The 110,843-nt window shown below is 38.7% G+C and overlaps 3 protein-coding genes and 1 pseudogene across 3 annotated transcripts; 2 read left to right on the top strand and 2 right to left on the bottom strand.

Moving 5' to 3' along the window:
• Positions 1 to 9,916: 9,916 nt before the first annotated feature.
• Positions 9,917 to 20,260, top strand: LOC132140300 (guanine nucleotide-binding protein subunit alpha-14-like; annotated as a pseudogene).
• A 2,538-nt stretch (positions 20,261 to 22,798) lies between these two features.
• Positions 22,799 to 32,322, top strand: LOC132140813 (protein prune homolog 2-like). Its single transcript, XM_059549812.1, has 11 exons — positions 22,799 to 22,989; positions 24,262 to 24,338; positions 25,084 to 25,284; positions 25,822 to 25,998; positions 29,721 to 29,823; positions 29,932 to 30,063; positions 30,220 to 30,306; positions 30,597 to 30,695; positions 31,214 to 31,252; positions 31,362 to 31,406; positions 31,787 to 32,322. Exons 2-11 carry the CDS (start codon positions 24,284 to 24,286, stop codon positions 31,812 to 31,814), a joined length of 966 nt encoding a protein of 321 aa, XP_059405795.1. The 5' UTR covers positions 22,799 to 22,989; positions 24,262 to 24,283; the 3' UTR covers positions 31,815 to 32,322.
• Positions 32,323 to 34,344: 2,022 nt separating this feature from the next.
• On the bottom strand, positions 34,345 to 72,290 carry pcsk5a (proprotein convertase subtilisin/kexin type 5a). The gene is made up of 37 exons (XM_059549813.1): positions 71,979 to 72,290; positions 69,102 to 69,206; positions 68,741 to 68,854; positions 68,429 to 68,563; positions 67,591 to 67,667; positions 67,382 to 67,470; positions 67,033 to 67,205; positions 65,506 to 65,718; positions 65,319 to 65,419; positions 64,919 to 65,022; positions 63,128 to 63,245; positions 62,754 to 62,942; positions 61,979 to 62,115; positions 57,582 to 57,701; positions 57,080 to 57,182; positions 56,803 to 56,993; positions 56,428 to 56,515; positions 56,239 to 56,342; positions 54,809 to 54,947; positions 54,602 to 54,717; positions 54,028 to 54,130; positions 53,429 to 53,565; positions 52,754 to 52,954; positions 52,525 to 52,593; positions 52,181 to 52,223; positions 51,918 to 52,060; positions 51,496 to 51,696; positions 50,146 to 50,229; positions 49,828 to 50,026; positions 48,608 to 48,822; positions 47,542 to 47,784; positions 38,976 to 39,209; positions 37,782 to 37,956; positions 37,155 to 37,372; positions 36,059 to 36,159; positions 35,716 to 35,908; positions 34,345 to 35,258 (listed from the first exon to the last, which is right to left on the bottom strand). Exons 1-37 carry the CDS (start codon positions 72,138 to 72,140, stop codon positions 34,780 to 34,782), a joined length of 5,616 nt encoding a protein of 1,871 aa, XP_059405796.1. The 5' UTR covers positions 72,141 to 72,290; the 3' UTR covers positions 34,345 to 34,779.
• An 8,113-nt stretch (positions 72,291 to 80,403) lies between these two features.
• LOC132140812 (annexin A1-like) lies at positions 80,404 to 89,513 on the bottom strand. The gene is made up of 12 exons (XM_059549811.1): positions 89,235 to 89,513; positions 88,998 to 89,109; positions 88,292 to 88,386; positions 87,767 to 87,880; positions 87,401 to 87,491; positions 87,238 to 87,317; positions 87,091 to 87,147; positions 81,853 to 81,946; positions 81,644 to 81,739; positions 81,311 to 81,369; positions 81,045 to 81,167; positions 80,404 to 80,880 (listed from the first exon to the last, which is right to left on the bottom strand). Exons 1-12 carry the CDS (start codon positions 89,286 to 89,288, stop codon positions 80,824 to 80,826), a joined length of 1,032 nt encoding a protein of 343 aa, XP_059405794.1. The 5' UTR covers positions 89,289 to 89,513; the 3' UTR covers positions 80,404 to 80,823.
• Between the last annotated feature and the right edge of the window lie 21,330 nt (positions 89,514 to 110,843).

Here is a 110,843-nt window from a genome sequence, read left to right as displayed (position 1 = left end):
TGGTTTACTTATAAAGACAGTGCCTATTTAAAAATGTGTTTCGCCGATTTTGGGGATGGTCAGCTCCAGGTGATCAGCATGAGCTCAGTGCTGCTCATGTATCTGCCTAAAGCAGTCTCAACTCGGCTAGTCCTTCTGACATTTACAGCTGACTCTGATGTATCTTTAGTGGTTAAACATAAAATATAATTCGTTTTGGGTACATCTAACAGGTAATCTTTGGTCTGTATTCAATTTATCTATATGTTCAAATGAAAATAAAAAGAGGCAACTGATAGAATATTTAGTTTCATTGTAATGGCTGTATATATACACATTTCCCTGAATTAAGTACATTTCTGTGGCTATTATTATGCTTAAATGAAAATGAAAGGAAGCAGTGGTATTTCATTTCCTATTTCATTTTATTGTAAAAATACAGTGAGGAAAATTGCAGTAGCCAAGGTGAGCTGACTGATGATATCAAGTTTGCTGCTGTTTGCAGAATAACCGGACTTGCGGCATCACGGACATCACATTCCCGAGTCGAATAAGCAAAGTCCGAACTACCGAGGACACAAGTCCAAAATCAGCGTACTTTGTATTGAGAAACGCGTGCAGACCTACGTCACCAGACTATTTGCCTAATCTTCACGATACTTTAGACCACGGTGGAAACACAGAGAGCAACAGATATTGGGGGAAAATATAGTTCCTGGGGAAAAAAGTTCCTAGTACAATTGTTCCGTGTAATTTAGTTGGAAATGCTGCATTTCTGCATTTATTTAGATCCTGGTTCCTGCGGTGGAAACACACAGAGTACCAGCCCAAAGTCCTTAGTTCCTGGGTAAAGTTCCAGCTGTGGAAACACGGCTATAGTTCCTGGGGAAAAAAGTTCCTGGTACAATTGTTCCGGGTAATTTTGGTGGAAACGCGGCATTACAAATGTCTTTTGTGGTAGAAGTGATGGTTCTACCATACTGTACATGTAACAAGAAGTAGACTTTACAGTTTTAGCTATAAGTTTGCACAAAACTTAATAATGATCTAAGATATCATCACTTGGCTGCATAATTTCAACATCATCAACATCAATTCCATGTGACAGTATTAAATCTAGAGTATGATTTTGACAATAAGTAGGTCCTGAGACGTGTTGTCTAACCCCAATATAGTTCACAATGTCTATAAATGCTGATCCCAATGCATCTTTTTCATTATCAACATGGATATTAAAATCACACCATTAAAACTTTGTCTGCAGCCAGCACTAACTCAGATATAAAATCAGCAAAATCTTTAATAAAGTATGTATGGTGCTCTGGTGGGCTGTATACAGTAGCCAGGACAAACATAATAGGGGATTTATCATTACATTTACAACCCGAATTCCGGAAAAGTTGAGACGTTTTTTAAATTTTAATAAAATGAAAACTAAAGGAATTTCAAATCACATGAGCCAATATTTTATTCACAATAGAACATAGATAACGTAGCAAATGTTTAAACTGAGAAATTTTACACTTTTATCCACTTAATTAGCTCATTTAAAATTTAATGCCTGCTACAGGTCTCAAAAAAGTTGGCACGGGGGGCAACAAATGGCTAAAAAAGCAAGCAGTTTTGAAAAGATTCAGCTGGGAGAACATCTAGTGATTAATTAAGTTAATTGATATCAGGTCTGTAACATGATTAGCTATAAACGCTTTGTCTTAGAGAAGCAGAGTCTCTCAGAAGTAAAGATGGGCAGAGGCTCTCCAATCTGTGAAAGACTGCGTAAAAAAATTGTGGAAAACTTTAAAAACAATGTTCCTCAACGTCAAATTGCAAAGGCTTTGCAAATCTCATCATCTACAGTGCATAACATCATCAAAAGATTCAGAGAAACTGGAGAAATCTTTGTGCGTAAGGGACAAGGCCGGAGACCTTTATTGGATGCCCGTGGTCTTCGGGCTCTCAGACGACACTGCATCACTCATCGGCATGATTGTGTCAATCACATTACTAAATGGGCCCAGGAATACTTTCAGAAACCACTGTCGGTAAACACAATCCGCCGTGCCATCAGCAGATGCCAACTAAAACTCTATCATGCAAAAAGGAAGCCATAGGTGAACATGGTCCAGAAGCGCCGTCGTGTCCTGTGGGCCAAGGCTCATTTAAAATGGACTATTTCAAAGTGGAATAGTGTTTTATGGTCAGACGAGTCCAAATTTGACATTCTTGTTGGAAATCACGGACGCCGTGTCCTCCGGGCTAAAGAGGAGGGAGACCTTCCAGCATGTTATCAGCGTTCAGTTCAAAAGCCAGCATCTCTGATGGTATGGGGGTGCATAAGTGCATACGGTATGGGCAGCTTGCATGTTTTGGAAGGCTCTGTGAATGCTGAAAGGTATATAAAGGTTTTAGAGCAACATATGCTTCCCTCCAAACAACGTCTATTTCAGGGAAGGCCTTGTTTATTTCAGCAGGACAATGCAAAACCACATACTGCAGCTATAACAACAGCATGGCTTCGTCGTAGAAGAGTCCGGGTGCTAACCTGGCCTGCCTGCAGTCCAGATCTTTCACCTATAGAGAATATTTGGCGCATCATTAAACTAAAAATACGTCAAAGACGACCACGAACTCTTCAGCAGCTGGAAATCTATATAAGGCAAGAATGGGACCAAATTCCAACAACAAAACTCCAGCAACTCATAGCCTCGATGCCCAGACGTCTTCAAACTGTTTTGAAAAGAAAAGGAGATGCTACACCATGGTAAACATGCCCCGTCCCAACTATTTTGAGACCTGTAGCAGAAATCAAAATTGAAATGAGCTCATTTTGTGCATAAAATTGTAAACTTTCTCAGTTTAAACATTTGCTATGTTATCTATGTTCTATTGTGAATAAAATATCGGCTCATGTGATTTGAAAGTCTTTTAGTTTTCATTTTATTAAAATTTAAAAAACGTCCCAACTTTTCCGGAATTCGGGTTGTACATAACATTTATTCATTTAGCAGACGCTTTTATCCAAAGTAACTTACAGATGAGGACAGTGGAAGCAATCAAAAACAACAAAAAGAGCAATGATATATAAGTGCAATAACAAGTCTCAGTTAGGTTAACACAGTACACACAGCATGGGATTTTAAATAATATAATGAATAAAAAGAAAACAGATAGAATAAAAAAAGAATAGAGCAAGCTAGTGTTAGAGGTCTTTACACACACACACACACACACACACACACACACACACACACACACACACAAACACACACACACACACACACACACATACAATTGCATAATAAATGGAAAGAAAATAGAATACAAAAAGATTAGAAAGGTAGTTAGATTTTTTTAAATTTAGATCAATTAGAATAGTGAGTGTAAGTTAGAGGGTCAAATAACGATGGAAGAGATGTGTTTTAAGCCGATTCTTGAAGATGGCTAAGGACTCAGCTGTCCGGATTGAGTTGGGGAGGTCATTCCACCAGGAGGGAACATTTCATTTAAGTCAAAGTCAAAGTCAAAGTCACCTTCATTTATATAGCGCTTTAAACAAAATACATTGCGTCAAAGCAACTGAACAACATTCATTAGGAAAACAGTGTCAATAATGCAAAAATGATAGTTAAAGGCAGTTCATCATTGGATTCAGTTATGTCATCTCTGTTCAGTTAAATAGTGTCTGTGCATTTATTTGCAATCAAGTCAACGATATCGCTGTAGATGAAGTGTCCCCAACTAAGCAAGCCAGAGGTGACAGCGGCAAGGAACCGAAACTCCATCGGTGACAGAATGGAGAAAAAAACCTTGGGAGAAACCAGGCTCAGTTGGGGGGCCAGTTCTCCTCTGACCAGACGAAACCAGTAGTTCAATTCCAGGCTGCAGCAAAGTCAGATTGTGCAGAAGAATCATCTGTTTCCTGTGGTCTTGTCCTGGTGCTCCTCTGAGACAAGGTCTTTACAGGGGATCTGTATCTGGTGGCTCTAGTTGTCCTGGGGCCCGTTCTACGTACGTCGCTAACTCAGTTAGCTGGATTTGATTGTTGACGATTTGGCATGATCTTGGATCATTTGGTTCTTCGAAGCTCATCCCGGAGCTGCTGTCATAGCAACAGGTCCGTAAGCTTAAACCTGCTCGGGAGCAGGTTTATTTCATGTAAACAGGATTAGATCGCTTCTTTTCAACCAGAACTGATACTCTAATAGGTAAATGGGTGCAGAGCCAGTGGTAGTTTTGTAGGCAAACATCAATGCCTTAAATTTTATGCGAGCAGCTATTGGAAGCCAGTGCAAATTGATAAACAGAGGTGTGACATGTATTCTTTTTGGCTCATTAAAAATTAATCTTGCTGCCGCGTTCTGAATTAATTGTAAAGGTTTGATAGAATTGGCTGGAAGACCTGCCAAGAGGGCATTGCAATAGTCCAGCCTGGACAGAACAAGAGCTAATTATCATTAACACTTGTTTCTCTGCATAATGTTATATGAAGCACCATTATTTCAAATGAGTTATGCTTAAAGCCCACCCACTGAGAAATATTGAAAACATTGTTATAAATTAAAGCAGTACCTCACCCTTTACCTTTTGGACGTGGCTCATGTTTATAACAGTAATCTCGGGGGGTAGACTCATTTAAAATAATGTAATCTTCAGGTTTTAGCCAGATTTCTGTCAAACAGAGCACATCACATCAGTGATCATATCATTAACAAAAAGTGCTTTCATAGAAAGGGACCTGATATTCAATAAGCTAAGCTTTATCATTTGTTTATCCGTATTGCATCTGTTTTTTTATTTGTTGAACCTCAATTAAATTGTTGCTCTTAAATTGGGTCAGACATTTTTTTGTATTTTCTAGTTAAAAGAGCCAGATCTCCATGAGTGACGCGGCATCTATTAAAGATGGCCTTCCACTCATGTGTTTCTGAATGTGGACAATTGGTTCCTTGGGTGCCACACAGTGATCCTCGGTGTCCACCTCTGGTTCCTTGCCGGAGGTGCATGAAAAGATTACTAAGTCTTGGAGGTACCTTTTTCTGCAGGAAATATAGCTAGTGCCTCTCTGTCCTCACTACCTTTTCACAGCGGGGTGGCTAAGGGGTATGTGGAGATCCCCTCAGTCAAGCGTGCTATTGCGATGCAGCTTTGCCCGTAGAGCACAACCACCTGATGGGGTAATCCACGCCTCCTGTCCAGAGCTTGTAAGATCTCATCCGCTCTAACAACCAAGGCTTACAGAGCTGCTGTACAGACCACCTCCACCCTGCATACCATAGCCCTCCTGCAAGTCTGCCAGGCCAAAGTGTTGATGCAGCTGCTTGAGGGTAGTTCTGACCCGGGTGTGATGCATGGACCTCGCCCTATGAGCAAAGAAAGTCACCACACAGTCCCTGGGTCAGATGATGTCCTCCTTGGTGGTCCAGGAATGCCACCTTTGGATAAACCTGGCAGATATGAGGGAGTCCGACAAACACAGTGACCATAGCTTATATACCACTGACCAAATTCCTTACAAGGTACGGAAACATGTTGGTTTGTTTATATATCTAAATATATATATATCTATATCTAAATATATCTAAATTACGGCATATGCTCTCAATTTCAAATGCAGAAATGTTAATCCATGCATTTATGACCTCAAGGTTAGATTATTGTAATGTTTTATTGGGTGGTTGTTCTACACGCTTAGTAAACAAACTACAGCTAGTCCGAAATGCAGCAGCAAGAGTTCTTACTAGAACCAGGAAGTATGACCATATTAGCCCGGTCCTGTAAACACTGCACTGGCTCCCTATCAAACATCGTATAGATTTTAAAATATTGCTCATTACTTATAGAGCCCTGAATGGTTTAGCACCTCAGTATTTGAATGAGCTCCTTTTTCATTATAATCCTCTACGTCCGCTACGTTCTCAAAACTCAGGCAATTTGATAATACCTAGAATATCAAAATCAACTGCGGGCGGCAGATCCTTTTCCTATTTGGCGCCTAAACTCTGGAACAACCTACCTAACATTGTTCGGGAGGCAGACACACTCTTGCAGTTTAAATCTAGACTAAAGACCCATCTCTTTAACCTGGCATACACATAACATACTAATATGCTTTTAATATCCAAATCCGTTAAAGGATTTTTAGGCTGCATTAATTAGGTAAACCGGAACCGGAAACACTTCCCATAACACCCTATGTACTTGCTACATCATTAGAAGAATGGCATCTACGCTAATATTTGTCTGTTTCTCTCTTATTCCGAGGTCACCGTAGCCACCAGATCCAGTCTGTGTCCAGATCAGAGGGTCACTGCAGTCACTCGGATCCAGTACGTATCCAGACCAGATGGTGGATCAGCACCTAGAAAGGACCTCTACATCCCTGAAAGACAGCGGAGACCAGGACAACTAGAGCCCCAGATACAGATCCCCTGTAAAGACCTTGTCTCAGAGGAGCACCAGGACAAGACCACAGGAAACAGATGATTCTTCTGCACAATCTGACTTTGCTGCAGCCTGGAATTGAACTACTGGTTTCGTCTGGTCAGCGGAGAACTGGGCCCCCAACTGAGCCTGGTTTCTCCCAAGGTTTTTTTTCTCCATTCTGTCACCGATGGAGTTTCGGTTCCTTGCCGCTGTCGCCTCTGGCTTGCTAGTTGGGGACACTTCATCTACAGCGATATCGTTGACTTGATTGCAAATAAATGCACAGACACTATTTAACTGAACAGAGATGACATAACTGAATCCAATGATGAACTGCCTTTAACTATCATTTTTGCATTATTGACACTGTTTTCCTAATGAATGTTGTTCAGTTGCTTTGACGCAATGTATTTTGTTTAAAGCGCTATATAAATAAAGGTGACTTGACTTGACTTGACACATACCTTGCAATTTTACAAATAAGCCTGAACGGCTTGAGTAGACATGTCAAGCTTTCTATAGATATCTCTCTCATGTCTCTTCATTGAGTATTCACGGAGTTACAGTACATTTTAATGACGTGTTTGTAAATAAAGATCAGCGCAGACAAAGGCTTGTTTGTTATCTTTATTTTATAAGTGCACAAAGTTTTGTTGTTATTATGTCCGTATCCAAAAAAAAGTAGACCCTTTACAGATTCGATTGATGTATTGCTCTTATCTGTACGATTAAAACTGAAAGTGTAATTTAAGTTCTTTTCAGCGTTATCAGGAGAAAATGATTCAAAACGCGTATCTGCGTTAATCGACTTCAGAGGGTTAAAGTGCTATATAAATATAGGTGACTTTGACTTTGACTTTGTTTAAAATAGAATGTATACTTCATGCTTACATCGGTTGGTATATTTATACATACATACATTGGTGGAAAGAACAAACCACCCTAGGCATCAGTGGAACACGTTACATGTACACACTTCTGCATGTACACATTCTGGTATGGTCAAAATTAGCTCTTCTCCCTGTGTCTGTCATATGATCCTCCATGTTCATGCAGACTTTAACTCATGCAGTAAAACTTCACAAATACATATAAATAATATTAAAATAAGAAATTTTTGGTCTAGCTGGCAAATCCTCCAAGGTCAGAAAAAAAATTCTCACTTTGGGTATGTGAGAAGTGGCCTGTTGCATAATCAGATTGAGTTGATGTGCATTGCAGTGGATGTAATGGGCATTTGGGTACACATCTTGCATCTTCCTTTGAACACCTGCAGTGGCACCCCTCATTACGCTGGCTCCATCATATGCTTGGGAGATGAGTTTATTCTTCTCATCCTCTGTAAGGATGACAGCAAGATGCTCTTTTAGTGCTGTAGTTGAACGCAAAGGAATAAACTCAAAAAACCTCTCCTGTACGTTTCTTTTAGCATCAATGTACCGCAGCACAAGCACAAATTGACACTGTGTGGCAATATCGGTGGTCTCATCGGCCTGGATTGAGAGAAAGTCGCTGCTCTGTGCTTCTTGGAATGCTGCACCCCAAGGACAATTTGAAACAAACCTATCAGAGCTTAGCCTCAAATCACATGCTTTTCAAAAGTTTTTGTACCTACATAGACACTCATTAGCCCTAACGCCCCTATTGACCAGCCCCCACTGCTCCTGGGGCATATGGTATCCGCTGCCATGGTCACGCCACTCGGACTGTTTCAAATGAGACCGCTTCATCATTGGCTTCATGACCGAGTCCCGAGATGGACATGGCAACGTGGCACTCGACGGGTCTCATTCACAACGTCCTGTCGCCAGACTTTCAGGCCGTGTTTGGACCTTGCCTTTCTTCGGGTGGGAGTTCCCCTAGTGCAAGTGTCCAGGCATGTTTTTTTCTCAACAGATGCCTCTGCCATAGGCTGGGGGGCCATGTGCAATGGGCAGGCAGCATCGTGCACCTGGACAGGGTCTCGACTGCAGTGGCACATCAATTGCCTCGAGTTGCTAGCTGTATTGCTTACACTGCACCACTTCAACTGCAACCACCAGGGCGGTCACAGCTCACCCGCCATCTCCTCCTTTGGTCTCAGATGCATCTGAGGTTGCTTCGTGCCCTTCACATTCCAGGTGAGCTCAGCTGAGCAGCCGACGAGCTTTAACACCAGCCTGCCCTTCCGGGAGAATGGCGACTCCACCCCTAGACAGTCCAGCTGATTTGGAGACACTTCAGGGATGTTCAGGTAGACCAGGTAGACCTTTATTTGACTCTCCAGACACGCCCCACTGCCAGCTGTTCTACTCCCTGTCTAAGGGGTAGTAAACACCATCACTTCAGCTAGAGCGCTCTCTAAAAGACACGCTTATGTACTGAAGTGAAACCTGTTCACTGATTGTTGTTCTTCCTGGCAGGAAGACCCTTGTAGATGCCCGATCCTGGTTGTGCTCTCCTTTCTGCAAGAAGGGTTGGAGCGAAGGCTGTCTCCCTCCTCCCTCAAAGTGTATGTCACTGCGATTGTCGTGCATCACGATGCAATGAACAGCAAGCCTGTAGGGAAGCACAACCTGGTCATCGGGTTCCTAAGGGTTGCGAGGAGGCTGAATCCTCTGCACCCCCACCTGGTACCCTATTGGGATCTCCCCTCAGTCCTGATGTGTTTGAAGGAGGAGCCCTTCGAACCCCTGCAGTCAGTAGAGCATAAGTTTCTGTCGCTAAAGACAGTGCTCCTCACTGCACTGGCTTCAGTCTAGTTACAGTTACTATCTAGTTACATATGGATGTGCAAGCTGTTTGTCTGCGTGACATTTGCACATCCTTGGCCAAGCAAGTGGTTTAAGCTCATTGAATAAAATGATTGAATGAGGACATTTACTCTATTCACATTCAAGGACAACCATCTGCTATAGTATCTTCTCTGCCTCTGGTAGTTTCAAATTTGATAAAAGTTATTAAAATTATAATTTTGCCTGATTTTGCCCTGCTAAAAAAAAACCCCTCTTAAACCAGTCTAGGTTGCTAATCTTAGTTGGTTTAAGCTTGTTTAAGCTGGTCTCCCAGCCTGGCGAAGCCGGCGTTTACTTGGGATCAGTCTGACCATCTGAAAAGTGCCCAAAATACCTATAAAATCAGTCAACAAACCAGTTTTGTTTAGTGTCATTTTGAGCAAGAAGTGTAATGCTACAACAAGTTCCTTGTATGCAACATGATCTCCAGACTTGGACAAGGTGCACAGGAAGAAAATAAAATTAAAGGTTAAATAAGTTACCCTCTTGGCATGCCAAACCTGTACAACATTCTTTCTTCTGTGGAACATAAAAAAGAGAGATTTTAAAAGATTGGTTCTTTCTTTCTTATTTATATGTCGATACAATGGAAGTCAATGGGTACCAAAACTGTTGGATTAAATTTTTTTTTTTAAACGTTGTGTTCCACAGGAGAATGTTACAAAATGTACAATTTTAAAAGGGCATTCTTCACCTCCCATGTTCATGATTTTTCCTGTTTGTTTTAATAGAGAGCAATTGAGACTGGTTTAGAGGAAAAAGGAAACTAATGCCATATGTGACACAACCCACCTCATCCATTGAACAAGGAAGAAACTGTACCTGTAAATTACAGTACATCAGGTTAGTCCTGAGGTAGGTGTGTTTCAATAGCCTTTATTTAAGACAAGTTTTTAACACTGGTGAGTGTTTGTTGAATGTGTTAACTGCAAAGTACTGGAGAAGTTTTAACCTGTTCAGGATGGGGGACTGCTGCTTGTCGGGTGAAGACAGAGAAAGGATCAGGATTCACAAAGAAATTGAGAGACAGCTTAAGATGGACAAACGGGATTCATCTCGACAACTGAAACTTTTGCTTTTAGGTATGTACTTTTCTTTTCTTTTTTCTTTTTTTATGTATGTAGAATTATTTTAGAAAATTTGTAGTGGTTAGTGTAATTAAGTTGTTCAGCATATAAAACAATTCAATTGCCAGATGATATGTACTAAAGCTTTTATACATTAATTATAAGGCTCACAGAATTCACACTTCAAATGTTTAGATGACATGTTTCCTCTGACTGTAAGTGGTCACATGCAAATATATGCAAAAGTATATCAATGGAAAGCCTTTCATTCTCACACAGCACAGCATTATGTTCTGTTTTTAATGAAATGAAATGCAAGTAAGCATATCGAGATATTTGCAAATATAATGCAAAAAGGAACAATGTGTGAATTCCTAGCGTAGGATCTACTGATAGGATCAACTCCATCATGTCCTATACGTGTACTTGCATCATATCAAACATAAGCAGTTGTTTATGTGTTTAAGTTCATTTAAGTTTTCCTCGATATGTACTTATGCATTTCACATTATATTTTTGGTTAAGTTTGTTTCTAATCGGCTGAGTCAATGCCAGTTTAATAGAAGATTTTAATACTGTAAAGCTGCTTTGACACAATCTGTATTGTTAAAAGAGCTATATAAATAAAGTTGACTTGACCACAAAGAGAGACACAAAAATAAAACATTAGCCAGTAATAACCAATACTTATCTAACTTATCTAAAATCTAAGTTATTAAACAACTTATTGTATAGACTGTTTTGTTAAATTATAGTTTCTAAATATAGTTGTTTAACTATGGTTTCATATTAAAACAAATCATATTCAAACCATTTACACCTTACTGGCAGACCATTCTGATCACACAATCACAATGTTCATATTCTAAAGCAAACATGCAAATTAGAAAATCCATATGAGGTTTCTATGTCAGGTCTCTGTGCGTTTCTAAAAATAAACACGAGTGTATAGATACTTTCCCGACATATTCTTGTATGAAAATTTCAGTTGATGAAGGACTGTCTGCAGTCTACCAGTTTGAACACTTACATTATTAGTTAGAAGGAAATAGTTCACCCAAAAAAAGACAATTGTGTCATGTATTCATCCTTATGTTTGTTAAAGACTTTGTTCTGTGTAACAAAAAAGTAAGATGTTTTGAGGAATGACCAAGCTGTATTTCATGCCATACCAAATTTGAATATGTAATCTGAATCTGAATCAATAATGCAAACTTCGGGATTTTTGAGACAAATTCAAACGTAGCTCTAGTAGGCCTATGATTTTTCAGCTCAAGAACATATACAGTACAACACCTTCAGATTCCACCAGAACAGTAATATTGTCTACATGAAGGACGTATGAAAAAATGTCAGATCAATGTAATCATTCCTAATAAGGCCAAGTTAAGAATTGAGATGGAAAAAAGCTGCAGCAATACAGTGGTCTTTGGAGCTTTACCTTTGGTATTAAAGTGAATATTCATCCAAAAAAGAAGAATCTGTCATTATTTAATCACCTAATCTGTTTAGAACACATACAAATGCAAAGAAACTCAAAAAGAGTCACTTAGCCCATGGCTGTTCTTTTGAATACAATGAAATTGGATTGTAAAAAGATAAAGCTGTAAAAGAAGGTTTAAGTGTGTAAGGTTTAAGTAAGGTACTTACAAGAGTGCAAGTAAATGATAGATTTTAATTTTTGGTCATGGTAAAGGAAAGACCTCTCAAATGAAACTTTTCATATAGTAATGCATGATATCTCACAGAAAAAACGTTCCATATCCTTCGACAGGCACAGGGGAGAGTGGGAAGAGTACTTTCATCAAGCAGATGAGAATCATTCATGGAAGTGGCTATACAGAGGAGGACAGGAGGGCCTATGCCAAACTGGTGTTCCAGAATATCTTTTCTTCCATTCACAGCCTTCTTCTAGCCATGGAGCACCTAAACATTTCTTTTGTTGATGGAAAAAACAAAGTATGCACCAGGAATTCTGAGACAAAGTATATGTTTTATTAGACATGTTAAATATTTTAGCTCTCTCCTCATAACTAAAATCTTATCTATGTGTGTTGTAGACACATGCTGCAATGCTTAACAGTGTGATGCCTGAAACATTACAGTCACTGGAGCCTAAACATGCTGAAGCCATCAAGAGTGTGTGGAAAGATCAAGGTCTGCAGAAATGCTTTGAACGCAGGAGAGAGTTCCAGTTATCAGACTCGACCAAATAGTAAGTGCACTAAAGATTTAATTTTTCACACTGACAAAAGCTGATTCCAACTGCAGGCAGCATAATTACTAAAAGCAGATTCCACTTGTTTTGTGTTAGGCCTTGGTATTTCTAACTGACTCGATCCTAATCATCTGAGTGGTCTGCAATGTGTTTTGGTTCTAGGTCATTGAGTGATTTATAAATGAGTAAAAGTACTTTAAAATCAATCCTAAATGTGACTGGAAGCCAATGTAAGGACCTGAGGACTGGTGTGGTATGCTCAGATTTTCTGGTTCTAGTCAGAATTCTGACAGCTGTGTTCTGGTTGAGCTGCAGCTGTCAAATGGTCTTCTTGGGAAGGCCGGTGAGGGGCCCATTACAATAATCCACCCTGCTGGTGATAAAGGCATAAACAAGTTTTTCTAAGTCTTGACTGGAAACAAAACATCTAATTCTTGCAATGTCTTTTAGATGATAGTATGCTGATTTAGTTACTGCTTTGACATGACTACTGAAACTAAGGTCTGTCTCCAGAATCACACCAAGATTCCTGACTTGATTTTAGTTGTTTGACGCCTAAAGTCAAGGTATGCATTAACCTTAAGAACTTTAACTTTGTTTCCAAATGCAATGACTTCAGTTTTTTCCTTGTTTAACTGAAGAAAGTTCTGGCACATCCAAATGTTAATTTCATCAATGCATTGGCAGAAGGAGTCAATGGGGATGTAGTCATTTGGAGATAAGGCTAGGTAAATCTGGGTATCATCAGCATAGCTTATTATTATTGCATGTGAATGTGCTGTACCTGTTTAAATCATGCATTCACCCAAAAATATTTAGTAAAAGGAACAGACAAATTCCTTAAGAACTGGCCTATAACATCCCTCTCGGCTATTGCCGTCATTACAACCTTCTGATTTGAGTGATTCATCTGTATCAAGTTATAGCTAAATAGGTTTAATAATTCATTGTTGCTAAATATGCAGTTATATTACAGGCCGTTGGCATGAATTGTACTCGTGGTGGAGCAAATGAAAACCACAGCGCTCCAACTTTTAAAAAATCCCTTCCTGGCTCCAGCCAAAATCACACCACTCCACTCTGCGCTCCGCTCCCACTTCGCTCTGCTCATATACTCTGTTTCAGTCTCAGGCTCTGACTGGGCCACTGAAGGACATTCACAGAGTTGTCTATAACCTACTTTTGCTGTGTGCTTAGTCATTGTCCTGTTGGAAGGTGAACCTTCTACCCAGTATAAGGTTCTGAATGCTCTGGACTGGGTTTTCTCTGACAAATCTTTTATTTTTAATACATTTGCAAAGATGTTAAATACATGCAAGTGTTTGCGTTTATATATGTCAGAGAGCCTCAGTCACCAGTCACCAGCTCTGGACTCCATGTCCCAGAATCCTCCCCAGCTCAGACCTCAGTCTCAGTTCTCAATCACAGTCACAATCACCATCACCTGGAGTTCTAATCTCCCGCACCTGCTGCAGCTCGTCAAGCTCCGCTTTATCTGCTCGCTCGCTCTGGTCTACTGTTCACATTACTGAACTATACCAGACTCATAAATACTGCTTACCTCTGTGTCCCTAGCCTGTGTTGTAAAATATTGTGAAACTTTATTGCAATTTCTAATATCACTTTCCTTTTTCATTTACTTTAGTTTCTATTTCTGTGATGCAGCACTGAATTTTCATCAGCCGTTGCTCCAGTCTTCAGTGTCACATAATTCTTCATAAATCATTCTAATATGCTGATTTATTATCAGTGTTGAAACTGTTGTGCTAATAATTTTTTGGAACGTGATACTTTTTTCTTTGATAAATAAAAAGTTAAAAAGAACAGCATTTATTCAAAATATATATATATATAATTTTTATTTTATTTAATTTTTTTCTTACCAACTTATACTGTCACTGTGCAATAGTAATCTACATGGTTTCTCAAAGTGTGTTTTATTTATTTATTATTATTATTATAATTATTCTTTTTCTTCTTATTTTTTTGTTTTGTTTACTAGTTACCTTGATGATTTTGACAGAATATCTGCATCCTGTTACTTGCCAACTGTTCAGGATATTTTGAGAGTCCGAATTCCAACCACAGGCATCATTGAGTACATCTTTGACCTCCAGACAGTCATATTCAGGTAACTCTATAATTATATGGTGGTGTGAAGATGGATAACTGACTGTGACCCATTTTATAATTCAAAACCTCTTGTTTTTGTAGAATGGTTGATGTTGGAGGCCAAAAGTCAGAAAGACGGAAGTGGATCCATTGTTTTGAAAATGTTACTTCCATCATTTTTCTGGTGGCTCTGAGTGAGTACGACCAGGTCCTGTATGAGTGTGCAAATGAGGTTAGTCACTTCCCTGCATTGTCTTAGTAGCTTTTCTGGGTTATTGAGATTTTGCATCATTACATCATAGATGATTAAGTTGTCCATTCTGTTGATGTGATTTAATACCTCCCCAGAACCGAATGGAGGAGAGTAAGGTACTTTTAAGACCATCATCTCCTACCCCTGGTTCCAGGAGTCCTCTATCATCCTCTTCCTCAATGAAACAGATATCCTGAAGGAGAAGATCTCAAAGTCACACATTGTAGAATATTTTCCACAATACAGAGGTTGAGTTCCAAAATCACAGCTTACGCATTTTTATCTTGTTTTTCATTGAAACAACAAACATTTACATGAGACGCAGCACAGCATAAGGCTTTCATAGATATCTTGTTTTCAAGGATAATTTGTCTTACCAAACTGGCAGATTTATCTCGGTTTAGGTATAAAAATTTTAAAAATTAAAACAATTAGTACAGTGAGACAGTGATAATGTATGAAAAAGACACACTCTCAGACTGAGTTTATTTTATGCTGTTTATTGATTAACAAATATTAATACATGTCATTTATTGCACTAAAGATAAGTGCTGTGTTGGGGAAACTGTTTTAAAGCCATGAATAAATTTGAGATATTATAATGAATCGTCTCTAGGTTACGTATGTAGTATGTAAGTTCCTCGAGGGAATGAGACGCTGCGTCGAAAACGCTTTGGGGAAAGCGTTTAGCGTGAGCGACTCTGAATATCATATCTAATCCGTCTTCTAGATGAGCGTGACGTCACAGGCGGGGTGATGTAACCGCCCAGGAAGCTATAAAGGCACGAGCCTTTCCCTCGAGGAACTAGGGTTACATACGTAACCTAGAAACGTTCCTCTTCAGGAACTGAATCAAGATAGGTTGGGGCCACTGCAAGTGTCCTACTCTCCTCAGAGAGGTAATGGCCAACAGAAAGGCGGTTTTAAGAGTCAGATGTCTGTCTGAAATATCTTGAATGGACTCAAACGGAGGTTTGCACAAAGCCTCTAACACCACAACCAAGTCCCATGGGGGAATACGGGACCATACTCTGGAGGTCTCAGCCTCAGCCCAACGCGGAGGAAACGTGTAACTAAGGGGTGTCTTCCCAAAGACTGACCATCGAGAAGGGCATGGTAGGCCGCAATGGCCGCCATGTAAACCTTCAGCGTGGAGTGGGTCAACCCTGCAGAGAGCCTGGCCTGTAGGAACTCCAGAACTGTACCAACTGGGCAGTTTGCTGGGTCTAGCTGGCGGTCTCTGCACTATAAGGTGAAGAGTTTCCACCTCAGGGCGTACAGTTTCCTCGTTGTGGGAGCTCTGGATGGGAGGAGGGTCTCAACAACCTCTGTTGAGAGACCGGATGCTATTAGTTGTGCCGCCTCAAGGGCCACACCCACAGCTTCCACAACTCCAGGCAAGGGTGAATTATCGTGCCCTTTGCCTGTGAGAGTAGGACTGTCCTGATCGGTATCTCCCATGGAGAGCCATCGAGGAGCGAGGCCAGATCTGCAAACCACACTCGGCCCGGCCAGAATGGGGCTGCTAATAACAGATGGACCGCGTCCCGGCGTACTCTTGCCAGAACTCCCAGGAGCAGAGCAATAGGGGGAAAGGCGTACAGACAAAGCCTCGGCCAGGTCTGTACCATAGAGTCCAGTCCCAGAGGAGCTGGATGAACTAGAGAAAACCAAAGGGAACATTGTGATGTCTCTTGAGTCGCAAAGAGGTCTGCTTGAGCTCTGCCAAAAACTCTCCATGTGTGCTTCACCACCTCGGGGTGAAGCTTCCATTCCCCCGGCCTCGGCCCCTGCCTCAACAGTATGTCTGCTCCCATATTTAGTTTCCCAGGAATATATACTGCTCTTAATGAGAGGAGTTTGCTCTGGGACCACACAAGGATCTGGTGCGCCAGCTTGTGCAAGGGACACGAACGCAGACCTCCCTGGTGGTTGATGTAAGAGACCACTGATGTGTTGTCGGTGCGCACCAACACATGGTGGCCCCTTAGGTCTGGGAGGAAGTGCTTCAGTGCACGATAAACTGCTAGCCTTTCTAGAAAATCGATATGCCATGTCAGATGGCGACTGCTCCACAGACCACGGGCAGGGTGGCCACTCATGACCGCACCCCAAACAGTGAGGGATGCATCCGTTGCTAGTATTACACGGAGAAAAGGAGCTCCGAGCACCGGGCCCTGATTCAAGAACCAAGGTTTCTTCCACATGTCAAAGGCACAGAGGAAGCGCCGCGTGACCTTGATAGTTCGAAGTTGATTGCCCCTTCGGGGAAAATCCCTTGGTCTTGAGCCACCACTGTAGGGGTCTCATGTACAGCAGGCCAAGAGGTATCACGTTGGACAGAGCTGCCATCAGACCCAACAATCTCTGAAATTGTTTGACAGTGAGTGACTGGCCTTCTTTGACTCTCTCGACTGAGATGAGGATCGACTCAATACGAACGGGACAATCGTGCCTGCATCGCGGTTGAATCCCATACTACGCCTAGATAGGGGGTTCTCTGAACTTGAGAAAGTACACTCTTCTTGGCGTTCAGTCTCAAACCCAGCAACGACATCTCGATGCTGAGCTGCAATCTGCTCTGACTGAGCTAAAATCAACCAATCGACGATATAGTTGAAAATGCGGATGCCCTGCATGCGCAGGGGGACCAGAGCCGCATCTACACATTTTGTGAACATGCAGTGTGAGAGTGCAAGGCCGAAGGGAAGTACTTGATATTGGTAAGCTTCGCCCCCGAAAGCGAACCTCAGAAACTTCCTGTGTTGTGGAAGGATGGATATGTGGAAATATGCAGCTTTGAGGTCTATTTTGACAAACCAGTCCGCGGTCCTGATCTACAACATCGTGAGCATTTTGAATCGTGAGCATTTTGAATCGTGAGCATTTTGAGCATTTTGAACTTCAGTCTCATAACTGACCGATTTAAGACCCGCAGATCTATGATCGGATACAACCCCCCATCCTTCTTTGGAACTATGAAATACCGGCTGAAAAACCCGGACTCCCTGTCTTGAGGGAGTAGAGGGCGCTTTCAAACCTCGAGAACGAACTCTAGATCTAGGGAACACGGGTGGAGATAGGCAGAGCCTAGATATGCGAGAAGCACAGTCAGCCCCCTTATTTTTCCCAAGAGCTGACTGCGTGGGCTGCGCTCCTCATTAATGCTGCTCGTTACAAAGTTAGGCATAATATGCTTGTGAAACTGATGCTTGTGAAACTGTTTTCTGTGCAACTGATGTTTATGCAGCTTATGTTTGTGCAACTGCGAGCTCATCGACACCCTCCATTTCAATCTCCTCTGAGAAAGAAAGGCGGTGCGTCACGGCCGTCACTCGGGGGGAAGGACTGCAACAGTTGGACTTCCAAACGCGGAGATCGGGCAGATCTTGCGGGTGAGGTAGGAGATAGGGACGCGCCAGTCTCCATACCCTCCAGCTGATCTTATCTGCGAACCCAGCGAGTGCAGGCGTCGCTCCGCCTCGGAAAAAGCGGGACCAACACCGCGAGGAACGCTGGCGAAGACTCCCTCTCGAGAAGAGTCCTCCGGGATCGAAGCATCCACACTGGCTTGTACCAGTGCAGGCAGTCGGAGAGTCGGCTCAAGAGCCGAAACAGCGTGCCTCAATCTCAGGCAGACAGCCCACAGACCGTGTATCCCCACTCATGTTGAACACTCAATCTGAAACGCCTTTCAGATGTCTCGTCTTAGCTTTGCTCTTCGACTATTGCTTACTCTTTGAGGAGCTAATAGTGACAAACAACAATGAATAAAACTGACAAGACAGAATGACATGCACGCACAGAGCGCTTGCTGAAATACGTGAAGCTGACGCCAGCTGCGCAGCTCATGCCTTTATAGCTTCCTGGTCGCTTACGTCACCCCGCCCGTGACGTCACTCTCTTCTATAAAACAGATTAGATATGATATTCAGAGTCGCTCATGCTAAACGCGTTCCCCAAAGCTTTTTCGACGCAGTTCGAGTTCCTGAAAAGGAAATACATTTTACTTCACCACACAGTGAAAATCATGTCATAATTTCCTCACCCACATGTCATCGCAAATCCATAGGTTTTAAAACATTTCATATTCTTTCATCATTTTTGTCCATGCATTAAAAGTCCACCCAACCAAAAGATTCACAAAAAAATAAATGTGAGTTAGCCCAACACTGCTAAAGTATTTTTTGCTTACTACGGAACTATATTGTAATTATGTAATCTATGTTATCTGCTCACTCCACAGGCCCTAAAAAGAATGCAGACGCAGCAATGAACTTCATCTTGACTATGTATGAGGAGCAGAACTCGGACACACATAAAAGCATCTATTCACATTTCACCTGTGCAACCGACACTAAAAATATCCGCTATGTTTTTGATGCAGTGAAGAAGACCATTGTGAGGAACCACCTCGTTGACTTTAACTTGATTTAAATGACAAAAAATATTTTCCATGCAGTATATGGCTACATTGACCTCTGATTCAGTGAAAATATTAATGTGATCTGTATGTGAGTACTGGGATTATGGCAAACTATATTCTGTGAATTTAGTGTGTAGCCTACCGTACCTGCATTGGCCGATATTAAAAGGATTGTCCACCCAAAAAGAAATGTCTAATTTTGCATTTTGCCAAAGAGAGAAAGTCATACAGGTATGGAAAAATACGAGGGTGAGTAAATCATAAAATAATTTTCATTTTGGGGTGAATTGTCCATTTAACTTTATTAGTAGGGACAATATTTATCCGTTGGAATGTATTTTCAGGGGCTTTTTTTCCTTCATAAGGGCATTTTTACAACCATAGGCTATTAAAACCCAAATCATGCTTTATAGGCCCACAGTAGAATATAATAAAATTGATCAAATATTCTATATCAACACAAGAAACAGTTTAATAATTATTATTAAATTACGTTTTTCAGCCCTGACTACTTCCCATCCATATCCTATAGCTAAACTTCCCAGTAAGCAACATCTACCCAAAGTCAAACCTTAAATATTTGGTATCAGGTAAATTACTATTTTTTATCACTGACACTTCATGTGGCCATCTTAGTTAGTATCTGCTATTACATTCTATTTCCACACGAGATTTGAATGAAATATGAATTAAGACAGGCTGGCATAAAAGACAGACTTGGAATCCATGCAAATAAATTGTAGCCACTGTCTTTGCTATTCAAATAGTCTCTCCAACGCTGACATGGATACAAGAAATATACTTCAGTACATATAGTTTCAAGTCTTTACACTCTCAAAATAACATGTTTGTAGATATTTACTGTATGTACAGTTACAATTTCTAGTGTGACTACTGTATGGAAAGTCACAATTCTAATGTGATTCTTTAGGTAGATGCAATTGATGTGTGACACTTTAGCATGTCAATCAAACGTTATTTATTTGTGCAAAACATGCAATATTGTGTTTAGTGAGCCAAAATAAAACAGACTGCATGTCAATTAACACTTAATTCTGTCAAGCAATGATTTATTTTTTCATATACGTATTTCATATATTTGCTACTTTTACGTACTTGCAAAAGAAAACCTTACAGTAATCTTTTTTGTTTGTTTGTTTAATTACATTTTTATTTGTTACAATTGCTCTGGTCTTCTGTGATCACATGACAACTCAGCTGGTGTTAATGCAGAATTTCTTGTATTATTTATGCATTGTTAGTATTAAAAGTGGACAAAATAAATAATGTAGGAAATAGAATGGGTAAACAAGATATGGAGACCAGAAGTCTGTTCATGTGTATAATGTTAATGTTTTCTATATTAAGACCTAAAATATTTGTATGCAATTATGATTATATGATTTTAACTGAAAAATGTGTGTATCTGTGTGTTTTTGAGCACTGAGATTGTTTGACAGAGCTAAATAGTGAATCTATAACTCCAGTTATAGTGATTTATTACTTTACACTTAGTTATAACAGGTGTGGCAAAGTTGCTGTAGCAATGAACATTGGACCAAACACTTTCTGAGTAAGAGGTCATAGAGCACCTCCCATTGCTTCCTTTAACACAAGATACTTGCAACAGAAAGCTGGTGAGTAGCGGAACACACAACACTGTTTTTGGTTCTCTCAACATTGTGGAGATCTTAAATCACAGAACATGATAAATCGTAATAGAACAGGAAACAGTTTTGAGTACATTTTATCTTGTGGTTGAGGTGTAATCTCTTTTATGCACACATTGACAGAGCAGTTTAAAGCAGTGAATTTTTATGGGTGATCAGGAGAATGAACACCTTCCAGCACAAAGCTTTGTTTACAGTATAAAGCATAGTGACCACACAATGCAATCCACTATGCAATTTGAGTATGATTGGTCATGACCTTATTTTAACTTAGTGACTTCATGGAATATCTTTTTTTAAATGATTACCCCATAGTACTGTAGAACTACAGAAAAGCAGTAGTGGAAAACATGAAATGGAAAGCATCATAAAATACATTTTCCCTTATATTTCTTGATTAACATTAACCTTAACATACAACGTCATTCAAACTACTGTTTGATTTATCCTGTCCAAAGATAATGGTTAATTTACTACCAATACTAGCATGAAAAAGAAACAACAATAATAAAGGTATTTATAATACAATGTTTTTTCTCTCTTCACAGTACAGTAACAAGAATGGCATTTTTTCATATATTATTTGAATGAGAATTTTTATGTAAATGTGAAAATTGTCATGAAAAGAATGTCATAATACATTTTACATTTCATAATGTATTTTTTATGCTTCAATTTCCTTATGTATTTTTCCTCTTTTTAACTTAGGGGTGAAATATGAAACTGAAATGGCAGGATTTGTGACACACACACACACACACACACACACACACACACACACACACACACACACACACACACACACACACACACACACACACACACACACACACACACACACACACACACACACACACACACACACTCCACAGTTACAATATTTGTACCCTTTATGAAAAAAAGTGAATCTAATTGTAGTAAATGTAGTTAATGTGGACTTGAACTTTAAACATTAAAATTATTTAAAAAACTGTACTTGCAGATAATATAATATATAATACACTTACTCTATGTGTATGCTTTAATAATCTCTTACCTTGCTTTAAAAAACACTAATTTGTATGTTGACTAAGAAACTAAAGCATATGCAAAATACTGGATTTTCATTTGAAATGTAGAGTTCAGAGTTCATTAATATATTTTAAATTAACTAAATTGCAACATATTTCAACACAATATGAAAAGTTTCAATAGAAGTGACATTAAGTATATTAGTTTACCATAAATACTTGTCAGTACACTTTAACCATATTTCAAAGACAATAAAATTGTCATAAAGATACTTACATTAGTCCTTTTAAAGTTGTTCAAAATAAAAAAAAACTATTTGCATTAAATATAAAATGTATCTATAACATATTGGCCTGGTTTCATAGACAGGGCTTAGCCTAAACCAGGATTAGGCCATAGTTCAATTAGGACATTTAAGTAATTTTTATAAACATGCCTTAGAAAAAAACATTACTGGTGTGCATCTTGAGACAAAACGAAGGCACTGATATATTTTAAGATCCATTAGTACAAGTTTCTTTCATTTGAAACAACTCAGACTTGCATTTTAGTCTAGGACTAGGCTTAAGCCTTGTCTGTGAAACCGGGGGATTGTCTTTTTGCTGCAGTTTACATTCATGCACCTACGTATATTCTTTTAAAGTATATTATTTTAAGCCCTCTTTTTAAAAGTATGTTAAAAGTGTACTTGTTTTTTTCACAAAGGACATTCCGGATTCTGGGAAAACCTCTGGCTTTTACAGACAGACTCATTCATGTCTCTTTACTCATCTGCACAGCCAGACTCACTCACAGTTCACCTGTGCAGTCAGACCCATCAGTTTCATTGATCCTCACAGCAGTCCTGCTGCTGAGTCTCCCTCATTTGTATCTCAAGCTCAGGGCGGAGAGAACAGCCTCACAGCCTTATTTGTTGCTAGACAGGGTCACATGACCACAAAATGGTGGAGGCTCTCGGCAGTGGGTGAGCTGAGCATCTCTGACGCTGAGAGACACAGGCACACATCCATGATCTGAAACCCAGGGCAGGAAACAGAACTGTGCCTCAGCCGTGTGGTGAGTGCACTAGGGGTAATTTTAGCAGGGGATGAAGGAAGCTTGTTGTTATTGGAAAACCTAAGCATTGAGATGGGAGGGAAAGAAGGAGGGATAGGAATTTTTTTTTGTGATGTTTCTTTGGTAGCGGAAGAGGTTTAGCATCAGCATCCTTTATGATGCAAGACAGGGACAGCTGCTTTTGTTTGCGTTTGGATCATAAATGAGTGTTTGTCATGTTGAATACAGGCACATTGTATTGTAATAAGTCTATGTACAGCTGACCTGCTTTGGCCATTATTCAAATTCATGGCTCTGCATGCATTTGCCTATGTGTATGTGCGATTGCATGTTTATAAATGCCAGAGTGAGTGGACACTAAGCGGAAGAGTGATTCATAAAGAAGAGGGGAGAGAGAGCAGAAAAGATGAGGTGATGATGATGACATAATGCCCGCCCACTTTTCCTGTTTCCTGCTATGGAGGATGGATGAATGGATGGATGAATTAATCCAACGTCTTGATAGAGGGAGAGAGCAACAGACCTTTCCACTTTCACCCTCACCCACTCTCTTTCTCTCCATCAACACCCATTCTCTGTTTGAGAGCTAGCAACCATCTGGCAGCTTATTGTAGACACTCCCGCGAGACAGGCTTCCCTTCTCACATGGCTCTCTCTCTGTCTCTGTGTGTGTGTGTATGTATGCATAAATTCACACATGAATTCACACTGCTTCTAAAATCCAAATAGGGATGTTAAAGCAATGGTATGGGTAGATTTTTAGAGCAGATTAGATTATACAGACAATTTTTTTCTGTTGACAGTCAGTTTGCTGCGTATTGCAGCTGAAGCAAATGCAAGACTGATATTACAACATACTAAAGAGCTGCAAAAATTCTGAATTTACAATGTTAAGTGCATCTACTCTGCTTGAATTTGAAAAAGGCTTTCGTCTGTGAGTTCTTGTTTTGTAGCTCTAATTTTAAATCTGTAAAATTTATAAGGTTCAACTGGATAATTTATTCTTATTCTTATCTATAATTATTTTATCCATAATTTTTTTATCCATAATTTATTATTATTGTTATTTTTAATTATTTGTTTGTAAAGCACATTTAACTAAAGTGAAAGTAATGAAAATACTACATAACAACAACAATAACAACAACAACAACAAAAGTAATAAGACAAAAAATAATAAGAATTTTATTCTTCCCTTACAAAAAGATTTGAATGCAGTGATGATGATGATGATGATGATGATGGTGGTGGCTATACATTTGTTTTTGATAGTTCCCTTTCTGGCGATGAGGGGATGGACCAGACTCATGAACAAAAGATGAGTTTTGAGGGGGCAGAAGGTAGACCAGGTGAGACTGAGAAACACTGACACTCTAGAATATGCCTCAAAATATCACAAGAAGATTGAATACCTTTACAAAGACTACTTCAAACTGACAGAACAGTGAAAATGTTATGAATCTGAGGTATAAAGTAACATTCTTCTACACATTCTTATTAGGCTTAAAGGAACATTGCGTAGATTCTGAAATTTCTCACCGTTACTGACACCAGTGGCCGTTAGAGGAACTGAAGCCAGTCTCATGCTCGTTCTCAGTGCGCATGCTCTTTTTTTTTTTTTTACTTATGAGGAGTGTCCGTGGGTGTCTGAATTGTGCTGGAGGCTGGTCGCTTCTTTCCATCCGCAGAGTCCATTTGAAAACACTATTGCTGCTGCTTACTATAATGGCTGGCGCGCCGTACGGTTGTAAGCCCAAGTAGACGAGAACGCGCATGACGTCACATTTTGTGAATTTTCGTGCCGATTCGGGCCCGACTCCTCCACACACAATTGAGCCTACAGGCTGATAGAGGCAACCGTGGTGGACAGTCGAGGTGTCATTCTTTTTTTTACATCATGGTTGGCTCATACATGTACAAATGAAAACTCTATCTTAAAGATTTTTTTTAAGTAAAAACCTCCACATAGCTCCTTTAACATGATTTAGTCAAGTAGGGAACGTTCCTGAAATTTTGTCAATCCAGGAACAATATTCAAATAAACCAATCTGAAATAGCATGATAAACAGATGCATTTTTTTCTAAATCCACTAGCTCCACCCACCTCCCTGCCCCTGCAGGGCCAAGGGGGCATGGCCTCTCAGAGAAAGAAGCTATCGGCTCCTCGTATAAGTCTATCATTGGACCAAAGTGAGGATGACCTGTTTGAAACACCAGATGACCTCGACATCAATGTGGATGATCTGGACACACCTGATGAAGCAGATTATACTGACCATGAAATAGACTGGGAAGGTAGGACATAAAAACTTTATGACGATTGTTTAATATTTAATCCTTTAACTGTCACCCCGTCCCGTATACGGGACGCCTACGTTTACTTCACTATATTACAATCAAATCTAATCTAATCTTGACAAACTTTATATTGTTAGAAAGGTCTAAGACTCCCGAATATATATTTTACCAATGTCTTTTGTTAAAAATTATGTAGGAAAAGTAATAGATTAATTTATGACAAGAGTGCACCCTCAAAAATCTAAATTATAACAGGAGTTTTGACCTTTGTTTAAAAAAAAGACTTCTTCGTTGCCTTTTTCTCTATTACATTTTAGAAATCATCAGAAATTATATATCGACTGAAAACTTAAAATCTCAAAATCCATCCTTTAAAACCCATTTTAAAATCAGACATTGCATTTCCAGGTAAATAGTACATCAATATCATGTTACAAAATGTTTTCAGTCATGAATTATTTGTATCATGCACATTCAAGTCTATCAGTTATTAAAAGAGATTAATAATATCTTGACATACAATTTTTTTTTCAGAGCCTCAAGCATCTCAGAGGGATTCTGTTAAAGAAACAGTTGAGCCCATTCCCACATACAGTGCTCAGGAGGAGCGGCAGGATTCCAAACTCTGGAGAACCGTCGTCATTGGAGAGCAAGAGCACCGCATCAGCATGAAGAGCATTGAACCTTACCAAAAAGTCATATCCCATGGAGGTACGTTAAAGGAATATTTCAAAGAAAATGTAAAATAATGTTTTGGGTTAAATGTAGAGTAAAGAGACTGGTTCACACAGAGACTGTTTTCTTAGTGTGCAAAGACATGCAGAGAAATGCATGTATCTTCCTACAATGGAAGTTTATGGGGCAACTACAATAGAGTATTTGTGAAGCTCCTATGTTTGAGACCGTGTTGATGTTGTTGAGGGACTTACATGGACCTTTTAATAAAATGTTTGATATTTGAGCTGTAATGCCTTAATCATCCACTTGTGGATTGTTTGCACAGAAAAGATTGGTAGGCAATTTGGTTAAACTTTATTTTACAGTATGTGTACTTACAGTGGACTTATCCAAGAAAGTACTGGCTAGTACAAAGTACCTACAGTATATGGGTTAAGTATAGGTTTAGGGGTAGGTTCATGGTTAGTTATTACTTAGTCGGGGTACTAATTATTACAGTTATTGCAATTGTTACATAGTATCTACACGCAGAACAAGACTGATAAATAAAGTGCTTCCGGCGATTCTATCAAATCAGTATTACTTTAAAGTGTAATGTTTAAAGGTTATGGTAAAGGGCTTATACTTTGAGCATTTGCATTTATTTGTGGTCCTTGTACACATTCCCGAAATGTTTTCATTGGAAGCATTATTGTGGTTGTGTGGTTTTAGCACTTTCAGCATACTTCAAAAAAGAGTACTTATTACATAAATACTACATTCTTAAGTTATTACATTCTTAGAACAACTAATAATATACTTAAGTGTGAACTGAACAATGTTTTCAGCCATTTACATGCCATTATTTACAATTGAATTAAACTATATTAAAATTTCAAATTATATTAAATGCAATAAGTTGAACTTAAAGGGTTAGTTCACCCAAAAATCTAAATTATTAGATTTTTGTCGTTCCTAACCTGTGAGACCTCCGTTCATCTTCAGAGCACAGTTTAAGATATTTTAGATTTAGTCCGAGAGCTCTCAGTCCCTCCATTGAAAATGTATGTACAGTATACTGTCCATGTCCAGAAAGGTAAGAAAAACATCATCAAAGTAGTCCATGTGACATCAGAGGGTCAGTTAGAATTTTTTGAAGCATCGAAAATACATTTTGATCCAAAAATAGCACAGATTACGACTTTATTCAGCATTGTCTTCTATTCCGGGTCTGTTGTGAGAGTGTTCACTGCAGTGTATGATATCCGGTTCGCGAACGAATCATTCCATGTAACCGGATCTTTTTTAACCAGTTCACCAAATCGAACTGAATCATTTGAAATGGTTTGTGTCTCCAATACGCATTAATCCACAAATGACTTAAGCTGTTAACTTTTTTAATGTGGCTGACACTCCCTCCGAGTTAAAACAAACCAATATCCCGGAGTAATTCATTTACTCAAACAGTACACTGACTGAACTGATGTGAAGAGAGAACTGAAGATGAACACCAAGCCAAGCCAGATAACAAACAAAAGATTGACTCGTTCACGAGTCAAGAACCGGTTGCATCGTTTTTTTGGATCACCAGTAGTTCTTTCGGACAGTTCGATTCAATAAACCGGTTGAAGAAAACGGTTCACCGGTTCTTTTGCGCTCGATGTAATGGCGTCATTTGCAATGATTGCCCTTGATTCAAGCCTTCGCTTTACCCGCGCTCATAACATTAGCACAGAATCAGTTCAGAATCATTCACCAAAACAATCAGTTCGGTTCAGACGCCCTGTGTGTCATTCTGCTTCACACTGAATCAAACATGCGCAGTATCATCAGATCCTCGATTCTCGAATCGGAAGAGTCTGACAGAAACGGTTCTTGACTCGAGAACGAGTCAATCTTTTGTTCGTTATCTGGTTCGGCTCGGTGTTCATCTTCAGTTCTCTCTTCACAGCAGTTCAGTCAGTGTACTGTTTGATATTGGTTTGTTTGAACTCAGAGGGAGTGTCAGCCATATTAAAAAGTTAACAGCTTAAGTCATTTGAGGATTAATGCTTATTGGAGACACGAACCGTTTCAAATGATTCAGTTCAATTTGGTGAAATGGTTCAAGAAGATTCGTTTGTGAACCGGATATCATACACTGCAGTGAACGCGCTCACAACAGACACGGAAGAGAAGACAATGCTGAATAAAGTAATAGTTTTTGCTATTTTTGGACCAAAATGTATTTTCGATGATTCAAAAAATTCTAACTGAGCCTCTGATGTCACATGGACTACTTTGATGATGTTTTTATTACCTTTCTGGACATGGACAGTATACCGTACACACAGTTTCAATGGAGGGGCTGAGAGCTCTCGGACTAAATCTAAAATATCTTAAACTGTGTTCCGAAGATGAACGGAGGTCTTACGGGTTTGGAACGACATGAGGGTGAGTCAATAATAACCCTTTAAGAGTGCTTTTGACCTACTTAACTCTTTCCCCGCCATTAACAAGTTATCTTGTCATTTAGAAGACAATGCTTCCCTGCCATTGACAAGTTTTTACAGCTTTTAGTGTTTTCACTGTTATACGCTCGTTTTTTTAACACAATGTACAAGAACAGTAACAGTATATACAATGCCCTAAAATATATGTTAATTAATTCAAAGAAAGGTTTTTTGATGAATTCATTAGAGAAGAGTCCCTTTTTATGTGCATTATGTGTCTGCTTTTTAGAGACTTAAGTTGAGAGTTGCCTAGTCACATAAACCTAGTGTTATCAGATAGTGGGCCTTTGGTTGCTAGGGAACCAGCGGCCTGGTCAGTCCATTTTGAGGTAATAGCTTCCTTTTTGGGGGAAGGGTCCATAGACCCTTTGGTTAGATGAGGAGGCGTTACATATTATTTGTTAAATGTAACAAATAGTTGTGTCTGATTGGTCCAAATGCTACACTGGAGTCCATCAAATTTGAGTGGAGATCGTGAAAATCGCTAGCGGTGACTGGCAACTTTTATAAAAAATGATGACAGGGAAAGAGTTAAGTAGGTCTTATGATATTTTGTATTTCTAAAACATATTGTTCCCTTACGCTACAGTAAGTTGATGTTGTATTTCTCATTTGTAAGTTGCTTTGGATAAAAGTAATAATAAATGTGAATATTTCATAATTTTGTAATTTCTGTTGTCTTTGAAATATGGTGAAAGTGTACTCTTTATCATTTATTACTTGAATGTCTATTAAAACACATTACAGAATTATAATGGTAATTTAGTTAATTTTAAAGTAAACTTTTTTTTTAAATTATAATACTTGTGCTTTTATGTGTTTTAGTCATCACATCAAAATAATTGTGTTAATGAACGCACGTCCTGATTTTGCTGAGTTAGATGTGTTCCTAGGTCAACATATTTTGTTGACCCTGGAACAACATTTTACTCCAAAAATATATTCTTGACCATTTCCCTACACCTAAACCTAACCCTAACCATGAGTGATCCTTAAAATCAGAGGAAATGATAGATGAATGACACTGATGTACAAGCAACAAACAGTGATTTTAAGCGTAAACTTCACAAAATCTATAAACTGGTTCTTCAAATCTGATTGGTTAATCACAATGTTGTTCCAGGGACAACAAAGATGTTGTCCCAGGAGCATGTCTCACTTTGTAAAATCAGGTTCTGCTTAATGAACAGTCATGAAAGTATACTCACTTTAAATAAAGTGGCATTTCATTCCATTATAATTTACGTGTTCCGTTAAATCTGTTTTTTTTTTCTTTACCCACAGGGAACTATGGCAATGGCACAAATGCCATCATTGTATTTGCTGCATGCTTCCTCCCTGACAGTGACAGAGAGGACTATCACGAGATCATGGAGAACCTCTTCTTGTGAGTTCAGTCAAACTATTACATGAGGCTTGTTCATCCTGAACTAAAATATAATAAAATTAGCTATACTGAGAACAAATCACTAAGTAAATGTGAATTATTCCTCAGATATGTTATCAGTACACTAGAGCTCATGGTAGCAGAAGATTACATGATTGTGTACTTGAATGGAGCCACTCCACACCGGAGGACGCCTGGCTTCAACTGGCTCAAGAGATGCTACCAGATGATTGATAGGAGGTGGATATTATATACCTGCTGAACATGAACATTATACAGTATATACATATATATATATGTGTGTATATATATATATATATATATATATATATATATATAAACATTTTTTTTTTTTCTTCAAGAAGAAGACTAATGTTGTTGTTTACACTTTTTCAGGCTCAGAAAGAACTTAAAATCTTTCATCATTGTTCACCCATCATGGTTCATTAAGGCAATTTTAGCCATCACGAAACCGTTTATCAGGTATAGTGAAAGGATTGATTGATTGATGTACTTATTATTATTTATTTTTTACATTTATAGATTTTATACAGTAAATCACAGTTTAAATAAATAAATGGCTGCTTTGCGTTTTCATATATTAAAATGGGAAAATAGTTATTTTTATTTGTAATACTGTTTCAAAGTCTTTTTAAGCAAAAAAAAAAACTTTTATAAAATAAATAAAAAATGATGGTATTGTAAATGGTAAGTTCATTCTATAATTCTAATAATAACAAACTAAAAAAAAATTATTTATAAATGTTTTCCAGCTCAAAGTTCAGCAGTAAGATCAAGTATGTGAACAGCTTAGCAGAACTGGAGCAGCACATCCCAATGGAGTACGTCCACATACCTGAGTGCATCATCAGGTGAGCCACACTTTTATCTGACTTACGTATAAATGTATGGCAAACTATTTTAGTCACTGCTCTGTGCTGTACAAGTGTAAACAGAGAAAGCATCGAAGCACTGATCAGCTGCACACATAATGTGAGATCGAGACGATCGCAGACAGCTGTAGCTGATGAAGAGGTGCTTATGAGAATCTGTACAGGAGCTGTGACTCAATCATTTAAAACCTGTGAAGTCACGTTTTATGGGAACAGACATTTAAAACACTGGGACAACGTTAAATAGTTTATATTCTTTAGCAGGAGTCCTCAACCTTTTTTTGTCTACCAAACCCCTATAATCTAAAATATGTAAGTGAAGTATAGGTAAACATAATTTTTGAATTGCAGGATTTTTACATATATAATCAGAGAAAAATATTTGATAATATTTATAGTAAAATATTTTATATGATATTCTACATTTATTTTTTTATTAAATTTAAAGAATGTTTTATCTTTGACTTTTTAAAGAAAGTTTATCTTTGCCTCTCTAGACTGGATGAGGAGTTACGGGAAGCAGCAGAGAGCTCTAGGTGAGTATTAAAGAAGATGTTTGAGACCTTTTACTCTTTTTTTATGTCATACTACAATACAGTGCTCTGGCTATATGAACATGATTGTCATTTTCATTTCTTTATAAAGAATCAGCAGCTTTCTCCAAGGAAGTGAGAATCCACAAGAATCGATGTAAGATTTCTTCATCATGCATAGTGAATAGCCATTTCAAGTCAAGCATTGTGTTTAAAGTCAACATGAAATCACAACATACCCTTTTCACATGTTCCTCATGCTATATGATTCATCATTTTATTCCTATTTAAAATTCGTTAAACTCGAATGCTTTCCTGACATCACCAAGAAGTAATGTTGACAATGAAAATGAATTGTTGACAACAATGCAATAATGTGAGATGCTCTAAATGATGAAAAAATGTGATGTGATTCAATGTGATTCATGTAGACTTTAAAGTATATTCAAATAATTTTCAGATTTGTAAAAAAAAAATTCTACATAATGATGGAAATATTTTATTAATAGTGATTAACTGTTTAAAATTTTGTTTCAGAGCTCAACCCAATGCAAGCAGTTCATAAGAGCCATCGGCTATGGGTGCAAGAACAAAATGTCTGTAAAGGTGTTGAGTATTTCAAATTGTAATGATTGCACACTGATATGGATGCAATAATTGCATAATATAAGAGAAAGTGTATTTTTGTGCTTTGGTATATCACAGTGCTGGGATGAAAAGTGCAGCACCACATGTTCTTTAAGTCAAATCACCTCAAATGTAATAATTCTTCTCACAGAACGGTAGCTTAAACCAGCGCAATGCTAGGATCATTCTTTGTCTCTTATCGTCTTGCAAAAGTTTCTCGCATTACTTGAATTATGCATGAGAAGGATTTTAGCAATAATATAATGTACTTTAATGTTTCCCCTTTAGACTCATAATTTTCACCATCAGGATTTTTTTCTAATTGGAGCATGCATAAAGGGTAAATCCTGTCACTTCAGCTGCTCTGTATTGATATTAGTGCATGCAAAGTTATTCTCAATGCACAGCACCCTGTATGCACTAATGCCAATTATCTACCCTCTCATGCTAAAACATAGAAACAATATGAGTCAGGTTTAAATTTAAACAACATCTCATATCACTTTATATGTATCAGTTCAAAATCAGCAAGGAGAAATAATTTGTAGTTCTTAAATGTCAAGTGTGTTATGCTAAAATGCTTCCTCTGGAACTTTTTAGCCCAGGTTGACTTCCTGAAGAAAGTTACATAAGGACTTTTGTGGCTCTTTTAAAACATTTTTGCAGTTAAACATGTTGCTCAGCCAATCCCTCTCAAACATTAGTGGATATTGCCTCAACAGGTGGCTTGAGAACATTTGTGAAATCCAGTGCTTGCTACTGTAAATGTATGTAGTGTGCAACAGTGCCTGCTCAATTTGTTTTAGCTACCTTGGTTGTGGAAGTAATTCATCCACTTGTTTTTCCTGTAGGGATTAAAAAAAAGAGTCTTATTAAAGAGACATAAGCTATGAACAAAACCAACAATCTACAAGGTTAATTACTACATTACAAAATTCGATTTGAAGCTAAAAACCTCATGAAGTATTTATTGCAAATGACAGAATCTAATCTATACAGAGAGACAAAAAAAAACAAAAAAAAAAAACAAAGATGTTGGAGATGTTGATATAATATATATAATCACAGATAATGTAGTTACACTAGGAGTTTCACTGTAAAAAATAATCTAAAAAAAAATTGAGAAAAAAGTCGACACAAAGAATGGCTTTAACAAAGGCATATATTGATCAACAACCTTGTGCCTCACAGAAGGTCTATTTTCAATGGTTTATATGTTCTTAAGGTATTTTACAAGTTATTTTAAATCAATTCTGTAATGGAGATTTATTCCGAAATCACGATGTTGCATATATATATTTTCAAGTTTAAAGAGGGTTTCAAAACCACTAACTAAATATTTTCAGCGGTTTTGAATAATACCTCAAATCGTGTGACTTTTGTGGAGTGGTGTGCTTTTACTTTTCCAAGCAATTAGACTTGTATCAACCCCCCCCCCCCCCCCCCCCATCATTCACATGAACAATTCTCTTTAGAGCCAATAGGGGCGCTGGAATGACACACTTCACCTTTAAGAATCAAGCCATAGTGACGCATCAGTTGTTCTTGGCTCACAAAACTCAAATCAGTCCTAGATGTTCCAGAACTTTGATGTCTTTTTGAGTGTTTGCCATGTGTACAGGTAAAAATAGTTGCCACAATCAAAAATCTGTCAAATCCTAAGAGCATGCTGTTTCAGAGGTTTTCACATTCAGTGTGACTTGCTTTGTCTACTTTTGAACTCTTGTCAGTGTGTGAGGGTGTGTGTATGTGAATAGGTTTGTATGTGTGTGTGTGTGATTATCTGTTTATGTGTTTACATGCTGTTAGGTATCCCAAGTTCTTCCTGTTAACAGGTTTGGGAACTAAAATACAGGGATTCAAAAGATTGCTATAAAGCATAATATTACGTGTGTGTGTGTGTGTGTGTGTGTGTGTGTATGAATATATGAGAGACATTATGTGTGTGATTGTATCACTGCATGTGTCCCTGGTTTCTTGATATATGATCCTTTTAGACTGAAATTCTACTGAATAATATGAATAGATGAAATTTGTTCCAGAGGCCTTCTCCAGCAGAGCATATTGAGATTGAGATGTATGTAATATTGCAGAGTAAATCAATAAATTTAAATAATATCTGCGCAGTTGTGTTATTGGTGCTGTTTATGTAATATTCTCATACATATGACATTTCTTTTTAAAATTATATTGGAATTGATTATTCAGAGTTATTTTACCCATATTTTTAATTACATTTGAATTGTATTTTAGGGTTAAAGGAAATGTCTGTAAAATTAATGCATAATGTTCTGTTAGTTAATGGATAAGAGATAATGTTTTTAATCATATTCAAATATTATATTTTCCTTTGATATTCTTTTATTATCTGATAATAAAAAAATGCAAACGGTCATAAAATTAGGTTCAATACCATTTTAAATACCATTTTAAAATTGATGCATAAAATAATAAATTAACACATTGTTATGCTTTTATTAAAATTCATAGCTGACACACTTTCACAACAAAAAATGACCAAGGCCAAAATCATAATTAGGGAATTTGTACTCGTTTGTAATTCTGCTACTATCATGTAAAGACAAGTACTGCACAGGGACTGTTGATATAATGTACATATTCCAAAAAAATCACTCACGCATGTAGAACAAAACAAGAAGCCTTCATAACAGCTGAAAGATAAAATGATCAGAAAAGATGAGCAGCTGAGATAACTATGGAATGAATTCTTTAGCTACAATTTGTCATTGTCATTATATCATCACAAGCAATAATTATTCACATTTCAGATCAAAACTTTGCTGAACTGTCCAGACATTTAGTTTTAATTATACATGTTTTTTTTCTAAGGGACAATTTCAGTAAGCCTGCAGAATATATTTTCATTTAAACAGCTGAAGAAGTTATCGGTAGTTGTAACTCTCATCATCATATTCTAACTCATCCTCCTGCTCATCTCCCAGCTGCCCATATCTGAATTTGCGATACACAGTCCCGTCCTGTCCCATGTACACAATATCTTCATCTTCATCATCTTCATCGTCATCATCCTGATTCCCCTTCCGATCGCCAAGGTCCACCAGCTGCGACTCACGGAACTGTCCAGAAGTAGAGCTTGCTTGACCACTGTAGGCAGAGGTGGATGATGATGTGCCTCTGTAGAAGCTATCTCTGCCACCACCGTTGCCCAGTTTTTCATATCCACGTGGGACAGGAGGCTCAGGCATGGGTCGTTTGGAAAGAGAACGCTTAATAAGGATGATTACAGCAATCGAGGCCAAAACAAGCAGGATGGAGGTGGTGATGAAGAGGGGCAGGTTTCCTGTATATTCCTCTTCTTCATGATTACGGAAGGCAAAGTTAGTGCTGAGCACACACTCACCTTTAATAGAAATAAAAGTTTATTTTAAAGCCTCTCACAAAAAAAAAAATAAAGACAGGACACCCACACATAAAAATCCAAGCCAGGCTCATTAAAAATATTAAAAATATTTCTGCAAAATACATTACTATGCTTTTAGCAAGTTTTGCAACACTTTTAAAGTGAAATGTCCAGTGAGTGAGTGAGTGAGTTATATGTTTATTCTAAACATATAAGCATCAGTCTGGTAAAATTGTATTACTTTGTTTGCTGTATGTCACGAGAGTCTGGTTAGTGGTGCTAAAAGTTTATGGCCACACAAACTGTTTGCAAAGGCTTTGAAGCTTCACAAAGCAGTGTTATGAATCACTAGGTAGAGGCATGTTTTTCCACCGAGCCTATGTTGTCAATTATGTCACTGATCAACCTGTTAGTGCAGGTAATATTTTGAAGAAGAATTGTCACTTAGTCAGAATACCTCTGGTTTCAGTACAGTTACAGCACTCCTGCTGAACTTCAGCTTTGTCTTCCTGTTCGTTGGTGCAGCAGGGCAGACAGCGCCCCTCGGCGGTCAGAATGAACTGTGCCGAGCAGATTGTGCAGTTATGAGGCCCAGGACCTTTGCATTCTAAACAGGACTTATCACATGACACACACTTAAAGTCCTGTTCCTGTAGAGAGATCACAACAGATATCATGTGACAACATTCATATATATATATATATATATATATATATATATATATATATATATATATAAAGGTAAAAGTTGATCAGGAAGTAAACATGTTTGAATAGACTGCACATGAACTGAAGTTTACCTCAGGCTCAGCGTATTCTCCAATGATACAGGGTGACTCGCAAACACCCTGTGTGAGTGTATAACCTGGGTGACATGAGTCACAATCCTCAACACTCTTCCCTGTAAATTGAAATGACATTCCAGCATTTTAGGCTTAAATTATTGAATGGTTCAAAATAAAATTTTAAAGTGTTATATAAAATAGTCATTTCCATAAACCATTTAAAAGTTGATTTAATTCCTGAAGAAAATGGCAGGTCAACCTGTAATCACCCCTTGTAAAAAAACAACAACTTTAGCATACTTTTAAAACTGCTTTTTATGGAAATAATATACTTGAATGGTTAGAACATGGTTGTGTGAAAACTGAATGTAATGTTTTCTGAAACTTAACTGCATGTTATTTATTAAATGCAATTAGTTTCAATTATGTCTTGCGGTTAACCCCAATTATCATGTTGGATACAATGTGACTTTATTAACAGTAAATTTCTTTTTTTTTCTATCTAAAATAAAACTATGTTGCATTTAGAAAAAACAAACCACTGTATCGTACAATTATGATAAAATATACAGCAATTCAATTTTTAGCAATTTAAAGAAAAAACACACCCAATGCACATCCTTTATTTATTATTTTTTAGAAATAGATGTTAAGTCAATCGCCCTCTTACTTTAACCAAAGTAATTTGAATGCACCTGATGTCATAATTACAACTTAAGTTACTTCTTTTGTCTTTGAAATATGGTTAAAATGTACCTACAAATGTTCTGACAAACATATATGGTAAACTGTAATTTCATGGATGTGATGTATTTAAATATATTTGTTATTTGTAAGTTTCACATTTGTAATGACAAAGTTAGCATTCAAAATACATTTACTTGACAAATATTGTAAATATCGAATAGCACACTACAGCTAAAATTAATTAAAGCATTATTATTTTATTATCTGCAAGTACAAAATATTCTTTTAAGATCTGAAATACACAAGTGTATATTCAGTACAATTAGGCTCACTTCTGTTTCACAAGAGCCTGTTTAGTGAATAAAAAAAAAAAAAAAATTGTCTGAAATATTTAATCACATGCATAATTTCTTCCATACTGTACCTGTGCATGTTCTGCAGCTGAGGTGACAGGCTTCACATGTTTTGTGGTGTGTGTCATGGTAGTACGCTTCAGGACAATAAGACACACAGCGCCCCTGTTTCCTGATAAACAGCAAGCCCTCTCTGCAGCTCACACACCCTTCGGCACTGGCCTGAAGACACTCTCCACAGCTCTCATGACAACCCTCACACATCCTAGAGACAGCTGAGGCATAGTGACTGGAAAAGATTCAGTCAAAAATATTGAAAACAGAAAATGCAATGCAATATATATTAGAAATTAAAAAGGCCAGTCCAGTATGACCTAATACTAATCGGCCTCGGTGATACAAGGCAATACCTGCATTAAAGTGTTGTAGTTACATTTACATTTTACATTTAATCGTTTAGCAGACACTTTTATTCAAAACGACTTACAAATGAGAACAACAGAAGCAATCAGATCAACAAGAGAACAACAACAGTATACAAGTGCCATGACAAGTCTCAGTTAGTCTAGTTCAGAACACATAGCCAGGTTGTTGTTTTATTTTTAAGAATATGAAAGACAAAAAAAGAAAAGGTAAGTGCTAGTATTAGTTGGTTAAGTGCTGGCAAAAAAAAAGAGTCTTTAGATGTTTTTAGTTACCCAGAGCGGCATGTGTCCACACATTCCTTGCCGTCTCTGTAGAGGTGAGCTCTGCAGCTCAGGCACTCATGGCTGTGCCGCCCCATGCAGGTGAGGCAGTTAGGATGACAGGCCTCACAGCGCTGTGTTTCCCCTCTGAAGTATTCATCTGGACACTGATTCACACAGCTGCCATCTGTGGATCAAGTGGAACCTTTGTTTACACTAAAGCCTATGAAATATTATTTGAGTCTCAGGAATTATCAGTATATTTGAACATGTGGAATTACTGTACACATAAGGCTAAAATAGGTGTTCTTTAGAGAATTAAGTTCAATTTAATGTCAGTATTATAACATTACCATACCATTAATGCAATTATATAGACATCATAAAACAGTGCCAACTGAAGTTGATATATTTGGGGTTAAAAAAGCAATTCTGTATTTTGATACTTTGTGTCTTTTTATTATTGTGGCCAAAATGTCATGTGAACTTTTTTGAACTTTAAAAAAAAAATGATTGTTAATTTATATTATCTAATATATATTATCTAATATCAAGATGCAATTAAATGTATTTCCATCAATGTTTTGGTTATAATAAGTTCTGAACAATTACCCTATGTTCAAAAGTTTAGGTTCAGTAAGATTTAAAAGTCTCTTATGCTCACTGCATTTGTTTGATCAAAAATACAGGGGGACATTATTACACATTTTGTATTTTTATTTTTAGATATATTTAAAATTGAATTTATTCCCTTAATGGCAATTTTCAGCAGCCGGTATTCCAGTCTTTGGTGACACACAATCCTTCAGAAATTATTCCAAAATGCTGATTTGGTGCTCAACAACAATTTTTATTATTATAAATGTAAACAGATGTGCTGCTTTTTATATTTGTGGAAACTGTGAAACTTTTTCTTTTCTTTTCATAATTCTCTGATGAATGGAAAGCTCAAAAAAGGAATTTTAAACATTATAGTATAAATCATTATTAATACTGTGTCCCTGCTGAATAAAAGAATTGACCACTTTACAATATTTATGGCCAATATACTGTTGCTAATTTTTAATAGCTATCACTGGAATAAGCTTAGGACTTTACAATGACCTGAAAAATCTATAAAAAGAATTAGTTTTTGTTTCCTTTGCACCCAAGTCATCTTCCACTTATGAATCAAGAGCATATCATGCCTCAATGGCTTGAACTCACTGAGTAGATAGTGGTTCTGGTTGCAGCTGAGGCACTGGTCCTGATGTGGGCCAGAGCACTCGTGGCAATACTTCTGACACAAGTGACATTCTCCATCCTGGTTGCTGTAGTGGTGTGAGGGACATGTGGTGGGTGTAGCACAACGCCCGTGGGCATCTATCGCCAGGCCCTCAGAACAGCTGGAGCAGGATGTGTCGTGAGGACCAGAACAGGTTAAACAGGAACTGTCACAGGCTGCAGAACACCAGCAGAACAAAAAAGACTTTTCATTAACATTATGTCATCTAGTGACGATATGAAAATTTGAAACCTGTCATTAATATGCATCACCATGCATCATGTCAGTCATTACCAAAAAGTAGTCTTGTCCCTATACCAAAATAATAATTAATTAATTACTAAAAAAATTACAAATTATTAATTAATAGCAGATTAAACTTTTTTTTCACTTTCACTAAACAAGTACCATAAGAATATATACAACCTTAACCAAGATACATACAGTGTACTCACATAAACCAATAAAATATAGCTAATCTCAGCTGTGTTCTTGTTTTAATAATTGTAAAATGTAAACTTTATTATCGCAACTCTTTGTAAATTTGGATGAACAGTATATTCCTTCCAACTTTATGTAAAGTGATATACAGCAGGTAAAATAAGTATTGAACACATCACCATTTGTCTCAGTAAATATATTTCTAAAGTTGGTATTGATTTATTGAATTTCCACCAGATGCCGGTAACAACCTAAGTAATCCATTCATACAAAGAAAACAAAACAAACAAGTTCAGAAATGAAGTTATGTGTAATAAAATGGAATGACCAAGGGAAAAAGAACAAAGGAAGGTGCAAAAAGGCATGGAAAGCCAAGACACCAGTTGAAATCTATCAGTAATTAAAGCTGCAAGCAGCGATGACAGGCCCTCGCACCCAGGCTCACCGGCAGCGAGTGGCTTTAGTAAAAAGGTGAACGGTGAGAAATATGGACACTGACACTGTAATATGGTCTGGTCCCCTCCCTGCTTACCGTGGTGATGAGATGCTTAGCAGATTGTCATCACTCAATGGCTGGATGTCTAAGTGGTGCCCACAGAATAACATAGGTTTCATAGACAATTGGACGAGCTTTTGGGGGAGACCTGACCTGTTTAACCCTCTGGGCTTCTTCGTAAATGGGTTACACTTAGCTTCCTCCGGGTCAAAAAAGACCGAAGCCTTAAAAATGTAACTTTTTTTTTCCCAGGAAAACCAATCAAATATATTTTTGTTCAATAATATTTTTTGTATATTATTTAGAATTTTTAAAGATTTTTATGATACTTTGCATTAATTATATATTTTTTATGAGCAATTTTTTCCATTAGAATTAATATATATATTTTTATTTTATTTTAATTTTAATTTTTTTTCAATAAATGCACCATTGCACATCAAAATAGAGTGCAGGCCTAAAATAAAAAAAAATTCAAGTGAGAAGAGCGCCATCCAGTGGCTTTAAAATATAATAAATGTGTGTAATGTCCTGTAACCGCCTATAGGCTGCCATAGCTTTTTTTTTTTTATTTTTTTTATTCCCATTTGGAAAGAAAAAAAATCGAATTACTAAGCAACCACTGAATGGAACAACACAATCTATATATCATTTTAAAGCTTAGGATCTCAGCTTTTTAATGCATCTAATCACATTTATTAACTCTTAACGAGTGCTGAGTAATCCCTCTAAAACCGAGTGTACCGCCAGCAGGCGCCACCTAGCTGCGAAAATATTCATTACCATATTTTTCAAAAATATTGCCTTGATTAACACAAAGTTGATGTCATTTGAAAGCTTAGGGTATGACCTTTACAGTGAATGTATCCACTTTGAAAAAATCTTAAGTATTGCTGAGTTATTTGGTGATAAATACAATTTCTTTTTTTTTCATAATCTATAAAATAATGTACTGCAATGTGTCAAAAACATCATACAGCTCATGAAACATTCACAGATCATTGAAAATGGCACTTCATTTTTTACAGCATATTATTACAATTACAATGAGCCTAAAATTAACATAATCTATTGCTTTTATGACTAGATATTCTTCATGGAGAAACAATTGCCCATGAGGGGGCGTCAAAGACTGTACAAAAAGGCTATCTCTGTTCCAAATGCTGTAACTTTTGATTCCTTTATCCAAATTATTATTATTTTTTATCCAGATGCAGCTAACATGTAGGGGGACTTCACTAAAAAAGAATTTTCCTCCTACCTTATTTCCTTCCTGAGTTATTCCATGACAAATAAGAAAGATATGCAAAATCATAATACAAATTATATATATATTTTGTCTTTTATCCGCAATTTCTCTGCAGGACAATGTCTAAATGTAATCTAATTTATATTTTTGAAAAATTTAAAAAGAGTTCTTTCAAACGATACCTACCTTTTGACTCTCCTTGCTATAGTTTTGGAGTTATTATGATTATATAGTAAAATATAGCAAAATTTGCTGTTTCAGTCTTACCAGTTAATTTCTCTGTGTGTGTGTGTGTTTGTGTGTGTGGGTGTGTGTGTGTGGGGGGGAGGGTGTCTTATTTGCACTCTTGATGTTTTAGAGTGTCACCCCTTCATTGCTGTACACTTTTTTTCTGCACAGTGGCTGATCTGTAGTTTGTACCACCAAAGTTTCTCTGAGTTTTCGGATTTTCTTGTATTTCCCATTCATTTCCTATGTGGGTCGTTTTTGACCCGTAGGAAGCTAAGTGTGCAATTTTTTTTTACGACCCTTTAACATATCAGAATCATCTCCTTGATTTTTTTGTGTGTTCACATAGGTAATACAACAAAAGTCACCAAGTTTCATCCCCCTCCGATGAAGCAAAAAAATTTAAAAATTTAAAACGTACATGGTTTCGGTCTTTTTTGACCCGAAGAAGCCCAGAGGGTTAAAAGAGATGGTCTTCATCCCTCCTGGGGTGGCGCCACTCTTCTCTCTAGAAATATGGCAAATAGTCTTAGAGTTTATACTTGACTAACTGGGGCCCAGGTCAGGAAGCAGACAGACTGGCTAAACCTACCGTCTGCTAGCTGCCTCCCGTCACAGAGGTCAGTTAATTCTCAGCACATAGAGACTTTTTCACCTAGATATCACACTATAGAGACTGTGTCTGTTCCCCGAACTAGAAAATACAAAAAACGTCCAAACCAAGTTAAGATTAACAATTTAATTGAGGTTCAACAAATAAAAAACATAAGCAATATGGATAAACAAATGATAAAGCTTGGCTTATTGAATATCAGATCCCTTTCTACGAAAACACTTTTTGTGAATAATATGATCACTGATCATAATATAGATGTACTCTGTTTGACAGAAACCTGGCTAAAACTTGATGATTACATTATTTTAAATGATTCCACCCTCCAAGATCACTGATATAAACATGAGCCGCGTCTAAAAGGCAAAGGGGGAGGTGTTGCTTCAATTTATAACAACGTTTTCAGGATTTCTCAGAGGGCAGGCTTCAAGTATAAATCGTTTGAAGTAATGGTGCTTCATATAACATTATCCAGAGAAACAAATGTTAATGATAAATCCCCTGTTATGTTTGTACTGGCTACTGTATACAGGCCACCAGGGCACCATACAGACTTTATTAAAGAGTTTGGTGATTTTACATCCGAGTTAGTTCTGGCTGCAGATAAAGTTTTAATAGTTGGTGATTTTAATATCCATGTTGATAATGAAAAAGATGCATTGGGATCAGCATTTATAGACATTCTGAACTCTATTGGTGTTAAGACAACACGTTTCAGGACCTACTCATTGTCGAAATCATACTCTAGATTTAATACTGTCACATGGAATTGATGTTGATGGTGTTGAAATTATTCAGCCAAGTCATGATATCTCAGATCATTATTTAGTTTTGTGCAAACTTCATATAGCCAAAATTGTAAATTCTACTTCTTGTTACAAGTATGGAAGAACCATCACTTCTACCACAAAAGACTGCTTTTTAAGTTATCTTCCTGATGTAACCAAATTCCTGAGCATATCCAAAACCTCAGAACAACTTGATGATGTAACAGAAACTATGGACTCTCTCTTTTCTAGCACTTTAAATAAAGTTGCTCCTTTACGCTTAAGGAAGGTTAAGGAAAACAGTTTGACACCATGGTATAATGAGCATACTCGCACCCTAAAGAGAGCAGCCCAAAAAATGGAGCGCAGCTGGAGGAAAACAAAACTAGAGGTATTTCGTATTGCTTGGTGGGAAAGTAACATATCCTACAGAAAAGCATTAAAAACTGCTAGATCCGATTACTTTTCTTCTCTTTTAGAAGAAAACAAACATAACCCCAGGTATTTATTCAATACAGTGGCTAAATTAACGAAAAATAAAGCCTCAACAAGTGTTGACATTTCCCAACACCACAGCAGTAATGACTTTATGAACTACTTTACTTCTAAAATCGATACTATTAGAGATAAAATTGCAACCATTCAGCCCTCAGCTACAGTATCACATCAGACAGTGCACTATAGACCCCCTGAGGAACAGTTCCACTCATTCTCTACCATAGGAGAGGAAGAATTGTATAAACTTGTTAAATCATCTAAACCAACAACATGTATGTTAGACCGTATACCATCTAAGCTCCTAAAAGAGGTGCTTCCAGAAATCATAGATTCTCTTCTGACTATTATTAATTCCTCATTGTCATTAGGATATGTCCCCAAAACCTTCAAACTGGCTGTTATTAAGCCTCTCATCAAAAAACCACAACTTGACCCCAAAGAACTAGTTAATTATATACCAATCTCGAATCTCCCTTTTCTGTCCAAGATACTAGAAAAGGTGGTATCCTCACAATAATATTCCTTCTTAGAGAAAAATGGTATATGTGAGGATTTCCAGTCAGGATTTAGACCGTATCATAGTACTGAGACTGCTCTCCTTAGAGTTACAAATGATCTGCTCTTATCATCTGATCGTGGGTGTATCTCTCTATTAGTTTTATTGGATCTTAGTGCTGCGTTTGACACAATTGACCACAACATTCTTTTGCATAGACTTGAACACTTTGTTGGCATCAGTGGAAGTGCATTAGCATGGTTTAAATCGTACTTATATGACCGCCATCAGTTCGTAGCAGTGAATGAAGATGTATCCTATCGATCACAAGTGCAGTATGGAGTACCTCAAGGCTCAGTACTAGGGCCGCTATTCTTTACGCTTTATATGTTACCCTTGGGAGATATCATCAGGAAACATGGTGTTAGCTTTCACTGTTATGCTGATGATACTCAGCTCTATATTTCTTCGCGGCCTGGTGAAACACACCAATTTGAAAAACGAATGGATTGCATAGTCGATATAAAAAACTGTAATTTCTTACTGCTAAATTCTGAAAAAACAGAGGTGTTAATTATAGGACCTAAAAACTCCGCTTGTAATAACCTAGAACACTGTCTAAGACTTGATGGTTGCTCTGTCAATTCTTCGTCATCAGTTAGTAACCTAGGTGTGCTATTTGATCGCAATCTTTCCTTAGAAAGCCACGTTTCTAGCATTTGTAAAACTGCATTTTTCCATCTCAAAAATATATCTAAATTACGGCCTATGCTCTCAATGTCAAATGCAGAAATGTTAATCCATGCATTTATGACCTCAAGGTTAGATTATTGTAATGCTTTATTGGGTGGTTGTTCTGCACGCTTAGTAAACAAACTACAGCTAGTCCAAAATGCAGCAGCAAGAGTTCTTACTAGAACCAGGAAGTATGACCATATTAGCCCAGTCCTGTCAACACTGCACTGGCTCCCTATCAAACATCGTATAGATTTTAAAATATTGCTTATTACTTATAAAGCCCTGAATGGTTTAGCACCTCAGTATTTGAATGAGCTCCTTTTACATTATAATCCTCTACGTCCGCTACGTTCTCAAAACTCAGGCGATTTGATAATACCTAGAATATCAAAATCCACTGCGGGCGGCAGATACTTTTCCTATTTGGCGCCTAAACTCTGGAATAACCTACCTAACATTGTTCGGGAGGCAGACACACTCTTGCAGTTTAAATCTAGATTAAAGACACATCTCTTTAACCTGGCATACACATAACATACTAATATGCTTTTAATATCCAAATCCGTTAAAGGATTTTTAGGCTGCATTAATTAGGTAAACCGGAACCGGAAACACTTCCCATAACACCCTATGTACTTGCTACATCATTAGAAGAATGGCATCTACGCTAATATTTGTCTGTTTCTCTCTTGTTCCGAGGTCACCGTGGCCACCAGATCCAGTCTGTGTCCAGATCAGAGGGTCACTACAGTCACCCGGATCCAGTACGTATCCAGACCAGATGGTGGATCAGCACCTAGAAAGGACCTCTACATCCCTGAAAGACAGCGGAGACCAGGACAACTAGAGCCCCAGATACAGATCCCCTGTAAAGACCTTGTCTCAGAGGAGTACCAGGACAAGACCACAGGAAACAGATGATTCTTCTGCACAATCTGACTTTGCTGCAGCCTGGAATTGAACTACTGGTTTCGTCTGGTCAGAGGAGAACTGGCCCCCCAACTGAGCCTGGTTTCTCCCAAGGTTTTTTTCTCCATTCTGTCACCGATGGAGTTTCGGATCCTTGCCGCTGTCGCCTCTGGCTTGCTTAGTTGGGGACACTTCATCTACAGCGATATCGTTGACTTGATTGCAAATAAATGCACAGACACTATTTAACTGAACAGAGATGACATAACTGAATCCAATGATGAACTGCCTTTAACTATCATTTTGTATTATTGACACTGTTTTCCTAATGAATGTTGTTCAGTTGCTTTGACGCAATGTATTTTGTTTAAAAGCTATATAAATAAAGGTGACTTTGACTTTGACATGTGAAGTTTGGCGAAGATCGGACATTTTATGCCTGAGTTGTAACATTTTTTATTCCCATGGCAAGACATCGAACTTTGTCACGGCGCCATGGACACGCCTTTGAACGAAAACTCAAGATCTTCACAACTGTACATCGCACAGGCCTTTAGATTAGACTGACCACAAAAAAGACATTAATGTCATAAAAATTCTAGGAGTAGTTCATCGCAGTGTAAAATATGTCACTTCCTGTTGCCAATAGGTGGCGCTATGACTATAGCTGAATATGGGCATGTCAATCTGTTCAGGTCAGGAGTCTTATCAAACATGTGAAGTTTGGGGCAGATTGGACATTGTATGTCTGAGTTATAGCAACTTAATTTTTCATGGCGAATCATCGAAATTCGCCCTTCACGCCCTTCAACGAAAACTGAAGATCTAGGTTAGGCAGGCCAAATTTGGTGTTGATCTGATTAAATCTCTAGGAGGAGTTCGTTAAAATACAACGCATGGAAATGACAAAAATTGCACAAAATTTCCTCATAATATTAAAAATAACCGACTTCCTGTTGGGTTTAGAATCTTGCTCCAAGAGTCTTTTTTGTAGGTATTGGTGTGTTACATGTGTGTGCCAATTTTCATGCATGTACGTGAAACATAGCTGGAAGGCTGTTGATTTTTTTAGTATAGGTGGTGCTATCGAGCCATTTTGCAACACCCTCTTCTGAATCCTATATCAGACGAAAATTTGCACCAGGTTTGACATGTGTGCAAAGTTTCATGACTTTTTGAGCATGTTTAAGCCCTCAAAAATGCGATTCATTCGGGAGAAGAACAAGAAGAAGAAGAAGCGGAATAATAATAATAGACAAAGCAGATACAAGAGGGTCCTCACACCATCGGTGCTTGGGCCCTAATTAGAAACCAATCTTGCCTCTTGTCAGTGGAAATAATATTAGCTGATTCAGTCCCAACACCTACAAGTACCAGGATGATGAAGATGAAAGAAGGGTGGACATTTCAGCAAGACAATGATCCCAAACTCAGCCAAGGAAACTCTCAATTGGTTTCAGAAAAAGAAAATTCAGAAAAGCAAAAGCTACTAGAATGGCCCAGCCAATCACCTTGAATCCAATAGAAAACAAGAACTAAAGATCAGAGTTCATAGAAGAGGCCCACAGAAACCTCAAGATTTGAAGACTCTGTAGAAGAATGGTCCGAAATCCCACCTGAGCAATGCATGCCACTAGTTTCTCCATACAGGAGGCGTCTTGAAGCTGTCATTAACAACAAAGGCTTTTGAACAAAGTATTAAATACATTTTATTAATCCGATACTTTTTTCCCTGTGTCATTGCATTTTATAACACACAACTTAAATTCTAAAATAATTTTTGTTTCATTTGTATGTATGGATTACTTGGCTTGTTACTGATATCTGCAGAAAATTTCATGTCAACAGCACCTTTATAAATATATTTACTGGGAAAAATGGTGTATACTATATAACAAATCTCAACCTTCATGCACCCTTATGTAAAACAAAACTTATGTTTGTGTTTATTATTTTAATATATTTGTTGGAAGTCCTATTCCTTTATTTAGGTGTAATAAAAAATAATTCAGTGGAAAACCATGACTAAGTGAACTTTTAATAGTCACAGTAAGGAATGTCATGTAGTCTCACCCATGCATTCTTCGGACCTGCTTTCCCTGTAAGTATGTGCAGGGCAGGGGGCTAGACATGCTCCATTGTGCAATGTGCGGTCAGTGTCGGAACAGGAATCACAGTTGTTTTGTTCGGGCCCGTCACATAACTCACAATCGGCATGGCAACGCTCGCAAATGCCTTGATCCGTGTCCTCAAAAAACCCATCAGGACACACCACTGTACACTGACCCACATGCAGAAAGAAGTCTTCTTTACACTCTAAAGTTAAATGTACAGAAGAAAATGAAATAGGTAATATATTTAACAATGAATGTGAAAATGCTAAGATTGACAAAGTTCGAACTTCTAAATTACTTCAATATATGTAAAAGCATGTATTTTGTTTATTTTTCTTTCAGTTTATGAATAAATAAACATTTATATATTTACTAATTGGACATTCCAACGGATTCATTTAGTTTGATTTCTAAAGATTAGTTATAGTTTAACCAGCACATGTGTTTGTGTTCATCACACGTTTATTACAAAATGATGGAGAATGACAAAAGCAACGTCAATATACATTTTATCAAGTCAGGTATTTCTGGGGAATTGAACCCATGAACCGCCATGCTTTACTGTTTGTCCTAGAAGAAAGTTTAATTATCAACATGTATGAAAAAAAAAAGTATGAAACACTTGGTATTAATGCAAATGAGAAAGCCACTACATTCTAAGAAAAATAGTTGATAAAATTAAATTTTAAGGCATTAATATGCAGATAAGGTACAAAGGTGTACATTTTGACAGTGACAGCTGTTGTAGAAGTAGAAGAGTGTAGAAGACTGTTGATAAAAATAAAAAATTGTCACATCAATAAAAACATCTTTGTAACTAGTTATTTTCTTAACGTAAAATAATTATTTTTCTCTCTCTCTCTGCTCTTATTGTATAGCTTTTACTTGTCTTATTTTTAAATTGCTTATCTCGTTGTTCTATTATTTATTCTTGTTTTTCTTTTGTCTTTGTCAAGCACCAATTTAACAAGACAAATTCATGCAAACATGAAAACATGCAAAATTGTGATGAATTTCAGTCTCACCTGTACAGAGTTCGTCCTCAGAGCAGATAACACAGCTCTCTGGACACTGCGCACACTCCCTGTTCCTCACTGTGTGTTCAGGTGGACATCTCTCCACACACTCATGTTTGTGGAGCAGTAGGGTCTCCTCACAGCTCAGACAGTGTGTTGCATTCTTCTCACAGGACGAACAACCAGATGCACAGCTCTTACACACCTGACCCACTGGATACCCTCTGAACACACATAAACATGCACATCATTTAATACAGTATACATGTACAAAATATACAATTGCCTTGCAGTGTTATTTATTTATTTTATTTTATTTTACAAAATCCATACTGGGATTGAGACAAACTTTTGCTACACAAATGACCAAATCCTCTATATTATCAACATAATCAACACTTTGTTAAAAAAGCTGTTGCACATGTAATATATGAATGATAAATTGATAGTTTATGCTTTTTATCAAGTAAAAATCCTTGAACAACTGTTTTATTTTTTTAAATCAGGGATGCCCAAACTTAGTCCTGGAGTGCCGGTGTCCGAGTTTGACTGAGTTTGGGCAGCCCTGGTTTAAATAAAGATTTGCTCAGTTTGGGCTTTTTTTAGGGCCTAAAAGTCTGATGTATCAAATATGCAATACTGCATAAATTTGCTTATGTAACCCCTCTCTCCCAGGTCCTCACTGCCACACCTCACACTCGTTCCGAGCAGGCCTTGAACATGGGTCTCCGGCATGGGAGGCAGACGCACTAACAAGGAAGCTAAATGACTGCAGCCACTAGCATCTGTCGCTTGTGCATCTCTTGAGATCGGGGAGTCAGGTTTACCGCCACAGCACCTACTTGCTGGTCTCTGGTACACTCACCCCCCTAAACCTCACTCCAATCCGGGTCTCGGTACCAATGTAACCCCTCTCTCCCAAGTCCTCACTGCCACACCTCGCACTCGTTCCGAGCGGGCCTCGAACCCGGGTCTCCGGCATGGGAGGCAGCTAAATGACTGGAGGCACTAGCGTCTGTCACTAGGTTTAACTGCACAGCACCTAGTCGCTGGCCTCTGTTACACTTACTAAAAATGTAATAACACTGTTTGTAAATGATTTTTGCTTAAGTTGAGTTCATGCGAGGCTAAACTAAATGTGTGCAAGAAACCTGAAAAAGTTAACCTGAGGGAGAACAGTATATCATTAGTTTTTCATTCTTCTACATCAATGTCTGTAAATGGCTTACCTTGTGCACGTGCGCACACACTGGCCGGCCTGCAAATAAAGAGGGTTTTTACGTGCTGCCTGGCAGCGTGTGCAGAGCTGCTCATCCTGGCACTGGGCACAACCTTGAGGGCAAGTCTCACAGTGCCCGCTCTCCTTACTGCCAAAGCTGCCCATCGGGCATCGTACCACACACATCTGATCTGCATTCAGATATCGACCTAGAAGACAGAGTGGTTAAAACACACATAAATATTGTATAATTATCCATTCAACTAACCCTTTATACCACCAACCAAAGATTTTTCCATCCATCATATTCTTCTTTGAGTTGTATTACCTTTTACACAGGTGTTGCATTGATTCTTCGTTTTCCCCCAGCAGGATTCACACGACGAGTGACAGTCCTCACATTCCCCATCATCTAAGAGATGAGAGCAGGAGCATAACTTTCATGACTATGTTTCTTAACACACTTAAGTAAACTTCATGTACTTTGTAATAATAAAAAATTACAAATATCAAAGTACATTTTATATCTCTATGTCATTGATGTGCTGACTAACTAATGCATGTAAAGTTCTTTGCTTTATTTGATAAAACATTTATATTTAATATGTGAGATGAATGTAATGAATGAACCAAAAGACTCCAATGGTCTAAAGAACCAATAAAGTAAAATGACAGTCAATTAATATATGAATAAACAGATAAATAAATAAAAGCTCAGGATTTATTGCAGTCATTTTATATTCAGTGTTTTTACTTTATATTCCTAATAAGTTAATTATAACTGATAAAGGTTGCCAAACTAAAACATTCTTATATGATATTACAAACATTTCCTGCTAAATCATCAGTAGGCCTTTCCAAAGCTAAGCACTTGAAAAAGCCCATTATATAACAGTGGAATTTAATTCTGAAGCATTGTGGTTAAAAACTCTGTTTTGATTTCAGCAGGATCCTAAAATTAGTGAAGTCATGCAAATGACTTCAAATGCTCTCCAAATTTCTCCTGAGAAAAGCCTTTGGTAATCTGTGAACTCTTCTTCCTGGAGCGGCAATGCACTGCAGGGTTTAGCTCCAAATCTAATCAAACACACCTAAACCAACTAATTAAGGTCTTCAGCATCCATTTTTCCACAGGCAGGTGTATTAAAGCACGTTGGAAATAAACTTGCCAAGGAGAGTGGGTCTCTAAGAGCAGTTTTGAAGACCTCTGCAATGCATCCAGTTTCAATGTCAAAGGTTGTTGATACACAGCAACTGTTTCAGCAATTTTGCAGAGCTACTTTTTTAAACAATGTTGCTTAGGCACTTTTCAATTGAGAATGGGTAACAAATTTATATCTGGATATTTTAGATTGGTCTTGTGCCCTGTGTTTCACCTGGTGACAACATTGCTAAAAAAGTTGCCCTGTGTATCATCAGCCTGTGCTCAAATATAAGTCTGCAATCAAAAATTACATTTAAAAAAGAAAATATCAATATGACTGTGATCCTACATAGAACCAGCAGTTTTGAAAAACTGATTGATTGATGGATTGATTTTAATATGAGGTCGTATCAAATCTAATTCTTCCAAGACCACTTTATCTGGACTATGACGTGAGACAAAGGTAACATCACTAGAACTACAAACAAGCAATCTCTAAATTATACATTTTCCTCTCTGAACTTTTGCTCTTACCACTGAGGTATGTCTGGGCAGGGCAGACATCTTGTTCAGGCACACATGCTCCATTATCAAGCGTAAATCCATCGCTGCAGCTGTCACAGTCACTGTCCTCCGGCCCACTGCATGTCCTGCAGTCTGAATGACATTCCTCACACTCCTGAGAATCTTCATCACCATAGAAGCCACCGGGACATTCCCGCACACACTTCCCATCTGCAGGGTACAGTATAATAAACACGTGAAGAATCTTGCCAGTTGTATTAGAAAAAAGTTGTAAACCATTACAGTGGAGCATGGCACTAGCAATGACAAGGCCATGGATTTCCTCGGGAATGCATGAACTGATAAAAAAAAATAGCCTATCATGAACGCTATGCAAGTCATTTTTATAAAAGCATCTTCAGAATGCATCAATTTAGATGGTAATGTCCAACCTGACAGGAAGAGGTCAGATTCACACCAGTAGCACTCATCTTCATCACAGCTGACACAGTCATGCTCACAGGAGACACAGCTCATGGTCTCCTCCACTGTGTATGTCTTAGCAGGACAGTGCTTATAGCAACCCTCTTCTAACCTATGCAGAAAGAACATTTCGGTCAACTTCTCAGAATGGCGAACATGTGTAAATTAACTTTCTAAAATGTTTATTCTGTCTTTCCAGCAGATTCTTTTACATCATTTAAATGTTCCTTACTTGTAATATCCACCAATGCAGGACAGACAGTGTTTGGGATTATCTGCAAAGTGAAAGAACTATAAATTATGTAGAAATATCTGTCTGGTTAACTCTGTACAGTTCATGGTGGAATGTGAAGTCAAAATATATTGTCACATCCATTAGCGATATTCTAAAACTTCTTATTTAGTTTTACTAAAGAAATTTAGATGGAAATCCGAAGAGCACAAGTGAAACAAACACAAACATCAACCATGTGCTCTAATACAAAACTAACCCCATGCATGTACTGTATAAGCAATAGTAATAGTATTATTTACCTTAAACTGAACAGAACAGAACAGATAGAATGTTGAACTTACAAAGAACACACTTATTACATCCCTCTTCACATGACATGCAGTCATCATATTCTGGGTCTTCTACCTCTCCTAACACATACACGCACACACAAATCAGTTATATACATTGAAGTTTGTCCTGGAAGTGCAAAATAATCCCAAAGCCCAGCATCATTAATATCAGACACTGTGCTAAATATAAGGAACAAAACAAGTGACACTTGAACTGCACAGGAAGGTAAAGTCAGACCTTCACCACACTCCAGTTTGTTACAGACTCCGTCGTTGATGTAGAAGGAGTCCTCACATCTGATGCAGTGTGTGGCTGAAGAACAGAGTTTGCAGTGTGAAGAACATGGCTCACATGCTTTCAGCACAGTGTGGAAATGAGCCTGAGGACACACTTCCAAACACTCGCCACGGTAGAGGTACCGGTCCACCCCAAACTTGTCTACACCACACACAAACAACACACATGATACACACAAAATGACCACAACATACACACAGGGACATATACTGTTAGATTGTGAGACCATTGTGATGTTGTTACTCGTATTTTCATTTTGGTGACTTGAAGCCAGGAATGAAATTGTGGAAATTCAAAAAACCAAAAGGTAAATTAAAATACAAGCTAAGGTCATATTTGCTTTCGCTATTAAATGTGAGGTAGTACCATTGGATTGGATTGTAATTTTTAAATAAACTATAAACTTTACGGTTTCATTTGATTGCCATTAAACAGCAAATGTAGGACTATTGTATTAAGAAGCCCATTTTACTAACATTTGGTGCTTTCCAAGTTTTCATTCTGGACACTGGATGGAACTCTTATAAATTAGATTAACAGGATTGTGGCACATGCTCATTTAGTTGAGTTACTCGGACAGCAGCCATTTGGACTATGAGAGAAATTAATCCTGACCTGTATCACAGCTGGTACAGTTAGCAGAGCCAGCCTCCACGCATTGAGCACAAGTGTGATCACAGAGGTGACACTGTCCACTGGAAGGGTACTTCCCATCTGAGCAGCTGACCACACATCGGCCCTCATCCAGCCAACTACAAGAGCAGGACAAAGGAAATGCATATTAGTGGCAAATAACTATATAATAAAATGCAATGAAATAATTAAGCAAAAATATAATTACAGTAATTAAGAATCTTTATGTTTTTGAAAGTAGTCTCTTTATTTGATCAAAAACACAGTAAAACTAATATTATAGTCATAAAAAATAGTATTAATATATATATATATATATATATATATATATATATATATATATATATATATATATATATATAAATATATTTATTATTATTTTTTTTAATTGCTATATTATAAAATGTGATTTATTCCTGTGATCCACTGTCACGTGATCCTTCAGAAATCTTTTTAATATGCTGATTTGGTGCTCAGTTGTTATTAATTATTTTTGGTACTCAATTATTATATAATATATTGATTACCAAAAATTATTATTAAAAAATGTTGCATAAGTCACTGTTTAAATAGTTTCTTACTGTGTGTTGGAGCAGCTGAGACACTCCACACTCGTTGGACCTTTACATTTATGACAGGACTCATCACATGGCTGACACTCTCCACTCTCATCCTGATATTCCCCTTTAAACACAAACATAAATCAGTATATGAAATGGGAAACACTTTATTTTAAGGTGTCCTTGTTACCAGGAGCGCTGCACAAGATCCCGGGCCCTATGCATAGGCAGTCCTAATGGCAGGCCTATGAAAATATATATTCCAGATTTTTTATGGGCACTCTCTTCCTTTGGGGCCCTGGTAATCAGTACTGGTTTTACCCCCAGTCCGACGCCCCTGCTTGTTAGACATTACATGTAATTACTATAATAATAACAATGAATTATGCATAATTACATGCAAGTAACCCTAAACCAAACCCTAATCCTAACCCCAACCTTATAGTAAGTACATGTAGTTATTTAATATTACTCAGTACTTAAATGTACTCTATAATTCCATTGTAAAAGGACACCTTAAAATAAACTGTTACCCTGAAAAGTTACAACAACTCTACTTTGTTTCAATATTCTGGTCGGAAAAAACTGATCTTACCATCAACACAGTTGTGGCTGAGAACACACACACCGTCCAGTAGTGTGTGTCCATCTACACACTCACTGCAGTTTTCTTTACCTGGCCCGACACAAGCCAGACAGCTTGCATCACACCTGCACATATATACACACACTTAAGAACCAAAATACAGGTATAGGAAATTATGAAAAATACTGAAAGGATGAGAGGTTGTAGAACACACACCTTTTACAGATGCTTTGAGTGTCTGTGCTGTCAGAGTTCGGTTGTACAGCGTAGAAACCTTGACTGCAGGAGGACACACATCTCCAGTTCTCCATCAAGTATCCTTCAGCACAGCGATTACATGACTCTAGACCTGCAGCTGTAGAAAAGCCATGATCCTATCACATCTACACAAATGCAAACTCAGCTGAAGACACAAAATCTCATAGTCACAAGATCATGCACGGGATTCCTATTGGAATTTGATCACAATTCTCAACCAAATCTTAATTATATTTATGCATTTAAAGTGACTCACATTGCATTCAGTCTAACAATCATTCATAACATGTGTTCCCTGGGATTCGAACCCCCAACGTTGTGCTTGCTAAAGCAATGTGTTACCACTTGAGCTACAGGAGCTACACTAAACAATTAGAAGCAAATAAAAGAAAGTCTGTAGTTGGAACACAGTATTGGGGAGTAACTATACATATAGCCTAACATAACTATGTAATTTAATTAAAAAAATAATAATAATAATAATAAATTACAGTTATGAAAATGTTAACCATTACAAAGGGAGTTACATCTGAATATTTTCACACACATACAGATTTGACTGATTTCCTTACAAAACTACACTGACTTCTGTAAAACATGACGGATTTAGGACACAGAAGAGGACACGTGCTTATTTGATAACTTTTTATTTCCTTTTTGTTTATTTGTATGCGTTAATTTATTATTATTATTATTTTATTTAAAAGGCATTGTTAGATGACAGTGTAGCTATTCAAAGATTTGATTTCAAAAATAGTGTCATTTAAATTATATCTTATGATTTTAAAGCAGTATTTAACCTCAGAATGATCTCAAAGCAAACAAAGTGCTAAGGTCTTCTTTTGTGGTTCCTGTGCTTTCAAAAAAAAAAAAAAAAAAAAAAAAAAAAAAAATATATATATATATATATATATATATATATATATATATATATATATATATATATATATATATATATATATATATATTAAACCTAGATATATTATATGAGGAAGCGGCAGACAAATTTAAAAAGTATGATTTGTAGACTTGGAAAAGTCTTTTAAGTAAATAAAATCTTTAAACAAAAATATATGTCCTTATCCATTAAATCACAAACAACTGGAAAAGACATGTTAATGAATTAGTTAAAAAAGTGGGAACCCTAAAGAACATAAAAACTTCTAAAACTTCTGGAATCTTGGAATGTAAATAATGACCAAGAAGTAGATTTAAATAATATATTAAAATAAGTTTGGAAAACAAAACCAAGTCTGTGAAGCCTTTGAATATTGTTGTGGAGAATGTTGCGGGGCCTTAGAGCCAAAAAGGTTGAGAACCACTGTTCTAGAGTTGGACCCAGGCATTTTGATGTCATTGACAGTGTATTGTATTTTTGTGGATTGTACCAGCACATGTAGCACAGGCTGGGTGGCAGGGCTCACATGAGTCCTCCGGCTCACTGTAGTAATGGCCCACCTCACAACTCTTCTGACATCTGTTCCCCACCAGACTGAAAGAGACAGTCATCTTGCATTACAATGAAAAGACTTGGCTACATTTTGTCATGAAATTCAAATATTTGATTAAACTCTTACCTTGTGCCATCAGAGCACTCTGTGCAAATGGAGGCTGATGTGCATTTCATACAGTTTTCAATACTACACTTCCTACACATGTTTTCCTCTGCATGGCAAAGACATTATTAACACAAAATTACTCAAAGGCCTGTCCACACTGAAAGTTAAGTTTAAAATACATCTATGTGCTTTGGACCAATTGCGATGTTGTGGCTGGGGTTTCAAATCTATTGGCTATAAACTAAAAAAATAACATTTTGTGCAGTGGAAAGGATTCATGGATATTAAAGGTTTGTCATGGAACCACAGATGTCAATAAAGAACCTTTATTTTTTATTAGTATTTCCTTTGAGTAAACAGGTAACTGGCTTGTTTTGGTGGCATCACACTTACCATGGTTAAGATAGTAGCCATCCTCACAGTTGGTCACACAGTTGTTCTTTTCCTCATTCAGATGATATCCAGATTTACAGGCTGTGCACTGATCACTGCGGCTGCCCAAACATGACTTGCAGGAGGAGTAACACTTTTTACACCTCTTCTTATCCCCCCAGTACCCACTCGGACAGTCAGACACACAGGTCCTGAAAATTTTTGTAGTATTATCAGAAAGAGGAGAGAGGAGACAGTGAGAGAGAGAGAAGAAAGTACAGAAGTAAAATTTTCTTACCTTGTGTTATTTTTGAACTTTAGGAAAAAGTGCAAGCAGGAGACACATTGATGGGGTCCAGGTCCTTCACAACCATCTTCACTACATTCTGGGTCACAAGAGCCTTTTATCGAGGAGAGGGAAAATGAAAAAGTTTTCCCATATATAAAAGAATTACATATTTAAAATAGCACTAAGAAGTGCCCAGTACACTAGCATATTTGTATAATTCATTTGCACGCTTTGATAATGATAATCAAAGATGGGAAGTTATAGCCCACTTATAATATATAGGCTTAATGTCATTGTATTAGAAAATTAAATATCTAACCAAGTGGCATTTATTTGAAAGAAAAATAGCACAAGCACACTATAACTGTGACCCAGTTAGTAAAAAGTCTTTGAAATATGGCTTGAATGGCCTTTGCATACCATACATTAAATATCCACTGAACATTATAATAATTTGTTTTTTATTTAAATTAAATTATGTACATTTGTTTGGCTTATAAAGGTAAATCACCATTGTACTCCTCCGTGGTGTCATCTTCAGGCAGCAGCTGGGCAGAGCGGGGCTGCTCATGACGACTGTACGGATGTGTGGATGTTCCATAAAGCACCAGGGACCATTCTACCAGTTTCCCTAATGTAAAAAACAAAGAAGGAAAAGCATTTTATTGTATATTCTATTGCAGGTGTATTTGACCTTTTGTACATATACGGGATACATGGATGTTACATTTAAATCAACTTATATCTTGAAGTTGGAGTAACAATTAAATGGTATTACATCAGGGGTGTCAAACTCAATTCCTGGAGGGCCGGAGCCATGCAGAGTTTTTTGTTCCAACCCTGCTTCAACACACATAACCTACCTAACATTGTTCGGGAGGCAGACACACTCTTGCAGTTTAAATCTAGATTAAAGACCCATCTCTTTAACCTGGCTTACACATAACATACTAATATGCTTTTAATATCCAAATCCGTTAAAGGATTTTTAGGCTGCATTAATTAGGTAAACCGGAACCGGAAACACTTCCCATAACACCCTATGTACTTGCTACATCATTAGAAGAATGGCATCTATGCTAATATTTGTCTGTTTCTCTCTTATTCCGAGGTCACCGTAGCCACCAGATCCAGTCTGTATCCAGATCAGAGGGTCACTGCAGTCACCCGGATCCAGTACGTATCCAGACCAGATGGTGGATCAGCACCTAGAAAGGACCTCTACTGCCCTGAAAGACAGCCGAGACCAGGACAACTAGAGCCCCAGATACAGATCCCCTGTACACAATCTGACTTTGCTGCAGCCTGAAATTGAACTACTGGTTTCGTCTGGTCAGAGGAGAACTGGCCCCCCAACTGAGCCTGGTTTCTCCCAAGGTTTTTTTCTCCATCCTGTCACCGATGGAGTTTCGGTTCCTTGCCGCTGTCGCCTCTGGCTTGCTTAGTTGGGATCACTTCATCTACAGCGATATCGTTGACTTGATTGCAAATAAATGCACAGACACTATTTAACTGAACAGAGATGACATCACTGAATTCAATGATGAACTGCCTTTAACTATCATTTTGCATTATTGACACACTTTTTTCCTAATGAATGTTGTTCAGTTGCTTTGACGCAATGTATTTTGTTTAAAGCGCTATATAAATAAAGGTGACTTGACTTGACTTGACACATGCCTTACAATTTTACAAATAAGCCTGAACGGCTTGATTAGTTGGATCAGGTGTGTTTAATTACAGTTTAATCTAAACTATACAGGGCTCTGGCCCTCCAGGAATTGAGTTTGACACCTCCGTGTTACATGGATATGGTAGTCATGTATACAGTATCATAGAACTATAAAGTTAGTACTAGGTGGTGCATGCACAAAAAAAATAAAAAAAAATAAAAAAAATTTGGGGTGGTTGAAGTGCTATATAGCACCACAGCTGACAACATCTAACAAAGCAGGAGGAGCAACTGGACTTGAATCCTGGGTGGGCATAATCAGTTCCTCTCCTTCCATTAGACCCATCTTCTTGTCCCATCCAAACAAGGTGATATCCACAGCCGGTGGATCAGGCTGGTCTGCTGCTTTCCATAGCAGCACCTGTAGGTGGGCACGTCTTCCATGAAGGCACATATTGCGCTCTGTAGGAGGTAGTGCCTTCAGTGCTGAGGGCCTTTTGCGCTTTCGGTAAATTTCATACCGGGCTCCATCCAAGGTTACAGAGTTCCTCTGATTGTACAAAGCCAGAAAGAAAGCCCTTGTTGCTTTTGTGATCTGTAAATCTGTGGCTTCTGCCTCTCCAATACAGTGGAGAAGCTTACCAGGTATGACTCTCATGGCCTTGAGTGCAGACACCTTCCCCTTCCCGACAGGATATGAGGTGGTATCACATCCCGAAAGAGCATGCATGGCCAGAATGGAACCACATTGGTCACCCAGATTCTCTGCAGTTGCATTTATGCTGAGAACAGTGCCATTCCATTTTTCCATCTGTACGTTAGTTGTGATACCAGCCTTCCAACACCAATAAACCATAAGCACAAAGACATCTGTGTCATCACTGAGAATGTGAACAGTTGAAGCCCCATATCTGACAGCATCTAACATGTAAGATATAAGTGATATATCGGCCTCATCATGAGTTTCAATGCTGTCAGCTTTACTGACCATCATGATCTTACTTCCTACATTGAAAGTACACAGGAGTTCGCTCAGCCTTTGTTTGTTGTGCTTGTTTTTCAAGACTTTGTCTCGACTAGGTAGAGGTGTAGTCAATGAGAGCTTGTACTCGGTGGAGCTCTCTCCTGCTCTTCTATGTCTCTCATGGTCCTTGGCAGACACCTGCAAATATCTGTCAAAGATGACAAAAGTTTGGGTGTCGTAACAATTAAGCCGACGTCCCATGCTGGCTGCAAGATCTGCCACTTTCCCAGATGATGGCCAAACTACGTGATAAATGAGCTGGGATGCATCCACAATGACAACATCTGGTGGCTGGGGATTGCAGACTGGAATTCCGAGCTGCTGGACAAGCACTGACTTATTGCCCTTTCGGAGGCATCCATTGTCATCAATGATAGACAAGGGGACTGGGCTAAGCTCATATTTGAAGAGAGAAGAGAGATCCATTTTTCTCTGGCCTCCCACCACCAACAGTCGAGCAAATAATAACTCAAGGTCACAAACAACCTTCCCACTGACCTTTATTCCCTTTTTCTGGAACTTCATAGTCACTACCTTGTTAAAGATGGGTGTATGAAATGCCCCCGGAAGTGATGAAGAAAACTTTTCACACATAGCCTGGCCAATCTTCATCGCATCTTGCACATTCACTTTTTCATCAGCCACCTGTCCATTTATGATGTGGAAGAGCAAAGTGCTCTCTGTCATGAGTGGATTTGTGTTTTCCCACAGCATCCTCACAATTTTAGAGCGGTCCTCAGCATCCAACTCCCGTCGTGCTTCACCCTCCTCTTTGTGTCTGTTGGACACAGTCTTCTCTGATGCTACTGTATCACTGTACATATCATCCAATGACTGAGAGAGATGTGAACATATGCCAAATAATTGGATCCAAACTGCAACCTGCTCAGGGTTGGTTGAAATACCCTTCATGCCCCCTGCTCCCTTCCCTTGCCTGATGTATGTCTGCTCCCCAAACACATCGGCACTCACTGCAGGTGCACCATCTGAATGGCGGCACACATGACTTCCGGCAAGAAGGTCATCTTTTGCAATGGAAGGAAGGTGCTGAATTTCACGTAAATGCCAAGTGATCCATCTAGCATAGTGGTGATCACCAGCAGCAAAAAAATAGGGTAGCATCTCTTCAAGGCAGTGTTGTTGCAGCAGCCAGTCACCCTCCCTCTCTGCTCGCCAGAATCTATGTGCAATTAAGGTTGGAGTGATAAAGCAATCCACCCATAATCGGCCTGTTGGGTGCTGTCTTGCCTTTTCCAGGAATTCCAGTATCTGCTGATGACTCTTTTCTCCCTCCTTTAAGAATTCATGAAGAAGAGCATACATAACCATACGGAAGGCTCGCATGGCCTTTGGCCAGGCCTTTCCATTGAAGATAGATGCCAGGCCGCCAAATGATGCACCTACCAGCTCCTCAAGGCCTGTTGAATTCATCAGCTCCCCAATTGAGCCAATGAATGACATCAGGGTGTGCATCATTCCAGGGCTGAGCACCACTGATGCCCATCTCTGTGGGTCACCCCATTTGATCTGGCAAGCAATCTTGTACAGCTGCATGTCAAATGTTATTTATCTTAATGTGAAAACATAAGTAATTTCAACATTAAAATGTCAACATTAAATCCCTTGACTGACTTTTGTACGAATATTAAGGCGATATAAGAATATAAAAATATTTGCAAGGTGAATTTGCTCCCTTGCTTTACAACATATTATAACTACAACAGCATATTTGCATAAAAACATGACTGGACCTCAAGAAATGTAAACAAATTGAGGTTATCAACATTCGCATCAAAGAGCAAGAGTTCTTGTGATTCTGAAATGTTATAATATTGTTTACCATGAAAATAGCCTAAAATTTGGTCCGAAATTAATAAAAAATGTGTCTAAATGTATCCAAATTTGTTACAGAATTACCATTTTGAAGTCTGAAAAAGCCAGAAATGAAATCAGCAGCCTCTAAAACCTCTAAAACCACTCACATATTGTAGAAATTGGCCATACAGTGCAAAATATGTGGCCAAAATGGACGATTAAGCTAATAATGCTAATTATCCAAATTGATCAACATATGCAAATATGCATCCGGCAGTTTCTGTATGCTGGGGACCCATACTTCATATTTCTGCAATAAAATTTTGGTGTACTCAACATTTCCGGGTTCATAATGGATCTCTATGGGCTGGCTACTAGACTATTAGAGTGTGGGAACCTTGTTTTCGGCTGTTTCTTTGTGTAGATGGCGAGTCCTTGATGTCCAGGATCCAGTCTCCTGCTGGTCTTTCACCCCAGCAGTGAGTGGTCATGAATTCCCACTTAAGGAAACCCTCATTGGAGTGGTCATTTGGTCTGAAAGGAAATAGCATCAGAATTATTGAAGCCAGGTAATCCCAAAGAATCAGTGGGAAAAATGTGCATTTGGTGAAGTATCTGATATTTAAATGGCCAAGTAAGATGAAATTCTGATAACTTGAAATATTAATCAATGAAACGTTTACAACAGGATAACAGATTAAATGTGTATACTGTAAATATTAGTTGTCACTCTATGTCGCCCAATAATAATGTATGTCTTAGTAAGATGAGATTTTAATGCTTAGTTTTATGTTCACAAGCTCTGTAGTTTTTATTATGTTTAGATTTTATGATTGAGAGATCTAAGAGAGCCTGATCTATCATGTTTGATGCTCATTTAAAACAAGATTTTTCTAAAAAAATTACAATCAAGTTAACCTAGTTTGCTTCAGTCCAGTAAGTATTCTTCTTGACATATTATCAAATTACATATTACATATATATAAAATATTTAAAAAAATTAATTATACTAAAAAGGCCTTTTACCTGCTAAACAAATAATAATTTTGAGGCCTCAGAAATGTAATCAAATATGACATAGAAGGCTTTGAAGGGTGAATAACGTACTGTATTTCAATAAATAGTTATTATTTTAATTCCAGCATATCAGAACTGGCTCAGTATATTTGTACCTGTTTGTGAGAAGCTTAGATCTGGTTCCAGAGGGTGATGTCAGTGTGACTGACAGGTCTCCACGATGAGGATGTGTGATTGTGACACGTACAACCACATGCTCCAGATAAACCACCCGCTGCAGACGCTGAGAAGAGCAGCCTGAGGACTTAAACACTGATCTCAGCACCCTTTCTGCACTGATGAACCTGAGATAAAAAATACCATGGTATTATTATGATATTCTCTGACATATTTTGGAGGACCATGTTAATACCATGCTATAAGAATATGGTAATTAAATACCATAGTATATGTGACTAAACCATGGTACCACAACGGACCTTGAAATAATAAGTGCTAAAGAGCATAAAGTTTATAAGCAAACATTTACCTTGCAGTCTGGACTATGTTTTCCTCACACACATGTTGAGGAGGCACCGGCTTCCAGGTCTCTGCTTCCTTCACCATGGCTTCAGCATCCATCAGACCAAACCCATAAAGGTGACTTACTGCACAATAGCAAGCGATCAAACAGTTTATTACATACTGCCTGTGAGAGCAAGCTTTACTTCACATGCAATTGCATATTCAATGATTACTGACTGCATAAATGTACAGTATGTACTACTAAACGTATGCTGTAACTACACCATTCTGTCCTAAAATTATATTTAATATATTTTGTGTTTATATATATATATATATAGTTGCATCTCAATAAATTAGAATGTCATGGAAAAGTTCATTTATTTCAGTAATTCAACTCAAATTGTGAAACTTGTGTATTAAATAAATTCAGTGCACACAGACTGAAGTAGTTCAAGTCTTTGGTTCTTTTAAATGGGATCATTTTTGGCTCACATTTAACAAAAACCCACCTATTCACTATCTCAACAAATTAGAATATGGTGACATGCCAATCAGCTAATCAACTCAAAACACCTGCAAAGGTTTCCTGAGCCTTCAAAATGGTCTCTCAGTTTGGTTCACTAGGCTACACAATCATGGGGAAGACTGCTGATCTGACAGTTGTCCAGAAGACAATCATTGACACCCTTCACAAGGAGGGTAAGCCACAAACATTCATTGCCAAAGAGTGCTGTATTCAATCATGTTAACAGAAAGTTGAGTGGAAGGAAAAAGTGTGGAAGATATTGATTCAAGAATTTGAGTGAACTTTACAAAGAATGGACTGAGGCTGGGGTCAAGGTATACAGACGTGTCGTATATTTCAGATGAGAGCAAGTTTTGTATTTCATTTAGAAACCAAGTTCCTAGAGTCTGGAGGAAGGGTGGAGAAGCTTATAGCCCAAGTTGCTTGAAGTCCAGTGTTAAGTTTCCACAGTCTGTGATGATTTGGGTCATCTGCTGGTGTTGGTGCTTTGTGTTTTTTGAAAACCAAAGTCACTGCAACCGTTTACCAAGAAATTTTGGAGGACTTCATGCTTCATTCTGCTGACCAGCTTTCTGAAGATGCTGATTTCATTTTCCAGCAGGATTTGGCACCTGCCCACACTGCCAAAAGCACCAAAAGTTTGTTAAATGACCATAGTGTTGGTATCTTTGACTGGCCAGCAAACTCAGCAGACCTGATCCCCATAGAGAATCTATAGGGCATTGTCAAGAGGAAAATTAGAAACAAGAGACCAAAAAAATACAGATGAGCTGAAGACCACTGTCAAATAAACATGGGGTCCATACCACCTCAGCAGTGCCACAAACTGATCACCTCCATGCCACGTCAAGTTGAGGCAGTAATTAAAGCAAAAGGAGCCCCTACCAAGTATTGAGTACAAGTACAGTATATAAACTTACTTTCCAGAAGGCCAAAAATTCACTAAAAAATTTTTTTAATTGATCTAATTTGTTGAGATTGGTGGGTTTTTGTTAAATGTGAGCCAAAATCATCACAATTAAAAGAACCAAAGACTTAAACTACTTTAGTCTGTGTGCATTGAATTTATTTAATACATGAGTTTCACAATTTGAGTTGAATTACTGAAATAAATGAACTTTTCCACAACATCCTAATTTATTAAGATGCACCTGTGTTTGTGTGTATGTGTATGTGTGGGTATATACATATTTCAAGTGTTTTTTTTTTTTAAAAGATTAGTTTTTAATCTAAAATAAATACATGCTGAATAATATATCATAAGTGACATTTCCAGGCTCATCTTACCATCATAACCAGCTCCATTGCTCTGCCAGTCTGACGCACTCAGGTGACCACGGCGTGAAGTTTTCACCACAATGTGCTGAACATCTCTCCAGGTCAAAGCTGGACTGAGCATGAAAAAACAAAGATATGAGGTTATTCATCAAATGCTCAACAGGGATGGAAGGAAATATTTTATCCTACAGCATGATTTGCTCAATAAGACCTGTATGTGAAACTTAGATCCCATGAGCAAAGATGACAGAATTCAGTGATCCAAGATAAGTCTTTTACTCTTGCCAGTTGGCAGAGCTTCAGGCTCACCAGATCATTAGATGTGATTTGACCACAAAGTACTCACCAGATCTAACAGATAGATGATCACATCTAAAAGAAAGAGCACAAATAAACCATAATCGCTTACTTTGCCTCCAGTGTGAGGGCGATGATTCCTGCAGCCATGGGGGCAGATGCTGAAGTGCCGGAGTGCTCATCAGTGCAACGCTGTCTCAAATCCGTTGTCACCTGAAAGCACACGAATGTATGGAGCTGGTGAGGAAAAAAAAAAAAATCTTACAAAGAATCAAATAAATACGCACTGAGTGACTCACAACGCCTAAGCTGTGACTGTCTCCACTGCTATAAGTTGTGGCCAGAGTAGAGGAGCACTCCTCCAGGTACCACGGCTTTCGGCCGCTCTGAGTGGTGCTGCCTACTGAGATGGTGTAAATGCTGTTGGTGTAACCATCACATGAACAGTGGTCTTTATTCTGCCCACCATTTCCTGATGCCCACACAAAGATGGACCCAAGGCCCTTTCTGCCCTGAGAAGCAAAGAAGAATGTTTGGATGATTACTTTTTAGTTACGTTATTTTTAGCAGTAATTTTACTTGTAACATCTAAAGGAATTGCTCATTATTATTAAAAAAAAATCTGAAGGACGTGAGGTAAAATATTAACAGGAGATTTTGCATGTCAGGTGGCCTTAGACATTCAAATGTATTAGTTTTTCTCAAATTATAATTATAGTATTTTTCATATAATAGCAAAAGATATTTAATTGTTGCCAAAAACAAAAACATTTATTTAAACTAAAATAGTATTAATTATAAAGACCATATACCATACATAATAGATTTTCTTTAGACATAAGCAAATATGTTACTAAATACAGGTACATTTTTTGGCTTTTACAACTTAATTTCACCATAAACAAAAGAGACAATACTGTACAAAAGAGATATACTGTTCAAAGACCTGAAATTAAAAGTTCAACAATAAACAAAACATTTTGTTAGTCAAAAAAAAAAGTAAAGTGAAAGTGACATACAGCCAAGTATGGTGACCCATACTCAGAATTCATGCTCTGCATTTAACCCATCCAAAGTGCACACACACAGCACTGAACACATAAACCGTGAACACACACCCGGAGCAATGGGCAGCAATTTATGCTGCGGCTGTTGGGGGTCGGGTGCCTTGCTCAAGGGCACCTCAGTCATGGTATTGCCTGCCCCGAGACTCGAACACACAACCTTAGGTTAGAGGTCAAACTCTCTAACCACTAGGCCTGTTAAATGTATTTTATACTTGTTATAAATTACTTAACATACTGCTTACTCTCATTATAAAAAGAAAAAACTGAAAAACAATAATTTTCTGTTAAACCAATATAAAAATGTGCATTAATTATATTACACTGTTGTTTCATTTTTTGTGTATTCAGTAAATGTAAATATGTAATTAAACACAAATTTAAGAACATTGCACCACCCCTTGTTTTAATTTGATTAAATTGTGATGGCAATGACTTAGCTCAAATGATCGATGAATTTTTACAAATGGTCTAAAATGAGGGAACAAACTGTACTCCAGTACTCATCAAATTCATCCACATAAAACAGTAGAGCAGAAGCACAACTTATGCAATTACCAAAACAATGTGCCTCTGCAAATAATTTAAAGCTTTATCAGAAGTAAAACTCAAATGGGTTTAAGTGCAATATCAAAGTAATGATACTTAATCACTTTCCAAAGCTTGTCAACTGGAGTCTAGTATTGGTCTTTGGGTCTTGTAAAGTCTGGTCTTGACTCAGACTGCCCTATAATGTACACAGACACACAAACACACACTAACTTTGCGGATGCCATTTTCCAGAGCTAGCCTTGCAAGAGGGCCGGGGCCATCTACTGTTCTGCCATCATCATCTGGACCCCAGCTAGAGCTGTAGATGTCAATATACTGCTGTTTCAGACTGAGGGATTGGGCTTCCACCATATCAGTCATATCGCCGTCAAGCATGCGCACACCTACATGTGCAGGGAAGGGAAATTGGGAAAAACAGCTTTATAGATATCAATAATATTACATACTGTACTACTTATAGTAACAGTTTATTGTTGCATGAAGCACAACAATAGGCAGTTTACCAAACATAGCCATAGATACATATCATGTATGCAAACAAACACTTCTTATAACTTACCACCAATTTTTGCATTGTAGGCAATTCCGACAATGCAGAGGGAATTGTTTGCAGAGGCAGCCACCACACCAGCACATCTTGTCCCATGTCTTTTGTGAAATCAAAAAAAAAAGAAGACCCTCATATTTGTCTGGAGCACTTACTGTAATTATGTTATGCATTTTAAAATCCAAATATGTGGAGAGTGAGTAAGAGGGAAATGGACTGACTTATTTTCATTGGTTGCATCATAACGTGGTGTTGGATCAGGATCATTGTCATTAACATCATAGCTGGCTCGTGCATCCTTAGAAAGATAGAATGACACATAAAAGGGACATTTTGCCCACAGAACGAACATTCTGTCATCATTTCCACTCTCCACTTACTCCAAACCTGTAAGAGTTTCTTGTTTCTGATGAACACAAAAGAAGATATTTTGAATAATGTTGATTCTTTTTGAAGAACCAAGCAGTTCCATTGTCAGTAGCCATAGACCCCCCCTCCCCCCCATGGAAGTCAATTGTTACCATTAACTGTTTGGTTACCAGCATCCTTCACAATATGTTCTTTTGTGCTCAAAAGCTGAACAACAATCATACAGGGGTGAAACAAAGTGAGGTTAAGCAATTTTTGGGGCGAACTATCCCTTTAATAATGTCTGTTATAGACAATATTTTAATAGTCCTTCATATTTTTCATATCCCACTCACAATTTTAAAAGTGAATTGAAGTGAAGTGAAGTTAAATCTATAAAATAAAAATTTGACGGACCAATATGGGGGCCTGGCTGATTTTTCACATAGTAGATCACTGAGATCATTGACAAGTAACAATTTCAACTTGGCTGATTACTAGAAAATAAACCACCAGGTTCGTCAATGGATAATCTTTTTATTTTTTTAGTGCATATAATAATTTATATAATATTATAAACATACAGTATATCAGATTATATCAGCCACCCTTCACTTTAGTTTTTAAATGCAAATAATATACACAGCTCAATTTATTTCCATTATTTTCAGATTTCTTTATGCAAATCTCTCTCTTTTTTCATGAACTTACATAGTTCTGTTTTAGATCTGGATGCTGTCTTTCTATACCATCATCCAGAATGGAAACAACAACCCCTTTCCCAGTGTAGCCCCTGCGCCAGGCGGCCTGGATGTTCATGTCGGTCAAGCAGTTGTGATCGCAGTGCTTTGAAAGAGAAGGAAAATATATCACATTTTACTACATTTTAGTAAAGGTAATAAAAGGTATTTGCAAGGGATATTTCAATATGATATAACACATTTTGTGGAAACAATTTGTTCAATTTAATAATGTCTTTTAACTGAATATAAAATTTCTGATTGTAATGTGTTGCATACTAACAATGTACCACATGCTGTCCCATTTAGGGTCATTGAAACTGGTGACGAGGGTTTGGTCCATTGTGTTGGTTCTTTTAACTCTCTTCTGAACCATCTGTTGCTGGATCCACTTCACCTTTAGCATTAGAACATATTTGTGATGTGCTGCTGACAACATATCATGCTTCACAAACAACAATGAATTAAATGAAATATTAATTAAGAGCAATTATCAATGTCAAGTTTAAGGAATCATCTGTGTGGTTTTTGCAGTACCATCTTAATCTGTTTTGGTAAGTGTGTGTGGTGTTTTTGGATGGTGTAGTCTAACTTATTAACTATTCAGTGGTGTCTCAGTGACTGAAGGTATATGATCCTTGTACCTTGGTCTCTGTGGTGATGAGAATGTGCTTTCCTCTGCTTTTAATTGTGGACCGTTTGATGATTCCACTGTGCTGGAACTGGTAATGGTCCACTAGCCCACCAATCTGCAGCGGCACGAGGGGAAGAAGATGGTTTTATATATACAGCCACTGCTGAAGTGTGACTGACAGAGATATAAATTATGTATTCATCCTTGACGTATGCCTTTGAAACAACAAAAGAGTTATCCTACACCACTGCTAGACTTACCATCAGAGGCAACCTGAGCTACCACTGCACGATTCAGCTGAGCTTAAACTTTGGCTGCTGATTACTCTTTGACACCCTCTGCCTTGACATTATGATGTTGGCCGAAGCCATACCAGATTTAACCGGAACTAAACAGCCCCGCTGTAGACGGCAGTTACACTGAGTAGAGGAAGTCAGCATCTCACATGGTAGCAAAGATAACGTGTGCAATTAGACAAAGCAAAATAAACTGTCTAATCAAATTCAAACTAGCCTATACTACGTCAATATTCCATGCTCTACTGACAACATTTTCAGAACTCTATATATTTATAAATATATATTGTTTTTAAGAGAAGTCTCGTTTTATTATCAAGGCATTTATTTGATCAAAATACTGTACAGTAAAAACACTAATCTTGTGAAAAATTATAACAATTTAAAAATAACTTTTATTGAAAATATAATAATTATAATAATAATAATAATATACAGTGCCTTACGTAAGTATTCATACCCCTTCAAGAGTTCCCTATTTTTATTTATTTATTTATTTATTTTTTTGACCTCAGTGCTTGGTTTTTATTTCGCTATGCAATTTCAGACATTTTATTAAGACACGTGTGCCTTTCCAAATCATACCCATTCAGTTGAATTTGCCACAGGTTAACTTCACTCGAAGTGTAGTAACATCTACAAGCAATATGAATGCTCCTGAGCTAAATTTCAACTTTTACAGAAAGTTTTTATTTTTAACAAGTTTCCAAAGATGTTAAAAACATTATTATTATTATTATTATTATTATTATTATTTATTATTATATATTTTTTTCTTTGCCTTTATTGTGTATGGAGCGTAGACTGATGGGGAATGAAAAGTAATTTAAAGCAGGTTAACATAAAGCAACAACATAACAAAACATGAAAAACTTTCACTAGGCAGTGCATGTATATGTAATTATTTAAATTTGATAAATGTAATTTCTGTCAATGGCAAAGCTGATTTGATTATCTCAAATGTCACTTAATCATTACAAAATTATTCTAATATGCTTATTTTGGTGCATTTTCTTCATATATTCAATGCTTAATATTTATTGTAGAAACCATGATACATACTTTTTAAAATTTTATTAACTATCACTGATCAAGTTAATGTTCCCTTTCTGAATAGAAGTATTAATTAGAACAAAATTTGAATAATGTAAAAATAAATAATTAAATAAAAGTCTTACTGACTCCAAACGTTTGAACTGTAGTGTGTACATTGACAGTTTTACACTGTGGGTCAAATGTACAGTATAATGTGTAGTTGCGTATAGATAACTTCGATTGCATTCTTACTGTATATCCACACACCTTTGTTCCTATTTTATTTGTTGTAAACCTCAAATATTAAATTAACTTAAAAATGTATTTGGACTGTAATTTCCTTACTTATTTTCTCTTCTAGAAGACAAAAGAAAGTGTGCCTGTTGGTTAACTAACTACAGTAGGGTATAAGATGCCATGGAGGTTAGGACCTCATCTTGCATGGTTAAACACATTTATTATACAAGAGCCAGTGACCCAGAGACATGGGCTCGGTAAGAATGAAAGACTAATTTGAAAGAAAACAAATTCTAGGAACAGTCTTTGGGTTTCTTTTTTACAAAGAATGTACTCATAAGAATGAGTTGGTCTTAGGTTTTATCCTAGCAGTAATTGGACCTGGTAAAACATAATTTCCCCATTTTCAATGACAGTAAGCCAAGCTTGACTTGAATAAAATGTCAATTTTCTATTTATTTATAAAGCACAACTACTGTTGACCAGTGTGCCGTACAAAGTAACCAGCCACAAACAGAATTAAAAACAAAGACAAGGTTAATAAATAAAACTGCAAGACACAGGGCAGAGCAATGCAAATCATGAATAATAAGCCAGATCAAATAAAAATGTTTTTAACCTGGATTTAAAAATGGATAGTGAAGGGGCAGTTCTGATTTCTGTAGGAAGACTATTACAAAGTCTCAGAGTAACTACGGTGAATTCTCTCTCACCCCTAGACTTGAGTCTGGATCTAGGAACCACTAAGAGCCTTAAGTTGGCAAACCTGAGAGCTCTTGCAGGTTGGTGGACTATCAACAGGTCCGAGAGGTAAGAAGGTGCTAAACCATTTAAAGACTTAAAAACCAATAAAAGCACTTTAAAATTAATCCTGAAGCGCACAGGTAACCAATGCAATGGCTGCAGGACAGGAGTGATATGCTCACACTTTCAAACTCCCGTCAGGACTCTGGCAGCCACATTTTGAACCTGTTCATTAAAGGGGTTTGAAAATGATTTGAAAATGTAATGCTTTTCAAAGTACCATGGCATTACCAACTGTGACCATCACTGTATCATAATCAATAGTTGCCAGTTACAATTTTGGGATCATACAAAAAAAAATACAACAACAAAAAAAAAAAAAACAGGAGATGTGCCTTTGAGGTACAGTACATAGTAAGTATTTCAATGAGGAAAACACACATTTTAAATAATAAATTCAAAGTTAAAAAATGTAGATAATACCCAGTTTATATTGTACAAAGTGAGACAGATTTTATCAGATGTTACCAAGCGAAACATACTTAAATGGCAATACATTTCTGCAAAGGACTTACCTGGCCTATGTTCACAAATCCGTACTTTCCTGCAATAAGATCAGCAGCATCAGGACCTCCAGTTATTTTAATTGCCCAGCGGTTTGTGTAGATTCTTGTCTGGACAAATTGTAGTCCAATCCCAAGTAAAAAAGCATATGGAAAAAGTGCTGTAGGAAACATCTTCAGATGGTTATGCTCTCTGCTTCATGCAGTAATATTGGTCTAAAAGCTCTTCATTGAAAAGTTCTCATTAAAAGGTGGCTTGGACTGTCAAATTGTAAAAATAAAATAGAAATAAAAGTTCCTAAAGGACCTAGTTTGACTGTGTGAGCGCTTCTCCACTGTGATGGCGCCGCTGCATCTGTTGCCTGTGGCACATCTTCTCCAATTACAGTCCTATCAGTTTCTACAGGTGCACTGTGTGCTTGTACAGCAAACAAGAAACACTGGGGCCACTTTATAATAGGCCTAATGCCCATTCATTAATATTAGTATTATACTAAACAACATTGGATAGATCATAATCAATGTGCTTTTAAAAATGATTATCTTGCAGCATACTTTTTAGCATAATTTTTTTCCTTTATTTTTATTAATATCTATTATTATATTTGGTTTTACATTTATTTAATTGTTGATGTCTTCATTGTGTATGAATATGATTACCTTGAGGTAATCAAAAAAAATGTGTTTCTGAATTTACTTGTTTTGTTTACATTCATTTCCGAAATGAATACATTTCAAGAATAAACCTCAATGCATTGGGTTCCACCAAAATATGTGTTCAGATCAGTAAGAAGGAGCTCCTTATGGTAACAACTGTATGTTTTCAGTTACAGTCTACATTCAAATGTCACAATACTTTGAGAATCATTCAGCTTGTTTGCACAAATATAGATATGCAGATGTTTTCAACCAATTAATAATGTTTTTTTAAAGTATCTTGAAACACTTAACACTTAAAGTATCTCGAAACACTCTTTCTACCTTCAAAGAAAAACTATTACTCAATGAGTCGCACAAAGAGTTTTAATGAAACGCTCCTGAAGAGACACACCCGAGGAGATTGGGTGTTTACACGGGTCATGAATACACCCCTTTACACGATTACTATTTTATTCCCTCGATTTGCTAAATCGTTCATACCGTTTACTAATTCGTTCTCTCAATTTATAAATCGTGTGCACGATTTAGCAAATCGAGGAAATAAATGAGTAAATTGTGGGCAAAATTTATAAATCGAGGGAACGAAATAGTAAATTGTGCACACGATTTAGCCTATTTTTTTTCATGCATGCCATGTGTGGGCCTCCCCATAATTCTTATTCTATTATTATTCATTGTAATTATAAAGAATAACTAAAGGGTGAATTTGAACAACATTCCATTTTTTTAATATAAATTTTGTTTATCTTGGATATTTGTACCTAATCTAAATTTTTGTGTGTGAGAACGAAACCACCCTTAACATGTATATATGGAAAAACAGGTCTGCCTCTTGAGCAAGTTTTTATAGAACTGCCTTTATTCAAATGGCCACTGAAGCATTTAAAATGAGAAACCCACACAGATACAAAGACTAAAATGATGTCTTATATATTTACCCAGGGTCATCAGGAGGCCATCAGTCACCCTCAATATCTTTGGCAAAACCATATTTGCTCAGGGGGCCATAATATTGTAAAACTATACATTTTAAACAACACTGTCAGTTCTATACTCCAAAATGGCAACTATCTCTGAAGAGGAATCTGATTCCTCCATTTACTTTTGCACAACTGTGCTTCACTCCTGTTTGTGAGGAAATCAGTCAGAAAAAAGAGCAAACAGCGCCAATCCTATTCTCTCCTGCTTCAAAAAGAGACTAAAAGAACAACATAGCAAAATCAGAAAAAGTCATTACATTAGTTTTCATTTATAATGCTTATTATATGGCTTTGTGCAAAAATTGTTTATGTTGCTTCAAGCATTCAGTGTTCAGATACTTTTTTGACTACAAAACTTTATAATGGACCACTGTCCATGGCAACATACCCATGCTATTTACAAGTTTGCTGTTATTAGTAAGTAAGTAAGTAAGTAAAGTTTATTTCTAAAGCGCTTTTCACAGATAAAATCACAAAGTGCTGTACACAAGAAAAGTAGAACAAAGCAATAAAAATGTATATACATAAGTCAAATCAAAGTGACACTAGTGAAAAAACCCATCAACCAAAAGCTTTCTTAAATAAAAAAGTCTTCAAATCTTTTTTAAAAGCGTCAACAGAGTCTGCCAGACGCAGAGACAGGGGCAGGGCATTCCACAGTCTGGGGGCAACAGACTGAAAAGACAGGTCCCCTCGGGTCTTATAGCGAGTTTTTGGGACCATAAGCAGGTTCTGGCCAGAGGACCGAAGAGTGCGGCTTGAGGAGTATGGGGTCAAAAGATCCTTGATGTACTGTGGGGCCTGACTGTTTAATGCCCTAAAAGTCAACACTAAAATCTTAAAATCAATCCTGAATTTTACAGGGAGCCAATGGAGAGCTAATAAAACGGGAGTGATATGAGACCTTCTGGGGGCACCAGTTAGAAGTCTAGCAGCAGAATTTTGAACCATTTGCAGTTTGTTCAAGGCTGACTTATTCAAGAAGGTAAAAACAGAGTTGCAATAATCAAGTCTAGTTGATATAAAAGCATGAATAATAATTTCCAGATCCTTCTTTGACAACATTTTGCGTATTTTAGAGATATTCCTAAGGTGATAAAAGCAGTTTCGGACAAGCTGTTTGAGTGTATCTCCAAAGACATGGCCTGGTCAAACACAACCCCCAGGTTTCTGAGGCTGGATTTAACAGAGGAGCCAAGAGAGCCAAGGTGCTGTTTGATCAGCGGGATCTTATGGTCTGGAGCAAAGATCAGTGTTTCAGTTTTACTTGCATTTATCTGCAGAAAGTTAGAGGCCAGCCAGTCTTTGATGGAGGACACACACTCTAAAAACAGTGATAAACGATGGAACTCAGCATCATTGAAAGAACAGTACAACTGGGCATCGTCAGCATAGAGATGATACGAAACATCCTTAAAAAAAACCCATAATATGACCAAGTGGCAAAATGTACAGTAAAAACAAAATAGGGCCCAAAACTGACCCTTGTGCCACTCCACAGGTCAAATTGGTCACATCTGACTGTACATTGTTTATAGCGACATTAAAGGCTCTGTCATGAATATAGGAAGAGAACCACTGGAGGACAGATCCAGATAGTCCCATCTCATTGTGAAGCCGTTTGATCAGTATACTGTGATCTACCGTGTCAAAAGCGGAAGTCAATTTATGTGTTTTCTTGATTTTCTTACAGACACAGTTTAGAACAGCTAAGCAGTACTATTTCTCAACTTCAGTATTATTTGCATATGGCGAAAGTAAAATTGATGATAGATGACTGAAAACCTGAGTTAAAACATGAAGATGGAAACGCTGATCTTAAGAATAACAAGTTGGTAAGCCTAAAAATGTCAGGGTCGAGATTTATTTTGCAATAGTGACCAGATAACATATTTCATTTGCCATAGTAGTGTAAGTAGAGAATCTTTACCTTTGCATCACTCTTAGGGACACCATCATCAATGTGACAGTCTTCATTCCTGGTAACCTAAAGTTATTATACACAGTAATACAGTAAGTAGACATTCAAAAGGCCCTTTTTACCGCCGCGGGTACCACCGCCGCGGTGTCTGTAAAGTGCATTTGCAGCTTTTGACCGCTGAGTGGTGCTTTAACCATAAGTTATCAAACAAGCACATCAAAGCACATTTTCGCAAATAGACGTCAGTTTTGCCTCGCTGATGTGTTACATTTGACTGCTTCAGTCACGGAAAATGAAAGAGAAAAACACTATAGTTTAAATATTTAATATATTTAATATTTAATATTCACAGATGAAAGTTTGGTATTTATGAAGTTATGTGCATTTCTTAGAACAAATTCAAGCAGAATAAATGTCAAGCCTGTGCCTGAGTCTGTGCTTATATTCTCTAAGCTACATGGTATTAAACCATATTTTAGATTTGACACATTTAAAAGGTGTGCAGTATTATTTATATTATATTAATTATGCGTTATATTATTCAAAAGAAATTGTGGTTTACTTTGCATCGGAGCATTAAAAGTGGTAACCTATTTTAGGGGGGTAGGCTCCATGGATTTATATGCAAAATGTCAATATTTTCATATATAATGCTTATATTAAAATTTATATTTTAAATATAAATATATTTTTTTCCTTTAATAAAACAACATGCAATTTTGTTATTCGTTACCTGTCCTTTATTTTGACATAACTTATTGGAAAAAAGACATTTGTCTGTAAACTGATTAAGAAATTGTTGCATGTTTAAACTTGAAGCACTGTATAATTTCGTTCCCATTATTTAGGCCTAATTTGCCTAAAACTAGAAACTAATAAAATTAAACCTGCACGATTAAATATTTGAAACTCTTAAGAACTATTTTTATTTATTTATTTATCTATTTATTTATTTAATACTAGCCCATCATGCATCTAACCATGAACTCAGCTTTAAGAGCTGTTAAGATTAAAACTGCAGCTCCTCAGTGAGTCAGTGTCATGGACGGAGGACCTGTTAATATATTTTCTAGTTTATATTTCCATCTCTTTATGCCACTGGTTTAGTTTTTTTTTTCTTATAGAACTTATTTGTAAATAGAGCAGACACTTTCTGTGTGTCTACACCAGACACGAGAGTTGTCATCCGTGCCCCACAGCGAAAAGTGTGTCTAAACTTGATGACATCCCACTATAGTGTCAAATCATCTGAACACAGTATCAGAACATTTCATCATAAACAGAATGAGCATCAGTTCACTGATGGGGATCGTGTCCAGTGTATCCATCACTGTGTTCTGTTGTCTTTTGTTGGATCGCTCCACTCGTGTCCGGTGTAGACCTGGCGTACGTTTTTTATTGTTTTATTTTACAGCCCTGCTTGTTTTAATGTTTTTATTAAATGTCTGTATTGACTGCATGGTCATAATATCTAATTATTTACTGCCATGCGACCTACAAAAGTAAAGCTTGGCGAGTCGATCAACGAGCATTTCTGCAGGTTGATTTTTGGCGGATGTGCTGTGCTTGTGCTCCGGCGGTCGTCTTCATTTCGTCGGGTGAAACGTCTCTCTCACTGGCAGCAGAGTCTGTGAGCAGCAACAACTTCCCCTCCGCCGCACTGATACCAGAAACACGCTCCGCCTTCACTCCGTGAATAAAGTATTTCAGTATGTTTGAAATGTTATGTTCATAACGTAGCATATAAAATAATAATAATAATAAAATAAAAATAACAGGAGAGTTTCAAAGTGGCTCAAGCTATTTTGTGTAAACTTTTTTTCCCTATATCACATGCCAAACTAATAACATTGTCATCATGCAATGCACATAACATGCAATTTTTTGCTCTGTAACAAAATTGTCACTGAACTATGTTCACATAACTGATTCTTACCGTGTAACATAAATGGTGTCATTTTTGTATCTTGCAAAGGGCAAACAGTGTAGTCTCGAGATCTCCTTTAACGTCACTTTTTAATATTATCCTCCATCACCTATCAGTTGACTGTACAACAGAAAAAGGTTAGCAGCTTACCTCTGCTTTTAGAATGAACATGTTCAATGTGTGTGTTAATCTTTCTTTTTACTTTCTTTGTAAGTATTCTTCAACGCTGTTATCAAGAACAGAGCGAATAAAGAAGTTATTGCAAAAAATTTGCAGATCAATCTACTGCAAATTGTCATATCAACTCCATTAACATCAATCACTTCATTATGAGTCACAATGATCATGAATTGTTGACAATATTAAAGAGGGCAAGCTACAGACAAGGACATGCAGTGTGTTACAGAAAGAACAGAGGATGCGTGCAGATCCATATGCAGAGCTTTATTCAAAGGTGTGTTCACAAACAGGCATGGGTCAATAAACAGCAAACAGACATGAATGAGGCAAGAGAAAGAGTATTCCTAGGCCAGGTGTGGGTGATTGATCGGTGAACCTAATCCAGAGGGCTTGACAGAAAGGGTCATCTGTAAACACGAGCAATAGACCAGGCTGGGGTAAACAGTATTCAAAACAGGGTCAGGCAAACGGATAATCCAATATACACAGGCGAGAATCAAAGGACTGGAAAACAGGCAAAACAAAACTATGACAGGACTAGTCTAGACTAGGAAACAGGAAATCAATACACAGGCTCCGTAAAGTATCAACCAACAGTGACATGTACAGTACTAAAGAATACTCAGCAGTGAATGGTTGTTTGGGACTGATTCTTAAAGGTGCTCTAAGCGATGCCGGGAGTCGTAACTTCTTGTTGACGTTCAAATTGTTGTCAAACAAAACGGAGGCTAGCTAGACCCTCCCTCCTCCTCATCCGTGCACTAACCCCCCAAACCCCACCCCCAAATCTTTCTTGTCGGTTATTGGCTGGAACAGTTTTTTATGTTTTGTGGTGCGGATGAGCCCAGTTTGTTTTTCTTGTTGTTTGTGGAGCCTGTGGTGTCTAGAGAGACCCCGTTTTTTTACAGTGTGTTCAGGGGACAAGCAGCAAGCGGATAGTGAGGAGATGGTTGCTGGATATGACAAAAAATGTTTTGGCCTAAAAAATGTGTGACATCACTTAGAGCACCTTTAAAGTGGGTGTAATTGGTAGCAGCTGTATGTGATTGGTTTGAGGTGAGCTTGTGATTAGTGCAATGTAGCATGGGGAATGTAGTCCAGTGAGATGTACAGTATAACAGTCTGTATGGTGTGAGAGTCAATATGATGGGAGGGCGGCCTCTGGTGGCAAGTGGATGGAAGTTCATGGACAGGATTGGAAATGCATTTACAAATATAACTCACCTGGAGGTAGGTCAAATCTAGATGCAAGATCTCCTGTAGGTGGCATAGTCTCCCATATTCAATAATAAAGGCCTGACAATTGGTTGCAGACCCATTTCTCCTTCTGATTGGAGTAGGAGGGGTGTTCGCCATTTGAAATACGCTTATTATGATTCTGGTTTGATATTGAAAACTCATTTAATTTGCCAGCCTCCTAATTGTTCTTAATTTTATATATATATTTTATTTTATTTTAATATTTAATATTTTTTTTATTTTAATTTTATTTTACTGATTGGCTCTCAAAGCCTATGGTGTACCTTGGCAACAACCTTTGCATAAATTTATTATGCAAATTTATTATTAATATTATTAATTTATTTATTAATTTATTAAATTTATTATTGCTCAAGGAAATAATAGAGGCTTGGTGTCCATATTATATTATTTTATTTTGGAGGCCTCTTATGCTAAACTCCCTTTAGATATGCTGTGGAGATGTGACTGCCCGAATTTGTATCCAGATTTTACTTAGGAGGATGTTTGGATAAATATGAAGGAGGTCTCTTGTAATCCTGACCACCAGCAGATTCATTTCAACTTTGTACATAGAACATATTTAACCCCTCACAAGCTCCATTTAATGGAGATTAACCAACCCAACCTGTACCCTATGTGTTCTGAAGGTTCCAGGTACTTTCTTCATGTACTCTCTTTTCTTTACCTGATTTAAGTTGTATTTATTCATTAATTCGAACTCCTGAACTTGAGTAATTCCTCTTTATTATTATTTGTTCTCCATATGTGTATATTGTATATGTATGGTATATTTTATTTATATGTATCTGTATATGCATGTGTATATATATTTATGTATTTATATGTATATTTACGCATATTTTCTTTTGACCATTTTGTTGTGATTTTGAAATGCCCTGTAATACTTTGTTGTTCTTTTCTTTTAAGAAACATTTGATGGCAAAAAAATAAATAAATAAATAAAAATAAATATATTTATATAATCTGTAAAATCTGTGAGAGCTGAAGTAGGTAATTTTGGGAACAGTACCTGCCTTTTTATTCCTTATACACACCCACTGAATAAAACGTTGGGCTGGGTAAAGGGGTTAGACCAGCCTGTTCTGGTTGTACCTGTCTGTAAGACTTGACCAGTCATTTAATGTATTTGCTGCACTCTCCCCCAGTTGTAGTCTAAACCTAGAACAAAACAAAACTTAACACTGAAACTTACTAACACTTTAGCATCAGTTATCAATTGTTGCTTATTAGCATGCATCTTGGCTGTTTTTAGTACTTAATAAGCACATATTAATGTTGTATTCTACATGAGCATATTTTAAATCCCTCAATCCTTCATCATAAATTTTACCTTACCTAAACTACCTTACTAACTATTAATAAACAGCAAATTAGGAGTTTATGGAGGAAAAGGGCGTATTTAGTAATTTAATATAGATAATTGGTCCCCAAAATAAAGTGTGACCAAACTTACATATGAAATGATATTGTTCACTAGAAATAACAATAAGCATATACTTTAAACTACAGTTTTAAATAATTTATTAGTTGTGGAATTTGTCTCTTTGATTATGAGAACAAACACACAAATATGGTCAAGCAGGGCTCACAGTTCTCACATACTGTCACTTGCTAAAGAAACCAATATGTTCATCACAATGTAAAATGTTGCCACAATTTACATAGCAATTTATTACAATAATAATGCTATATAGCTGCCATGTAACTGCAACACTTGAATTACTACTACGACAGTATGCCAAGCTGTAGCTAGCAATATTGTACTGACTATAACATTCACAGGGCATAATTAACCTTTTTCTATATTTAAATGAAACGTTTTTTTCTTAAGCCAACTAAGGGAGATTGAGTTATAACGGGTAATTAATATAACCATGTAATGAATCTGCAGATATTTTTCACATAATTCAGACATGTAAGAGATGATTACTGAGTGCCACAGAGAGTCAGCAGAATCTTTTCATAATCTCCACTCGTTTCCTTCTGTAAAATCAGAAAAGGGGTAAATGTAGAGGTGAACTTGACTTGAATTCATTGGAAATTGATTGGATCAAGCGATCATTTCAATCCATAATGCATGTGAAGTAAATGGGCTCATTTTTTATTTCAGCTAGTAGTTTAGAGCATTTTAAATGATGAAAACTCACCAGAATGGCCTCCTGAAGGGTTTTGCCATACATCCTCTTATATTCTTGAATAATTTTCAGCAGGTCAATTTCTGAACGGCTCACAATGATTCTAGTCAGTGTATCAGTATTGGTTCCTAACCCCTAGAAACCCACATTACAGTTAAATTTGTGCAACAATGAGAAACAATAAAGACTGAAAATATCAAAAGCATATGCAGCACTCACAGTGCACAACTCCATGGGCGTAATGAAACACATTCCATAATATTTTTTTGCAACTTTACCTTCATAGCCAGGTAGAGCTTTTCTGCAAAGAGGGCAGGTTTGTTCCAAGCAGACTTCACTAAACATGAAAAATAAGAAAGTTGTGAGGTTTGAATGTTTGAAACACAAATGGAAGACTTCATACTGCTTGATTTAGTTGCTATTGTATATTTGTGTGATAAAGGTTTGTGTGATAATGCTGACTGGACCAACCCTTGACACGCAGAGCTGGAAAAACAAGCTTCCTAACAGCTTTTCTGAGAATAGTCTTTCGATCACTGAAGCCTTTAACATGTCTAGAATCTCTCGCACACACCCACATACACACAGACTAAAATGAAGGCTTTCCTTACCCAGGATCATCACACAGTCTTCAAAGTCTCCATGCAGCTCACTCTCCAGCGCTTTGGCCACACCCTGCTTGCTGTATTTCCCATAAAACTGGAAAACTGCAAGCACATTTTTAATAAAACTGTTAGTTTCTAAAAATATAACGTCAACTCTGTGAAAAATAATCGTATATGTAACATTTGTATTCTGTCATAGGTATTTCTCCACTTACTTTTGCACAACTGAGCTTCACTCCTGGATGTGAGGACATCAATCAGGACAGAGCAAACTGTACCAACCCGATTTTCTCCTGCCTCAAACAGAGCCTGTATAAAGCAGACAGTGAGTGCATTTACATGCACACCAGCATGCTGGCATGTACATAACCTTAAATATTGTTATTACAAACTATAATTCATACTTCTGTGTTCCATTTTATAGTATGCATCATTCATGTTGTAAATACTGGTTGTGTGAAGATCTGTCCACCAAACAAGAGGACCAATAAGGCACCGCACACAACATACTTTATGTAAACTGGGCAACTTCACCACAGACCTAGACATGGTGTTGTCCTCCTGTCCCAAAGACAGCACTGTTCATCTTTTTACCTAGACCTGCATTCTGCCTTTGCAATGGTACTGTAAGTCACCAGGGGCCGGATACACCAGCTGGACGTACACCTGGTTGTAAGACTAGGCTGAACGCAAAATGTGCTTTCAATCTTGCATAGCTGTGTGTTTGAGACTAAATCTTACACCTAGTCAAAGGTAGGTGTAAAGTAAAAAGTCATGATTTGGTCACACATGATTTGTATTTAGTGAATTAATTTGTGAATTAATTATAACTGCAGACGTGAACTGTAGCAATGATCAAGATCTGTGTAGTCTACCACATTGCTGACAGTGCTAAATGACCTTACACAAAATATATTGCTGTATGTAATTATGTAGTAGATTATTATATAAGATCTGGGATCATTAGATAAAAACTGTATCATGCATTATCTTGCTTGCAGAGACCAAGATAATATTTCACATCTGTATCAAACAGAACAACTTACTGAAATGGATCATGTCTAATGTAATCCCTCAGTCAGTGTTTCAACCGCAGATCAATAAAATCATGGTGCGGTGACTTTACTTGTTATTATGTCTTGAGCAGTTCATTCTTTTTTATTAGGGGAGAACTAAGTGCTTAGGCACCTATTGTATCAGTTGGTTTTTTATTCTTCTTCTTCCACTCTGGGAGTCTGTGGCAGCCCATACAGCAGAACCGCTTGTGGGAAAATTATTAAACTTGGCACACAGATAGAAGACAGTCTTTAACTCAAACTCTTCAGCGCCACCAATAGGCCAAATGTGCACTCATATTTTTGCTAATAACTTGTGAACCTTGAGGTATTGAAGCAAAATTTCCTCAGATTTCTTGGCTCAAGGTGAGTCGAATGCATACCAAAATTTTTATTTCTACATGTCAAGGCAATTGTGAATTTTTCTAAATACCTACTTTTTCCAGCTCATCCTAGTTTGTCCATTTTTTTTCCAAAATTGCCTCAGTTCATCTTCAGAGCATTCTAGTCAAAAGTATTCAAAAGCTTTTTGATAAACCAAACCATTTTGGTAAAGCGCACTAAAGAATTTGATGAAGTTTGTGTGCTACATCGCCACAATGCTTTAGCAGATTCTGACTAAACTTGGTATTTGTTGTAACAAGCATGACCTGAGGGCACGTACATAGTTTTGGAACAGCACCCATCACTGGTCAAAATATATAGAATTCTGATTAAAACGTTTGAACAGTTTGGCAAAAATAATTGGTCTTATTAGATTCGAAACGGCATACAGTATCGAACAGTATTTAATATTCCTATGTTGGCCTTTTTGGGCATTAGCCATTTTGAATTTTGAAGTAAAATTCTCTACAAACAAACTTCTTTAACAGGAGTCTCCAACTCTGCTCCTGAAGAGCTATCATACTGCAGAGTTCAGCTTAAACTCTAATCCAACACACCTGGACCAGCTAATCAAGGTGTTCAGGGCTACTACAGACAGGTATGTTGAAGCAGGGTTAGAATTTAAGTCTGCAGGAAATTAGCTCTTCAGGAGCATGACTGGAGAACCCTGGTCTTTACTGAGTAAATAAAAAAAAGCTCCTTAGCTCTTAATTTTACATATTTTGTGGTTGGCCCCTTAATTGCTGCTTGCAGCTATATTTAGTAGTTGTATGCATTGCTGCATGAATGATTTCTCAACTATCACTGCAGTACAATGTGTTGGTGTGGTTGGGCATTGCCTACGCTGGGTGTATTTGTGCCTAGTCATAGTTTTAGTTTGTGCAATAGGTGTAAATATTTATTGGAAAGCTGAACATAGCTGGACGTTAAGATGGACATAGCTAAACCCAGCATAGGGCTTACATCCAACTTTTTTATATCTAGCATGTGCAACTGGACCTATATCCTCATGCCCATCCTCTTTGGACCGGCATTACACTAACTGGACCTTGCTGTCTTGAGTCTTATCTCAGAGACAAATCTATCAAGACTTAATTATCTAAATACTGGGGTACCTCAGGTTTTTTGGCCCCATTTTTTCAAAATGCACTCTCATCTCACTGGTCCAATTAAAAAAATAAAATAAAATAAATATATGAAGTCACAGCTTCTACTATCACTGTTAAATTTTGGCCCTGATTAAGTTTTCTAACCTTCCAAATGGCTGCTAAGTTAAGCATTTGGTAAACCAGAAAATCCTCACTGTCCACATCTTAACAACCACCCAGTCATAAAGACTCCCACTTTACAACATAAAATAAATAAAATAAAATAAAATAAAATAAACCAGACCCTACCTGTATGAATAGAACAAATTGATCCTGGTTCAGGCTATGATTATCCATAAGACTACTGCAGGAATTTAGCCTCTCTCTCATATAGAATGCAGTGGCACTTTTGGTGTAAAACCCAACCAAAATGTTAGTTACTCAATATTAACTTTTGTGTATAAATGTTGTATAAAAGCAATATCACATTTGTAACCATATTGTTGCACTTTTTCAAACAACACTGACTTATCCACCCTTTTCTTCCCATAAAAGCTGATCGTAGGTGTATCTCTCTATTAGTTTTATTGGATCTTAGTGCTGCGTTTGACACAATTGACCACAACATTCTTTTGCATAGACTTGAATACTTTGTTGGCATCAGTGGAAGTGCATTAGCATGGTTTAAATCGTACTTATATGACCGCCATCAGTTCGTAGCAGTGAATGAAGATGTATCCTATCGATCACAAGTGCAGTATGGAGTACCTCAAGGCTCAGTACTAGGGCCGCTACTCTTCACGCTTTATATGTTACCCTTGGGAGATATCATCAGGAAACATGGTGTTAGCTTTCACTGTTATGCTGATGATACTCAGCTCTATATTTCTTCGCAGCCCGGTGAAACACACCAATTTGAAAAACTAATGGATTGCATAGTCGATATAAAAAACTGGATGACGAGTAATTTCTTACTGCTAAATTCTGAAAAAACAGAGGTGTTAATTATAGGACCTAAAAACTCTGCTTGTAATAACTTAGAACACTGTCTAAGACTTGATGGTTGCTCTGTCAATTCTTCGTCATCAGTTAGGAACCTAGGTGTGCTACTTGATCGCAATCTTTCCTTAGAAAGCCACGTTTCTAGCATTTGTAAAACTGCATTTTTCCATCTCAAAAATATATCTAAATTACGGCCTATGCTCTCAATGTCAAATGCAGAAATGTTAATCCATGCATTTATGACCTCAAGGTTAGATTATTGTAATGCTTTATTGGGTGGTTGTTCTGCACGCTTAGTAAACAAACTACAGCTAGTCCAAAATGCAGCAGCAAGAGTTCTTACTAGAACCAGGAAGTATGACCATATTAGCCCGGTCCTGTCAACACTGCACTGGCTCCCTATCAAGCATCGCATAGATTTTAAAATATTGCTTATTACTTATAAAGCCCTGAATGGTTTAGCACCTCAGTATTTGAATGAGCTCCTTTTACATTATAATCCTCTACGTCCGCTACGTTCTCAAAACTCAGGCAATTTGATAATACCTAGAATATCAAAATCAACTGCAGGCGGCAGATCCTTTTCCTATTTGGCGCCCAAACTCTGGAATAACCTACCTAACATTGTTCGGGAGGCAGACACACTCTTGCAGTTTAAATCTAGATTAAAGACCCATCTCTTTAACCTGGCATACACATAACATACTAATATGCTTTTATTATCCAAATCCGTTAAAGGATTTTTAGGCTGCATTAATTAGGTAAACCGGAACCGGAAACACTTCCCATAACAACCTATGTACTTGCTACATCATTAGAAGAATGGCATCTACGCTAATATTTGTCTGTTTCTCTCTTGTTCCGAGGTCACCGTGGCCACCAGATCCAGTCTGTGTCCAGATCAGAGGGTCACTGCAGTCACCCGGATCCAGTACGTATCCAGACCAGATGCTGGATAAGCACCTAGAAAGGACCTCTACATCCCTGAAAGACAGCGGAGACCAGGACAACTAGAGCCCCAGATACAGATCCCCTGTAAAGACCTTGTCTCAGAGGAGCACCAGGACAAGACCACAGGAAACAGATGATTCTTCTGCACAATCTGACTTTGCTGCAGCCTGGAATTGAACTACTGGTTTCGTCTGGTCAGAGGAGAACTGGCCCCCCAACTGAGCCTGGTTTCTCCCAAGGTTTTTTTCTCCATTCTGTCACCGATGGAGTTTCGGTTCCTTGCCGCTGTCGCCTCTGGCTTGCTTAGTTGGGGACACTTCATCTACAGCGATATCGTTGACTTGATTGCAAATAAATGCACAGACACTATTTAACTGAACAGAGATGACATAACTGAATCCAATGATGAACTGCCTTTAACTATCATTTTTGCATTATTGACACTGTTTTCCTAATGAATGTTGTTCAGTTGCTTTGACGCAATGTATTTTGTTTAAAGCGCTATATAAATAAAAGTGACATTGACATTGACATAAAAGCGGGAGTAAGATCATCTGCGTCCAGCTATTTTTGGCCATACAAAACAGCTTTTTTTGCTGCTTGATATTATTTTAATGTATTATCTTAATTATGAACACACTGGTTTGTAGTGCAAACAGTTTTACTGTTTACTTCTTGTTTTTATTATTCTCGTTATTCCCCTATAGTGGCTAATGAACCAGAAGTCTTAACCATAGGCTACTTCCACGTTGAAGAATAAGGTGGATAGCTTCTACAGAACCATATACAGTCCATGGAGAAAATGGATGGTATACTTCCAGTTGCCTACCAACCAATCCAAATTTGAAACAGGTTTCTGGAAAATGGTTTATACCCACACAAATCAGCTTATTTAAACACAATAGTTAATAACATGAGTTGTGTGTTGTTTAGTTCAGTTGTTACAGTAATGGAGTAGAATCTGCCACAGTACCTTCGCATCACTCTTTGCAAGCCCATCGTCAATATTATTTTCTTCACTCCTGGTAGCCTGTTACAGGAAATATATTCAGTACACATAAATTATTCAGTTTTCTTATGGAGTAACAAACATATACTAAACAGCATAACTTTTTTGTACCTTGCAAAGTGCAAGCAGGGTCGTCTCAATATCTCCACTAACTTCTCCTTTAATTTGTTCATCCAGCAGCTCTCCATAGACTTTACAACAAAAAGAGCTTAGCAGCTACACGCACATCTGCATTCATGAGTATACATGTATATTTTTGGATCTGTGTTGTTACCTTCTTTGAAAGAAGTTTTCATCGCTGTGATCTCCTTGTTTGATCTGGTCCCTAGAATTTCACTTAAGACAGACTCTTTTGTCCCAAGACCCTAATTATAAATTCATTTTTAGTGTTTAAATCTTTAAATAAATTATTGGATGGTTGTGTAAACTGTCTAACATTTTGAAATATTTAAATATTAACTGTCAAGGTTTAAAACGCACACACACACACACACAACACACACACACACACACACACACACACACACACACACACACACACACACACACACACACACACACACACACACACACACACACACACACACACACACTCCACTATACTACATAACACACACACAAAAAAGTTAAAATATTAGACCTTCATGGCTCTTTTCATTTCAAATGCATCATATTCAGGGGGTGTCATCAGCAAGGCCAGGACCGCATTCTCAAAATCTGACTTCAAAGCCTTTTTCAGCGCATCCGCCAGAGGCTAAGCACAAAAATCAAACAAAGAAAATAAAAACAATACATAGTACAATACACTAGTATACAAACACACACACACACACGAAGTTGAGCAGCTGTCAGATATTTTTTCTTTAATGCATTAGAACAAAACCAAATTTGTGATTGGAATTGGCACAAAAATACTTCAGTCATACTTTAGTTCATAAACTATCAAAAATCATAATTTTTTAATTCCTTGGACCATGTTTAATGCAGTGTACATGATGTCACTAATGTTCTTGACTTCCTAATTTCTGCTAGCAACTCACTTTTATGAATAGACAACTTCTGAACATCCTCTATCTATGCCTCAAATGCCATATTTACATGCCAGGCCATCTTTACACATTTAAATAGGCCAAAGACAAACACTGTTGGATGTAAAAATGCTTACTTTTCCTGTACTCTGCTGATAAGCTTCTTTGATCTGTTGTCTTTGTGCATTGCTTCTCTTTGCAAGCACCTCCACAATAGTGGCTTCATCCACACCTTCGTGAAATGAAAACATTTGTAAGTGAGGCTTTTTATGATCAAACTACAGAGTAATTCTGGTGGGTTAAAATGAGCCACTGCATCATGCACATAAATCGAGGTGCATAAAGAAGTACAACTATTACTGTGTATTGGGGGATATGTATTTAATTTAATACTGAAACATGCATGGGACAAAACAATTTGCTTGTCTCTTTTTTTTAAAGCAACATTTAAATTAACCCACCATTATTTTTTTTAAACAAATGTGTTTTTTTATGTAAGCCTGTGCTTTTCAGCTATTACATAATGCAATTCGACTTCTAGGAATGCATTCCAGGAAAGCAGGGGTGTGTCCTAAACATGACAACCCTTGAATAAACACATAACTTATTATATCTTTATATCTATGTCTTTTTCATACTTTGCCAAAACACATAAAAAAAAAGCAGCATCCCTACATTATTTCTAACATTGTTATCAGGAGCATGAGAGCATTTTACGTCTTTAACGTCACATTAATCTTGATTTCTACACTGGTTAATATGTTTCCTTCAACCTTATAAAAAAACACTGGTATGTGCATTTCAAAATGAGTAAAACACCCATATTTACAGCAAAGTATTTACCTTTGGTCTCAATAGCTTTCTTCAATTTTTCAGCATCATTCTGGGCATTAAAGTTTGGATCAGGCTTTACTGTTCCAAAGTATGCAGTCTCCACAGCACTACTTTTAGAACCCTGTGATGAAACATATTACAACACTCACTAAATGCAAACCATGGACTAATAACTAATTTAAGTAGTAATGTTGAGATGTACTTCAATATATTCAAAGCATTGATCATATACTGTATGTTCTATACCTTGCTGCTGTCATCATCGCTAATTTTGTTGATAAACTTCTTGAAGAATGCCATCCTTTAAAACTTCTGAAAAAGCTATGGCAAGTAACAAACAAACAAATACATACACAAATTCTATGTTGTGCTAATGAAACACAATTACTAATGTTTTTAAGTCAATGACTCAGTGTCAAATGTTCTCAAAAGAGTTTTGTTAAAATATGCTACTGACGTCAAGAGTAAAACATGTTTATGATATCTCACCTGTTCCCTGTCTGTGAAAGCTGCTCTGAAATGGGTAATTTCAGAAACATAACCAGGTTTTATTCTTTAGGCACATGCTGCAAAAAAAAAGAAAAAAAAAAGACACCTTTGCTGGGTGGAGGGGTTAGACCAGGTTGTTCTGGTTGTACCTGTATTTAGTTATGTGTTTCCTGCACTCACCTCAAACTGAAGGATTATTGGTTTGTGCAAGATAAACTGTCATACAATATGAAGCATAAACAAAAGTCATATACATGAAATTACATGGTTCACTAGATATAGCAAAAGACTGTACACATGCTTCTACTTACTCCTGACTAGAGTTTTCCTGACTAGAGTTTTGTGACAAACTCTAAAACATGAGGTTAGAAAAAGTAATGTTGTATAACTGGGTTCTGGGTTTGTGTGGCATGCCTTTGCACAAAAGACACCACGGCGCCAGGACACCACGGACCCTGGGTGCATCCAACGCGAGCCAGGCCCCGGGCGACGACTTCTCCCCCTCCAGTCTTCGAGATCTCCACACGGAACCACTTTGCTCCCCTCCGCGAGACAGGACGCGACACTGTGATCATCAGAGACTCCATCGTCCGACACGTCCGTGCTACGTTAGCCGAAGGTAAAGTGCACACTCATTGTTTCCCTGGTGCTCGTGTTCTTGATGTTTCTGCGCAGATACCCGTGATCCTGAAGGCCAACGATAGCCCCAGAGCGGTCGTGCTTCACGCCGGGGTTAACGACACCATGCTGCGTCAGACAGAGACGCTGAAGAGGGACTTCAGCAGCCTGATCGAGACGGTTCGCAGCACGACGCCAGCGGCGACGATCATCGTGTCAGGACCACTGCACACGTATCGACGAGGACACGAAAAGTTCAGTAGACTTCTTGCTTTAAATTGAATGGTTGTTGTCATGGTGTAAAGAACAGATACTGCTATTTGTTAATAACTGGAATCTTTTCTGGGAGCGTCCTAGGCTGTTTCGCGCTGATGGCTTGCACCCCAGCAGAGGCGGAGCGGAGCTGCTCTCTGACAACATCTCCAGGACACTTCGCTCCATGTGACTAGTAAGACAATTCTCAAATAACTATTATGATGACTTTTGTTCCACCCGCTTAAATGATGAAAGTGCTTGCGCTGTACAATCTATTAAGACTGTGTCTGTTCCCTGAATAGTGAGGTCAAAATATAAATTTAATGTAGGATCCAGAAAAAATCTTATCGTGATTAAACCAGAAACATGTAAAGTAAATGAACAAAAACAATCTTTAAAGTTTGGGCTCATAAATATTAGATCACTCACAACCAAAGCAGTTATTGTAAATGAAATGATCACAGATAATAGTTTGATGTACTCTGCTTGACTGAAACCTGGCAAAAACCAAATGAATATTTTGGTCTAAATGAGTCGACTCCACCAAACTTCTGTTCCCTTTCATAGGTCACTTCGATGCTGCGGTGACGTCACCACGTATGGGAACACCTTCAGTGTGACGAATGTCTGAAGCCCTATACCATCCCGCCAATCCTATTGGCCAAATAGCGCGTGGCACCGCCCCGCATGCGTAGGCATATATATACCTGGTGCCGCACGCCATTTACCTCAGATTTCATTCCTTCAGTACGAAGCGAATCTTCTGTGCCCTATTGTCTCGCGTTCTCAGCGATCGTCTACGAGCAGTATACTCCTCTCCGCGGACGCGATGAGTTTCAAGAAGTGCAAGGACCCGTGTACCAGGTACATCGTTCAGGGGGACACTCATGACAGGTGCGTAGTTTGCCTAGGCTTACACCACGCACAGGAGGCGCTTAGCGGCCTTTCTTCATGCCCCCATTGCAATGGCCTGCGACTCAGGGTGCTTCGATCTAGGGTAGATGTGTTCTCCGATGTTGCCGTGTCTAACCCCCGCCACACCACTTCTGCGGCTGCCGAGGCACCGCACAAGGTGATAGCTTGGGGTGACACGTGTGACATGGAGTTCGAGGACAGTTCAGCGATGGAAAATTACTCTCCACATCGCTCGCTCTCCCCTACCCTTATACACAGGAAAACTTTTGAACCTGTCGTCTTTTCCTGTGAGGATTTACGGCCCACACCGGGGGCATGTAGTGCCATCTCCTTCGGTTGTGACCGCCATGATGACGACGTTCTTTCCACTGCGGCCTCGGGGTCCGAGGACTTCGCGGCCGACACGAGCCCTCTCCCTCCTAGTGGACAGGAGAGGCGTGTTTCCCCCTCCTACAGTGAGCTGTTGGATGTGGTTTCCCGTGCAGTGGGTACATTGGGGCTGGAATGGGAGGTTGAGAAGGCCGAGGCCCAACCTTCTTCGAAGCTGGACGACCGTTTCCTAACTAGTCGGACACCTGCGCAGCCCCGGAGGCCTTTACCCTTTTTCCCGGACCTCCACCAGGAGGTTTCGAGGTCCTGGAAACAGCCGTTTGCCGCGCGCATCACGAACGCTGCGGCCGCGGATTTCGCCACGATTTCGGGCATGGCGAGTCATGGCTATACAGCGATACTGCCGGTGGAAGAGACTCTCGCCGAACATCTTGCGCCTAATTCGGCCGCGGCGTGGAAGTCCCGCCCCCTCCTCCCCTCGAAGGCGTGTCGAGTCACGTCTAGTTTAGTGGGAAAATCCTATATGGCCGCTGGCCAAGCGGCTGCTTCGCTTCATTCTATGGCGGTCCTTCAGGCCTACCAAGCGGAGCTGTTAAAAGGATTGGACGAGGGGGACGGCATTACACCTGAGGCGGTCAAGGAACTACGGCGAGCAACTGATTTGGCGCTTCGTGCTACCAAACATACTGCTCGAGCAGTGGGCTGTTCCATGGCTGGATTAATTACGGTTGAGCGCCACCTCTGGCTTAATCTCACCGATATAAAGGAAAAGGATAAATCTTTCCTCATGGATGCCCCTGTGTCTAAGGACGGTTTATTTGGAGAGGCGGTCACTTCAGTGGTGGAGAAGTTCAGAGCAGCGAAACAGCAATCAGCCGCTTTCCGCCAGCTGATTCCCCGCAGACCCAGAGAGGTTGAACGCCGTCAGGCGCCCGCGCGTTCTCGCTCAACCTCCTCTCACCGCCAGCGAGTGCCCTCTCGGGAAGAGCCTTCACCTATGGCGCCCCCTCGCAAGGACTGGGGCCCTAGGGTTGTTCCACCGGCTCAACAATGCCAGCGAAAAAGGTTGAACCTGAGTTCGACGGCCAATGCCTCTCGTTCTCGGGCACCTAACAGCAGCTCCTGATTTTTTCGCTGCCTGCCAGGGACTGTGCCCTCCGCTAGAGAGCGCTGTTGGACCGCTTTCGCGCATCCAACACTCTCATTGCAGTCCCCGCGCTCAAACCCTGACTGTTTCGCCGCAAACAGCGCCTCGAACAGCATTGGAGCGAACTGTAACACCAATCGCTTCCTCAGACACTATGCACGATCCAGTTTTCAGAGCTCGAGGAGCGCTTCAAAGGGTCGTCATCGAACGGCCCGTCATGACGGCTCACACAGCCGCCGCTGTTTCGCTTGAGCATTTCTCAATGGGTGTTACGCACAATTTGTCACGGATACACCATTCAGTTTCGGAAAGGCCCGCCCCCTTTCCGCGGAATTCTCTCCACGGTGATGAAACCGATGGACATGGCGGTGCTGAGACAGGAAATGTTAGCTCTACTGAGCAAAGGGTCTATAGAAGAAGTACACCCCTCTCAGATGGAGTCAGGGTTTTACAGCCGTTATTTTGTGGTACCAAAAAAGGACGGCGGATTACGACCCATTCTGGATTTACGCCATCTAAATCTTGCACTCAGGTCGAGCAAATTCAAGATGTTGACGGTAAAATCTATTTTGTCTCAGATTCAACCAAACGACTGGTTTGTCACGATCGATCTGAAGGATGCTTATTTTCATATTCAGATCATCGAGAGACACCGGAAGTTCCTCAGATTCGCTTTGGAGGGCAAAGCGTATCAGTACCGCGTTCTTCCCTTTGGCTTAGCGCTAGCTCCCCGTACATTCTCAAAATGCATGGACGCAGCTCTGGCCCCGTTGCGGCTCCGGGGCGTCCGTGTGTTAAACTATCTGGACGACTGGCTGGTGTTAGCGCAATCTCAGACTCAAGCGCACTCTCATCGAGATATTGTGCTGAATCATTTACACAGCCTGGGTTTACGCACAAACTTCCAGAAAAGTGTATTAATCCCCTCTCAACGGATTACCTTTCTGGGAATAGAATTGGACTCTCGCGCGATGACAGCAAAGCTTTCTGTCCCGCGCGCTCAGTCGATTACGTCATGCGTTCAGCACTTCAGGGCGGGTCACACAGTGACAGTGAGACTGTGCCTCAGACTACTAGGTCTAATGGCGGCGGCGCTTCCCGTGATTCATCTGGGTTTGCTTTACATGCGCCCGTTTCAGTGGTGGACGAAACGACAGAATATTTCACCCCGTTGTTCTCCGCATCGAGCGATCTCGGTGACGCGGAGGTGTGTGATGTCGTTAAAACAATGGACATCAGCCGAATTTCTCCTCACCGGGGTTCGGCTGGGAATTTGTGCTTCCCGAGAGACTGTCACGACAGATGCGTCTTTGACCGGGTGGGGAGCTGTTTGTCAGGGGCGCCCAGCCCACGGAGTGTGGACAGCGGCACAACGCAGCTGGCACATAAACAAATTGGAATTACTGGCGGTTTTTCTGGCTCTCCAGTATTTTTCGAGTCTACTGACCGGCCGTCATGTGCTTCTCAGAACGGACAACACTGCGGTCGTGGCTTATCTGAACCATCAGGGAGGATTACGTTCTCGCCCTCTGTGCAGACTGGCGAGGCGAATTCTTCTTTGGTCTCACGACAGATTTCTGTCGATCCGGGCTGTTCACATCCCCGGACGACTGAACTTCGGAGCGGATTTATTATCCAGGCAGGCTCTGGAACAAGGGGAATGGAGATTACACCCCCAAACGGTGAATCACCTATGTCATATTTTCGGGGAAGCGAAAGTGGATTTATTCACGTCGAGCACGACTACGTATTGCCCGCTATGGTTCTCCCTATGCCCTCCATCACCCCTGGGTCTGGATGCGCTAGCTCACAGCTGGCCCAGGACCAGTTTGTATGCGTTTCCTCCGATTCGGCTGGTCCCAGCGGTATTATGCAGAATACGGCGGGACAGCTGTTGCTGATGGCTCCGCGATGGCACACACAGCCGTGGTTTGCGGATCTCATCAATCTGTTAGCGGGCTCTCTGGTGGAGATTCCCCTCAGACGGGATTTATTATCGCAAGCACAGGGACGGATCTGGCATCCGAGGCCAGATCTGTGGAACCTGTGGGCGTGGCCTCTGAGCGGAGTGAGTTGATATGTCCCGGTCTTTCTGCTGAAACTACCGAGACTATACTGAACTCTAGAGCAGTTTCTACGAGACGCTTATTTGCTTTCAAGTGGAAACTGTTTATGACATGGTGTGAAACTCATGATGTGGATCCAGTTTACTGCCCTGTGGCTTCAGTACTGGAGTTTCTTCAAGACCGTTTTTCGGAGGGATTGACACCAGCCACCCTGAAGGTTTATGTGGCAGCTATCTCAGCTCACCATGAGCATATAGGTGGTGTTTCAGTGGGTCGTCATCCACTGGTTTCTCGCTTTATACAGGGTGCGTGACGGTTGAGACCTTTCCGCCCTGTGCGAGTTCCTTCATGGGATTTATCCATTGTGTTACTGGGTGTGTCAGGGCATCCGTTTGAGCCCCTGGAAACTGTATCGGATAAGCTCCTGACTCTGAAGACACTTCTTCTCATGGCTTTATCCTCCCTCAAGAGAGTTGGGGATTTACAGGCTCTCTCTGTCTCACCATCGTGCATGGAGTTTGCACCAGGCTCTGTGAAAGTGTTGTTGCGACCTAGGCCTAATTATGTTCCTAAGGTCGCGTCTAATCCTTTTCATTTTCAGCAGGTGGTCCTGGAGGCTTTTTCTCCTGCTGCGACAGAGTCTGGAGATCTAAGTCTTTGCCCTGTGAGGGCGTTGAAGACTTATGTGGATCGCACTGCCCCATGGCGTGAGTCTGACCAGCTGTTTGTCTGTTTTGGACATAAGAATAAGGGCCATGCAGTTACGAAACAGCGCATGTCCCATTGGCTGGTGGAGGCTATTTCCTTGGCCTATGAGGCGCGCGGGCTCGCTTCGCCCTTAGGAGTAAAAGGTCATTCTACAAGAGCAGTGGCTTCTTCTCAAGCCTTTCTCAGTGGATCTTCTTTGAATGATATCTGTGCTGCGGCAGGCTGGTCCCCACCGAGCACTTTTATCAGGTCTTACAGTCTGGATGTGAGGATGGCTCCTGGCTCCCGGGTTCTCCCCGCTTGAGCAGATGCTTCCTTGGATCCAAGCTATCAGGTACGTCAGGCGTGATGGTATAGCGTTCCCATACGTGGTGACGTCACCGCAGCATCGAAGTGACCTATGAAAGGGAACATCTCGGTTACGTATGTAACCTTGGTTCCCTGAATAGGGAACGAGATGCTGCGGTTCTGGCCGTGCCATACCTTGATAGCTTTCTTCTCTTCTTCGTCATGAAATCTGAGGTAAATGGCGCGCGGCACCAGGTATATATATGCCTACGCATGCGGGGCGGTGCCACGCGCTATTTGGCCAATAGGATTGGCGGGATGGTATAGGGCTTCAGACATTCGTCACACCGAAGGTGTTCCCATACGTGGTGACGTCACCGCAGCATCTCGTTCCCTATTCAGGGAACCAAGGTTACATACGTAACCGAGATGTTATAAGCATGAGCCCCGTAAGACTGGTCGTGGCGGAGGTGTTGCAACAATATATAGTGATATTCTCAATGTTACCCAGAAAACGGGATAAAGGTTAACTCATTCGAAATACTTCTGCTTAATGTTACACTGTCAGACATGCAAAAGAAATCTAATGTATCTCTTGCTCTGGCTACTGTGTATAGACAACCAGGGCCGTATACAAAATTCCTAAAAGAATTTGCAGATTTCCTCTCAGACCTTCTGGTTACAGTTGATAAGGCGCTAATCATGGGAGATTTTAATATTCACGTTGATAATACAAATGATGCATTAGGACTTGCGTTTACTGACCTAATAAACTCTTTTGGAGTCCAGCAAAATGTCACCAGGCCCACTCATCGTTTTAATCATACACTAGATTTAATTATATCGCATGGAATCGATCTTACTGCTATAGATATCGTACCTCAATGTGATGATATTACAGACCATTTCCTTGTATCGTTCATGCTGCATATCACTGATATTAACTATATGTCTCAGCGTTACCATCTGGGCAGAACTATTGTTCCAGCCACCAAAGACAGATTCGAAAAAAAACCTGCCTGATCTATCTCAACTGCTATTTGTACCCAAAAATACACATGAATTAGACGAAATGACTAACAACATGGGCACTATTTTCTCTAATACATTAGAAGCTGTTGCCCCCATCAAATTGAAAAAGGTTAGAGAAAAACGTACTGTGCCATGGTATAACAGTAATACTCACTTTCTCAAGAAAGTAACTCGTAGTCTTGAACGCAAATGGCGAAAAACTAACTTGGAAGTTTTTAGAATTTAATGGAAATACAGTATGTCCAGCTATAGACAGGCTCTAAAAACTGCTAGGGCAGAGCATATCCACAAACTCATAGAAAATAACCAAAACAATCCAAGGTTTTTATTTAGCACAGTGGCTAAATTAACAAATTACCAGACGCCACCTGATTCAAATATTCCACCAACGTTAAATAGTAATGACTTTATGAATTTCTTCACTGATAAAATAGATAACATTAGAAATACAATAGCGAATGTAGATTCAACAGCGTCTAACACTTCAGTTTCATCCATCGCACCCAAAGATAAACTGCAGTGCTTTACAAATATAGGACAGGAAGATCTAAATAAACTTATCACTGTATCTAAACCAACAACATGTTTATTAGATCCTGTACCCACTAAATTACTGAAAGAGTTGTTACCTGTAGTCGAAGAACCGCTTCTCAATATTATTAACTCGTCGTTATCTTTAGGTCACGTCCCAAAACCATTCAAGCTGGCGGTTATTAAGCCTCTTATTAAGAAACCAAAACAAGATCCTAGTGAACTGGCAAATTATAGGCCTATTTCAAATGTTCCATTTATGTCTAAAATTTTAGAAAAAGTTGTGTCTGCTCAATTGAGCACCTTCCTGCACAAAAATGATCTGTATGAAGAATTTCAGGTTTCAGGCCCCACCATAGCACAGAAACTGCACTTGTTAAAAGTACAAATGACCTGCTTCTTGCGTCAGATCAAGGCTGCATCTCATTTCTAGTTTTACTTGATCTTAGTGCTGCGTTCGACACCATAGATCATGACATACTCATAGATCGATTACAAAACTATACAGGTATTCAAGAGCAGGCTCTAAGATGGTTTAGATCCTACCTGTCCGATCGCTACCATTTTGTTTACTTAAATGGGGAGTCATCTCATTTATCATCAGTAAAATATGGAGTGCCACAAGGATCCGTCCTAGGTCCCCTTCTATTTTCAATATACATGTTGCCCCTTGGTAATATTATTAGAAAATACGGAATTAGCTTCCACTGTTATGCTGATGATACTCAGCTATTTATCTCAACGAGACCAGATGAAACCTCTAAATTATCTAAGCTAACAGAGTGTGTTAAAAATGTAAAAGATTGGATGACCAATAATTTTCTCCAATTAAATTCGGATAAGACAGAGATATTAATTATTGGACCAAAAAACACTACACAGAATCTTGTAGATTATAATCTGCAACTAGGCGGATGTACTGTTACTTCTTCTACAGTCAAAAATCTGGGTGTTATATTAGACAGCAACTTGTCTTTTGAAAATCATATTTCCCATGTTACAAAAACTACATTCTTCCATCTTAGAAACATTGCCAAGCTACGAAACATGTCGTCTGTTTCTGATGCAGAAAAGCTAGTTCATGCATTCATGACCTCTAGACTGGACTATTGTAATGCACTTCTAGGTGGTTGTCCTGCTTCTTCAATAAACAAGCTAAAGGTAGTCCAAAATGCAGCGGCTAGAGTCCTTACCAGGTCAAGAAAATATGATCATATTACCCCAATTTTACAGTCTCTGCACTGGCTACCTATTAAGTTCCGTATCAGTTACAAATTATCATTACTTACCTATAAGGCCCTAAATGGTTTAGCTCCTGCATACCTAACTAGCCTTCTACCACGCTACAATCCGTCACGCTCCCTAAGGTCACAAAACGCTGGACTTTTGGTAGTTCCTAGGATAGCAAAGTCCACTAAAGGAGGTAGAGCTTTTTCACATTTGGCTCCCAAACTCTGGAATAGCCTTCCTGATAATGTTCGGGGTTCAGACACACTCTCTCTGTTTAAATCTAGATTAAAAACGCATCTATTTCGGCAAGCATTTGAATAATGTATCTTAAATTGTGAGTATAGTTGTATCTGATCAAATGTGCATTCTTATTCTTTAGCTTGGGTTAAACTAATTAATTTTACTTTGTTGGAACAGCAGCTATGCTAATGATGTCTCTATTTGTTTCTATGTTTTGCCACGGGATTAACATCCCGTGGTAACTAGGATTTACACAAGCTCCAGTCTGGATCCAGAACACCTGAGAAGAGATGATGCTGACCCTCAGAGGACCCCAGATGATGCAGAACTAACAAATATTGCTACAAGTGTGACTGCATCATATAATTATTAATTATTAATAATATTAATAATGTTCATCATCTGGCTGACTATGACTTGTATACATTTTTCTACAAATCCTGTCATACGTGCACAAACTGACAGTCACCACTTATAAGCTATTACTAAATATTGTAGAAACATAATTTTCTGTAAAGTTGCTTTGTAACGATTTGTATTGTAAAAAGCGCTATACAAATAAACTTGAATTGAATTGAATAATTATCATGATATCTCCAGTTCCCTATCAAAAGCTACACTCGATGCTGCGCTCAATAGCGTTAATGAGAACATTCTTTGTTCGACCGGTTGCGAAGCACGTGTGTCAAACACGCCAAGAATTGGCTTAAATAACCTCGGTGAAAACGTCATTGATAACGTGCACCTGCAGGTTATAAATAGACGTGAAACGGAAACATCCTCAGGTTTCTTTGTCTTCGAGACCGCTTTGTGTACGTGTGTGTCACTGTCTAGTTTAAAAGAGAATATATATATATATATATATATATATATATATATATATATATATATATATATATATATATATATATATATATATATATATAGAAAGGAGAAGAGAAAAAGAAAAGAAAAAGAAAATAGAGATCATGTCTAGTGCAGTCAGGAGATAGTGATGGCAAAATCGAGGCCTCGTGAGCCAATGAAACAGTTGAACCAAATGTGCCATATTGTTTCGAGGCTTCGAATCAATCCGACACCCGTCTCAACGGTGACACCTAGTGGTCACTTGCAGGTATTGATCTGAAACAACCTTGACGAGCCATTAAAAAAATGTGTTGTTTTTTTATTATTATAATGTTCTAATATGTGAAGCTTGTAACCTATAGGCTCCTCACTGTGCATAATGTTATTTTGGTCATGAAAAATGAATATTAATAAAAGAAATCAAGCCACAATGTCTCACTTTTTTAGAGATTTTTATTCAAAAATATTAATTTATCTGCTGTGGAAGGACTTAGCCTACTTCTTTTTTTTACAGATAATTTCTCCAGCCTTTGAAAAAATCCTCTCACAAGGGACACTTGTTGCTGGCATACAAAGATATTTTTTTGCAAGGACATACAAATGAGGAAAGATTACTGCTCTCTCTGTCCAGTAAGTTAGTGGATCATGAGTTCTGGGCAAATACGCATCGTTGATGTATTTTTTCACTTCCACTGTGGCATCAGCTGTAGCATTGTGTATCATCTTGGTTTGATGGATGCGAGTATCAAAAAGTTCCCATAAACTGTCCTGTGTTTCTACTGGTGTTGATGTTGATGGTGATGGTGATGATGATGATGATGGGTGTGATGTTGACATTTCTGGGTCTGAATAAAAATGAAAACAGCAATTAGTAACAAATCCTAAACTGACGGCATGTATGAAGGATATATTATATTACATGATTCAGATTACATAACATAACACAGACTGAAACTGCTCACCAGGATTTGTGTTTGAACGCATCAGTGAAGCACACTCCAGTGTGATATGCTTTTCAGCTTCCTGGGCTTTGGCAGCATTTCCAAATGCCACATTTTTTAACCTTGGGTCCAGCAGTGTAGCCAGAGCCAAGGCTCTAAAACTCTCATAACCTCCACATCTGGAGTGCAGACCCTCTTGCAGATGTGAGCCTATGAGCCAAAACAGGAGAAACACATATTTATAATAATGACAATAATATGACAGTTATGGCCAATCACATGGGTAGTATGGTCATTGTAGCCTACCTAATTGAACAGTTGATTCCTGCGTTGCATTTCCTTTTTTCTGTGCAAGCTTGTGCTGCAACATCCTGTACAGTGGTATAAGCTTTGAAGCAGACACTCTCTTTTCCTCTGACATCTCTGTTGTTGCGAGTTTGAATGGTTGCAGTATTGACAATAATTGTTCAATAATGTCATAATCAATACTTGTCAGGGGAGCAGTATCATTGTTTAAGTTGGAAAGTGCAGCAGCCACTGGTTCACGTTGGTCATACAAGCGCTGTAGCATGTCAAATGTGCTGTTCCATCTCGTGTCAACCTCCTGGTTGGTCTTCCCATCAAGCTCTGCATCTCCACAAGCTTGTCCTTTGCTTTGCAGCTGGATCTGAACAACCCCACTATCTTTCTGGCCTTCTGGCGTATTTTATTGATGACTGGGGTTTGATCTAGTGCCTTTTTCACAATCAAATTTAAAGTATGAGCAAAACATGGGACATGGCGAAGGTGGAGTAGCTGGGCACTTAGGATCATGTTAGATGCATTGTCAGTCACCATGCACTGAACTTTGGAGGTTATTCCCCACTCAGCCATTAGCAAGGCTTTAGCCTCCATGAGATGCTGGGCTGTGTGGGTTTGGTAAAACCTCCTTACACCCAGTACAACAGTTGCCATTTTTGCCTCTGGTGTTATGTAATGGCAAGTCACACCAAGATATCCATCCATATTAATGGAGGACCACATGTCAGCTGTAAGGCTAACAAATTCGGCCTTTTGTAGGTCCTCCATTGTCTTCTCCTTGGCTTTGTTGTACTTTTCGCTGACCATTATTTTAAGCACCTTCCGGGATGGGAGGACATAGCTTGGATCAAGCTTGTTCACAAATGCCCTGAATCCCTCATCGTCCACGATGGTGAAGGGCTGCAGATCCTTCACCACCATGTTTATAAGAGCCTCATCCAATTCCCTCTGTCTGGCTTTTAAAAGAGAAGACAAAACATACTTTCAGACAAATACATTGGAAAAATACAGCTTCAATTAGTGCACATCTATTAAAAGTATAGCCTACTGGTTCATTATTTGGAAACCTTCCAGTGTTTATAATCAGTGCTTTATATAACTTATAAACTTTATAAACAGTGTCCCAAAAGGTTGTAATTATATTTCAATTATAATTATATCCCAAACAATGCATACCTTGCTTAGATGGCCCAGCAGTGTCATTAGCAGGCCTAGGTACAGGGGGAATGCCATCCTCTGCACCCTGCAAAATGGCAGGATGAGTGCTCCTCAAATGGCGCATCATGGATGATGTATTGTTGCAGTAGGCTAGCTGCCGATCACAATACACACATCTCACTTTATTTGGGGTTTCTAAATGGAAATGCTCCCACACCACAGATGTACGGCATCTCTTCTGGGGAGCTTCCATTTTATCTATCTATCCAAATCTATCTATCTATATATGACTCGATCTATGTATCTAGATATGTATCTATAATCTATGTATCTATATATGTATCTATCTATAATATATGTATTTATATATGTATCTATAATCTATCTATTTATGTATCTATCTATAATATATGTATTTATATATGTATCTGTAATCTATCTATATATGTATCTATCTATTAATCTAGCTGTCTATATATATTTATATCTATGTATCTATTAATGTGTCACTATATGTATACTCTGTCTGTCTCTAGCCTCTCAGTCAATGTGTTGTGTAAATTTAAATGTAAGTCTAAATTGCCTATAACTAATCAAATCGCACTATGTCACTATATCACCAAAAATCCGCTATCTCAAAGTCAAACTCCTCTCACAAAAACCCACGAGGTCAAAATGCGTTTATTTCACTTTTATACAGATGTGCGATTGTGTGGTCTGTTCCCGACCTTTCCAATCAAATGCTGATTCGGCGGACCATACCTGATGAAACAATTAGTGAAACACTTCGAGGCTTCGTTTGGTCATAGTCACATGACATGGGTGTTTCGAATCACGCTTCGGATCAGTGTTTCGGATCAGTGTTTCACATCTGCGCTTCGGGATCTCGCAAAGCTTCGGAACGACTGTTTCGCTTCAGCCATCCTTATCAGGAGATGCTTGCCACCTTGTGCACAAGTTATCCCAGACGATGATTTGCATGATTATTGTTTAGAGTACCTCGGGGAAGAGCATGCGATCGCTGCTCTGGAGGTCGCAGAGTGTGAGCACTGTGAATTGTTCCCAATCGGGGTGCTCCGCTCAGAGGCTTGCTTTCTTTCGCAAGGGGTGAGCCTCGGCGTCCTCATTAGCCGCATTTCCACTGTCGGGCCAGTGCGAGCTAGGGCTTAAAGCGGGCCGGGCGGGGCTCATAGCCTCGGGCCAGTAGCACCGAGGCCAGAAATACCGCAGGGTTTCCATGGAGCCTGAAGCTCCGCTGCGCGTCACTAAAACACGCCCTTTACACGCCTCTCAGAACAACGTCATGCAACCTCATCATTTCACCAACAAAGAGAAGTTATCAGAAAACTAAGAAATAAGTCACTGGAACATGCGCGATCACAGAACTAACACGATAAAAGCGGCCGCTTGTTTGCATGTTTTGTTATATATTCAAATTCAAAAGCATCAATGTTTTAACTATAGAATAAGTGATACATTGATCATACTGATTTAATTTATCAGGACTCAAAATTAATCACACATAAATACACATTTCTATTTTATTTATTTTTAACGCTTATGAAAATAGCCTGCTTATTCAGTCGAGTCTGTTTCTGTTTATTTGTAGCCACACTACTGTGTCACATTTAGAATGAATGATAATATCTCTATTTTTTTTATAAATTCTCCCGAACAAAGAACATTATTATATTTTTTTTATTGATAGGCAACGTGAGCTAAACTCTCGAGACGAGGCTTGACAGATCATATAAGTTACTAAATAAATACACGATTGTGATAGAGAATAGAGCTCGGGCGTAGACGTTATGGAATGGTGCATTGTGGGTAACGGCGGCCATTTTAGAGGCAACTCAAAGCCGGTTTGTAATAAGATAATAGCCGGTCTCCAGAAAACGTTATAGAACGTGACAAAAAAAGTTGCCTATACCTATACGGACAAACTTAATAATGAAGCCAAACAACGCTACTTAAAAAAAGAGGTTGTAGGCAGAATCGATCCCTATGAACACATGAAAGTTTACCAAGCCTCAGTTTCCCTGATAATTTCTCCTACCGGGTCTGTGGAGTGAGCGCTTACACCTCCGATCAATTAAACAATTTAACGTGTTGGAAAGTCTGCCCCTGCAGAGTTTTCCTCCCAGTTCGTTGATTCGTCAAATGATAAACTGGAGACTTGTATATGGTTTAAGAAAATCTTTTAATAAAGAATCAGAATTGTCTTTTCTGAGCTCAGGATTACAGTCTACCAAATATACAACATCTGGGCAGTCCAGAATGTTTTACAAAAGCATAAGCAGTTCATTATATATTCTTGCTTCACAGTGGCTCCTCCTTGGGTACTTTTCCACTGTGCAGGGCGCTGACATTCACAGGTGTCTTTCTGATATTTTCTAGCCTTGCAGTTTCTGCTGAAGTAGACAGAGAGAGAGAGAACAACACCTACACACATTCTTCTAAAAGACAGTTTGTTCATTTGATTTGTTACAATTTAAAACATAGACACAATAATATTTTCCACAATTCCCTCTCTTGATCTCCTAACTAGAGATCACCTAACATTTCTACCACCTCTTCGTCTTCTTCGCTCTCCTCACTCCTTTCTGCAGCTAGTAAGGGCATCTGGTATGGCGGAGGATCTTTTTTCTCTATTGCTGTTGTAATTAACCTGTTCACCATGCTTCTCATACAAGGGATACAACAACACCCACAGGTCACCAGGATCCCCAGGAATATTCCCATAGATGTTAGTATAGATATTATTACTCCTTTCCAGGCCCCAAACATGTCTTCCATCCACCTAGTTACAGCATTATCCACCCCTGAATTCTCTTTCATTTCTTCAGAGAGTGCTCTCAACCCATCTAAGGCCTTAGACACGGAACCATCAGGGGCAGTGTTGTTAGGTATTGCTGTACAGCAGGTGTCTTTGAACATGGAACACACTCCTCCCTTCTCTGTCAGGAGCATGTCCAGTGCTAACCTGTTCTGGGTGGTCATCAAAGAGGTTGCTGCCAACTGGGCCCGTAATCCTTCTACAGCATCGCTGGTGAAGTTTGATAGTCTCTGTACATTGTAATGAATGTAGTTAATTTTGTCTATATTTTTGTTTGGGGTAATTGGAAATATGGCAGAGATTATGGGTATGTTTTCAAAGCCTGCAGCTATATTGTCTGCTATTTTAAACTCATCAGGTACCCCTCTTGGTATCCCTATAGCATCTATGTAAGTGGGGGTATTTTTGGTGAGGTCAAAATCAGCTATGGTCCTCCTTTTTCGGGTACCAATCTCAGGGGCCTTCCTGTTTCCTATCAGAATCATAGGTACTGCTACTCTGATCATGGCGCAAAGGCCCTCCATATTGGAGTCTATTCTTACTATGGTTATTTTCTTCCCACAGGCATAATAGAGTCCCTCTCTTGGTATGGGACCGATTTTTTCATGCCCCCCTTGTTCAATTTTTGTACACCATTTTTCATTGAATTTTCCTACCAAAATCTTGGTGCTAGTTTGGGAAGTAAAGTTGAAACGGGTGTAATTAGCTTTCTGTCTGATTAGTGGCACTCCCAGAGATGACCTATTCCCAGTAATGGGGTATATTTGGGTTAGAGCGGAGCAGTTAGTAGGATTTTTCTCTTGTGTTAATTTCAACATGCATTTATATCCCCATTCATCATTCTGATGGAGAGGACCTGGTTCCGTGTTTAATTGTGGCCTGCCAGCAGCACAGGCTATACATCCTTCAAACCCTAAATCGGCAGCTGCACTATATACCCAATCTAACCAGAGGTTGGACTCATGGTATCCTGTTTCCATGGTCATTAGATCTAAAGGAGTGATTGTACTATAATCTAATGCTTTTATTACCCTTTCTCTTTTAGTCAAATCAATTATGTTGCTGCCCTTAGTGGGCATGACTCCATCATTTGTTACTATTCTTATCAAATGCAGGGGGGCAGTCGTTCTGATGTCTACTCCCAGAGTGAGGTATTCTTCGTAATTCCCTCCTCTGTAATTTTTTAGGGTTATTATCAGTCTATTTATTGTGCTTTTTGTCTGGCCTACTCTAGTTATTTTTAGTGGTACTTTTAACATGTTTTTTAATTGTCCTAATACTACCCCATCTCCCATTTTACTTTGCCCTACATTCTTTGAGGTCCAAGTTACATCATTACAACTGGGACACCATGCTTCGGTTGGCGGTTTCTCTTTTGCCCAGTAACATTCATACACTATATATCCCAGCCACCCCTTTTCTCCATCCCCTCCCCTACAGTCTATAATTTTACACAGGTCCACTTCCCAGTACCCATCTTTCCCTTTCAATTTTTTTAGGGTTATTCTTACCCCAGAAGACCCTCGCTCCAATATTTTGTTCCTTTTTTTGTCTTTTCATACCCACCATGAGATACCCCACAATTACTATGCAAGCTATAACCGCCACTCCCCATACACATACTGCCACATTTATTTTCCTCATTCTTGCACAATTACCACTCTTTGTATGGTCTCTTTGTCAAACACCCTCTCTAGCATGCTTCTAAACTTTGTAAAGTCCAGTTTGTCTAGCCCACAGCCTAATTTGGGAATGGCTAGTACTTCAATTTTGTCTTTGCTACACTGTTCCTTTAAATTTCTCAGGCAGCTTTCTAATGTTTCATAAGTGGGTAGGTCCCTACACCACAATTTGGTCACTAAATGGTAGATGTGTTTCCTACCATGCTCTGTTCTTATGCACTGACCTGGTCTGCTTACTGTTGCATTTAGCTGCTGGACTCCGTATTTTTCCCTAATCTGTCTGGCTACTCCTGCTCCTAATGCATAATCTGCGCTTATGCAGTGGGCAATGGGTATGTCCTCGGGAATTTCCAACAAGTCCCCTTTCCTGAGTAAAAGTCTTGGGCTTGTTTTTGTTTCTGTCAGGGTTAGCTGGTTTGGAGCAGTGTTAGTTGCATTGGTCTGACTCTGTCCTTCCTCTGCTTCCTCTGTTTCACGCTGCTCCTATTCCTGCTCCTCCACGTCTCCCTCTCTTTGACCTTCCAAAAGGTCAATTCTGGTGTCTGCTAGGGTCCTAGAAGGAGGGTCACAGAACATGCATGCAGACAAATGAAACCATGTTTTACCTTTTCCAGCTACCTGTACACAGTGGGAGGTGCGTGCTGTCACTTTCAGTGGTTCTGACCACCTGGGAGATGACCATTTTCGTTTTAGCTGTTTCAATCTTAATACACTGGTTGTCAGATATTTCCTTCGGGGCTGGATCTGTGCCAGAGGGGTCAGGCCAATTTTTCTGTGGGCAAAACATGTTAATAAACGCATTCACTTTAGTAGCAAAAGCAATTGGTGTGTCAGTTTGCCCCTCCGTACAGAGGGGAGCCCATGGGCCAGGAAATTGTCTGCCAGTGGTCAGTTCAAATGGTGTAAACCCTGTGGTTCTATTGATTGAGCATCTGACAGACATTAATGCCACAGGCAGAGCTTCAACTCAATTCATGTTAGTACATGCACATATTTTTGCCAATTTGTTTTTCAGTGTTAGGTTTAGCCTTTCCACCATCCCCTGGCTTTGGGGGTGGTATACTGCCCCATACACATGTTTCAAACCCAATTGTTTTTCTACCATCTGCAGGTGTTCGTTTTTAAAGTGTGAGCCATTGTCAGACCTGATTGATTTTGGGAAACCATGTTTTGGAATATACTGATTAACCAGGCACTTAACCACAGACATGGCATCCTCCTTTCTGCATGGAAATGCTTCAGGCCACCCACTGAACTGGTCCACCATCACCAACAGGTACATTTTCTTGTTCACTGGTATCAACATATCAGTAAAATCAATCACCACCGTGTGTCCTGGACCCCTGTCTGTGGGGAAGTGTCCAGCCTCAGGCCTAGCACTAGGTCTCACATTGAATTTTACACATGTCTCACAGTTAGCAATTGTATTACTGATCAAATGAGGCATAAAAGGGTGCCACCATGCTTTCATGCGTTTTGTCATGTCTTTCTCACTACTGTGTGCCAATGAGTGTGCTTCTGTCAATATGTGAACTGCTGTGTTTGCAGGTAGTACCTGTCGTCCATCAGGCCCTACCCAAAGCCCTGTGTCAGCCATTGGCGCTCCCTTGCTTACCCAACTGCTACGTTCCTCAGGAGAGGCTGACGTTTGTTCCTGTCTGATGTACTCAGTGGTTATTGCTGGTTCTAACTCCATTAGCTCATCTGTTGCTGTGACTACCATCTGCAATGTAAGGTATCCAGCTGCCTGTTTTGCTGCCTGATCTGCTGCATCATTCCCTTTTGAGACACTGTCCTGACCTTTTGTATGTGCTGTACATTTTATGATAGCCAATTCTTTGGGTAGCATGATAGCCTCTAATAACTCAGAGGCTTCTTGTGAGTGTTTTATGGGTTTTCCTGTAGATGTTACAAACCCTACCCTGGCCCACCCGGTTAGTTCTATCGTTGCAGCTGTTACTGCATAAGCTGAGTCTGAGTAGATGTTAACTGTTTTATCTGTGGCTATTCTCAATGCTGCTATAAGAGCCAACAATTCAGCCCTTTGTGCTGAAGGCCTGTCATGTAGTTTTTCTGTAATCACTGTTGTAAATGTTCTTTCTGTTTGGCTAACCACTGCAAATCCTGCAGACAGCACGTTCTGTTCTGTCCTGAAACAACATCCATCACAAAAAAGTGTCAATTCAGGGTTGTCTAAAGGGATGTCCCTCAAACCCTCCCTCACCTTGTCACCCGTCAAGACCCTTGGGGCACATTCATGAGACTCCCCCTCCCCCACCAGCTCAGCCATGTTTATTCCTTTGTGCTCATGTACAATGTTGGAGGCAGTTAGAATTTTGAGTAATTTGTTTTGTCTCTGTGCTGAAAAAGTAAATGCAGAGGAAGTAATGAAAGCCACCACAGAGTGGTTTGTCAGGATGTGTAGTGGGTGTCCCATCACCAGATGCTGTGTTTTTTCTATCATTTTAGCCAGCCCTGCCACAAATTTTGCGCAGGGTGCCTGTCTTTGCTCAACTTTGTCCAAAGGAGCACTACAGTAACTCAGCACTCGCCTTTGTTGGCACTGTTTTTGATACAGCACCCCACTCACACTGTTCTTGGTGTTGCTTACATCTAAGTAAAAAGTTAATGCATGGTTGGGAGTTTGCAATGTGGCAGCAGTAGCCATGTCAGTTTTCAGGTTTATGAAAACCTGTTCTTTCTGTACTGTCCACTGCAGTACAGCCTTACTGTTTTTCATGCCTACTTCTTATTTACAGGTCCTTCTCAAAAAATTAGCATATTGTGATAAAGTTCATTATTTTCCCTAATGTAATGATAAAAATTTAACTTTCATATATTTTAGATTCATTGCACACCAACTGAAATATTTCAGGTCTTTTATTGTTTTAATACTGATGATTTTGGCATACAGCTCATGAAAACCCAAAATTCCTATCTCAAAAAATTAGCATATCATGAAAAGGTTCTCTAAACAAGCTATTAACCTAATCATCTGAATCAACTAATTAACTCTAAACACCTGCAAAAGATTCCTGAGGCTTTTAAAAACTCCCAGCCTGGTTCATTACACAAAAAACCGCAATCATGGGTAAGACTGCTGACCAGAAGGCCATCATTGACACCCTCAAGCAAGAGGGTAAGACACAGAAAGAAATGTCTGAACGAACAGGCTGTTCCCAGAGTGCTGTATCAAGACACCTCAGTGGGAAGTCTGTGGGAAGGAAAAAGTGTGGCAAAAAACGCTGCACAACGAGAAGAGGTGACCGGACCCTGAGGAAGATTGTGGAGAAGGACCGATTCCAGACCTTGGGGGACCTGCGGAAGCAGTGGAGAAACATCCAGAGTAGAAACATCCAGAGCCACCGTGCACAGGCATGTGCAGGAAATGGGCTACAGGTGCCGCATTCCCCAGGTCAAGCCACTTTTGAACCAGAAACAGCGGCAGAAGCACCTGACCTGGGCTACAGAGGAGCAGCACTGGACTTTTGGACAAATTTTGCATGTCATTCGGAAATCAAGGTGCCAAAGTCTGGAGGAAGACTGGGGAGAAGGAAATGCCAAAATACCTGAAGTCCAGTGTCAAGTACCCACAGTCAGTGATGGTGTGGGGTGCCATGTCAGCTGCTGGTGTTGGTCCACTGTGTTTTATCAAGGGCAGGGTCAATGCAGCTAGCTATCAGGAGGTTTTTGAGCACTTCATGCTTCCATCTGACCCAACAATCTGGATGAGCTTAAGGCCGCTATCGAAGCATCCTGGGCCTCCATAACACCTCAGCAGTGCCACATGCTGATTGCCTCCATGCCACGCCGCATTGAAGCAGTCATTTCTGCAAAAGGATTCCTGACCAAGTATTGAGTGCATAACTGAACATAATTATTTGAAGGTTGCCTTTTTGTATTAAAAACACTTTTCTTTTATTGGTCGGATGAAATATGCTAATTTTTTGAGACAGGCATTTTGGGTTTTCATGAGCTGTATGCCAAAATCATCAGTATTAAAACAATAAAAGACCTGAAATATTTCAGTTGGTGTGCAATGAATCTAAAATATATGAAAGTTTAATTTTTATTATTACATTATGGAAAATAATGAACTTTATAACAATATGCTAATTTTTTGAGAAGGACCTGTAGAGAAAAATCAGCTGGGTTGTTTTGGTCTTAAAATCATTGCTCTGTTTTGGTTACTCTCACTTAGCAGGCCGATAAGAGAAGCAGAGCACCATCCACGCCTCCACTC

This window comes from Carassius carassius, chromosome 5 (genome assembly GCF_963082965.1).
Source record: "Carassius carassius chromosome 5, fCarCar2.1, whole genome shotgun sequence".
NCBI lineage: Eukaryota > Metazoa > Chordata > Actinopteri > Cypriniformes > Cyprinidae > Carassius > Carassius carassius.
This window is presented reverse-complemented; position numbering and strand designations above follow the sequence as displayed.

Bases quoted from the DNA above. Each gene is read 5' to 3' on its own strand.
- LOC132140813 (XM_059549812.1), top strand. From the start codon at position 24,284: ATGGACCAGACTCATGAACAAAAGATGAGTTTTGAGGGGGCAGAAGGT. The intron at 30,307-30,596 runs GTATAGTGAAAG...AATGTTTTCCAG, and splicing joins ATCACGAAACCGTTTATCAG to CTCAAAGTTCAGCAGTAAGA. The intron at 30,696-31,213 runs GTGAGCCACACT...TTGCCTCTCTAG, and splicing joins ATACCTGAGTGCATCATCAG to ACTGGATGAGGAGTTACGGG.
- pcsk5a (XM_059549813.1), bottom strand. From the start codon at position 72,140: ATGTTTCCTACAGCACTTTTTCCATATGCTTTTTTACTTGGGATTGGA. The intron at 65,719-67,032 runs GTTAGTGTGTGT...TTTGCTTCTCAG, and splicing joins TGGAAAATGGCATCCGCAAA to GGCAGAAAGGGCCTTGGGTC. The intron at 35,259-35,715 runs GTATTCTGACTA...TTTCTATTAAAG, and splicing joins TAACTGTACTGAAACCAGAG to GTGAGTGTGTGCTCAGCACT.
- LOC132140812 (XM_059549811.1), bottom strand. From the start codon at position 89,288: ATGGCATTCTTCAAGAAGTTTATCAACAAAATTAGCGATGATGACAGC. The intron at 81,168-81,310 runs GTAAAGTTGCAA...GTGGGTTTCTAG, and splicing joins AGCTCTACCTGGCTATGAAG to GGGTTAGGAACCAATACTGA. The intron at 80,881-81,044 runs GTGAGTTTTCAT...CTGATTTTACAG, and splicing joins CCCTTCAGGAGGCCATTCTG to AAGGAAACGAGTGGAGATTA.